Source organism: Solea senegalensis, linkage group LG16 (genome assembly GCF_019176455.1).
Source record: "Solea senegalensis isolate Sse05_10M linkage group LG16, IFAPA_SoseM_1, whole genome shotgun sequence".
NCBI lineage: Eukaryota > Metazoa > Chordata > Actinopteri > Pleuronectiformes > Soleidae > Solea > Solea senegalensis.
Window position 1 is genome coordinate 552,341 of NC_058036.1, and position 143,535 is coordinate 695,875.

A 143,535-nucleotide genomic window follows, 5' to 3' on the forward strand; every position below is an offset into this window, starting at 1 on the left:
CAATCAGTAGCAGCTGAACTGACAGTCCATGTTTTAAGTTATTATTTCCTGGAAGGATAGTTGTGTGAACGTTGCTGCCACTTTCCTGGAAAACCATTTATTCAGATTTGATAGGAGCTGTCCCATCCTCGAGTGACTGGGTCTTCAAGAGCATCTACTGTATTTATAACTGTTTTTGAAACTATATTTTTAATTGCACTTGAAAACTTGAAATGTGTTATTTAACTATTTTTCTATGGTCTGCTGAGGAAAACTTTATAATAATCATTATTTTCATTCTGTTTTCTATATTTATCTTGCAAAATAACATTGTCACAAAGGTGATGATATACAAAAATGCTATACTGTGTACATACAATATAAAATACATCAAATGTGAACATGAAATACAGTATATCACTGTAAACTATGAATATTAGATGGACATAAAGTTACAGTATGTGACATTTAATTGCTAAACGTGTGAAATTGGTAATCCAACCAGGTTTTCTAAGAGCGGAATTACTGTAATCCTAAATCTGAATCTCTTAAACCACAGATGAAATGATTGAAACATGGCGTTTCTTGACGTTTTAAGTTACTGCAGTGCTGGAGGTAAAACAGAAGTGGCAGCGAACAGCGGAGCAGACGTGGTTGTGATTAAAGCGAGACACATTCCCAGCTGCTGCCTCTGTCCTGAACACACTGTCAGCAGCACATCTGAACCCCCTACCCACCCACAATCACCCTCCTGAGACCGCGTGTCCAACAGACCCCACGTACTGTAGCAGCTATGGCAGCTTGTTAGCAGGGACAGCAGAGTTCCCCTCTCTGCCGGAGTGCCCTTGAGCAACAGTGAGTCGTAGCAACGAGCCGACGGTCGGAGCGTTAGCCGAGGATTCTGAGGCCTTTTTTTGGCACAAACTCAAATGTTTGCTCGGGTAAATCAGGACGTAAAGCTGTCACCGCATGTAATCTCCGAGATCTCCAGGTATTTACGGACGCCACTCGTAAGGTGAAGCATCGTAATCCCAATGACGACACGATGACAGCTGTAGCCTCTGTTGCCACGGCGACACAGCTGTCCTCAAACCCCCGCGGTGTACGTTCAAGTGCTCATGGTTCGGATCAGTTTGTCGTATGAAGACGACGGCAAACGTGATAATGAGGCTGTAAAAATGTAAATAAAGATCGGCAGCAACATTTTAGCTGAGTCATGTTGTGGGGAAAGAATATGTGTTACACAGAATTATGACTTTGAAATAGCGTGATTTAAAAGGTCAAAAATCATTAAAACTGAATCGTTTTTGGACAAAAATGAGACATTTGAGAACATTGTCCTTTCTATGTCTGAGAAACTGATCCACATTTTATGGACCAAATGATTAATCGAGAAAATAATCGTTAGTTGCAGCTCTATAGCGACGTTGACCATCTGTCTCACCAATATTTATTTTTCATCCATTCATTTCACATCTTCATTCATTTGGACATTAGTCTGAACTGGAACAAAGGTTTTATGTCTTGTCTTTTTATTTCCCCCGATCCATCACCCATCTCGTCTTTCCACGACATTCACTCGTCCATTCTGCAAATCTGACAACTTTATTGTCCATTAATGCCGACAACACATGGGGCCTCCTCCGTCTGTGTGGCACAACAACATGGCGGAGCAGAAATAGATTTAAATGCAGGGACTGACAGATTTACAGTACGCGACATAAATAACATTAAATTCTTACAACCCTCCAGACACCACAGGAACCAAACAGGTGTTCTCGCTATTGTTGAGATTCAGCCGCTCACTGTGCTCTGCTTATTCAAACCAAAGATTTGTGTGAAGTTAAGTAAGATTTGTATGAATTACATTACATGTTATACAGTATATGACCTTTTAGTTGTGTAAAATCCAGGTTTCAAACACGTTCTTGACATTTAGTTTCATCATCTAATGTTCCTGATGTTGATCGGGGAACATTAGAACATGCTGGACCATTTATTCAAAGTCATTTGTATCAGATATGATATCATGTTCATGTTTTCCTTGTGCCCGTCAATCGTCAAATGAGTTACCATGGAGACAGACAAATGAAAACCCCCTCCTCTGATCGTCTACGTTTACAGCCGAGGTTTTGGTTTACTGTTTTCTGGTCGCTGTGTTTGTTGAGTTTGAGTAGAAGTACGATGTCAGAAATGTAAAGATATTGTTGATATTTTTAAGGCGAGACATTGGGTTTGCTTTATTGTCGGGTAGAAAATCTAATTTGGGTTATGACATGTGGTCTGGAACAAGCTGAGGTGGGGGTTAGAAATCAGCAACAAATACAGGTGGGTTGTATTTATCCTAAGAACACTTTTAATATCAGAATTGTTAAATTCAGGTAGTAGGACTGAACCATTTAAGCTCTAAATGCTCTGTATTTAGTCTTGATGACCACTCAAACCTGCTACAAACTACAGTTTTGCCATTCACTGAGAGAGAGCTGGGTAACTAGTTTACAAGAGGCGAGCATCAGCATTAGCACGTACAGGACATGGTAAATCAAGCGGGCCTAGAGTAGATCCCTGGGAACTCCAGAAAAGTTCCTCAGTGTTTGTTTGTGCTGTGATTTGATTGAAGGACACGGGGTTAGGTTTTATGGTTTTTACGTTTCTTCTACTTTGCTTAGAAAGTGATGTGATAAACGTTCTTATCGGCACAATATTGGCTTCAGTTGCAGGGAAAAAAACACATATGTCGGCCTGATGTATCGGAATATCTGTTATCTGCAAAAAGTCCACTATCCTTATAAAAGTTTGTACTTAGTCAAAACGTCCTGATTGCTAAAGGCAAAAGATGACATGTCCAATCTGGTCTGAACCTTCCATCAAGAGAAAAAACCAACGATCAACACGTGGGCATTAAAAATACAGATAATCTCGGTGCTAGCTTCCATAGCATGTACACGTAAACCCATCCATTATAAGGTCAATACCTGTAATTGCTTCAGATTATGTTGTCAGTGCTCGTGGACCACACTGCAGTTTGCTCGGGGGGGGGGCGAAACATTAAGACGATTAAGACGATCTTCAGATGTTGTGAAGATTCTGTCCCAGCTGTGATTCCCTTTGTCCTCACCTGTCCACGTGAATTAAAGAAGTCGACACTTAAAAATCCAAACACCTTTATAAACACGAACAGGCGATCACGCCCACACACACCTGGCAGCCGCGCTGTGGTCGGCGTGATGCGCGGATATCAACGCCGCAGACTCACGACAAAAGGATTGCATTGTTCATTGATACGAGTCAACGCTGCTCTTTGACAGAACGTGTTGTCAAACATTTGACCTTTGTTAAACTATATATTTAAATACATTCATATGTGTGTGTATATGTGTATATGTGTATATATATATATATATATATATACATGTATATATTACAGATATAAATATAGTTAAATATAATAAAATGAATGCTCTGCTTTTGTAGATAATGGCGTTTGTGGTCTGGCAACTTACGAGTGAGATAAGATAATATTTTAATGTCTATTTGCACAGGAAACTGTCTCACATTCACTGTTCTGACAATCATAGACAGTAGAGACCATAAAAGGGCCTGAAAATGTCCATTTTTTCCAGAACAACTTTCAATATCTGGCAGTTAACAATGTACTGCATGTTAAAATAGTGTATTAACAATTCAAAATGAAGAAAAATAAAAAGGTTTATTTGTACACAAACACCAGATTTAGCATGTTTGAAATTTGAAAAGTATAAAACGGATTTAAAATAACATACTATAAATAAGATCCTCCACTTGTCCACAGTGTTAGAAGTTTGAAGGTGATGGCACGAAAGCTCTGGGACAAGTTTGTTCAGATACCATCGCCAAAATCGCCAAAAAATGACAGTTCAACCCAAGATGGCGGCCTTCCTGTAGGACTTGCGGCAAAGTCCTCATTGACTTTTTGGACCGTCCTGACATGATTAACGCGTCTACCAACTGTCGTACATGTACGTGAAACTTTTTTTAAAAATCACCTAGTAAAAGTGTTTTTTTTTTGTTTATTATTATTTTTGTTAGCCCCTCCCACGGGTTTTGGGACATGGAAAAGCCCTCAGAAACGCGATTTAATTTGAGAAAAAAAAATAATAACCACACGTTGCAACTCCTCCGCTTTCACATACACGCTGGAATTTTTCGGATTGCACAAACCGTCGCGTAACTACGCCGATGCAAAATGTGCAGATGTGTCGATGTTTGACAGGTGTTTGGATGAAGCCGAGCACAGTTTATAACCGCGGCTGATACGTGGAGCAGCAGCAGCAGCAGCAGCAGCAGCAGCAGCAGCAGCAGCAGCAGCAGTTGCTGTTGTGCTTCTTATCAGACGACAAAGGCAAAGTCAGGAGCCTGTAATCTAAACTCTCTTATGAGGACCAGCGTGTGTTTGTTTCCGTCGGCTGGTTGAGTCCGTTTCCGACGCTTGTTTGCCCGCAGAGGTAAACATGGAGTAATGGCAAACACGTGTGCGTGCATTTTTCTCCCCCGTCCCCCCCGAAACACAAGCTCTTCAAACACGACACCAACACAGGTGGAGACGAGCGCTCGGGCGTCACGGCAGCGCCATAGCAACCGCGTGTTTCTCCGAGGCCGCAGGTCAGAGGTCTTTGGGATGAGTCGCTGGTTTGCTGCTCGAGCGAGCGTGTCGGCACTCGCTCACCTGACTCCACGCGGCATTCATTCATTCATCCCACACTCACTCTTCTTTTTTTTCCCCTCTTTCTCTTCCTGCCTGAAAAGATTTTCCCTCCTCGCTTGTTTGGTTTCGCAGTCATAAAAGTTTCGAGACATAAATTACTTTTCGACCACAACAGCCACAGCCACCGCGTTATCAACCGACAGCAAAGACTCAACAATGGACTCAGGAACAAGTCCGTACTGGAGTTTCTATTTATTTAAGCCTGGTTTTTTTTTCATTTCTGTCCTGAAGCTAAGTTATTTAAAACTACAGCAAATCACTGTCAAAGAGGCTTGATTATGGGGGTAAGAAAAGGCTATTTTTCTGTGAAATAGTGCATTTTCTCTTTTATCCCCAGCGCCTCGAGGGGAAGGGGGAAAAAAACACACACATGTCTGTACCAGAAAACTGCAGAAAGCACAAATTGGTGGCATCACAAGTGTGAGTGAATCATGCAACTGAATTTACACACACGCAGAGAAAATGACTGTTTTTCTGTGAGAACACAGATGGTGTCATTTTCTTTTTCCTCTATTGTTATTACCACAGCGGTGGAACGACAACTTAAAAATGTGTATTTTATTCTATAAGAATTACGACTGGACGCTGTTTTCTTTATTGCTACAAGTGTCGTGGCAAAAAGCCAGCGGCTCTTATTTTGAAAGCCAGATTGAAAGGAAGTGGCGACAGTGTCAAGTATTGGCCACTACGCGTCCTACTTTTGTTTTTAGCTGCACAGTGTAGACCAGTGGTTCTCAAACTGTGGTGTGTGTACCACCAGTGGTACAGTATGCAAACTACTGTTACCATGGTTACCGCCATCAGAAACTCTCACACTGCGAAAACATCCCGACTACAAATAAGTCAAAAAGGTTTTTTTCTTTTTTAATTTATTTTAAATAATCTGCAAATGGATTAAGCAAAGTTTGCTTGGCTAGAACAACTTAAAACTACCTTAAAACCATGGTTCTCAAACTGTGGTGCATGTACCACCAGTGGTACGCAAGTGACTGTGCAACTGTTACCGCGGTAATTCTCACACACAAAAAAAACCCATAACAGCCAGACTAGAAAAAAAACAAATATTCTTAAATTGATTAAAATGTTCCAATTAAAAATAATCTGCTAATGGATTAAGCAAAGTTTGGCTAGAAAAAATACCCTAAAACTATGGCTCTTTTATTATTATTATTATTATTAGTATTATTATTATTATTATCAATAATTTATTTATTTATTTATTATTTTTCAGAATAAAAGCTCTGAACTCATCTGCCGGGCCCAGATACTGATGCTGATGGGCCAGTTTTGGCCCACGGGCCACCAATTACTGACCACTGCTTTATAATAACACTGATGCGCACACACACGTGCACACACACACACACACACACATTTTCCACTGAGATGTAAATAGCCGCGTGTCGTCGCTGTGTGAAGTGCCTGGACTCTCACAGCTGATTGTGCGGCTGCAGACACACACACACACACACACAGTGTGTGAGCATGTGACATGAGCGCCCCCACGGGTGGAAACTTCATCATCTTAGACGCCGTCAGGTGTCGAAGTGACGCTAAGATGCCGTTGACTTTTAGCTGCTCAAGACATTTTCAGACTTATTAGGGCCCGAGCCACGAACGGCAGGGGCCAAAACGGCTCCTGGCACGAATTTGTGTGAGGAATTTATCGTAATCCTTCAGATTATTATTATTATATCCGTGGCTTTCCGGTCATTTTTGAGGAGATTAATGTGCATAAAAAGTCTTAAACTGAGGCAAAATTGAGTTCCACAGAATTTCCCCAAACTTGGTGGGAAGATGTTTTAGACCAAGACGAACAAAAAAGTCGATCATAACCATGGCCTCAACGCAACAGGAAGTCGGCCATTTTGAATTTTGGCAGATATGCACCCTACGTAAATGAGCTAACTCGTCGGAGCACGTTTGTCGTACCAACATAAAGAAACGTGCCATTTTGTACGAGACACATCAAAGGTGAAAAGTCGTTTTTGGCATCATGAAACAGGAAGTGCCCTATGACCTCAGCATACTCTGAGCTCCACTGAACTTCCCGAAACGTTAGCTCATGGCTACACAGGAGCTGCTGGTCAACTGCTGCCTCGTGTGGAGTAAATCTGAAAGAAGAAAACATCACATTCTAACTTACTGACGGCGACAAACCGTGGATCAACATTCAACAACAACTCCCGTGTGCTGTGATGTTAAATCACTGATTTTCTCTGTGGACTTTGGTGTGGGAGAGTTTGGTCTTGGAGAGGAACAGGTTTACTAACTCCACAGTTAGCTGCAGTATGATTAGCATTGTTGCTAAAGCGTGAGAATGTTCCCCCCCCCCACCTCAGCCTTTTATCTTCCTGTTCTCAGGCCTGTCAGGACTTCCTGCTCACACCCAGCTGGCCCCGCCCTTAGCTCACCGCCCGCCCACTCTCTCGCTCACTTCCTTCCCTTTAATCGCAGCGGCCCCTTTAATCGTCCGGGGCTCGTGCGGCCCGACGTGTGTTTGGTGTCGTCTGTGCGACGGCTTTTATTGTGAAAGGCGGTGACTGTGTTTGTACACAGTGTGGTGAGTGTGACATCTGTGGGTAACCATGACACTGTGTGTGTGTGTGTGTGTGTGTGAGCGCTCTATGATGAAAGTGTTTTTATTCAATCACTAAAATACACTGAAGTATTTAAAACTTTTTATTCATGTTGTTGTTTGATGAACTGACACATAACAATGAAAAATGTGATTTGAGTGCTTAGCATTTACAACCTATGTCCGTTGAAGTCTACAATATTGTCCAGATTTCTGCTGGCTGGTCTTTCCAGCTCAATGCTCCCTTCTGGAAAGGGTGACCAGAACAAGTGCGGCGGGAACAACTCGACTGTCTTTCTGAGGGTTTATTCCACATACATAGTTAAGCAGACGTCAGTTTGCAGTTAGGCAGTTATCAGCTTGAAGTTAGTTAGTTAGACAGCATCAGGTTAGGTTGTAAAACCGACAAGTCGTACAGGTTCTGATGATAGATCGATCTACAAAGGCGCATACGAAGGCGATATATAACAAAACATGGCTTTGACGATGCACCTTAAAGGCACTTTAAAGGCAACGGTGCTTTGATACCAATTGCAGCAATAAACAGATAAATAGAATGAAAGACAAATAGCTTTGCCTGCTAGAAAGTTCTACAAATATCTTAAGAACATGTTTACGTCTTTATTTCACTGACTTTTCCAACAGGAAACAGAGGTTTGTAAACCACTCACTCTCCCACACCAAAGCCCATAGAGAGAATCAGTGATTTTAACATCACACACACAGGAGGGTGTTGATCCACTGCTGCCTCCATCACTACGTTCAAATGTCTAATTTTGTCACTTTGGCATTTAAAATTATTTGTCGGGATTGACCTCAGTGACGCAAAGTGGCCACACGAGGCAGCAGTGGACCAGCAGCTCCTGTGTCCCTGTGAGTTAAAATCACTGATGTTCTCTATGGGCTTTGGTGTGTGAGAGTGAGTGGTTTACAAACTTCAGTTTCCTGTGAGTCTTTTATTAAGTGGCTAAAATCATTTTTTTCTTCTGAGTTAGTTGTATAAGTGTTAGTGTCCTAAGGCCGTTTGGATTCAATAAATCCTTTGTTTTGCAAAGAGCAGCTCACTCTTGTATATCTCTGTTACTTTGGTCTTTTGATGTTATTGTTAATGAACTAAAACACATCCCATGATGTCATTGGCTGTGGTTATCAGGCCACAGTTATTTTTCAGAAGAATACGATACACACACACACACACACAGCGTTACGACACACTTTTCATAACCGTGTGTTTATTTGTACTTGTTTAGTGAGAACCTCCCATAATCCTTCACTTCACGCAGCTTTGGCTGCTGCTGCTGCTGCCGTCATAATTTTTCCTGTGAGAAACTCCTGTGAGTTGGTGACTCATTATTGTTGTGCAGGTGAGTGTGTGTGTGTGTGTGTGTGTGTGAGACCCCCGCTGTAGTGTGCAGACTATCATTAGCAGGACCTTTGGCCCCTCCCCTTCACTCTGTATCCAGGCAGCCAGCTGCTCCCTCGTTAGCTCAGGTCCATCACGGCTCCACTCTACCTGACGCTTCTCTTATCACAAACTAAGTGACTCTCTTCACCTCGCTCCTCCCCCCTCTCTTAATCTTAATCTGTCTAATGTGTGTGTAAATAACGCTTGCGTGGTCCAGATAGTTTCTGTTCTAGCATCAAACAAGCCCGGACCATGGGAACCTGGTCATTAATGACTGTGTGATTCATGGTTATGGCTCCGTGTCTCGTCTCACCACGAGTCTGTCATTAAGACTTTCCCAGACTTCCCATCCCGGCCTCTCCCAGTCAACAGCCGCTAAATCATCATCACCGCCACCACTCACACACACACACACACACTCACACACACACACACATCAGCACCTTTATCCTCCACTTTGTGCACATGCATTTTACACTCAAACACAATTATTCTACGATAAAATGGGACAAGATTTACCTAAAAATCGACACCAGATTAAGTTCATTAAGTCTGGCTGTGACAGAAATATAATAATAATAAAACAAAATAAACTTCTTTTAATGATAAGAGTAGATGCAAGAAAAGGAGACACTGATATGACAGAGAAAAGAGTCAAAAACATCATTTTCTGAATTTAAAACACGACTTTTTGCTGTTTTCACAGAACAAACTCTTAGTTTTACAAAGTTAAAGCTAAATTAAAGTGAAGTTAACTTTAATATAAAAAGGCTAACGAGTGCTGACTGTATTTAGACCTTATAATTCTGCAGTTAATCACACAGGCTTTAACAGAGCAATCACACTGAGGCCTGTGTGTGTGTGTGTGGGGGTTGAAAATGGGTATTTCTCCTCCGATAATTAGCCTATCAGACCATTTACACGGCTAAGAATCATTAGCACCTGTTTAATGAGGAGGCTAAAAATAAAGGAAGCACTTAAAGGCTGGGGAGGAACCTGCTGGAACCAGAACTTCACACTCTGACTGTGTGTGTGTGTGTGTGTGAGCATAAATTCACGACACCGCTGCTCATGTGTAACCAAGACTTTTACATCAGTGTTGGTTTTTCCCCGTCTGATTTCAAAGGAAGCAATTAGTTTTTCTATTCTAAGTATTTTTTGGATCATACATTAATTAAATAATCAATCATTTAAAAGAACTTTGAGAAAAGTGTATTTTTATTGCTCAAAATGCGACAATAATACTGAAATGTATAATTTGTTTAATCACTTTCAACATAATTGATCAGATGAAAGTACAAAGAAATGATTGAAAGTGTTTTGACAGTAGAATGTGACACTTGCACACTTTTTTTTGAACTCCCAGTTCCGCCTTCAATGTAAAGGTAACGCAGCATTAGCATTCAGTCAGAAGTCTGTCATCCAAAACCACCTTCTGTTGAATGAAGAACTTTTCTCAGAGGTAACATTTCATATGAATGTGACGGTGTCCCACAGGGCTCCATTCTTGGTCCTCTACTAATCAAGCTTTCAGCGTGTAGTCAAAGTGAACAATGTCCAACGGTAGATTAAAGTTAAATCCCTGAAAACGTGCGTTAATCTCCAACATTTAGCAAAGACAATGTCTGAAATGTCAATATTCGATCGTGAGTCACGACCACGTTCAGTGGTATTTCAGTTCAGTGACCGTGTCGCCGCTCATGCAGGAAGTACCGAACGATTCTGTGAACAAATCTTTTTTTAAATCGACTGATTCTAATGATTCAGTTCCACCCAAAACAACAAAACAACAACCCAAGTCACTAGTTTGTGTCACGTAGAAAACCACGCCCACCGCAGTTTCACTCAGCTGTTGCTATGACGACTCCGCCCTCGTTGAGGAGGAGCTCTGACGTCATGGAAAACAATGCGAATAGAGTCGAGTCGAGCTCTAACTGTATAATGGAAAAGAGCCGTATTTCACCGGGACAGCAAAATCAACAACAGCGCGGCGTCGTCGACGTAGAGTGAACGCGCTTCAGTGTCTGTGAGTCTCGCGCGCGCGATAATGTCGTGAGAAAGAGTCGATTACAGATGAAACGCTGAAACACGCTCACGCTCAGGAACGTCTGCGAGTCGAGGCGAGAGATTTATCTGCTGATATGAGTCGATCAGAGAATGAAGCGTTTGCTGTGGAGAGTCTGTCTGCCCTCGCCTTCACTCAAGTGACACCAGCAACTGTTTGGGGTCATGTAGGGTGTGTGTGTGTGTGTCTGTGTGTGTCTGTGTGTGTGTGTGTGAGTGTGTGTGTGTGTGTGTGTGTGTGTGTGGGGGTCAGTTACAGTCTGCAGCAGCTGGAGAAACATACACACCAAAAACATCAAGATACACATGCACTTCACCTACAGAGGGACGTGTGTGTGTGTGTGTGTGTGTGTGTGTGTGAGGAGGCAACAAGAAGAACTCAGTCAAAATATCAAAACTCTAAAGCGTCATTTCCACTTTTTATGAACCAAATTCATCACGTTAGATAAACACATATGATATCACAAATGATAAATCATATTGGTTTTAAGCAGAAATCTGAAGTAAAAGGCTGGAGAAATGTTTTCTTATGTCACCCTGACCATAATCCAGTGTTTCTGCTCTGATGTTACGTCATTACATTTATTTTTAGGATCTCATTTAGATGGAAAATCTTTTTTCAGCATCTATTTTTTAAATCACCGTCCAAATACAACATGAACGTTACAGTTCACACACTTTCATTTTAAATCAGAGCGAGAGAGGCAGTAAAATCCCAAACGTCCTCTCTGCAGTCGTACGTCACCGTGACAGCAGCCGCGACCTTTGACACAACAGAGGCGTCAACAAAGACCCCGGTGATTGACACGTGTCACATATAAAAATCCAATTTTGCTCGTTCATTTGGGGAATAATGCTGTTTAGAAACATGACGTAAAAACACTGAATAATTATGTAAAAACAATAATTACACTCATGCAAAGTTTGTCAATGTCTATGTCAACTCTGGAGTTACTGGAGGACATAACAACACTTTTGTTCTTTTGTTACATCCCTTCCTCTCTTCTGTCCCCCATTCCTTTCACCACAACCTGTCTTGGCAGATGACTGCACATGTTTGAGTCTGGTTCTCAGTGTCTCAGTAGCAATAACGGTGTCTCACGGTGTCTCAGTAGCAGTAACGTTGTCTCGCGGTGTCTCAGTAGCAGTAAAGTTGTCTCTTGGTGTCTCAGTAGCAGTAAGGGTGTCTCAGTCGCAGTAACGTTGCCTCACTGTCTCAGTCGTAACGCGTTGTCTCCGCGGTGTCTCAGTAGCAGTAATGGTGTGTCCCAGTAACGTTGTCTCCGCGGTGTCTCCGTGTTGTTGTCTCACGGTGTCTCAGTAGCAGTAATGTTGTCTCACGGTGTCTCAGTGCAGTAACGTTGTCTCACGGTGTCTCAGTAGCAGTAAGGGTGTCTCAGTGTCTCAGTAACGGTGTCTCAGTAGCGGTGTCTCCGTCTCAGTAACTCAGTAGCAGTAAAGCAACAGTAGTCTCCGGTGTCTCAGTAGCAGCAGTGTCTCAGTAGCAGTAAGTTGTCTCTTGGTGTCTCAGTAGCAGTAAGGGTGTCTCAGTAACGTTGTCTCACTTTGTCTCAGCAGTAACGTTGTCTCACGGTGTCTCAGTAGCGCTCAGCGTAGCGCGGTAGTTGTCTCCGCGGTGTCTCAGTAGCGGTAACAGTAGCAGTAAGGGTGTCTCAAGGTGTCTCAGTAACAGTGTCTCACGGTGTCTCAGTAGCAGTAACGTTGTCTCACAGTGTCTCAGTGATCTCGTCGCAGTAACAGTGTCTCTGTCTCAGTAGCAGTAAGGTAGTTGTCTCCACGGTGTCTCAGTAGTAAGGGTGTCTCACGCTCAGTAGCAGTAAAGGTGTCTCTGTAGCAGTAAGGGTGTCTCACAGTGTCTCAGTAGCAGTAACGTTGTCTCACAATGTCTCAGTCGCAGTGCGGTGTCTCAGTAGCAGTCTCTCAGTAGCAGTAAGGGTGTCTCACAGTGTCTCAGTAGCAGTAAAGGTGTCTGGTGTCTCAGCGTGTCTCAGTAGCAGTAATGTTGTCTCCGTGTCTCAGTAGTCTCAGTCGCAGTAACGTTGTCTCACGGTGTCTCAGTAGCAGTAAAGGTGTCTCACGGTGTCTCAGTAGCAGTAAGGGTGTCTCACAGTGTCTCAGTAGCAGTAAAGGTGTCTCACAGTGTCTCATCTTCTCACCAAGTTTGGGGAAATTCAGTAAATTTTGCCTCTGTTTTCACGTTAGGGGGCGCTATAGAGCCGTTTGTGGGAACTAGGCCAATATCACATTTTCAGCAGATGTGACCTCCATGCCAGTTTCAAGGGTTTTTATGCACGTTAACCTCCTCAAAAACGACTGCAAAACCATGGATGTAATAATAATCTGAAGGATTGCGATGGGTTCCTCGCACACATTGGTGCCAGGAGCCGTTTCGGCCCCTAATTCGTGGTTCGGGCCCTAAATTGAACATTAACTCTCCAATTTACATTTTATGTCTGTAACGCGGTGAATTTCTCATGAAAAATAAACTTTTAGTGACTTTTATCAAGTTTCTGGGAACAGAAACACATCATTTGTAATAAATTGCAGATTAATAAATAATAATTGCCCCCACACACACACACACACAGTACAGCAGACTCGGCGTGTTTCTTGTGCTGTGTTTTGGCTTGAAAGCCTCAGATATCTCCGCCGCTGCCAGTCTGAATGGATTTAGAGCGTTTGGCCGGTGTGGACACCTGGAATAGAACCACTGCACTGTTCTCAGGACATTTCTGGCTCTTTATTCCCAGGTTTGATTTACGGCCCTGCTGAGCTCAGGCATGTACTTTCTCATTTTATTTATTATCTCTTAGGATTCTAAAAATAAAGAAATAAAAGCGTGTCCAGGTTATTGAGATGTTTTGTAAATCCAGGCTTTAGACTCCAGAGGTGGTTCTTGTTCTTGGTTCTCGTCCCCGGTCTGAATGTGAGGATGCTTCACTCGCGTCTGGTGTCCTTCCTCGTCCTTTTCTTGTCTCAGCTGGAACTGTTGAGATAAGCGTTGACCGAGTGACCTGTCGATCATTTCACTCGCTCATGTTACCAGAGTGGCAAACAACACCCTCCATTAATAAAGGATTACTTCATTTTGGCAAATTCTCATAAGAGGAAATGTCACACGTCACGTTTGCTGCCAGACGCATCCGAGGGGGGCGTGGCCATCGCCTCACGCCACAAACAGTGATTTAAAGCTGCAGCCGTCAATTTCAGGTTTGGTGGAAGCGCTTTCTGTCCCTTCAGCAAAACAATTTGTCTGAACGTGGCAGTGAAATCGACGTCACTGTTTATCAGCAGCCGCAGAACCGGACCCCTCTGACGGAGACGGACCCCTCTGACGGAGCCGGACCCCTCTGACGGAGCCGGACTCCTCTGACGGAGCCGAACTCCTCTGACGGAGCCGGACCCCTCTGACGGAGCCAGACCCCTCGGACGGAGCTGGACGTTTGGATGTTTGGCCCCGCGCTCTGTCTGCACCTGCTCGCTGTGTGTCCCCGCGTGACGCCACTGTGACCGGTAATCACAACCTCGGTGAACAGACGTAAACAGACATTAGTCCCGCTGCTCCTCCAGCCTGCACTTATGAGATCCAGCCTGGGCGCAGATTTGCCCCGTGTTGTCCCCTGAGTGTACAGTAATTAGAGAGATCAAGTCACCCACAGCTGAAGATCACCACCAGGCTGCAGCTCCACCAAGTCTGCAGCGCCCCCAGGTGGGGAAGGCGGTGAAGAGCATAATCAAAGCATTTATTGTCTGATTGATTTCTTCATACAGTCGGTGCAGGAGTGATGATCGTGTCTCTAAACCTGCCGCTGAGTTTGAGCAGCTGTGCGTGTGGTCCTCACGTGGAGGTCAGAGGTCGGGAGGTGAGCCGACCTCTGACAGAGATGTCGAGTGGCAGACAGCCAGTCTCACCTCTGAGCTCACGTCTCATTGTCCACAGTTGATTTACGGAGCGTGAAACGGGGAGAACAAACCCGAGTGTGCAGATCAGAGGCTGATTTGTTACAGACAGTTGACGCCTCTGTCCATGCTGAGCTGATAGATTCTGACTGGAAAACTCAAGTTTGTAAACCACTCACTCTCCCACACCAAAGCCCATAGAGAACATCAGTGATTATAACATCACACACACACACACAGGTGTTGTCGATCCTCTGCTGCCTCCATCACTAAGTTCAAATGTGTCACAGTGTGACTTATGTTATTGAAATCTCTTGTTTGAATGTATGTAAGTGACACAAAGTGACCACACGAGGCAGCAGAGGACCAGCAGCTCCTGTGTCCACATGAGCTGAAATCACTGATTTTCTCTATGGACTTTGGTGTGGGGGAGTGAGTGATTTACAAAGTGAGGAAAACGTGTCTTAATGGTTTTTGTAGACTTTTTGCAGAGACCCTCCCCCCCCCCACACACACACACACACACTCACTGTGTCAGCTTTGAGTGAAGGTGTGTGTGTGTGCGTGTGCAGGTCTTTTGACCCTCACTCTAACACGAGGTGAGACCGAGGACATGAGTTTGTTTAGCTGCCGTTCACTTCAAGTGCTCTTAAATGGAGATCTCTACTTGTGTGTGTGTGTGTGTGTGTATGTGTGTGTGTGATGATTAATGACCTGTCTCTCTCCCTCCTCCATTCACTCACTGCACCCATTTGCAGCAGATCACCTGTTCTTTGGTCACAGGGAGGGGGGTCTTTCTGTGTGTGTGTGTTTTTTAGTCGCATTTTATTTCAGTTTTCATGTAACAAAAAGAGGGATGAGAAAGAAAAAGAACAGAATGAAATATAACATAGTGTAAATAGCCCTTTGAGAAGAATAATGTGCATTTAAAGACTGTTTAACCTATGTATAACTATATACCTATATAGGTATATAGTTTACTTAGACTGATGCTGAAAATAACCCTAGAAATGTAATAAAATAGAATGAACACAAAAAAATGCTACATTCCTTTCAAACAACAACAAGCTAAAACACTGTTAAAATATGTATATTTACATTTAAAATACAGACATACATTATTATTATTATTTTCTTTTAATAGTAAAACTGTCTAATATCCCTATCATTGACGACCTTATGTCGTATTTACTGTATTACATGACGCTAAAATCTCAGTTGACCAAAGCCCATAGAGAAAATCAGTGATTTTAGCTCACAGGGACACAGGAGCTGCTGGTCTACTGCTGCCTCGTGTGGTCACTTTGTGTCACTGCGGTCAATCTGAGCAAAGGAATTTTAATGCCGAATTGACAAAATAAGACATTTGAAGTTAGTGATGGAGGCAGCAGTGGATCAACAACTCCTGTGTGCTGTGATGTTAAAATCACTGATTTTCTCTATGGGCTTTGGTGTGGGAGAGTGAAACCTGTTTTACATGAGGAAAAACAAACGTGTATTATTTTTTTCAGTTTCCTGTGGGTAGATTATCATTATTTCACTCTGTGTCACAGTCCAAACCATGACTCAGCGTGTTTGTGTTGTCTGTGGGTGACATCAGTGCAGACGCCTCAGGATTCACACATCATTTTAAATCCTGCGTGAGGAAGAGACCGAGGAACAGAACCGTCGTCAGATAACGCTGACACTCAACACTGTTTCAGCTCAGCCCATCATTGTCCTGCCCGTCATCTCTGGCAACAACAGTACAACAACAACAACACACACACACCTGTCAACCAGCGCCAGAGACCAAACCACGCCCTCCTGTGGCGAGCGAAGGAGCTGCAGTGGACGTTAGCATTAAAGTGGTTGATCTCCAAAAGCATCACATTCAACGTAAAATAAGATGGAGCCCGTCTTAGTCAGACTAACATACCTGGATAATGTGATTCATAGTCCGATTACTCCTGCATATACACACTTAGTCAGACTGGAGTCGGGCTTGACCAAAATGTCTCTGACCCTGAAGTGGAAGGACCGTCCGTCTCCCTTCAAACGTGCTGTAGCACTTCTAGGCCGTTGAAAAAGTGGCTCTACATCATCTACATAAAGTGTTACAGCTTTAGAAGATGATGACAAATTAAGAATAATTCCTTCTGTGTTTGAGGGCGGGGCTAAGTATAGATATTCTTAATAACACTTCTTTAATTTGTAAATATGTAAATATCCTTCATTTTAACATTAAAAAGCCAAAGAAATAAAGCAGGTATTATCTGATTATTATTTTAAGATCATGTAATACAGATGATCTATTATAGATATATTTTATTTTAGAGTGTTTTTACAGTGTATTGTCACTCACTCTTATATCATCACTATTTAGACATGTCCAGACCTTATTTCTAAACCTTCTCTTACAATGATAAACACAACTGCTCCTCGTCTTTCTCCTCCTCCTCCTTTTCTCTTTCCTCAGAAAAGTGATGCAGATAAAGAATTGTGATTATTTTGTTATTACTGGCGTGAGTTTGACCAAATCGCTTCAGTTTCCTCCCGACAATGGCACAAATCTCCGTCTATTCACGTCCACTAATGTGTTTACGTTGAGCCTCTGAGAGAGACGGAGGTCAGAGATATGAGGAGAAAGGGGGAAAATGGAGAGTGTGAGAGATAAAGAGATAAAGTGATGGATGAGACGCGGAGGCGAGCACCTGTCTGTGACGGCAGGATTTCCGGCCGCCGTCTGTGTTGTCTTTCACCGTCTTTATGTGGTTTGCAGCCCCCAGGTTAGAGGGAAGTGTTCGGGATACCTTTACACGCTCACTTCCTGTTCACCACAAAGACACCCGCCGCCACCGCCGCCGCCGCCGCTGCTGCTGCTCTGAAGATCACAGAGATAATCTGCAAACACGAGACCAGAGCGACGCCGGGGATCTCACCTGACCACACTTACACAGAGCTGCTGCTTGGCTCCGCCTCCCCACCTGAGAACACCTGAAGTCTTATGTTTTCATTTCTAGGAAGGAGGCAGCGGATCGTTTTCCCTCGGAAGGATTTTAAAACCCAGTGTCATGGCTGTTAAAGCTGTAGTACGCCACTTCTAAACGTAAACAAATGCTTTTGAAAATGGACGAAAATTGGCATGCAAATCAAAACTGGCGAAAAATTTTATAAAATAAGTGTAAAACGTAAAAGTGTTGCAAAATGGCTAAGTAGCACCCCCCCCACCCCCAAGTGAAACCTGGTAGCAAAAGCCAAAACAAAGTTGCACTGAATTTCACGAAACTTGGTGGAAAGATGTCACAGCCCAAGACGAAGAAAAAAGCCTATGTAGACCATGGTCTTAACTCAACAGGAAGTTGGCCATTTTGAACTTGGCGTCCATCGTGGCAACTTGCAGCAAACAAACAAACTCGGGTGAGCGCGTTCATCTTACCGGCATAAAAGTAATGTGTCAGTTTGTACTGAACACATCAAACATGAAAAGTTATCAAAAGGTGTCGCACATTCAAAAGGGCGTGGCCACGGCAACCATCGGGATTTTGGAGAATTTTGACCGTTTTCCCACAAAACAGGAAGTGGCACTGTAACTTTGCCGTACATTGACTAAACTGCTCGAAACGTCATACGCGACGCGAGAGGCCGACCCTGAACGCGTCTACGAACCCAACAGGAAGTCAGCCGCCGCTTTGCCACAAGACAGGAAGTGGCCCGTAACATTGACTGATCTGCTCGACCCGGCCAGAAAACAGCAGCACATGAAAGTTAAGATCATAGTGCCACCTGCTGGCAGCACGGTGGCTGTGAGGGCACAAGTATCTTTTAGTTCTACAACATAGGTGGTCATTAGTAATAATGATGATGATTATTATTATTATTATTATTATAATAATGATAAGTAATGCATTAATATGGACAATAGTGACAGTAATCTGGATCCTGCCGCTCTGGAGTCGAGTTACTTTCCTTCTTTCTCTCCCCTCTTTTATCCACCTGCCCTCATTTTCTCCTCCCTGTGTCTTTCTCTGCCTCTTATCTCCCTCCGATCTTCCTCTCTTTCTCCTCTTCGCCTCCTTACTCACATGTCGCCTCCTCCTTTCTAATCTGCTTATCTCCCCCTGCGATCTGCGTCTCGTCCCGTCTTCCTCTCGGCCTCCGCCTCGTCACTGTTGTTGTCGCGACTTGTTTCTTTTGTTTTTTTTCTTCCCTTGCGCAATCGCCGTCACGTCCGCAGCGGCGCCACCAGCGTGGGGTTGATTGACGGTGGGAAGAATGGAGCGAGTTTATTTTGATTCCTCTCCTGCCTCCTGCTGACGACTCGTGTCATTATCTCCTCCTTGTTGTCGGAGATGGCTTCTGAAGACGTGTGTTTCTGACACATAATGTGTGTAAACAGATTTCTCACACTGACAGTCTTCATGTCCTGCTGCCACAACAAGGAAACAGATATAGAAAGGAGTGTTCGGTGACATAAACACCCTGTGGCTCTGTGGTTAACAATCGCTCCAACATCTCACGGCTTAATGCGGCCTTTTGTGGTCGCTGATCATTTTCACATCTGATACACGCGGTGTAATTAGTTTTCACGATGACATGACAACCGCTTATTAGATCTGACGTATAGTGGTGGATCCTGTAGCCGCAGGTAGACCAAGATCGTCTTCTCTTCATTAAAAAAAGTTGTCGCTTTACGTTTCCTTTAAACGCACATTGTTAAGAATCAATTAGAGACAACTAGAGAGTGTGGTTGTGTCTATAGATGAAAGTTGTTTGCTTTTATTGCTATGTCATTATATCACTCCCCCACACCAAAGTCCATAGAGAAAATCAGTGATTTTAGCTCCTGAGGACACAGGAGCTGTTGGTCTACTGCTGCCTCGTGTGGTCACTCTGTGTCAATAAGCTCAGTCTAAATGAAATAATTCAAATGCCGAATTCACTAAAATAAGACGTTTGAACTTTCTGGTGGAGGCAGCAGTGGATCGACAACTCCTGTGTGCTGTGATGTTAAAATCACTGATTTTCTCTATGGGGTTTGGTGCGGGAGAGTGAGCGGTTTACCAACAAACAAAAGTCTAACAGTGAGATAAAGACGTAAACACGTTCTTAAGATTTCATCGAATACCCCTTATTCTTAAAAATCATAATATTAGATTCATTTTTTGCTATATTTTTTATGTTTCTGGATCAACAACTCACTCTCCCACACCAAACCCCATAGAGAAAATTGTCAATTTTACATCACAGCACACAGGAGTTGTTGATCCACTGCTGACTTCAACACAAAGTTCAAATGTCTTATTTTGTGAATTCGGCTTTTAAAATCCTTTGTTCAGATTGACCTCAGCGACACAGAGTGACCACACGAGGCAGCAGTAGACCAGCAGCTCCTGTGTCCCTGTGAGCTAAAATCACTGGTTTTCTCTATGGGCTTTGGTGCGGGAGAGTGAGTGGTTTCCTGTGTGTGAGATAAAGACGTGAACAGTGAGACAGAATGGTTGTCTCACCCACACGTGTTCACAGTGAGCTTGTGTGTGTGTGTGTGTGTGTGAGGGATTTCAACAGGTGACGCTGAAATGAAACAAACACACTTTTTGTTGTTTTTTGGAGAAACATCACAGTCTATCATGTACGTTAGTGTTAGTGTTTGTCCATGAGTCGTTTTCCTTTGCACGTGTGTGTGCGTGTGTGTGTGTGTGTGTGTGTGTGCGTGTGTGTGTGTGTGTGTGTGTGTGTGTGCGTGTGTGTGTGTGTGTGTGGTAATTTGTTCCATGGCTGATTTTGGTGCCAGTGACTGATGACTTGGCGTCCGTCTCTCTGACAGCACAGACTCCACAGATGCTGCTGAAAGTCGATCTCATTGTCTCATCTTCACTTGTATAGAGGGAGGGGGCTCAGTGCGGGGGGGGGCGTTACAGTTTAATAAGACTGTTTTCACAGTTGTTCTTCTTCTCCTGGCGACCGCCTGCTAACAATGACCTCGCCGTCACACTGCAGCTGAAGGTCACGACAGCGCAGACGTTCATCAAACTGTGCTTTAGAAATTCCATTACAGCAAATTTGAAAAGTTTGACATAGTTTTGCCCGTTTTTCTGGCTGGAAACTGCCGTTGGTAAACCACTCACTCTCCCACACCAAAGCCCATAGAGAAAATCATTGATTTTAGCTCACAGGGACACAGGGGCTGCTGGTCTACTGCTGCCTCGTGTGGTCACTCTGTGTCACTGAGGTCAATCTGAACAAAGGGTTTGAAAGGCCGAAGTCACAAAATAAGACGTTTGAACTTAGTGATGGAGGCAGCAGTGGATCAACAGCTACTGTGTGCTGTGATGTTAAAATCACTGATTTAACATCAGAGAGAAACTTAACTTAAGATGTCGTAGACTCAAACTGACGTAGATTGTTATTAGTCAAGTGTCTAAAATCAGTTTTTCCCCGTGTCACAGTTGTTTATTTACACATATCTGAAGACAATATGGAGGAGCGTTGCCTGAAAACAACACAGGAGCTTCAAAATTGGCATTTTCATATATCGTGAAGATTTGAGTCCATTCCACTTTAAAGGCACATTATTATCATAATAACTCAGAAAAATGTCTGGTTGTTGGAATCATAAAAACCTTAAACATTTGCACTATTTCTCTGTAGTGAGTGTTTTTAGGGGCATCGCAGTGGCTGACGTCGCGGTGCCTCCTTTTCTTCACAAATAAATTCACCACATCTCGTGTCTTCAAACGCCGTCGCTCGCCGCAGCGTGATTTATTGACAGAGGCAGTCTTTTTAAGGCACCGACATAATGTGTTTTTCTAATGCCGTAATTACCCTCATGTGGTTTCTCGCTCCGTGTCCAAAAAACCCTCCGGCGTCCTCGTTTTTTTTTTTAATCTGCGTGCCAAGATATGACGTCGTCACGTCTTTGGGAGTCGGGGCCGGGGACGGCAGGCGCGAGACGGGGGACACAAGACAATGTGGAGACGCCGAGGCTGCGACGGCGGCACCAGCCTGTCACAGCGGCTCTTTTTTCCATCCATCACGTCGCTTAATAAAAGTCAAATGTTTGGGGGATTTGTGTGTGTGTGTTTTTGTTGTTGACGTCGGTGTAAATCACTCGTGTCCCCGCGTCGCTCAGAACGTGCTGCTCTTTCATTTCCACTCTTTTTTAAATCCGTGAGCTTATTGACAGTCACGGCTTCCAGGAAAAGACAAAAGGCCAGGGCGAGATTTTTTTTTTCCTGCTAATTACAGAAATCTCTCTGTGGCAGGTCCTCGTAAAGACTCAATGACAACTGTTTGAACTCAGTGGCTTCAGTGTTTGTTTTTTCATGTTTTTGTGTTTGAATGTTGGCGCCCAACGCTGGCAAACGTAGAAGAATTTCAGAAACAGGGAATGACATACTTTTGTTTTTCCCTTTTTTCTTCAAAACTGAGCTGGTTTTTGGAAAACGCTCAAACGTGTGGACAAATTTGATGAAAAACAAAGAGACATGTCATTTCAAACTCCACAAAAAAAAGCTCAACCATATGAAAAAAGAAGTGTTTTTTTTTTACCTGGATTTAAAAAAAAAAGTTTCAGTTTTACTGGTTTTAGTTTCACACATTATTATTATTATTTCATTAAAAAACCACATACTGCATATATATGTATATATAAAATACAAAATAATGCATTTTACTATTTAAATTTTATTTCATATCATTTACATGATATCCCCTGGTGGTGAGTTAAGAAGTGGCCACTGATAGAAAAGTATCAAAAAAAGATTCTAACTATCCGTATCAGGGCCACATGTCTGAATTCAAAGATTAAAGGCACATAGTCCGAATTCTGAGGGAAAAAAAATCTGAATTCTGAGGAAAAAGTCCAAAATCTGAAATTGAAGACAAAAAGTCGGAATTGTGAGATTAGCATCAGAAAGTCAGAATTTTGAGAAAAAAGTGAGAATTCTGAGATTAAAGTCAGAATTCCTGCCAGTTTATTTATTTTTCTTTCTTTCAAAAAGCTTTCATACATGTGTCCCTAATCCTAGTATCGGTATCTATAAAATCCTAACGATAATTATCCCCAGATATGAGGCTGAGCTTTTGAAGAAGCTTCTTTAGTCCAGGTTAGTTCCTCCTAGTGGAAAGTCCTGGTATTGCATCTTCACTTGTCTACTTGTAGTTTTACCTTAAACGCACAGTCACTCAAAACAATAACTGGGTTAGGGTTAGGGTTAACCGCGGAAACCGTGTGGCATCATGGGAACTGTTGTCATGTTAGGTTCTTTACGTTGGAGAACTTTGGTGAAGTCGTCGTGATCATTAGTGACAAACAAACAAACAAACAAACAAACATGTTTCCTCCCTGACAGTGACTTAACAGAAAATCAAACGCTCCATTTCCTTGAATAGAAACATCGATTTCTAGGGATTTCCGGAGTTTTGGAAACATTTTTTAACTGCAGTAAATAAACTGTATGTCGTAACATTACTGTTGGATATTCTATCTTCTGCTCCACTCAGAGGAGCTGTAAGTGGCTCCTCCTATAAATCAGTCATGTTGAAGACGTGTTTCACGCTTGTTTTGGCAACACGCGGGATGTTCGTCTTTGTTGCCGCTCGTGTGCAAAGCGACATAAATCACTGACGTGTTTCTGCTGGATTCACTAAACCAGATGTTTGTCCTTTAACACATAACGACCGTGATCTGCATCACTTTTATAGTAAATATAAAGGTTTCAGCGTCCAGAAAAACAGTTGTTTGTATTTTTTCTTATGTAAAAATGTCGTCGAGTAAAGTTTGAGTCCAGTTAAAACAAAGAGACACGAAGAGAGAGTTTGTTTTAGGAAGCTGACGACATGGGCCAAGTGTCACACACACACACACGCACGCACGCACGCACACACACACACACACACAAACACACACAGTGTGGTTTCCATGACTTCAGAGGACATTCATTTCCTGGACACTTACTCTAAACTTAACCATAACTACTACTGACCGAATCTTGACCTTAACCTTGACCTTAACCCAACATTATTTATGGAAAAAAAACAAAAATGTTATGATTCAAAACCAAGTTATTTCATTTTTGGATGTAATTTCATACACAAGGGAAACTCTTTGTGTTTTACATACAAAAAAAAACAAAATAACATTTCAAAACACCAAATTGTAATAGAAATAAAAACAAAGAACAGAATAATATAAAGAGAGAAATAAAAAATAAAATGTGACTCTTATTATAAAGAACGTAAAGTGCAGATGATTCAAAATAGAAGAGATCAACCATATGAGGAATGTTTTTTACCTGGATTTAAAAAATATTCACATTGTACTATTTTCTTTCATTTCATTCAACAAAACATGACATTCATTTTATTTTCATTTAATTAAAAAAACGATATAAAATACAACAAAATACATTTTACTGTTCAGATTATAATATTTAGTTTTGTTTATTCTTTGTAAAATACAAAATGCATTTTTACCATTTTTTTTATTTTGTTCCATTTCCATAAATCCATTTTTTTTTTTATGAAATACAACAAAACACATTCTACTATAATGCTTTATTTTTAATATATGTCATTATTTTATAATATTATTTAATTTCTGTAAATCCATATGAAAATACAAAAACAAAGCAGTGACCACAAACTGCACATAGAGCAGGTCTCAGGTCGGGGAGGGGCCATGTCATGAGGGGGAAGGGCCACGGTTCCATACAACATGTCTTTGCCTTAAATTGTAATAACGTACGTTAGGCCGGACCTGATTTTTAGGCCGGACCTGATTTTTGTCCCCGTAAGGAAAACGGGTCCCCGTAATGTGAGTGTGGAAACACTTTTATGTCCCTACGACATGAGTAAAACCTGGAACTCACACACACACACAGGTTTGTGCAGCTACTCTTCTCAGGACTCTGCATCGACTTCAACTCATTTTGATAGCCTGAACAAAATTTTATCACTAACCCTAACCATAACCTCAGCCCCGCCCCCTCGTGGCTGACTCTTGACTGCGACCATAACGACTCTCGCAGCTCAGGCACTCACTCATTCGCTCCCTCACTCAGCTCTGCGAGGGTTTGGCAAAGAGGTCAGGGCCACATAATTGGTTAAATCACCGTAAAACAAACACGCCAACATTACCCACAATCCCCTGCCTCCACCAGCATGATGAGTTAGGAGATTATGGTGTCAAACATTGACTTTAAACAGGATATGACATTTAAATGAATGCACACAGGACATTTTACTGCACCAACAGAGAATTTCACCCCATATTTTTATTATCACGGATTAAACAAGGAGTTAAAGTATGAAAAACTTAGATAAAAAAACAGAAAATCTAGATCGTTCTCTGGAGTAGAATGAAGGATTTCACAAGGTTTCCATACTGGTGATAACCACCAGGGGGCAGTATCAGGACCAGATATATTGCGTGTTCTCAGTGGATTTAAAGTTTGAAACCAGCACTAAAGGTTTTCCTGCCAACATGGCGGCGTAGGAAGCCCAAACTATCCCTTTAAATCCACCAGTGTCACGCTGTAATGAAGCTTAAACAGCGTCACTCACACGAGCAGATGCATAAAGATGCAACGTCATCACGCTGAGCGCTTTCCGAACTCTCCGACCGCGTGTGCGGCATTTGTTTTTAGAAGGTTTTCCCGCCAACATGGCGGCGTGAGACGTGTGGACCTCTGCACCCTGACCTCACGCTTTAAAAATCCTAAACTATCCCTTTAAACGACGTCATGTGGCGTCACATGAGTGAGCAGACGAATAAAAACACGCTCTGACCACGCGTGCAGCGGCGGCCAAGTCTCTCCAAACTGTTGTGTGACTGCGGCGGCGGCGGTTTGTGTTCTTTAGCGTTGACCACTGGCACGCCCCTCCCTCACTCACTCACAGAGAAGAAGAAGGAGGGAGTGAGTGTTTCTCCTCCTCCTCCTCCTCCTGTTGTTGTGTCACTGTGTCGTTCACAGACGTGGAGGGAAGTGAAAGGAAGGGCAGAGAGAATAAGAAGTGTGCTTGCATGCGAGTGCAAACTGCTCCTATATTAAAAGTGCACGTGTTTCCATGGCAACAAAACACGGAAACGTGAAAACAATGCAGGCGTGAGCGGCTTCACCCAACGCCACAGTGAGATCCGCAATTAACCGCCTCAAAACCAAGGAGGGGCCACTTAGTGGATTTAAGAGGCCTGAGCTGTGGGGGGGGTGGAGAAAAGGTCCAGATCTGGACCAGGATCTGGTGTTCATAAGTGCCTCTGTGTCCCAGTTCCACGGATAATTATCCTAATGGATGTGGTTGCACTTGACTGGTTTGGACGAGGACGTGATGATGGTGTCACTTCTCCACATAATGAAGCTGCTGCTCTTACGCTCCATTATGAAACATCTGCACAGTCCATTAACCCCGACTCACCGGCGAGACTAGATTAAACCCAAGTTTCATCATTTAGAATTCAAAAAAACGTGTATTTCCAGCACGGATGATGTTATTTTAGGCACTGACACAATATTTCATGAATGAATGGAATAAAAATCAACTATTAAATGAGTTTGAGTGTCAGGTTCAGCTTCTTTTCTCTGCTCCTCTAAACTGAAGATAATCTGGTTTGTGTTTGTTCAGCACTACACATTTAGTGACGAGGCTTTAAAAGTAGAATCTCTCACTTTACTTTATTCTGAGAGGATTTGATGGAATTATTGAACAATGAGACCATAGAAATCCAACTAAATCTGCCTCTATCATAGAAAAATGATATAACTAATGTACAATACTACACAAAAGATTGACAAAAAGGGGAATGAACTCGTTGTGGCACTGATAGACGAGATAGTGATATAAAATAAGAATAGAATAAGCCATAAAATAAGATAGTAGTTCAAAAATACAATATAATAATGTAAAATATGTATGGAAAAATGTAGCAGCTCAGGATGAATGCACAGAAAATGACTTGAACTGTTGAATTTATTCTTATTTTGGAATTAAAAGTATCTAGAGTTAGAATTAAAAGTATCTAGAGTTAGAATTAAAAGTATCTAGAGTTAGTATTAAAAGTATCTAGAGTTAGTTAGTATCTAGAGTTAGAATTAAAAGTATCTAGAGTTAGAATTAAAAGTATCTAGAGTTAGAATTAAAAGTATCTAAAGTTAGAATTAAAAGTATCTAAAGTTAGAATTAAAAGTATCTAGAGTTAGAATTAAAAGTATCTAAAGTTAGAATTAAAAGTATCTAGAGTTAGAATTAAAAGTATCTAGAGTTAGAATTAAAAGTATCTAAAGTTAGAATTAGTATTAAAAAGTTAGAATTAAAAGTATCTAGAGTTAGAATTAAAAGTATCTAAAGTTAGAATTAAAAGTATCTAGAGTTAGAATTAAAAGTATCTAGAGTTAGAATTAAAAGTATCTAGAGTTAGTATTAAAAGTATCTAGAGTTAGTATTAAAAGTATCTAGAGTTAGAATTAAAAGTATCTAAAGTTAGAATTAAAAGTATCTAGAGTTAGAATTAAAAGTATCTAGAGTTAGAATTAAAAGTATCTAAAGTTAGAATTAAAAGTATCTAAAGTTATAATTAAAAGTATCTAGAGTTAGAATTAAAAGTATCTAGAGTTAGAATTAAAAGTATCTAGAGTTAGAATTAAAAGTATCTAGAGTTAGAATTTATTCATATAACCAAAGTAAACTAAGCCACAGTTTGGAACAAAGATAAAAACACAGGACATTTGATTAAATAAAGGACATCAAAATAGAATGTTTCACAGCCTGTGTCACTGACATATATGAGGACACACTGCCCTCTAGTGGTGACTCTAGGTTAGTACAGATGTCAAGGAAAGTAAGTAAGTGAAGGAGACGAGGACTCAGGAGACGAGGTCACTGCTGTTGATGTTAAACTTCAAATAACACCGATTATTACACGTCCATGTAAAGAAAACAGAATATGATACATGAAATAAGATGTTTAAGAAGATATAAACAGCTGTGACTAATATAAAATGAAATATTATATTATATTATATTATATTATAAACACCACAGCTGGTGTTCATCTCATTCAACTTAAATTCATGGAAAATAGAAACAACAAAAATGTCAAATAAGGTGAAAATCCATCGTTTTTTTTTCGTCCATCTAAAGTTTCACTCAACAAAAGTCTGATTTAATAAATCTACACTCACTCACGATATGTTAAGAATCTGTTTGTTGCTTTAGTTCACTCTTAGACTTTAGACTGAACTTTTCTCACTTAATGTCACGTCAATTGTAAATTCTGCCATAATAATCCTTTGTTCAGATTGACGTCAGTGACACAAAGTGACCACACGAGGCAGCAGAGGAGCAGCAGCTCCCGTGTCCCCGCGAGCTACAATCACTCATTTTCTCTATGGACTTTGGTGTGGGAGAGTGAGTGGTTTACAAAGTCTGTCGATCAGTGAGATGAGATGCTTCACACACACACTTAGTGGCACATATTTAACACACACACACACACACACACACAAACACTGATTAGTTTTCTATCTTTTTTTTAACTTCATCTCACATTAATGGAAACAGCAGCTTGACGTGAGAAAAGTCTAATGAGTTTCTCTCCTGAAAGTCTCGCAGCAGCTTAAATAAAGTTTTCATTCACCAGCAACGTTATTAAAAAAGTTTCTAAAAAGCCAGAGTTCAGAGTTCTGTTTGACTCGTAATTAAACGAGAGGAGCGTTGATATATTTGGATTTTGGAGTTGGATTTTAACGGCACCGGTTGATTTAGGTTAGTTAGTGACATTTTGTTCCAAAGACACTAACTTTATCTAGATCTTGTGTTGATTCACTACCTCATAATATTCACTCACACATAAGTACTTTTTTGTGCTCTTTAAAGGTTCAGTTCAGGTCACGTGAGGTTTTTAATGTCAGCTTAAGTCTATGATTTAAAAATAAATGTGTTCACTGCTTCATCATAAACAACATAAAACAGCGAAACTGAAGATTGTGTCACTTTGTAAACCACTCACTCTCGCACACCAAAGTCCACAGAGAAAACCATCGTTTTAACAAGTTAAATGTCTTATTTTGTGACTTTGGTGTTTAAAAGCCTTTGCACAGATTTACTGCAGTGACACAAAGTGACCACACGAGGCAGCAGTGGACCAGCAGCTCCTGTGTCCCTGTGAACTGAAATCACTGATTTTCTCTATGGGCTTTGGTGTGGGAGAGTGAGCGGTTAAAAAAAAGTCTGTCTGACACTGAGCTCACACCTCGGCTTCACACACCCTCACGTCACCCACCCAAAACATCTCAAACCGCCCTTTTAATCAGCTTTTATAAAGTTTTACTGATAAATAGAACTGCTACTATTATCTATCAAATTATCTATCTTTTCATGTCAGTTCATGTGTTCATCACTGAGCTGTAAATAATTCAGGGGGAAGCCGCGTGGATCGAGCGGGTGAATATTTATAGAAACCGAGGGTCTGGTCAAATTCTGGGAAGCCTTGAAAAACACGTTTCCTAGAAAGCAGGCTGTTGTGTCCCGGTGAGTGGAGGACACGCCGTCCTCGCCGCTCACTCACGCTGCACTGAAGAGGGAAGTGCGTTCTGTTTGGAGACGATGCTGCACGCCTGTTTCTTTCCCTTCAAAAAAAAGGTAAAAAACAAAATTGTGCGTGTCATTTTGGAGGAGGAGGAAATGATTCTGCTCCACGTTCGTCATTTACTGTCTCTGACAAACGGACGTGTCATCATTGTGTCAACCGTTCACACGTTCACCACCATTTGTTTCAATTTCACGCCGTCAGTCATTTTTAAGTGCCGCTGTCACGTTAGGCAAACGTCTCCACAGACGCCACACCAGCAAAATACCACAAAAAATACCACAAAAAATACCACAAAAATCAGGGTGGAATGATCGCAGTGGCCAGCGTGTGGCGCTAGAGAGAGAGGCCACCAATAATGTGTCATGTCAGAGTAAATTAAACTTAGACCACGCCCTGAAATATTTATGTAAATGAAGTGATGTTTGTTCCTGTTGCCAGCAGGTGGCACAGTAACCGGCTATGCAGGTTCATGGACCAGCGAAGCACAGCGAATTCATGCCGCACAACGAAGTCACGGCACGCCATGCCACACACAACGTAGTCGCGTCATGTGCAACCAAGCCACGCCACGCCAGCATTAGATGGCGCCATCGGAGACAACAAAGTCACATCGTGCAACAAAGTCACATCACGCAACACACAACAAAGTCACGTCGCGCAACAAAGTCACATCACGCAACACAACAAAGTCACCGCGCAAACAAAAGTCACATCACGCAACACACAACAAAGTCACGCCGCTAAACAAAGTCACATCACGCAACAACAATGTACATCACAAGACACAACAAAGTCACCGCAACAAAGTCACATCAATGCAACACACATGTCAGCGCAACAAAGTCACCCAACACACAACAAAAAGCCCGCCCAAAGTCACTGCTTTATCAAAAAGTCGCTCAATGCCAACACACAACAAAGTCACGGGCGCAACAAAGCCACAAGTCATGCAACACACAACAAAGCCGGCGTCACGCAACAACAAAAGTCACGCCCATCAAACAAAGTCAGCGCCCGCAACACACAACAAGTCACGCCACGCCAACAAAGTCACGCCACACAACAAAGTCACGCCGCAACAACACACAACAAAGTCACGCCGCGACAACAAAGTCGCGTCACGCAACACACAATCAGAAAGTCACGCAAACAAAGCCACGCAACACACAATAAAAGTCACGCCGCTAACAAAGTCATGCGCCGCTAGTAAACTCATAAAGCAACACACAACAAAGTTACACAACAAAAAGCCGCTGCAAACACACAACAAAAGTCACGCCGCACAACACAAACAAAAGCACAACAAAGTCACGCCGCACAACAAAATCACGTCACGCAACACACAACAAAGTCACAGCGCGCAACCCACAACTGAGTCACGGCACGCAACAAAGTCACGCCGTGCAACAAAGTCACAGCGCACCATATGCCACACACAACGTAGTCGTGTCATGTGCAACAAAGCCACGCCAGCATTAGATGGCGCCATAGGAGACAACAAAGTCTCGTCGCGCAACAAAGTCACGTCGCGCAACAAAGTCACGTCGCGCAAAGGGAAGAACAGGAAATTCTCACTGTTCGTCTTTGCACATATTTATATGACGTGACATTTTTACGAGTTCACGCTGGATGTGCGTCCGCGTCACGTGACCCCGTTGACCCCGGTGACCCCCGCAGATCACTCCATCTCATCCTGGTGTCGCCTCATTCCCGCCTTCAGCTGGATGGGGAAAGAAGCAGCTGATTGAAACCTGGCCTCATCCTTTCATCAGCCACACTTTTCCCTGATTTTACTCTGGATTTCAATTTTCCGTCACATCTGGACGCTGAAAAGCGCCTTTTGTGCGGCGAGAGAACAATGAGGGCGCACACTCACACTCACACACACACACACACACGGACAGCGAGTAGTAGAAGGAGAAGAGAGTTGGAAAGATTCTACTTTTCCTGCCGCCAAACTCGCATTAACCTCCTCCCGCTCTTTTGTGAGCGATGCTGCGGCGCCAGCAGAGAAGAAAGGTCACGGCTGAATAGTGTCATCGCAGTCGTGAGGCGGCGAGAAGCCGGCTGCATTAAAGAGTCTGTCACTTCACACCCAAGGAACAAGAGCTAAAGAAGAGATGTGTCTCATAAAAGCCTGATGGGTTTTTAGGAGGGAGGGGAAGAAGAAGATAAAGCCTGAGTCAAACTCATTTGCTCACATGAATATTCAGCCCTTCACCTCGCTCTGTCTCTGCTGTAAAGCCCTGGGGATTTTAAAGAGGAGCGTTTATTAAAAGTCGGCAAACATTCCTCTCGGGTTACGGCTCCGCGCCGTAATAAAAGTGTGTTTACTGTATCAGCCCCGGAATTAATGAGACTAAATGCTTTGGCTGAGTTTGATCTGTGGAGATGGAGCAGATTAAAAATCCCTCAAAGTTACAACTCCACTCGACTGCTGTGGATCAGCGGCAGAGGAGAAGTTAGAAATCTATAAACAGATTAAAGCAGAATAAACCCTTAAATATAACTTAAATAACTACCTTTAATCCAGGTGTCAATCTTAACTATTGGAATTATACGTGTTTCTGCTGCGATCTTTGTTACTCGTTACTACCATATATCAGAAGAAGAGTTGGTATTATGGTCTGTATTTAGACCATGTAGTGGAAAAGTGACAGTAGATTCTGGAATAATACATGAAAATTATATCTACTGCCCCCTCTGGTCAAACACCGGCTACTGCACTGAAATTCTAACATTAGCTTTCTTAGTCCACACTTGCATCACTGGTACCGACTCCTCCCCCGCTTTTATAAGCACCGCCCCATCAGACCAGACCACGCCCTGTTTACCAGTCACCACCCTCCCTCATACAGCACTCATTTTTTCAGACATTGGGCGGAGCCAGATTTTACCTGGTACCTGGTGTGTTGTAAATGTAACAAAGTACAAATACTATGTTACTTTACTTTGTTATTTATATTCCTAGCAGCTTTTTCCTCTAACGATCTTTGTTACTCGTTACTACCATATATCAGAAGAAGAGTTGGTATTATGGTCTGTATTTAGACCATGTAGTGGAAAAGCGACATTAATGGAGCCGCTTTAACGTTTTCACATCAGTTCAGCACGGCTCCACTCACTTTGGTATGGTTTTCCATGACTTCATAGCTCCTCCTCAAAGTGGGTGGAGTCATCATACATTTTGGAACTATACGTAGATTTTTGAATTGTAAGTTAATTTTGAAATTTTGAGTAGATTTTGGCATTTTAAGAAGAATTTGGAACATTGGGAGTTCTAAGTAGAATTGGGAACTATAAGTATTAATTTTAAGTCTTTTTAACTGATCTACAGTCGGACGTTGTTGGCTTTGATTTTTGAGTTGGACGTCCGGCCTCTGTTGACGTGACATTTTATTATGTGCTCACTTTAACCTCGTCAGAACACGCTGAGGTGAGTCCTGTGGTGCCGCCAGAAGTCTCTCTCCTCTCTGGGACACTGGGACGTCACGTCCCCTCAGCGATGTCTCCTTTAGAACAAGCTTGAAACCGTTCTTCTTCTTCATGGTCCTGCACAGAAACCTGGACCAGCTTCCTCCACGTCCCTCATTATCATCGTCAGTTTTAATCGTTGTTGCTGCAGCTGAGACTTTGTCGGACCTCTTGCTCTTTCTGCTCCGGTGACACTCGGAGCTCCGAGTGTGAGAATCGAGTTCCTCGTCTGATCAAAGCTCACGTCCGTGCATCAGGCTGTGATGAAGCGCAGCTGTTTGGACACCGCTGATCACCGTCAGAGCGCCGTGTCTCTGTTAATGACATGTTTTCATCTTAACAACATGTTTGCTGCTTTGTCTCTGCATCACAACAAAGTCCATAGAAATAAATGATGATTTTAACATCACACACACAGGAGCCGTTGATCCTCTGCTGCCTCCATCGGTAAGTTCACGTCTAATTTTGTCACTTTGGCTTTTGAAATCCATTGTTCAGATTGACCTCAGTGACACAGAGTGACCACACGGGGCGGCAGCGGACTGAAATCGTGTCTCGGGTCAAGATAAGGTTTGAGCAGACAGAGTTATAATGTGGTTCACTGATGTCTTTTTAATGCTTCTCGAGCAGCGCGGCAGCTTCTTTGGCTCCGAGGAATAAGAAATACCAGTTGTTTGTTTTCTCCACACTTGTTGGTTTTGGTCGTCCCGTGACATGAGTTGGCAGCAGAAACACGGAGCGTTGCCAGGCGTGCGTTTGAATCCAGGTCTGCGTGGCCTTGAATCGCAGCTCTCATGTACGGTAACGTCTGCTGGAATTTAATCATATTCTGGTGTTTATTTTACCCCCCCAGAAAGAGTGTGTGTCGTGGAGCCTCGCAGCGTCTCCTGCTCCAGCCGGGAGTTTCTGGTGAAAAACTGCCGTCAGGGGTCTGGTGTCTGGTGGTGGAGCGCCGAGAGGAGCCTGTGTCCTGCCAGAGAATTCAGAAAAAGCCTTAAATTTCCCAGACAAGGGAAGGATTTCCACAGGACTGAAGGTACAAGAGTTCAAGGTAACCTCTCCTGCTCCTCCTCCTCCTCACTCCCACGCTGCTCCTCTCGGTGCATCCACAATTAAAACCTGGCGGACGCTCAGAGACGGAGGTGATGATGTAACTCTGGATTATTTTACGCCGTGACATTGTAGCTTCACTTCCACAGTGAGTGACGAACGACGTGAAACAGAGGGGATTTCAGGAGACAACGAGGCCAAATTAAAAAAGAAAGCTGCCCCCTACTGGTGGAAATGTAACTAGTGACCCAAGATGGCTCAGGGGGGCGCCACAGAGCCACATTTCCAGGGTTTTTTATACACGTTAACCACAGCCACAGATATTACATAATAATCTGAAGGTAACCGCTTTGGCCCCTGGCGTTTATGCTGGGGCTCCTAATAATCTGAAGAGAAACAGTAGGTTCCTCGTCGGGCTGTAAAGTCCCCGTCGACTGGTCGATTAATCAGTCGATACGTTCTGGTTCGACTCACAATCTGATAATTTTATACAGTCTATGGTTAATTTATCAAATTGGGGGTGATCATATCAGAATTGGCATATTTCAAGGTTTTAGTCTATTTTATGAGACAAATCATCCAAATATTCCTCAACAGCTGATATCAACGTAGTATAGTATATATTATATTTTCGGAAATCGTGCAAAACGCTTTCAGAGCCCACATCCCCCCCGATTTTGAGTCGAAATGTCAGGGCTTCAGTGGACCATGGATTTCTTTGGTTGACATGACAGCCCTAGTTCCTTGCACAAATATTTGCCATTTTGGCCCCTGGCGTTCATGCTGGGGCCCCAGGAGCCGTCACCGCCCCAGGTTTTTGTGCTCGGGCCCTAACAATCTGTGGGAAAACAATAGGTTCCTCGCACAACTGTGTGCCAGGAGCCGTTTTGGCCCTTGGCTTTCATGCTCAGGCCCTAATAATCCGAAGGAAAACATTGGGTTCCTCTCATGAAATTGCGTCAGGAGCCATCTCGGCCCCTGGTGTCCGTGGGGGCCCTCATGATTGAGCTAAATTGAAACAAACATCCATTGAGCCTCAGTTGTAAATGTGAGAGAAGAGAACGAGGCAGCGGCAGAGAGATGATGACATTTCTCCATCATCTGACAGACGCACGCTAATAATCCATAATAATCCATCATCCATCATCACCTCGCTGACCTGAGCTCAGCTTCACGCCGCTGAACATGCGGCTGAATATTCAGCCAATTACGGCCGTAACAGGCAGCAGGTGGAATCCAGGGCTCCTTCTCCTCCTCGTCATTATTATGGGATATAGACATTTCAAATGAAGCAAACGGATGAATCAGCTCGCACGCATAGAGAAGCAGAGAGAGAAGGAGGTCACGTCAGCCGAGGAGGAGGAGGAGGAGGAGGAGGAGGAGGAGGCCTCTTTTATCTCCCCCTCTCTTTGCTACTGGAGCAAAGGCTAAAGGAGAAGCGAGGACACGAGAGGGAACACACAGTTCCTCCCTTTCACTCAGGATAGTTGTTTTTTTATTTTTGGAAAAAGGAAACAGCCTCGGCCTTGCTTACATCGAGTCACGTCATCATCAGCAGCAGCAGCAGCAGCAGCAGCAGCAGCGAATATCTGGAGATAATAATTGAAGGAGGAGGAGGAGGAGGAAGAGGAGGAAGAGGCAAACTCCATGTGTCAAAGCAAGTGTCTTTCAAAAGGAGCCCAAAAAAAAAAAAACACATTAAAAGTCTATGTCTGTGCTTCTTTGTTGCCTCCTGCTGTGGATTACGTTCATTTAATCTCGTTGGATTTATTCACATTTAACATCAAAAGCATACGTTAGAGGAGGATTATTCAGAGACACACGACGTCCAGCTTTCACTCGTCCTTCCCCACTGAGGCTGAATAAATGTCCCTTATGATTGTGTCTGCGTTGGTTTTATTGTGTCCACTCACTCTCCCACACCAAAGCCCACAGAGACACACACACACACACACAGGAGTCCACTGCTGCCTCCATCACTAAGTTCAAATCTCTTATTTTAGTGAATTCGGCTTTGTGCTGATTGACCACAGTGACACAAAGTGACCACACGAGGCAGCAGTAGACTGACAATCACTTTGGTGTTTACAAACACTCTGAAGATATCGCAGAATTTATTAAGTGGCTTCAGACTGTGACCCGTTGCAAGACGTCCCCGTCTAACCACTGATCCACAGCACCAGATGTTGGCTGAGTGTCTTTTTGCCTGATCAAACACAAAAGGAGGTCAGGACTGAATTCATATTCCCATTTGTGATGTGTTTTAGCTGAAATAAGGCAGCGTGACCTTTTACAGGCACCGGAGAACAAAGTGGGAAATGAAATCTGTCTGTGAGCCCGTGACAGTTTCAATGTGAAACTCACTGGAAAGAGTTGATTTAAAATCCCGTCCCTGCTGCTCATTTAACGCCACTCGCAGCGACAGGGAGACGAACGCTGTGCCGGGATTATGCTCTGAGTGAAAACACGGTCGCCTGTGGACTTTGGTGTGGGAGAGTGAGTGGTTTATGAACGTCTGTGTGACAGTGAGATAAAGACGTGAACATGTTCTTAAGTCATCGCAGACTTAATCTGGTGCAGATTAGGTGAAGTACAGCGTTAATTCTGCTTTGATGAGAGAGGAAACTTGGATTTAGCTGTAGATTAGAGACCCACAGGCGACTCGGCAGTTCTTCATCAGGTGAAAGCCGAGACCAGGAGCTGTTTTTATTGATGTGTCATGTCATCTGTGTTTGAAATGAAAGGTTTATAATCGTTAACTGAACACGTGATCACGTCACTGACACTAACAAACTGCTGGATTAAGAGGAAATGTGAGATTCAATCTAAAGTTTACTAGACTGCACAGAAGTAGAATGGATTAACAGATTAGATATATAGTGGATTAGAGTGTAGTACATTACATGTCGTTTAGCAGACGCTTTTATCCAAAGCAATTCACAAGGGAATTGAGTACAACCCTGCCAGGGGTGGAATTGAACTTGCGACCATGAAGTCTTTTGCACACGGGGTACTGGTCTTAACCACTGAGCTACCCCACCCGAGAACAGTAGAACAGATTAACAGATTAGATGTATAGTAGATTTGAGCGGAGTAGAACAGATTAATTAACAGATTAGATGGAAGTAGAGTACATTAGAGTAGATTAGATGAGTTTAAGTAAATTTAAGATAGAGATGTGTATAATAGATTAGATTAGAGTGTATTACATGAGATTAGATTAGATGTTATGACTATTTTATATTTATTGTTCTATATATATGAAGACACACACACACGTTTACAAACATCATTTTATATTTAAATCCACATTCCTCTCCTCCTCTTCCTCCTCTTCCTCCTCCAGCTGTGCGTGCTTACGCAGCCGGGCAGCTGTCCAAAAAAGGGGCGTGGCCACTGTGGCGTCACCAAACCGTAAACCTGGCACTGACGGAGAGAAAAAACGAGGACAAACGGCATCGAGGACGCGCGTGGACAGAAGACACTCAGAGGAATAACACGCGCCGCTGCTTCTTCTTCTTCTTCTTCTTCTTCTTCACATTTTCACTTTTTTTCCGCGTCGCTTGTTTTGTTTTGTTTTTTTCTTCATCAGCTGATCATCGATTATAATCCTTCACTTTTTCATCCGCGAGAAACGAGAGGAGGAAGAAGAGGAAGAGGAGTCGGTGTTGACAGGTGCAGCTTTTATTCCACAGGTAAAATCACTTTACTTTCACTCACTCACTCACTTTTTCACTCGTTCACCTGCAGCGGTTTAACGTCAGCTGTTTCCTTCGCGATAATCTCAGTTTAAACATGTCATTGTAACGTTTGTTATTCCTCATTTCTTCTGTTGGTGTTGCACAGCTGCGGATTATCTTTGATTAATTCAACTTAAATGATCGTTAAATGTCTTTAATTCCTTGTAAAGTTAAGTATTTTCAAATTAAAGTAGAATATAAGTGATTATTTTGGTAACATTTCAGTAAACGTGGTTCATTTGAGTCGGTTTGACTTCAAGTTCGAATCCCCGCGGATGCAGCAGGTGTTTTCAATCGCTCGTCACGTCAAAGCCGTTTCACTGGGTTTTGGGGGCTCGAGGGCAGAAGGGGGAACCATGGGGGGGCGGGGCTTACACTAAGCTCTCCTGTTATTATCGTTGAGTTTACAATAAATATACAAATAGAAATGTATTTGTTTGCGATGTTTTGACGTGAAATTAAAAATATTGTCACATTTTAACAAAATGATTTACAGAACACAACATTAAATATTGATAAAGTTTGGGAAATATGTCATTAAGATAAAAATAAGTTCAACTCAGTCGATAACGATAATTATCGCTTATTTAATTATTGCTCCTGATGAAATCAGTTAATTCTGATTTAAAAACATTCATTGTGAACTTTTGTACTGATATTTAAGAAAATATAATCTGTTAATTTGAAGATTTTCATGTCAAAATGTCTTAAACAAATATTTTGTAGATAATGTTGTAAATATTTATTGAGTTAACGGGATTAAATGACGTTTTTATATGTTTAAGGTAAATTATACATGAATTCTTTTTTTTTTTTTACATAGACACAGATTATTATTGCTCACTAATCGGTGGAGAAAAAAAAGGTCTCATGTTTTAAACAAATTAATCCAGATTATGGAGCGACCTGTGTTTTTCAATTGTTGTCATATAATTCATGTAATCTCACTTTTCTCTGAGTTTTGATTTCACAGTTTCATAAGCGTGCCGTATAACTGAAGCTTATTATCATTATCATTGCGATGGTTATTATGGTGTATAAACCTGGAGTGACCACTTTTATGTTTAAATTTTATGTTTAAAGTCATTAAATTGACAATTAACTGCAAAATAGAATAAAAATAAACATTTCTATAAATGACAGAAATTTGAGACAAAAACATCTGAATCATTTTTCATTTGTTGTGGAAAATGTCGGTTAAATTAAATGTTAAATGTCAAAAAACAACAACATTAAAATCATATCTGTTAAAAGATATTCCCGTCCAAGCGTCCTATGTCTTTAGTCTCCACTGCTCCGTCTTCTCTCGCTGCGAGGGACGAGAAAAGACAAGACGTGGCGACCTGTGAGTGAGATTAACATGGAGATTATTTCAGTTTTTGAAGCAAAAATGAACCCTAAAAAGCTCACGTTAATAAAGCGTGTTTATTAACAATAGTTAGAACAATATCATCAATATTTATTTAAAATCATCTACACTGGCTAATAAATACGTATTAATCTCCCAGTTATTAGAAATGAAATGTTTTACTGTCGGTCACTAAATCTTCATTTTTATCATTTAAATGTTAATTTTCTGTTTTGTCATTCATTCGTTCACATGAGGTCACAGTGTGTGTGTGTGTGTGTGTGTGTGTGTGTGTGTGTGTGTGTGTGTGTGTGTGTGTGTGTGAAAAGTCCTCAAGGTCACCAGACAAAATGTCCTCACTCCTTATTGTTTAACTCACAAGAACACACACACACACACACTTGAGGACACATCAGTGTATTACCCAGCCCCTTACCTTAACCTTACCGCTCAAGTGTCCAACCCTTAACCCAATTCTAACTCTAAAACCAGGTTTTAACCCTGAAAAAGCAGACAAAATGTCCCCACGACCAGGTTTTTGTCTCCATGTGGACAACTGGTCCTGAGCAGGTCCGTGTTTCTGACAAAGAGGGCGACTTAAACGCTGCAGCTGAAGACAACAGAGGAGGACAGTAAAGTTGTTGTAGCCAGATTATCTTTATCGTCTTGGCTCAGCTGCTCATGTCTTTTATTGGACATGAAGTTTAAGTGGTTTTGTGACCAAACGGCGAGGCTTCAGTGAGAGGAGCGGCTTCATGCCTCAGTGCTCCAGCAGGCACTTTGTGTGTGATCACAGTAAACACGTGTCCTGCAGTGTCCTGCAGCGTCCTGCAGCGTCCTGTAGCGTCCTGTAGTGTCCTGCAGCGTCCTGCAGTGTCCTGCAGTGTCCTGTAGTGTCCTGCAGTGTCCTGTAGCGTCCTGCAGTGTCCTGCAGTGTCCTGCACCTGTAGCGTCCTGTAGTGTCCTGCAGTGTCCTGCAGCGTGTCCTGTATCCTGTAGCGTCCTGCAGTGTCCTGCAGCGTCTGTAGTCCTGTGTCCTGTAGTGTCCTGCAGCTTCCTGTAGCGTGTCCTGTAGTGTCCTGCAGCGTCCTGTAGTGTCCTGTCCTGTAGTGTCCTGCAGGTCCTGCATGTAGTGTCCTGCAGTGCAGTGTCCTGTAGTGTCCTGTAGTGTCCTGCAGTGTCCTGTTCCTGCCTGCAGTGTCCTGTAGTGTCCTGCAGTGTCCTGCAGCAGTGTCCTGCAGTAAGCAGCCTGTAAGTGTCCTGCAGTAGCCCTGCAGTGTCCTGCAGTGTCCTGTAGCGTCCTGCAGTGTCGTGTCCTGCAGTGTCCTGCAGTGTCCTGCAGCGTCCTGCAGTGTCCTGCAGTGTCCTGTAGCGTCCTGCAGTGTCCTGCAGTGTCCTGCAGTGTCCTGCAGTGTCCTGGTCAGTGTGGTCAGCTCTGACCACACTGATTTCTGAAACCCCTGAAACATCTCAAGGATTTTGATATTTTTTCTGTGGGTTTGATGAATTTTAATTTGCTCTGACATTTACAACCACGTCCTGCTGTTGTGAGGACTTTTATGGAGATTATTTTTAAATCGTGTCCCACTCGGAGACACTGCCAGGACATTCAGAAGGAGAGCGCCCCCTGTGACAGGAACATGGCTGGGACACAGATTAAACATTCTACGACATCTTAAGAACACGTTCACGTCTTTATGTCACAGTTAAACAGACTGAAGTTTGTAAATCACTCACTCTCCCACACCAAAGTCCATAGAGAACATCAGTGATTTTAACGTCACACACACATGAGTTGTTGATCCACTGCTGCCGTCACGAAGTTCAAATGTTGTTATTTTGTCAATTCAGTGTTTGAAAGCCTTTGTTCAGATTGACCTCAGTGACACAAAGTGACCACACGAGGCAGCAGAGGACCAGCAGCTCCTGTGTCCCTGTGAGCTAAAATCACTGATGTTCTCTATGGGCTTTGGTGTGGGAGAGTGAGTGGTTTACAAACGTCTGTCTCACAGTGAGAGGAAGTGGAAAACAAGCGTGAGACATTGTAGATGTGTGTCCACATAGATTTTTAAAACATTTCTTTTGTGTCATGTTCTGGTGAAGGGTGGAGGAACACGTCTGTTTTACATGTAATCCATTTATTTTTTTCATTGCTTACTCGTGTGCGTGTGTGCGTGTGTGCGTGTGTGTGTGTGCGTGTGTGTGTGTGTGTGTGTGTGTGTCCGTGTGTGTGTGCGTGTGTGTGTGTGTGTGTGGCAAAGTGAAACAGAAACCACGGCCTCGGCTGAAACCTAACACTCGCCTGTGCTGAGAACAGCGAACGGTGACGGAGGTGAAAACATGAAACGAGGCTCAGGAGGGAAAAGTGAATTTTACACATGAACATGAACGTGTTGTTTTTGTTTAAAAAGAGGAAAATCTACACTTTACATTCATAGATGTAATGTTATTTATAGGGTCAGAAAATATCAGAACTCATTTTAACGTCACACACACAGGAGTTGTTGATCCACTGCTGCCTCCATCATTAACTTCAAATGTCTTATTTTAGTGAATTCTAAATATTTCATTTAGACTTGGCTTAGTTACACAAAGTGACCACACGAGGCAGCAGTAGACCAGCAGCTTCTGTGTCGCCCCTGAAGAGAATCAAAGCCAACAATGTCCAGCTGTAGATCAGTTAAAAAGACTTAAGTTGTCTTAAATTATAATTCAAAATTCTCCTGATTGGTCTCGATTCTGTGAAGAAATCTTTTTAATCCAGTGATTCTAATGATTCACTTTCACCCAAAACAACTGCTTTACATGAAAAAACCACGTCACGACAGTTTCATGCAGCCGTTGCTATGATGACTCCGCCCACGTTGAGGAGGAGCTATGAACGCGGTGTTAGTCGGACTATGAAGAAGACATTAGTCGGAATATGAAGACGGCTTTAGTCAGACTATGAAGACGGCGTTAATCGGACCATGAAGACGACATTAGTCGGACCATGAAGACGACATTAGTCGGACCATGAAGACGACATTAGTTGGATTATGAAGACAGCGTTAGTCGGACTATGAACACGGCGTTAGTCGGACTATGAAAGCGTCGGACTATGAAGAGCGGCGTTATTATGGAAGACGCATTAGTTGGATTATGAAGGCGTTAGTGCGGACTATGATATACTACCGTTAATTCGGACTATGAACACTGCGGCGTTATCGGACTATGAAAGCGTTAGTGGGACTATGAAGAGCGACATTAGTGGGACCATGAAGGCGACATTAGTTGGATTATGAAGACAGCGTTAGTGGATATGAGCCGGCGTTAGTCGGACGATTGCGTTAGTCGAACTATGAAGACGACATTAGTCGGACTATGAAGGCGGTGTTGAATGGACTGAAAGAAGGCATTAGTCGGGACAATGAAGGCGTTGGATCTAACTATGAGCGCGCGTTAGTCGGACTATGAATGCACCGTTAGTCGGACTACGAAGAATATTAGTCGGGGACTATGAAGGCGGTTAGTCGGACTATGAATGCACCGTTAATTAGGACTCTGAAAGACATTAGTCGGACAACGGCGGTAGTTGGACTATAGACTTGCACCGTTAGTCGGACTATGAACGCACCGTTAGTCGGACTACGAAGACATTAGTCGGACTGAAGGCGGCGTTAGTGGGACTATGAACGCACTATGAATGCGTTAGTGGGACTACGAAGACTATGAAGCGGTTAGTGGAAGTTCTGAATGCGTTGTCGGACCTGAAGAAGACGTGGTCGGACAATGAAGGCGGCGTTAGTTGGACTATGAACGCACCGTTAGTCGGACTATGAACGCACCGTTAGTCGGACTACGAAGAAGACATTAGTCGGACTATGAAGACGGCGTTAGTCGGACTATGAACGCGCCGTTAGTCGGACTATGAACGCGGCGTTACTCGGACTATGTATGCGACGTTAGTCGGACTATGAACACTGTTTTCAAACGCACGTTTGGTTTGATGACATGGTTTTAAGTCTGAAGACAAGTCTGTGAATGAGAGGCTGAATGTGAAGGTTTTCTCTGGATCAGAATCTCATGACGGGTAAAAGAGCGTTAAATCACGACTCTGTAATCAGGCTGTCGATGAGAAACAGGAAGCAGCTCCCGCTGCTCTTCATCTTAGCTCCGTCCTCCTCCTCCTCCTCCTCCTCGCTCGTCTTTTGGTGACAAAAGGCGACAAAATGGAGGAGCAGAGGCCGACTCATGGTTCTGCTGGAGCTCTTTGTGTTTTGGTATGTGCTGCTGGCCCTGAGCCGCGCTGTGATTGGACCAGAGGCCCAAATCCTTTTTTTTTTATAAAGCAGAACATGTTTGTCTGGTATTTTCCTTCATGTTCTCTGCTGCTGACATGAGCTTTGTCTCTGAAGCTCTCCTGCAGACGTAAGGAAGCTTTTTATTTCAAACAAAGCTTTTTCTCTTTGTGAAAACATTCAGACTTTGCTCTTTCTTTTCCTGTCATGGAAATACATCCGTTCATTCATCCATTCATCCAGGCATGGGAGTTGATTATCTTTACCAAAATAAATTAGATTCCTGATATCATTTCCCTTCCTGTTTTAAACTCTTTAAATGGCTCTAATCACATTACAATCACTTTACATGATGATTTAGTCAGATTAACTACAAAAAAAAAAAGCTTTCTAAGTGGAAATGGGCGGAGCCTTCTGTCGGTACCTTAATTTGCATCATCAGTGATGTTTTTCAGTAACATTACTAAACGTTTTTTTTACCTTAGGGGGCGCTATGTAGTGAGCAGAGTTTTTATGAACGTTAACCTCCTCAAAAGTAACACGGGTTTGACTGGAAAGATGCCGACGCCCCCTAGTGGCAAATACTGCCATACGTGACTAAACTTTATATCATATATTGTTCATCCATGCATTGAATAATATGAAAATACATGACTATTAAAGTTTTAGAGCCATAATTTACCTTGTGATCATGTGACCTGCTTGGTAAAGTGTGTGTGTGTGTGTGTGTGTGTGTGTGTCACACAGACCTTTGACCTGTCATGCTGCTGCTGTAAACACATTAATGACTTTGTTGTTTGAGTTGACCTTGATTGGTTTTGATAAGACGGAAAAAAATGAACGAGTTTGACTTTAATCACACGAAGAAAACAGATCAGGATGAAGTCGTTAACGTTTTTATTGTAATTAAAAAGTCACAGAATTACTGAGTGACACTTTAACAGGAAACATGAACATTAGTGCTTACAGTCACACTGATGTCCCACTTTTTATAACTCCACCCTCAGTCACCAGTGGGTGGTTATAGCGCCACCATCAGGTGGTTGTAGCTCTGCCAATAAATTAGTCTACAACGTGTAGCTATAGCACCACCAGCACAGACGCCTATGGACTAAAGAGTGTTGCAAGCTGGGCTGCTAATGTAGCTCAACCATTGGAGCGGCAATCGTGTGGTTATAGCGCCACCATTTTGTTTGCCATCATGTGGTTATAGTGCCACCATTGTTGTAGTTATAGCGCCACCATTGTTGTAATTATAGTGCCATCGCCTGGTTGTAGCGCCACCATTGTTGTAGTTATAGTGCCACCATTTTGTCTGCCATCATGTGGTTGTAGTGCAACCGGCGTGGTTATAATGCCACCATTTTGTCTGCCATCGTGTGGTTATAGCCACCATTGTAGTAGTTATAGTGCCACCATTGTTGTAGTTATAAGCGCCACCATTGTATAGCGCCATGTCGTATTATAGCCACCATTGTTAGTTATAAGCGCCACCATTGCAGTTATAGCGCCGTCGCGTGGTTATAAGCCACCATTGTTGTAGTATAGTGCATACGTGGTTATAGCACCACCTTAGTTATAAGCGCCCCATTGTTGTAGTTAGTTATAGCGCCACCATTGTAGTTATAAGCCGTTCGTGGTTATAGCGCCACCATTGTTGTAGTTATAGCGCCACCATCTGAGTCAGTGTGATTTAACCTAAATTAGACGTGAAAAATGCATTCTTTTATGCAACAAAATTACAATTTTGTCTAGATTTTACATAAAGTTTACACTGTAAAAAGAAAATGGTTGTCAAACTTACATTAATAAAAAGTTTCATGTTACTTTCTAACTTATGTTGAATTTAATGAATAATTGGTCTCTTTTTTTTTAACCATTTAGTTTTTATGAGTGTACGTTTCCTGTGTGAGTGAACCTCAGGTCGTTCACCAGCCTCGTGTCCTTCCACTGCAAAGTATGATTTCATAATAAAAAAACGTATTAAAGGTGTTTTCTTGAAGTCAAATAGAGTAAAAATAAATGTCACCATTTCTGGACAAATGTTTGACTTTATTTCTTTTTTTTTTCTTGCATTGAAAGTGTAATAAAATAGCCGTTGACAGTGGTTTCGGTGGCGGCGGCTGCTGCAGGTTACTGTCGTGCGCGAGTGAAGAAGTGAATTAACAAACCAAGTGGCATGAAGACAGTGCCCTTTGACCCTTTGTTGCCTGCCTGGTTTACCATGGAACGCAGCCACGAGCACCAGTCTGTCCAAAGCTCAAACGTCGGCACACACGTTCTGACAAAACAGCGTTTGGAAAAAGTCAAAGCGCTGCAGAGCCTGAAAGAGGGAGGAGAAGAAGTAAGTGTTAAATGTTAAGAGTTGAATGTTTTGTCGGCGTCTTCTCGGTGCTTCGCGCCGCGGCTCCGAGGATGTTTAATGTCAGAGCGACAGACTGTGATTCATTAAGTACATTTAAGCAGCGAGTGTTTAATTGTTTGAGACGTGAGGAGAAGTTCAGGTGTAAAATGTCAGCCAGCAACACTCACCACAGTCTCTGTGTGTTTGTTTGTTTGTTTGTTTGTTTCTTTTTTAAGTGACGCACTTTTCCAGCAGAAACAAGAAAACACCAACGATTTGTCTTTTTATAGAAATAAATCTTATGTATTTGAATTTACATGTTCTCTCCAAATCAGTCAGCCAAATTACCATCCCAATATTTAGGGCCCGAGCCACAAATGTCAAGGGGCCAAAACGGCTCCTGGCACGAACTTGTGCGAGGAGCCTGTTGTAATCCTTCAGATTATTGTTGTATCTGTGGATTTGCGGTCATTTTTCAGGAAGTTAACGTGCATAAAAAGTCTTGAAACTTGGCGTGGAGGTCGGGTGTGGCAAAAATGTGATATTGGCCTAGTTCCCGGACCCGTGTGTAGCTCAATGGCTCTATAGCGCCCCCCAAGGTGAAAATGAATTTCCCCAAACTTGGTGGGAAGATCGACATGAAGCGCGGCCTCAACGCAACAGGAAGTCTGCCATTTTGGCGATTTTCACCCTACGTAAATGAGCTAACTCGTCCGAGCACGTTTGTCGTACTGACATAAAAAAAACTCCAATTTGTACTAGTTGAGGTTAAAAGTTGTTATATTGGGTTTCTTTGGGGGGGAGGGGCATTTGCTGAATATGAGCTTGTAGTTCATATTTGGCCAAGAAACTCGTACGCAAACGTATCTCGGGCTAGCTGTTGTTAGCCATTGTTAGCGAAAACAAATAAAACATGAGTTACTAATGGTAAAAATAAATCCACGCTTGAGTGGGGCGTTCCTGTGAAAATTCAGACGTTCATCTCCCACGAGAATGAACCAGTGTGTTATTGGTGGTTAAATTGGCAAATAAAGGTTTGCAGCCCCTAGTGTTAGAAACGTGTTACTGCAGCTCATTCATGAGTCTCTGTTTGTGCGTGTTGTTCAGGTTTTATTGTATTAAGTCACTTTATCGTGACGAGTGACCTGAGTTTACAGTAAACGCTGCGATGTTTTTACAGTCAACACGACGGACAAGCGTCACAAACGCGTGTGATTCTCCACTCAAACACCATCAAATCATTCCGTGCTTTGTTTTGAAGTGCATGAGTCGGCGCTACGTCGCGGGTACGCGCGGGTTCACGTGGAACGTCGCAGGGTGAGGGTGAATTGTTTTTGAGAAAGGCCACATTGACCCGACCTTTGCGACACACACACACATATTGATCGCTGGTGTCACTGACCTTCGTGGCTGTTTGCCGTGCGTCCCTCTTGTCCAACTTGTCCTCACGTCACTGGACTTTTGAGGTTTTAGAACTCTACAATATTGTCGTAATATTTAAAGAGGAAAGTGAACAATGTTGTTAAAGTTTATGTGACGTTAAAGATAATTAGTGAGTTTGTTCTTGCATGACCTCAACCAGACCAGAGTGGTGGTGGTGGTGGTGGTGTTGGTGGTGGTTCTCTGGTCCTTTTACTGTGGTTCCCCTCAAAGAAGCACACGTGAATGAATAAGTTCCTAGAAATGTGTGGCGGCGTGTTGTGGTTTTATCTCGTGTCCTTGAACGATGGCGGCAGCTTTGGTGGACGGTGAACTCCCACTGAGTCACAACAGCTGAGTTCTGACGAACACTCTGAAACTGTGTAGACACAATTACCAAACGGCAAGAAACTGACTGACGTGAATAGTGATGTCAATTTCCGCAGTTTTGATTGTTCATTTTCTTTGTCTTTCCCAGAAAAAACGATCCTGATTTTATCTTGATTTGACATCAAGGCGCTAGCCACAAAGTTAGCCATCAGAGGACATCTCACAATCAAGATTTAGCTGTATTTAGAATTCTTACACGATGTGAAGTTTATTGCTAGAAAAAACTGCTCTTTATTCACTCACTTCACAGGAAGTTAGCCTAAAGTTAGCCTAAAGAGGACATGGCTGACAGCTGCTGTAAGGTGTCCTGATTGAGATTTAGCAGCAAAAAAAACCTGAACCTGAACCAGACTTTAAACTGTTTTTACTTTGTTTTATTTTACTTTTACCAGAACTGAACTATCACCATTTTATCCTGATTTAGCATCAACGCCAAAAAGTTAGCCAAAAGATCACTGACCAGAGCTTTAAGGTATCATGATCAAATGTTTTGATGTTTGGACTTTGAAGATTGTTTTTGTTTGTTTGTTTGTCAGAAAAAAACTGTCCAAATGTTAATATCATTTTGGCATCGAGAAGTTAGCATAAATTTAGCCATCAGCATTTAGGAGAAGACGTGAAACATGGCTTTATTTTTGCTCATCCTGCTCACATTTGATCTTTTTTTTTTTTTTCAGGAAGTTTGTTGAAATGTGACGTTGCTAAAAGCAGCTTTAACTAGCTAGTTAGCTCCAGGCGGTGCTAACTGGTCGTTTGTTGTGACTGAGCTCTGGGTTTCTCCTGCTCTGCCACAGGAACAGGAACGTGTCTCCTGGAGGAGATGCAGTAGAGGAAACGTCCTCGCTGCCAACAAACACAAGCTCCCCCTGACATGGCCTCCTCCCCTGGACTGGATTCTGACCCGTTACCGCTGCTCCAGCTCCAGGAGGTGGACTCCAGTAAAGCGTCGGAGAGGCCGAGCTCCCCGCTGCTCCTGCCCTCGGTGTACAGTCCTCCGCTGGGCATGGACAACCACACCGTCTGCATCCCGTCCCCGTACACGGACGGAGGCCACGAGTACAACCACGGACCTCTGACCTTCTACGGCCCGCCCGTGCTGAGCTACGGCCGAGCGCCCGTCGCCGAGGGTCAGTCGTCCCTGTGCGCTCCCATCAGCCCCTCGGCCTTCTGGCCCTCGCACGGTCACCACGCCAACGTGCCTTCGCTGACGCTGCGATGTCCTCAGCCTCTCATCTACAACGAGCCCGGAGGACACCCGGCGTGGCTGGAGACCAAAGCCCACGGCGTCAACCCGAGCAGGTACGACACCGAGCGGTTCCTCTGATGTCGTCAGGGTGTTTGATTTCATGATTTCAGACTTGTAGTCAATCATTAAAAAAGTACATCATTTTGTATTAAATTCATGGAGTTGTTGGCAGATGTTGTGATTTGTGGTTAAAAAAAAATCACTCTTTTGTCCAAAGAATTGAGAGAAATGTTGATTTAAATCCATCATTTCATCCTTTAACATGCGACGGATTCTTTAATTTAACCAAGGAAGAATAAAAGAAAGTAAATGTGTCACTGAAACAGAGACATATGTTAGTGAGTTTTACATATTTTACAACCTAATTTATATATGTGTGTGTGTGTGTGTCCTCGCAGCTCCATCATCAGCTGTAACAAGCTGGTGGGGAGGACACTGGAGGACGACGTGGACGCAGTGAACTCGTGCTCGTCTGCGGGTTCTAAAGCCGACATGCACTTCTGCGCCGTGTGCCACGACTACGCCTCAGGGTATCACTACGGGGTGTGGTCGTGTGAGGGCTGCAAGGCCTTTTTCAAGAGGAGCATCCAAGGTACCTGTCCTGTCTGTCTCTCTGTCTCTCTCTCTCTCTGTGTGTCTCGCTATCCCTCTGTCTGTCTCTCTCCTCGTCTGTTTCCGTCACATGAGTTGTCAGCGAGCTGCAGCTAATGATTATTTTCCCAGTGAATGAAAAACTAGTTTGGTCCATAAATGTCAGACAATGTTGTGAAATGGTGACGAAATGTCTTGTTTTTTGTCTACAAACAAAAATGAATCTGTTTAAATGATTTCTTTGTTTTAAGCAAAGAAAACAGAAAATATTCACATTTAAGAAGCTGAAAAATCAGAAAAACTAATTAAATTCTTCTTAAAATTGTTGACCATTGTTTTATTTATCGCTTAATTATCGGTTAGTTGCATAAAAGTTGCTTTTAGTTTTAGTTCAAATAGCGTTTAGTTGTAGTCATCGAAGATCCGTAAAAATTCCTTAGATCTGTCTTTTAATGTGTGTCATTTCCTGTTTCGAAATCACGTGAGATTTGACAGTTTTAGTCTCGCGTGACTGCGAGTGAAGCTAGCGGCTGTTTTCCTTTTACATGAGGACTCGGTGAATATCAGTGGATATCGAAGGGTAAAAAAAATAATGACCTGCGTCGTTGTTTGTTAGGACACAACGACTACATCTGCCCGGCAACAAACCAATGCACTATCGACAAGAACCGTCGTAAAAGCTGTCAGGCCTGTCGTCTACGCAAGTGCTACGAAGTGGGCATGATGAAGTGCGGTAAGACTGTTTTTATTTTTAATCAAAAATGTGCTCGGAAATGTTTGATGATGTTTGTTTGACTCTGCTGGTCCGCTGCTGCCTCGTGTGGTCACTTTGTGTCACTGTGTGTGTGTGTGTGCAAACATTTGTTGTTACTCCAGGATCAGCTGGTGAGAGTTGGGTCACTGCAGGTCAAAGGGAAGTGACCTCACAGATGTATTTCCTGTCATGGCGAGAAAAATCTGCGTTTCACTTAAACTGCTTTACAACTCTAACGTTTAATGAAGAAAAAGGTCAAAGTTCAACTTCACTGCGACGCCAAACTGTGAGACGTGACTCGGTCTCTCTCTGCGTGTCCTCGTCCACCAGGTCTGAGACGCGAGCGCTGCAGCTATCGAGGACCGCGACACCGCCGCGGCGGCGGACTCCAGTCCCGGGAGCTGGTCAGGGCGGGGCCGGGCTCTCGAGCTCAGCGGCATCTCCACGTGGAAGCGCCGCTCGCCGCGTTCACCTCGCTGCCCCGGCACCACCGCGCCGCCATGGGTCCGGAGGAGTTCATCTCCCGCATAATGGAGGCGGAGCCTCCCGACATCTACCTCATGGAGGATCTGAAGAAGCCGTTCACCGAGACCAGCATGATGATGTCGCTCACCAACCTGGCCGACAAGGAGCTGGTCCTCATGATCAGCTGGGCCAAGAAGATTCCCGGTAAGATCACGACTTGGACGCCGAATATGACGTCACGTGACAAAAAAAAACGTCAGGTGAATTGTGTTTTTTCCATCCTCAGGTTTTCTAGAGCTCAGTCTCTCTGATCAGATCCACCTGCTCAAGTGCTGCTGGCTGGAGATCCTGATGCTGGGTCTGATCTGGAGGTCCGTGGACCATCCGGGAAAACTCATCTTCTCTCCTGACTTCAAACTCAACAGGTGAGCGGGCGGAGCCTGCAGAAGGAATCTGCTGCAGCTCATCAAACCCTGAACCACGCGCGAGAATACGACAACAGAGTGGGATTAGTGGTTTGTGATGATGATGAGGAGAGAGGAAGGTCACGCGTTTGAGTATCTGCTGGATATTAAAGTGAGAGTCCGAGTTCTTTTGGTGAAAACATGGCTGCCAAACAGATTTGAGCCTCTGAACAAAGTCCACGCCGTCTCCAGAACACGTTCACGTCTGAAGAAGTCACTCTCCCACACCAAAGTCCACAGAGAACATCAGTGACTTTATCACACACAGGAGTTGTTGATCCACCGCTGCCTCCATCACTCACTTCAAAGGTCAGTGACACAAAGTGACCACACGAGGCAGCAGAGGACCAGCACTCTGGACTTTGGTGCGGGAGAGCGAGTGGTTGTCAGACGCGAGTCTTTTAAGAAGGTGTTTTTCGGTGAATTGAATAGAATTTCCTCACAGATATTTGATCCAACAGAAATTCCCCCGCACATAAAACAACAGAGGCGTCAAAGTTTCTTATTTCGGATTAGGATTTAAAGGAAGAGTAAATGTTGATTAGTATGGAATGTGCTGAAAACCACAAAAACAGCAGTGATACTGTAATCAAATAGACACGAGGACGACGCAGACGCTGCAGTGTGTGACCTCTGTTTCCCTCACTGCCACGGGAACTATCACCACAGACTCCAGCCGACCTTGCTCGGTAACTGGATCCAGATCCTGTGAGACGACGTGTTCAAGCAGAAGAGAAAGTCACTTTATTCTGATGAAGGATCTTCAGAAGTCTCGTTGTTGTTGTTGTTGTTTTCACAATGGTTTGGTCTTCAGAATATCTGCAAACCAAATGTGGATGGTGTTCTCAAATGTCTTTAGTCCACAAACCAAAATGATTCACTTTGTTATTCTGAGCAAAAAAAAGAAAAGAATCTTTCACATTTAACAAAGTGATCAGGAAAAAAGCTTTGAACCCACTAATCGATTATCAAGAGTCGTCCGTTCATCGTGTAGTTGTTTTGGTCCAGAAAATGTTCTTTATTTCTCTAAAACCTGGATGTGATGATGAAACTAACTAAACAAACCAAAGTCTCTGAAAAAAGAAAAGAAAGTGGTTTTAATGATTTCAAAAAGACTTGATTGTTGTCGACGTTCTGACATGAACATGAAATTATTACAAAGGGGAACAGATGACGACGACTTTAGAGAAAAGAGCCAAAGAACGTTCAAGCTGCACTTTATCATTTCATATTTGTGTGTCTGTGTGTGTGTGTGTGTGTGTGTGTGTGCGCGCACGCACGCAGGGAGGAGGGCCAGTGTGTGGAGGGGATCATGGAGATCTTCGACATGCTGCTGGCGGCCACGTCGCGCTTCCGTGAGCTGAAGCTTCGGAGGGAAGAGTACGTGTGTCTGAAGGCCATGATCCTCCTCAACTCCAGTGAGTTTACATCTCGCACGCAGTCACATGATCATGTCACGTGATCGAGAGCGCCCACACACCCTGGAAACACAAGTGCACAGCTTTGAAGAATGACTTTATCTCATTGTCTGTCTCCAAACTAACATCAAACTCAGACAAACACATGTCGACACGTGTGGAGCAAAGTTCAAGTCGTTTTAGTGTTTTCCTTTCACCACAACCTGTCTGGGCACATGACGTCTGAGTCTTTCTTCCTCTGCACTCGCGCTAGCGTTTGCTCGTTGTGTCACATGTTGGCTTTCTGTGCTTACAAGGTTCCAATGTGAAATGCACCAATATCGCTGGTCCCTGCGTCTCTGCGTCATGTGACCGTCCTCTGCAGCTGTGGTGGGAAAGGAAAAATTGTGCAACAAGTGGAACAGAGTGTGAAAAAGTGAGACGAGCAGAAAAGGAATGTCAAGATTTACGACTGTTGGCAAAAGCAAAGCTGTTGTTCTGTCGTCACGGAAGGAGCACGAGGTGATTTACTGCTCCCGCTGCGCTGCACCGCCCTCTAGTGTTTCCTCCTTAGATTAGATTAGACTTTATTGATCCCAGGTTTGTACAGCCACAGAACAAGAACAGGGAGTGATGAAGCAATAAAAAGACAAATGAAAACAGAGCGAATGTAGCGGCACGTGCTAACTGTGCTAACAACACACAGGAATGTCACTGTCCTGCACCAAAGTCCATGCGACGGCACACGCTGCCGCCTCGGTCACAGAGATACTGTAGTGACGCTTTGTTCAGATTGACGTCGGTGACACACAGTGACCACGCGAGGCAGCGGCGGCTCAAGTCACTGATCTTCTCTGTGGACAAAGACTTCAAAGTGTGTTGAACATGTGACGTCTCTGCTCCTGTGTTTGTTTAGATCTGTGTTCGAGTTCCCCGCAGACGTCGGAGGAGCTGGAGAGCAGGAGCAAGCTGCTGCGTCTGCTCGACTCTGTGATCGACTCGCTGGTCTGGGCCATTTCGAAACTGGGTCTGACGACGCAGCAGCAGACGCTGAGGCTGGGTCACCTGACCATGCTGCTGTCACACATCCGCCATGTCAGGTGTGTGTGCGCGTTTCCTCACTGTCGAGTCGGAACCAGGTGGAGTTCTGCATTTGAAACCAAGTGTACATGAAGTGTCAGAGTCGGTGTGTTGTCTGTCGTCGCTATAGCAACAAAGGCATGGACCATCTCTGCACCATGAAGAGGAAGAACGTGGTGCTGGTGTACGACCTCCTGCTGGAGATGCTGGACGCCAACACGTCCAGCGGCAGCAGCCAGACGTCCTCGTCTCCGGTCTCTGACATTTACTCGGACCTGCACCACTTCCCTCCTCCGTCTCAGCCCGACTCGGACCAGAGCACCGCCCCCGAAGACCACACCGCTGCGCCTCCACGCAAACCGGCGGACGATCTCCTGCAGGCTCTGCCCTTCCTGTCCACGCCTCTGTCAGACAGCGCGTCTCATGTCAACGAGTAAGTGAAATGTCCGCGAGTGTGGCGAGACGTCCAGAGAGACGACGACTGACTATCTGTGTGTCTGTCTGTCTGTGTCCGTCTTTGCTCGCAGCTACATGGATCCGGAGCAGTGGTCTCTGGACTCGCGGGACAACAGTCCATCAGACCGAGTCGCCGCGGAAACCATGTCTGAGGACTGACGGGGACGGACTGAAACTTTCCAAGACTTTCGTCCTCCAAAGATCAAAGAATAAGAGTTAAAGAGCGCAAGTGTTTGGAGGTAACGTTGTTGACCTGTTGTGTATTTAGTGTGTGTGTGTTGATATGTGTCGTGAACGTGCACTACAGTCCGTGTCCTCGAGGACGTCGCTGAACCTCTGTCGGGCAAGTGTGTCATCTTTTTTGATATTGTCGTATTTGTATCTTTTTTCACGCCGGCGACGCGTACGACAGGCGCGCGCGGTCCAACGTCACGGTGCCTTCAAGTGGGACGGAGATTTTCGCTAACGACTCCAAACCAAATATCAACTTTAAATCTTTGGCAAACTAGTTGCACTTTTTGGAAAATGTCCGTTCTCGACGCGGTCGAAACGGACTCGCGTCGCCACCGCGCGGACATTTGAAGGCGCCACGATTGGGGGCGGTGTTTTCTGTCACACTGTGGCGTCTGTTGTGTTCACCCACGACTTTTCTACTGTGTTTGTACAAAGACTTTGAAAGTGTCGGTGAAGTGGAGAAGCAGCCGTCGAGGCCTTTTTTACCAAACGACTGTTAAAAAACTCATCTTCTCTCTTGTCGGATCTTCTGGTGAAACTAAAGCGGAGTTTACACCATCGCAGCGGCCATTTTAAACTCGTGTCTCAGGTTCGGACTTTACTGTCAAATGACATAAAAACTGGACGTAAAGTCGTGAGGGCTGGTACTAATCTCACATTCGTAGCACTGGGGACAAAAAAGTCCTTTTTCCAAATCAAGCTTTAAACTAATTGAGGTGATTTTGCACCTACGTCTGACCCGATTATTCGTATGAAATGCAAAGTTTTGGTCACGATGGCATCAAAAACCGTGAACTATTTTTATTATACTACATGCAAAGTAGACTTAAGTTGTTTAGTTATTCCAGCCCGACTTGCGTCAATGATTGTGTAGCATAACTTTTTGTGTCGTGTCAAATATTGACACTCGTACCGGTAAGGACAAAAATGTCCTTCTAAAAAATATTGTAGTTTGAGGTGATTAGTTACTTTGGCGTTAAGTGGCCTCGAGTGTCTGCACTTGAACAGAGGCTTGTTGCGTGAAGTGTGCCGTCTGTGATTGCCTTGTTTTTAGTAGCGTCAGATTTGAACCCTTTTAAATGCAAGGATTATTTGACATGATGCCACCAAAAAAATGTAGTATGTTAATGAGGGAGGGGGAACTGTGCCATCTAGTGGAAATGGCAAGTACAGAAGTCAAAAGGCCAGATGGAAACCCACATGTTCTAAAAAATTCTGTTTTAATGGCACATTATTTGCGCTTAATGGTCTGAGTGTAAGTGTACTGTATTTGTAGACAGTACGATGAAATGGAAAGATGTGACAAAGCTAAAAGAAAAGGCTAAAACGCGGCGTTACTGTGAAATGTGTGGCTGTAAATTCCGCTTTAGTGTGAGATTATTCACTGTGTGTCCTGATGTCTGTGGATTATACATGCATCCAAATAATCTGTTTGTTCTTTTTCCAGTGAAAACACAGCAGCCAAAAATGGTGGTAAACAGCAGTTTATTGTCAATCAGTGTTGACAATGTATACATCCCATAAATAAGTGTTGACAAAATAAATCCAAACTCTACACACAGATTCCTGTTGTCTGGTTGTTTTTGTTGCGTCAAAGTCGTGTACATTTGTAATAACAAAAATCCAAGCTTTTCCACCTGCAGGGCTTCACCTGAAGAGGACAGGGAATTCTGGGTAAGTGTTACATTTGTTGTTTTTAAATTGACATCAACAGTGAGTCCAGAATAACGTGGACTGTGGTTTGTAAAGCTATGTCCACACTGACCTGGGGTTTTTGAAAGCACAGTCTCTGTAAATGAAAATGCAGTCGTTTTTAGCATTTTCTGCAACTTTGTTCAACTTCCCAAACCAAAGAACACACCAAGTGTTTCACCTCTACATATTCATTCATCTTCTAGATGAGTCACAACCATCCACAGTATAAACCAAGTTTTCAATTGTCTGTTTTACGCTTTCAAGAACTCCATTTTAGTGTGAATGCGCATAAGTTTTCTGTGAAAGAAATGTAAATTTCTTTCAAGACTAAAAAAATCCACATTTTCTTGAGTCTAAATGTGGATGCAGAGGTGAAACAAACAGTAGTAGATTTTGGTTGTAATGTAATGTAATGATTGATTGACTTGTGTTTTATTGCTGTTATCCCTTAGAGGTTCAACATGGAATAGTGTGTGTGTTACTTGGACAGTTTAGTAAAAATGTCAAAGACACATTATCAATAATTGACTGTGTTGTTAAATAGCTGATTGATTGTCTAAATGTGTAGTTCCTTTACAGCAGGGGTCACTAACCTTTTTGAGACCGAGAGCTACCTGAAGGGTAGAGAATAATATGGAGGGCTACCACATTCATTTTTATTATTTAAATGATGAATGTTATGCATTCAATTGCATACACATTAATTCCAGTGCTTACTCCTAATGATTATCACAGTTTGTATAAACCAGGGGTGTCAAACATACGGCCCGGGGGCCAGAACTGGCCCGCCAGAGGGTGCAATCTGGCCCACAGGATGAATTTGTTAAAATGTCGCATTAATCTAAACGTAATGTCAAATGCTCCAGATACCCGTGACTAATTGTTTGTGCCTTTATAGATCCAGTGTGCTGTGAAAATAGTAAATTTAGGGATGATATTGTTGAAATTGCACCTATTTCTCAAGAAATGTCATGTTTTGTAAAATTATCCTTCAGTAATTGTAAAACAAAGGAGAAAAAACAAAGGAGTTCTTGTTGTTCATAGGTTATTATGCTATTATTTGACTATTTTTACTGGTCCGGCCCCCTTGAGATCAAATTGTGCTGTATGTGGCCCCTGAACAAAAATGAGTTTGACTCCCCTGGTATAAACAATATCAAGGACATTTTACTCAGTGATCATATGGATACATGCAAGTGAGGTGAAGTGAAATGCGCCCACGGGCACCTCGTTGGTGACCACTGCTTTACAGAGTTCAGAGAAAGAAATAGCTGCATTGATAGAAAATGGCGAGTTTATTTGTCACTTAGTGTTTCCTCTAAACCTTTTGATTGTAAAAACTGAGCTCACAAAATAAATCTAAGTGTTGAACTATGTATAAAAGTGATATGGCTTTTTCTTTTTAAATTAAGGGTCGCGGAAATCCAAAAAATAATAAATAGAAATTGAAACAGGGCTCATGTGGGCGGGGGCCCGTTGGTGTAGCGCAGCATGGGGTAGAAGGAGCGCGCGAAGTTGTTGGACGTCGTGCAGCTGAAGTCGTCCTCGGTCACCGGCACGAGACACGCGAGGATGAGGAGGAGGAGGAAGAGCACGTGCAGAGGGAAGGCGGCGCGGAGCACGCGCCGGAGGAACGGACGCTGCGAGGACGAGTCCCGTCGCTGCTCCTGCCTGCACGGGGACACAGAGGACACGGTCAGGTGAGGGTCAAAGAAGACTTCCTGTTGTCGGGAGCTTTACTTGTAGCTAGGGTCGGGCTAACGCTAATCGCCATGCTAACAGCTAGCATGGGTTTAGCTTGGCTAAATGTGGAGTGAGTTAGCGCGTTGTGATTGACAGCCTGTTGTTGTGGTGTAGACAGGTGGAACGTGATGAAGTGAATGACGGCCTTGTTGTGGACGCTTTCAGACAAGTCTAAAGACAAAGTGTCTGCATGTGAGTGAAAGCAAACAGGCGACAGTGGCAGTTTTACCTTTGTGCTGTTTGTGAAGTGTCTTTGTTCTGAAGAAGCAAGAGAAAGAAACGTTTAATAAAGTACAGTGTAGACGTTTTGTCACAAAAACAGGGATCACAAAATGCTCATGTCTTCATGTCATGGCACTCAGTCTCCCACACCAAGGGCCGTAGAGAAAAATCAGTCATGAGAACATCACAGCACACGGGAGTTGTTTGAACCACTGCTGCCTCCATATGTGTTGTTTGAAGTCCTTCTACTGGATTTGACTCAGTGACACAAAGTGACCACACGAGGCAGCAGAACAGCAGCTCCTGTGTCGCCGTGAGTTAAGATCACTGATTTTCTTTCAGGCTTTTGGTGTGGGAGGGGTTAACACACTTCAGTCAAAGACTAAACAGGGTTTGGACTCAGAGTATGCGACGGCACTAGTGGAATGAAGTTAAGTGTGGGTGTGGTCGTCGTCATCATCATGATTGCTGGCAGGTGTGGAGTGGAATTGGCCGCAGGGGATTGGCCGAGAGCAGGGCAGTGGAGAGGCAGGCGGCACATAAGCGGCAGGGCCGTCAAAGCGGCAGCTTTAGCGGCAGCCTCCTCTCCTAGCCTCCTCGGACGAAGACTCCGAGGACAAAGACGGAGACATGGGAGTCAAGCGGGAGTCGCGCGGGGAGGAGACAGGGGAGACTACACTCTCACACACCGCTCTCTGCTGCAGCGCGTCCACCTGTCTCAGCAGGAGACACAGCTTGTTGCCAACCACGTGGACTCTCTCCTTGGCCTCCACACTGTCGCCGCACGTCGCCTCCAACAGGAGCTGTGACGAGATCTCCTGCAGCGACGACACCTGGCGCTGACGACTTTGCAGGTCGCCCTGCAGTTCCTGCGGCGGCGGCAGGGGGCGACAGAGACAACATGTTCAGTATGACATTAAAACAACTCATTTGCTGTCACTTTTCAGCATTAAAAACATTCATTCTGCCATAAAACACACATTTTAAAAGATACACATCGAAACATCAAAGATTAAACCGCTCCACTTTCTCTGGGTCACGTGATCTACTGAATCGCATTGTTACAATGGATTCAAAAAGCTCATTAACGATCCCACATGGAACTTAGATTAAGGGTTTCTTTAAACTCCAATTAGAGCTTAATCACAAACATCTGCCCTAATTGAACACTCATCATTCTAAATGTCATTCAAAGGAAAACAACACGCGTCAAATCACTTTACAATCATTTACTGCTGTGACTGATCAGTTTTTTGCTGACTCACCGTCAGCGCGTCTCTGTGACTCAGCAGAACTGAGCGCGGCGCCGTCGACGCGGCGCTGACGTCGACAGTGCTGAGCTTCTTCTCGGCCCCAGCGAGCCACAGCAGCAGAGAGTGAAGAGTCTCGTGAAACTCCTGCACAGACAACAGCGGGGTCAGAGGTCACGCGCTAAAGTTTCTGCCGCACAAAACGTTTGTGCAGAAAGAGAGAAAATAATGACATGGACTGGAATATCTGGGTTTATTCTGAATAAACAAATGAAGTTTTTCTTTAACACAATGACTTCCGAGCCTTTCCAACATTCACTGTCGAGCTGAGACCATTACACGATTCATCAGTGATCGACATGACGACACATTAAAGCTACTTTTCTGTGATTTCTCAGCTTCGACTAGGTTTTCTGCTTTCTTTTGCTCCACAGAATAAAAACATCAGACATTTGAGGTTTGTCAAACACTGATCGACATTTTATGGACCAAACAATCTATGGTTAACATTAACATAACAAGTCATAAATATGATCCACTGCTGCTTTCAACTTGAAACACATTGAGTGTGTGTGTCATATAAACCACAGCAACTCAAACCTAACCCATGAACTATTTTCCTAACCACCATTTTAACTGAGTCACATTAATGGAGTCCAAAAACTAGTCACCATGGCAACAGGGGGGAAAAAAGAATTACAATTACTGTCTGTACTTTCTAAAAAAAAAAACCATTTCTCTGTTAGTTTTCATTACAAGATTTTTTTCTTCCATATAACAACTTCTCAATATTTGTGCATGTAAATGATTGTTTCTTTAACTGTTTGCAAAGGATTATGGGTACTCTGTTCACTTGTGTAAACGCTGTGTGTCTGTGTCTGACCTGACACTGCATCAGCGCCGCGCGCAGCCCGCGCTCCCAGCTCTCCAGCCCGGCGCACGCCTGCGTCCAGCCGGCGTTGGCGGCGCTCAGCGCCTCCTGCAGGTCGCCGCTGTCGCCGCGCGGGAGGTGACGGCCGTTGAGGTTGACGGAGATCATGAGACTTTTGTAGCGGCTGAAGGTTTTCTGCATCATCTGATCACAGCAGCAGAGACACACAGGGGGCGGAGCTTATGTCAATACAGTCACTTTAACTCTCAGGACTTCATTTAAACATGAATGTGATTCTTCTGAGTAGAAAAAGTGACTTCTTCATTCACTACTCTTTACATTTACAAAGTAAACAACAGCTCCACTCACTTTGAAACTACTATCTGAATTTAAAGTTTCTACATCAATAAAGACTATGATTACTTCTTCATGCTACTTTCTGCAGTGATACATGTTTATTATACAGAGTGTAATATTTTATGTTTATAAAAACTGAAGATTTTCCTGGTGAAATAACAAATAAAATCTAATCACATTATTTCAGTCACTGCAGATTTTTGAGGTCTTTTTCTTTTAACGCCACGAGTTAAATAAAAGTTGCAAACTAAACTCAAAAATCAAAGCAAACCATGGAAACTTACCTTCAGTTTCCTGACGTTGTCCTCCACGTCTCTGATGTCGGTGGACGCTGGGATTCGCTGAAGCTCGTCCAGCTCCGGCAGCAGCTGCTCCAGCCAGGAAGTGACGTCACAGAGGTCAGAGTTCAGCTTCTGCCACTGCTCCACGTCCTGCCTGACGTCAGACGCAGCATGGACTTTCTGAGCCTGAAGCAGCTCCCAGCGCTGGATCACACCTGACGACACACACACACACACACACAGTGATACAACTCACTCACACACAGAGTGACGCATCTCGCTGCAGAGAAGATCTCTGTCGTACCTGTGCTGCCGTGTCGGTCAGCCGTGCTGCTGGTTAGCCCCACCTCCTCAGGCTCCTCCTCCTCGTCGTTGAGGATCACTTTGACTCTCTTCACGCTGTCGATGCTGCCGCTGCACTCTGACATCAGCTTCACCTGCACACACACACACACACTCCATGTTACTACACCTGTGATGATGTCATCACGACGTACACATGTGTGTGTGTTCTTACGTAGCCCTGCTGGTGGAACGGAGTACTGCAGCTCTGTCTGGAACGTCGTTTCCTGTGTGGAGAATCGGGCTGGTGCCAGCTGGGCGGGTCTGTCAGCGACTTCACTGAAGACAAACACGTTTAAAAAGAGCTCAGAATACATATATATATACACATATGTATAAATATATATTATTTTAAATAACTGTAAAACATGGTGAAAATATACACACAACTGAAAAATAAATGGAATTTTAACACAAATAAATACATCTCAACGCAAACAAACAAAAGGCAGAATCTTTACGGAAATGGAAGTGACCCCGACGAGATCAGGTAACAGTGACACATACGATATTTAACATAATACTTTAACTGCAAACACTTGGCTTCTGTAAAGACATTAAATCATTTATCTTATTTGACAGATTTTACACAAACACAGTGAACGTTATGACCACATTTGACACAAGAAGTCGTAAAAAGCCTTATTTTGAAAGGCAGGGTTTCAAAGGAAGTGCTGCTGTATAAGATCAGCTGATTGACTGTTGATTTGCACTTCCAGGCCACCGTAGAAACGTCACTTCCACTACACCAACACTAACGTTTCTCTTCTTACCGGACAGAGCGCTGAAGAAGGTGACGTCCTCGTCGTCGCCCTCCTCGTGTGACGATCCTCCCACGTCCACCGTGTGGTCCCACTCCAGCGGGATGGAGTCCACGCTGACGGGGGTCTCCCTCCCCGACCGCTCCAGAGGAGGGGCCAGTAGGTGGCACATGACCTGACGTCCGGCCGAGACTCCGCCCGCCGCTGAAACGTCTTCCTCCTCCTCCTTCTTCTTTCTCCTGGTTTCTCTCCACGCAGACCCGTCGGTCAGATCTGGAGGCTCGTCCAGGTCTGTGTCCCGGTCCGACAGATCCTGCTCCTCCTCCTCCGGGACCTGAACACAAGCAGAGAGGAGACGTTAACAAGGAGAACAACATTTGTTTGGACTCATTCTGCCACCGTTCATCCAAGAGTCCAAGTGAATGTTTGCACCAATGTCGCAAAGGTTCCTTGGAGGCTTTCCTCCAGACGGAATGTAGTTTTAGACGCCTCCTACACAAGAAATCCAGGAATCCAAGTGAACGTTTGGACCCATTTAGCAGACATTTGCCCGACTTGTTCTTAAGACGACGTGCTATGACACAAATAAAGGTCTTCTGTTGACCTTTCTAACCTTCAAACCACCACAGTATACAAGACAAATACAAGACATTTCTTATACGGTGGCACTGACCGGGCGTCTGTTGACGAGTCGGTGGTGGAAGCGCGCCACTCGACCAAACACCTCCTGACAGTACGAGTGAAGCTCCTCCAGCTCGTCCTCGATCAGCGCGGCGTCCAGAGGAGCGCTCTTCTGGATCAGGTTCTCCCCGAACACGATGAGGGCGTCGATCTTGTTGGTGTTGAGCGTGATCTCCTGCTGGAAGCCCTGCAGAGCGACAACCACACGTCACACACACACACACGTCCACAGAAGACAATCATAACGATGAGGTCAGAGAGCGGGGGAGACGTACGTCCAGCTGTCTCATCTTGTCCTCGACGTCGCTCTGGGAGAAATGCTCCACGTTGGTGAGCTGCAGGTCCATCTCCGTCAGCCACACCAGGATCCCCTCACGAGTCCCCTCAAAGTCTTCTCTCTGAGACGTGAAGTGCTGCGGACAGACAACAGCGTCACGACTAAAACACTGAGCAGTACACGCAGAATCAAACACTCATGGGGATAATTGGACTTCAAAATCTTTGGATTAGAAAACATATCTACATACTCAAATACTGCAATACTGTACTGAATCTTAGTGTTGCCAAATACACTACAAAGATTCTACTTACTTTGAGTACTTTTTGATTTCATCTGCCAAACCATTCAAAGAAATGACACTTTAAAGCATTTACATTCAAATAAAAGTCAGAAATGTGCTTCATGTCACTGTGAGACAGACTTCTCCAACAGGAATCTGAAGTTTGTAAAGAGTAAAGAGTGTGACACTTGACGACCATCTCTCCCTCACTGCCAACATTGCTGCAACAGCTAGATCTTGCAGATACATGTTGCACAACATCCAAAGGATTCGGCCTCTTCTAACCCAGAAGGCGGCACAGGTTCTGGTCCAGGCTCTTGTCATCTCACGCTTGGATTACTGCAACTCCCTCCTGGCTGGTCTTCCTGCATGCGCCATACGACCTCTGCAACTCATCCAGAATGCAGCAGCTCGACTGGTCTTCAACTTACCAAAGTTCTCCCACACTACACCCCTCCTCCGCTCCCTTCACTGGCTTCCTGTAGCTGCTCGCATCCGCTTCAAGACTCTAGTGCTTGCGTTCCATGCTACAAACGGATCCGGTCCAGCCTACATCCAGGACATGATCAAAACCTACACCCCAGCCCGCCCACTCCGCTCTGCATCGACAAACCGGCTCGCTGCTCCCTCACTGAGAGGATCGCAGAGGCACTCGCAGAACTCGAGACTGTTCACTGTCCTCGCTCCCAAATGGTGGAACGAGCTCCCCATCGACATCCGGACAGCTGAAAGCCTCCACATCTTCCGACGCCGACTAAAAACACATTTGTTCCGACTCTACCTCGACTAAGACGACAAAAAAAACCAAAAAACTTGTACATCGCACTTATGACTAGCACTTCATAGTTTGATCTACTTGAAGCTCTTACTTACTTCTAGCTCTTATTTGTACCCAAATGTTTAAATGCACTTTTGTAAGTCGCTTTGGATAAAAGCGTCTGCTAAATGACATGTGATGTAATGTAATGAGTGAGAGTGAGAGGTTTACAAACGTCTGAAAAGTCTGTCAAACAGTGGCATAAAGTTGAAGAGATGAGATCTTTCACAAGGGTCACTGTTGTGTTTCCTTGTAAAAATGTCACGTGACAGCAAACACTTTAATATTGTTAAAGGTTAGTTTAAATGTACACATAAGATGAATTAAGACGATGACAAATGGGATTTTGATCCATTTGGAGTGTTTTTCTTTTCTGGTTTTGTTTTTCCTGATGTTACTGATGACACGTCCGTCTCTTTAGAAGGAAACGGAAACGTCCTCCGTCCGCTGTGATGACAAAACTCTTTCCTGTCGCCGTCTCAGACATTGACCCAAATCCCGGCGGATTAGGGGCGGAGCCACGAGCAGGAGGAGACTGATCAGCTGATCTGATGTGATCTGCAGTGAAGTTTCATTTCTGATTCTGATCTCCATCACAATCTGTCTGTGACGATTTTAAATGCCGTTTTTGCATCGATTACAATCATATTATTATAAAAATGAGTGAAATACACTAAATATTATACAAAGATTGATTTCAAAATATGACATTGTATTTTATATTAAATGTGTACATTTTTAAATCTCCCTTGATAACCCTTCTTTTAGTTTAGTTTCAGTGTCATAGTAGATTTTGACCATATTTAACACTGATAAACTTGTACGGTTTTACATTGATAATCATCGTATTTATTATATTAACTTTGTGAAATACACTAAAGATTAGACATATATCGAGTTAAAATTACATTAAATTGACAAAATATAAATATAATCAGCAACATTTGTTCCTCAGTGTCTTAAATCAGGCTCAGCTTTAAATTAGTGTCTGGTTTTAATCTCAATAAACAACCTTTTCAAATGATGTCTATATATTGACATGAGACAAGATCTGGTCTTAGATTCTGGAGATCCTCAGATCTGTGATGAACGACAACATTCTATTTCAAAGAGTCACTTCTTAACACTTTGTAGCCTCGTTATTAGTTTTATAGCAGAATTTGACCATATTCAAAGTCTATGTCGTGTTCATTTGTATTCGTTTGACGTTAAAAAGCCAAAGAAATAAAGCAGCTGTTTTAACTGTGTCTCTTTATATCCACATCTATGTCGTGTAGCTCCTCCCTCTGCGTCCTCACCTTCAGTCTCCGCAGAACGGCCGTCACCCTCCTCTGCAGCTCCTCCCACCTCTGGTTGCCCTCGTGCACCATCGCCTTCAGTCTGCAGGCGGCGTCGGTGCGGTTCTCCCGGGCCAGACGTCGGTACTGTTTGTTGACCAGCTCCAGCTGCGTGAGACGCTCGTGGACCTGCCGCTGGAACGCCTGTAGAGGCGGAGACATGAGACAGAGGCGGAGACGCAAACGCGATCAGGGTTATTTATTTACTTATTTCCGGCTGTTATTAATCAAATGGACTGAACTCGATTGTCATGGCAACCGACCTCAAACTTCTTCAGCTCCTCCTTGGCGCTGGTGTAGAGGACGTCGGCGGAGTCCGGGGTCGCCGCGGTGACCTCGGCGTTTTTTAGCCAGTCCTCGAAGCGAGAGAAGTCGTCAAGGAATTTAGACCAGAGACGCCGCGTCTCCTCGATCCTGACGACAACAACAACAACAAGATTTACATTAATTCAGTTTAGTCTCAGTTGAGTCTCTTCTTCACAATAATCAACAATCAATCACATGAGATATCTTACCAAACATCAGATATCTGGGATTACCAATCAATAATATATCAAAACAATGTCATTTTGATACGTCATGAGGGAGTGTTTTGGATTACGTGTGTCTCCAGTTGCGTCTCCTCTCACCTCATGCGTCTCTCCGTGGACATGGCACAGATGTTCCTCCAGCGTCGGTCCAGACTCCGCGTCGTCTGCTGCACGGTGTCGTTCTCAGAGTCGCCGCAGGCGTCGGCGTCGTGGAGCAGGACGTCGCAGAGCGTCAGCACGGACGCGACGCTCTCCGAGTGCTGCTCGATGTCACGCTGCAGGTCCTGAACACAACAGGGACGTCATGGGACATGGAAACATACACATATATGTATATATACAAACACAGTATGTGGAACAAATATAAACAAAAGTGAAATGACTGAAATGAAATCATTATTTGATCCTGAAACTGATACATTTGCAGTTTGTAGAGATAAAAATGGATACATTTATATGAATATAGTGATTATTATTATTATTTTTTCTTTGTCTGTAGTTTCCTCTGAGTCCATAGTTACTGTTCTCTGTGTTGCCATGGCGACGGGTAAGTCCCCTGCTGATTCAGTCGTTCGTCCACTAATGGACTGATTTTTCTTTTTCGTTGTTGTTGATGTTTTTTCCCGTTTATTTTGTTCTTTAAAACGTCTCGATTCACACTATTCACATTATTTGATTATTCAGAATAATGACTTTACTTTAATGTCCGGACTTGTTCAATTGGTCATATGCACAGAAAAGTGTTGAAATAACATTTAAAACAATCAAATAATTGTCACTCCGTTCTTCTGTGTCTTATCCGTACACATTTATTACATTTCTTCACATTTTTTCTATTCATTTTATCAGCTATTGTGGAACTATTCCCTTTTTCTTTTTTTACATCTCATCCCTGATTTAAGGCAGATTCTTCTGAAGCTTTAAATTGTATATTTATATTGGACTTGTGTTATTTTTACACGTTTCTGTCTGAAAAGTGTTTTTAAATAAATAAAATTTACTCAGTACATTTTTAATTGTGCATGATTTGCTGACTTGAAATTACACCATTAGGGGGCACTAAACTAATGTGACAGAGTGAATGAGTCATTTTGTGTAAATCAGTTATTCTTTCTTTCCTTGGACAACATTATTTGCTTTAAATTGATTTTCTTTCTCTTCACAAACCAGGTTGTAAAATTCTAATCTTTTCTTTTTCTCGGCTGATTATTTTTTTCTTCGCTTCCACGTCAACTTTTTCTCCAGACGTCCATTTGTCAAAGTGTCTGAAGTCCATTTGTCTCCTGTCTGTCTGCGGTGCATTTATCTTCTCTCAGCTCAGTGACAGTTTTACTCCTTCACTCAGACTCAGTCACTCACTCACTCACTCACTCACGACAGAAACAGGTTTGAGTGAATCAAACACTTTGTTTCCTCAAGTTTCTAAGATCCTGTGTTTTTTCTGAACTTTAACAACTTTAAAAACTGTTACATGTTGGTGTCTTGTAAGAAATCAATAGAGGGAGACACCTAGTGTAGATGAATGGATTGATATTGTGCACAACATCTTTGTGATGGAAAGAATTACTTTCAACCTGAGAGCACAAAAAGAGGTATTTATTGACAATCGGCAAAAGTGGATTACACATTTTTCTACATATGATTAGTCCACCATTAATACTTTTATTTATCTACTCTCATTGTTGCTTGCGCTCATGTCTGCTGGTGTTTATGAGTCTCTTTGTGTACATCTCTACTTTCCCTGATGTTATTGCACTCGTCTAAAGCTCTTCATGTTCTTTGTTTTGTTTGTATATAAAATCAAAAATCAATAAAAAGTCAATGACAAAAATAAAACTGTTACATTTTATCGTCTTTGACTTTTTCCTCCATGTTCCTCTGAAGACACACGAGTCTATGTACTTATATTTATATCTTTTTCTTTCTTTCTTTCTTTTAAATTTGTGGTTTTCATTGTTCATTTCATTGTTTTCTTTCTCTTTTGATTTTCTTCCAAACGTTTTGTCATTTTGATTCTTTCTTTCCATCTTGTTTTTCTTCTAACTTTGCGATCGTCATGTTCGCTCTCCTTTCTCTCTGTCATTTAATTTGTTATTTTCTTTTTACTTTCCTTCCTTCTGTCATCTCAATTCTTTCTTTCTTTCTTTCTTTCTTTCTTATTTCCCTCAATTCATATCAATTCAATGTTGATAAAATAAAACACTTTTTCTAAATAACTGTTTCCGGTGTGCAAATCACGTGAGACTTGACCGCGACAGTCTCACGTGATTACGAGCTGTCGGCAGATGTTGTTCATGACTTAAGCATCGATGACATTTTCACTTTAAAACACCAGAACACCACCGTCCTCTGCTGGACAACCTGCAGATTGCATTAAAAGGTCTGATGGTGATTGTGGGCTGGATATCATATGAGATTGAACAGGTTTAGAGGTCAAAGAACTGCAGACCTTTCACTGTTAGAAATCTACATTTAATACAAATGACAGCATTGCATGGCTCCTCCCTCCACTGCCTTCCTATTGTTTTCAGGAGTGATTTGAACATTTTATTATTGCTTTTTAAAGCTCTTCAGACCGACCTCTTCTCTTTGACCTTCACTTCAGGACAATTCTATCTAGTTTGTACCAGTTTATTCTTGTAATGTGTCACTATTTTACTGTTTTACTTCATGTTTTAAACCTTGTACAACACTCTGTAAAGCACTTGTTTGTTAAATGTGCTCCATAACACAACACACATCTAAATAAAGTTGACTTGACTCAACATAAATCGGAATATGGAATATGAAAAGTGAAATATATAATAATCTGTGGATTAGTTTAACCTCTGACCTGCTGCTCCACCAGCTTCCTGTGGATCTCGTCGCCGTGGCAGACGTCGTACACCAGCGGCGTGGCGAGCTCGGCCTCGACGCGAGACAACCACGTCCTCAGGCGACTCATGTTCTTGTCCAGCTGCTGCACCGTCACCAGCGTCTGCTTCAGCTTCCTCACCCTGCAGCAGCAGCAAACACACGAGACGTCGCGTCACGCTCTCAGAACGATTCATTCAGAAAAGCTCGGCAGACATACGCTGCGCACACAACTGTCTATTTTATGCTTATTTTCCAACTCAAAGTTCAGTTGAAAACAGCGTTAACAATAGTGTTTCAAACTCGGGGGTTAAAGAATGGAACAATACACAAAATACACATTTGAAATCAATATAAGGACAAAGAAGAGCAGTATAATCCGGCAGTGTAATCCAGGACGGTCGCGTTTAAATCCACAGATATTCTTGTTGTGTGTAATAGGAACGTGTAAATTTATACTTCTGCCGACTCTGAGATGGAAATGTGTCGTCACAGAGTTTAAGCGTCGAGTGATCCGGCTCAAATGTGATCACGTATAAAAAAGAGGGAATTCAGTTTGTTATTTCTGTCAAATAAATAACGATAACATCTTAACTTTTAAACCATTTTTGAAAGGTTTTTTTTTACGACAAGAGTCTGACTTTAAACCCAGTGGATTCTAGTGAATATTAACATTTTTAGAGCCTCATAAATCCCACGTAAAGGACCTTATCGTGTCTTCTTACTTGATTTCTGAGAAAAATGCACGTTAAATGTCAGCTGCTCATCGTCCTGTACGACTCTGTATCTCTGTGACTTGTATGAAAGATCAAAGGCTAAAATATCACTAATAACTGATAAAAAAAAAAACCGACATCATGGAAAAGATGACACGTCGCTGATGACGACAGGAAACTGAGCTTTGTTTCTATTTTATCTTTTTAGATGTCGGTTTTCCTAACCGATTAACCGATTAAACCTCCATTTAATGATGTTCTCAGATGTGTTGTTTTGATATAATATTCACATTCATGTGCTCACGGCAGAGGATTTGTCCACAGTTCAGGGATCAGGCCCAGGATTGTAGTGTCAGAGAGTTTGTGTTATCAGATGCAGAAACCACGAGTGGGCGTGTCCATGTCCACGGTGACAATCACAGACACAGAGTGTGGGCGTGTCCACGGTGGCAATCACAGACACAGTGTGGGCGTGTCCACGGTGACAATCACAGACACAGTGTGGGAAAACACGACTGAAGCTTAGTTTGACCCACATGTGACCACATTCCAGCACTGTGACCTACATCACACACACACACACACACACACACACACACACACACAGTCATGTGACTGAGAGGATTCCACCACAATCCACCTACAAGTGTGTGTGTGTGTGTGTGTGTACTGTACATGAACGTAGGCCACTTGATCAGTGGGCGGAGCCTGTCTCTCATCAACGACAGTCACAGAAAAAATGTATTCTTAATTTAAACAATTAAAAAGTCACTTGAGACTCAAACTATATTTATCTGATATATGTATCTTTATTATAACTTTATAGTTGTATTATAAAATTAGTTGAATCCTCTTTTTATGAATTTCATGCTCTAAACCTATTCCTATCTATACATGTATATTATCATTTTACATTTCTATCATAAATACTGTAACTATATATTTATATTATTGTGCCATGATTACGAGGCTGTTGTATAGGCTGGCGATAAATAAAATGCAGGGAATATACACCAGCAAGTAAACACACACACACACACACACACAGCATATGTAGGTAACATTTAACATGACAATACAGTAACAATATAATCACAGTATTGTTATAATTGTGAAATTTAACAGAATATTATGGTAAAAAACATCTTATATCACGTAATCCTCTTCCTATAGTGGTATGTAGCTGTGTGTGTGTGTGTGTGTGTGTCTCTACAACATGTGCAGACGTGGCAGTAGATGGAGGCGGAAGAACAACATCAGTGACGTCATACACATGCTGCTACTGCTGCTGCTATCACACACACGCACACACACACACACGCGCGCCTGCACTGACTAAGCCTGGCCCCTCCCCCTTTATCTCTCCATCTCTCCTCCTGCTTCTTCTCTTCACATCAAAACAAAATTATCTGCTCCTCGTTTCACTCGTCTTCCTCCTCATCCTCACGCCTGCTGCTGCCATGACGACGACCAGGATCAAGAGGAAGATGAGGATGATGAGGAGGATGAAGGTTGTGGATCAGGAGCAGAGGTACTTACAGGCTGGTGAGGAGGCTCGTCCTTGATGACAGCTCGTCCGCTAATAAGCCCCTCCCTCCCTCCAGCTGCAGTCCATCAACACCTCCTCCTCCTCTTCATCCTCTCTCCTCCTCCTCCAACTTTATATAAATAATCTTTAAATAATCATTTAAAATCCAAAAAAATATGAAGAATTTAAAAGTAAAAAATGTACAATATTAACCTGAAAAAGTCTGAATTGAAACACTTGAAGAAGCTCACGTGTCACGTAAACGTCCAGTGTGTCAGATTTAGCCGCTCCTAGTGGTGAAGATGCGTACTGCAACTGAACAAACGTCCCACTAAACGTGAACTGTTGACTTTGTGTGTTTCCATGACAACCAGGAGCCCAGAGCAACACAGACATGAACAACAATAATCATAAAAAAACAAAGTGATCCTCCTTAATCCCACATGCAGAGGTTTTAGATTAAGATTAGAGCTGGAATATTTTTTTATTTTATGTTTTAGTTTCAAACTGCTTAGAATAGCAGCTCTGACTCAGCAGGAAATGATTCAGTAACACAAACTTCATCATTGGTAAGAAAGGACGAGGAAACTTAGAACTAATAACTGAATGAACCACAAGTTATTCTGATAATCCATTAAACGTGGGTTTTTTTCTCCCAATAATTAAAACCAGTATCTGTGATTTTTCAGCTTCTTAAATGTGAATATTTTCTCTTTTCTTTGCCATAAAACAAGGAAATCATTAAAAACCAAATCATTTCTACTTCCTGTCACCGCTAATGTTTTTACCAAAGTTGTGAAATGACTAAAACTAACTAAAAAATGTGCTAACTAACAGAATGAAAGTAATAATCATAAAAACAGGTGTCTTATTCTTTAACAATAATGACTGTGAGTGATATTTTTTATTTTGAAAGGAAGTTTGGCTGAGTGACAGCTGTGCATGAAGAAAATAAAATCTGGTCAGCTTTACACTATCAAATATAAATTAACTAAAGATGACATTAAAAAACATATATTACTCACTACTAAGTATTTATTTATTTATTTATTTAACAAAAAACTTAATATAACATTATTTTAGGTTAAATTTAAACCAAAAAAAGTTATTCCAGATGATGAGTGGATTAAAGGTGCAGATTACAGGTGCAGATTACAGGCCCAGCTGTCTGTTAACTAACATTACTGTAAATGACAAAAACCCCAGCAGGAAATCTGTGTCTGGAAAAAGTCCATCTGCTACCTTCTTCCATTACACACACACACACACACACACACGTTATTTATTAATGTAATTAGTGTGTGTGTGTGTGTGTGTGTGGACTGAGAGCTGCAGCAGGTGGAGGACGAGGAGTAAACAGAGAGGAGGACAGAAGAGCGGGAGAAAATAAAGACGTAAATCTGCAGCTCTGCAGGAGAAAAGACATTAAAGTGTCAGTGTCTTCCAGCTCGTACAGCGACGACGTGCGAGCGCTTGTTCCGTAAACGTTTGCCGAGGCTTTTTATTTCCGAAAAGAGGAAAAACCACAAATCTGATGTGACGTTTGACACCTGCAGGAAAAAAAAACGTCTGCTCTGTTTCAAAATGTTTTTAAATGTCGTCTGTGGTGAAAGGGGTAAATCATGTTAAGATCTTTATATTTTTTTAAAGGTTTTGCTTTTAATTGTCTTATTTTTACCATCATTTATTGCCTCTGATTGTCTGAAAGTCTTGTCTGGTCTTAAAAGGGTATTTCAAGTGGTTCTGACACACACTCCACACACCGGCAGCTCCTGTGTCCCTGTGAGCTGAAATCACTCATGGAGACCGAGTGTTTTACAAACTTTAGATTTCCGCTCGCGGGGACACAGGAGCTGCTGGTCTACTGCTGCCTCGTGTGGTCACTTTGTGTCACTGACGTTCATGTGAACGAATGATTTCAAACACTAAATTCACAAAATAACTCACAGTAGTGGATCAACAGCTCCTGTGTCTCTGGTTATATCTGAAAATCACCTGAATCATCACTTTCACAGATTGCACCACTGGCTGCTGATTTCATGACATTTTAAAAAGAGTCACGTATCATATGATGCACCACACACACAGGACATGAGCTCAGGTGTCTCGCCGCTCCATCTCTCAGAGAAAACCCCGTGTCATCATCACCATGACGACCACATTTACTGCCTCTCAGGGAGAGAGCCGAGTCTGACCGCTATGCTCACTTCATCTCTTTTAACTGTCCACAAACAACTGCAGAGACATGGACCAGGTGTGAGGAGGACGAGGACAGGGGGAGATTACGTCTTACACAGACAATGACGAGGGAGGACAGCGGCCCCCGGCGGCCCCCGAGGCCCGAGGGCCCAGCGGCACAAAGGCTCGTGTCAGCAGACGGCAGCTGCTGGACCGAGCGAGGCAGCGGGCTGGTTTGTTTTGAGGGACAAAGACGAGCGGCGACACAGTGTCAACGCGTCTAATCCCCCTTGACGGTTCGGACCTCAGCGGTGATCTGCCGTAACTTAGACAAAGAGCTGAGGGACGCGGTGGACACGGACATGGACAAGTGACATCAGTGCTTATTCAAACATGTGACACACTCCTGCAGGACTGCGACAGCGCTGAGCTCGTGCTGGGTGCTTCACCGATTCATTCCCCAAAACAACCAGCACCGACCGTTCCGGTCTGCACCAGAGAGACATGGTGTGGTACGGTCGTGCCGGACGTCCTCCCATGTTTTCCGTCCTGTCGCACTCAATGTCATGCTACGTGTCCAAGCGCAAGCCCGACCCAGGACTTTACCACTCCATACTGGACCGCACCGGGATGGAAGCGCAACTTAAATGTTTGCTTTACCGCTGTACAACACTTACGTTGTTTTAAATGTGCTTAATAAATGCATTTAATTAGATGTATCCCATGAATAAAAGTACATTTTTAAACCTTGACATGGTACAACCAGAGTTTACCCCAGACCAGGACTGTATAGTGGAAAAGTATCTCATAATTAGATGATTGAAGTTAATTTTACGTTACGGGGAATATCGTCCTGGATATTTACAAAAGATTCTTGTTTATCCCTTAAAACAAAGAATCCTACATGCAGTGAGTGGATGGGTGTGAATGGCTGAAGAAGCTTTGAGTGGTCATCAAGACTAGAAGAGCACTCCATACTTTGTATTCAACGTCCGCATCAACTGCCCTTTGAAAAAGTGCTGGATTCATTTTGACCGTTGGGATGAAGCTGAGCGTTGACGGTGACAGTTTGACGGTTTCACAGTGACAGCTGCACATTCCACCACAGCAGTGAGGCTCGTGCCTCAGCAGCGACTCATGAACAGGCTTAACCTCATTATACTGGTCAGTCCCTGAGGAGGAGGAGGGCAGAGCTCCCTCTCCACTCGTGTCCCCCTTCTATTGTTAAAGACAGAAGTCTGAGCCATGACACTGACCCTCATCCTTCAACCAGTTTTGCCCATACTGTAAATTTTGGCCTCTTTACCCATTCACAGGCTGTGTTCACTGTAACATTCTAAAGGGACGTGTGGACAGTTTGTCCACACAATTCTTCTGTCAGTGGAACCGCGTCGCTCACAAAACAGTCACCAAACACCTCAAACATGTTGAGATGTGATGAGACTCATCTAATAACATCTAGTTTAAGTCTACAGTATCTTAAGAACATGTTCACGTCTTTATCTCACTGTTAAACACAAGTTTGTAAACCACTCACTCTCCCACACCAAAGCCCATAGAGAAAATCAGTGATTTAAGCTTGCGGGGACACGGGAGCTGCTGGTCTACTGCTGCCTCGTGTGGTCACTGTGTGTCACTGAGTTAAATCCAGGGGAAGGATTTTAAATGGCGAATTGACAAATCAAGACATTTGAAGTTAGTGATGGAGGCAGCAGTGGATCAACAACTCCTGTGTGTTGCGATGTTAAAAACACTGATTTTCTCTATGGGCTTTGGTGTGGGAGAGTGAGTGGTTTACAAACTTCAGTTTCCTGTTGGAAAAGTCTGTCTAACAGTGAAATAAAGACGTGAACGTGTTCTTAAGATATCGTATATGTAAGAAAACATAGATTTTATGAGGTGAGCGGCTAAAAGTCAGCTTTTCCTTGTGTCCCTGTGAGATAAAATCGCTAGTTTTTCCAATGGACTTTGGTGCAGGAGAGCGACTGGATTACAAAGTGACTCGATTCCAGCTGCAAAAGTCAGTCAAAGAGCAAAATTGCAGTTTTCACTGACTAAAGTTAATCTACAGTATAATAACCAATACTTTAGTCTTGTGAACTGGACAAAAACGATGATGAAGATGACCAATCCACTCTTAATAACGACAAATTCCACGCTGAACTGTCGAGACAGAACAGCCAGAGTCACCACACAGTGACCATATGGTCGATCTAAGTCGCTCTCATGCAGGATAAGTCACCACCATCCCCCTCACCCATCTGCTCCCACTCACTTCACTTTGCTCCGGAGTTTCTGTGAGTTTCTGCAACGTCGTCATCAGCGAAACATCAAATCTGTCCACATTTGCCGAATGATCAGTTCCCACAATCACTGAGCTGTTTGACGACGGGAAAGTTCTCAAGTTATCAAAGAAAGAAATAATAATGACTTGTCACACATCACTGTCTAGCAAGACAACTCTACTCAGACGACAACCAATTCAGGCCAATTTTCAAGCGATTTGGTCGCGACTGACACATTTCCAGTGTGCAGCGGTGATGGAGGTAGGCAGCGATGAACGGAGAGAGCGTCTCAATAAGACAAAAATACCACGTGCAGTCTGATCACGGCATATGGAGGACCTCAAAAAAGTGAAGGCGAAACTTTCAGGCCTGAGCTTTACTACTTCTTTGGAACGGTCCGAAATCCGAAATGTTTACATCCTCTTGTCTGTCACGAAGCATAGCGCTGCTTTGTCTCATGCAGATGAGGAGTAAAGTGGCTCTAAGCTGCTGGACAAACATTTTTCAGGAGCTTCCCTTTCACTCTGCATTTATGGATTAATAAAAACATCATCTGTGAGCTCTGAGCTCCTCCGCTTTAATCTGCAGTAGAATAGCAGCTATAATAACGGAGCCACACGTGTTTCAGTCTCAACTGAACACTTTCAAGACGTCAAACATGTTGAAGACGCAAAAGAAAAGATGTTTCGTGTGAGGCCACTTCAAACCCACTTTAGTAAATAAAAAAGTGAAAGCTTGTGCGTGAGTGTCTGCTGCTGCAGCAGAACAAACGACACAAAGACCAGTCTGTGCTCTCAGTTCTTACCTGGCCTCGATGTGGTCGAACAGATGCTGCCAGCGGTCGTTGATGTCCTTCAGCTTGTCGTTGATCTCCGTCGCCTTTGTCTTGTTGCTGGCGATGATGAGTTGTTCTCCGAGCTGCTTCAGGTGCGTTTTATTCTCACTGAAGAGGTTGATTTCCTCCATACAGTCCTGATTAACGAGCAGCAGAGAAAGAAGAAGAAAGTTAACATTTACTGCAAACACTTTACTTCTGTAAAGCTGCTCTCAGACCTGCACAAAAGTGTCCACAAGCATCATAGATGGGAAAAATCTGGCAGTCAGTCTGCTGCTGGATACAGGGAACGGCTCATTATTTGGCAGTCAATCTCCACTATTTAGCTATCAGCTAACGGCTCACTTTTTGGCAGTCAGTCTGCCAGATAATGAGCAGTTCTAAACATCCATCAACAGTCAGTCTCTGCTGCCTCCAGTCACTACAGATTACAATCTCATCTGCATATATGAGAAGACTAATGTCCGTAAATATCCCTCGAGACATTTTTTTTTTGGTAATTTACAGTGAACCAGGGAACAAATGTCCTGCCCTCATGTTGACCCAAAACGTGATTGTCTGCCACTTTGATGATGTGTATCTTTTCCTGTTGCAGCGAGTGAGTCGCACCAAAGGTCTCCATGAGTGAGTTTGTCAATGAAGTCGGACCTTTGTGTCAGACTTTTATAGCAACTGAAAGAGATTACAAAAAATAAATAAATAAATAATACAAATTAAGCCTAAACTACCATCTAAACATAATATCTTAAATAAAAATGTATTATTTTTAGTTTTGTCCTAAAAACAAAACAACTTTTTCTTCCCTTAATAGCAAAACTTGGAAGTTTTCCAGAAAGTAACAAAGCCCCAGTTACAGGGAAAACCACTAAATTTAAAGCTCTAAGGCTTGACATGATTTAAAACCTCTGCCTGGGAGTCAGGAGGACTGCCCCCACCCACCCCCCCCACACACACACACACAGGAACAAATGAAAAGGCCCAGCGTTGGACACAAAACAAACCAGCGTGGTCCTGCTGCGGCTCAAACAGCTGTCGTCTCCCAAACAATCGGGCGGGAATTCACAGTTTTGTTTTGAAAACCTCGGACGGTCAGGACCGACCACATGACTCAGCAACGTGGTGGCAAATTTGAAATAGTGGCACAAAAACAAACTTTCACGCAGAAACTTTGCTCTGATTTAAACTCAAAACTCATAATCAGTATTTAAACATGGGTAATTTAGCCCCCTGGTGACTGTGGGCGTGTCTCCTGACCTTCTTGAGCTTCTCCACCATCTCCTCGATGTTGAGGTCGGAGTCGTGCACCACCTTGTTCTCCATGTGCGTCAGCCACTCGCACAGCTCCTTGTTCTTCTCGTTGAAGATGATCCAGGCGTTCAGGCGGTCGGCGATCTCCTGTTTACGCAGAGAAACCTGAAACCAAACCAACGGAGACGATGTTAACGTGTCCATATTTTTATATAAGCCAAAGCTCTTGCAGAGAAACTGTAAAAAACACTGTATCCATGGTAACAATACTGGTAACTCTGCCACAGAAAATAAAGCCAAACTAGCATTTCTGTCGGAATGTCTCAGTTCCTAGATGGACATTTCAACAAGAAATCAAAAAGTCGTAGAAACAGGGTTCCAAGATGGCTGCCAATGATATCAATCAATCTGCTACTTTTATGATGAATAGCACTTCTGTCTTATTTATTTCACACTAAATCAGTCATACACGTGGTACTGTTCCATATTTATCCGTGGACAATATCCGCAAAAGTTAAGGATGTTGTTATCAACTGGTATTGCTAACAACGGCTAGTCCAAGTGATGTTTGCGTCCATTCACAATAGCATTTTAGCGACTTCTGCTGTGAGAAATTCTATTTATCCATGTGCACAGACAACATAAAATTAAGTGGAACGTATAGTAGTCAACTCGGAGACGTCCGGTGTGAATGCAACACGACAATAGACATTTCCCAATGTCATGACACAGTCCACGTGCTAGAAATCTTTCTCTGTTTTGTAGTTTGGTTTCTATAAAATTCCCGTTCCCGTTCCAAGTGAAATACTGACTCATCACTGTTGATCTTGTAGCGTCGTAAACAAACTAAACACTTTCACAGACAGCTGTGCTGTGTTGTTGTTGTAGCAGGAGAAGCGACAGCTCTCTAAAGGTCTTATACACACGGAAAACCTTTTAAGAACGATAAAAGAAAAAGATTTGACCTCCAGAGCAAAAAAATAAAGGTTTCTACAGTAAAACTGCTGATGACGACACAAACAGTGAGAGTGAGTGAGGTCAGTGATCCCCGCCCCCAAAACTCATCTTTATACAAACGTCTCTCTGCTCATTTCAACTTTTCTCCTCTGTGTGTGTGTGTGTGTGTGTGTTACCATCTGTTGCTTCTTTAACACAATGACCCTCACACTCTCACACACAGTCTCGTTTCCATGACTTCAGAGGACATTACACTTGCATTCATTTCCCGCAGACTTACTCTAACCTTAACCATAACTAGCACTAACCTAACCCTTAAAACAGAAAATCCAGATTTTACTGACGTAAGGTTGTGCTGCCTGTGAGACTCCTTTATCTAACCTCATCCTGACCAAATCTTTGTCCCCATAAGGACGAAAAGTCCCTGTCATGTGACTGTATGTAAACAGATTTAGGTCCTCACAACACGAGTAATACCTGAAACACACACACACTGAGACACACTGACCTATCGGTGTGTTTACAGACTTGTGAAGATTTACTAACTTAACTCCTCATTAACGGCTTAAACCAGAAACACTGAGGAGCCAGAAACAACAAAACACACACACTGTGGGATGTTTGTTTTTATCAAACAAACACAACACAACTTCTGTATTTTAAGTCTTTTCCTGTCAGAATAAACTCTGTCTATACATGTTTTCTTTTGAGAATCTGAACCATGTTAAAAATAACAAAAATACACACAAACACACGTTAACAGAGCACACAGTTGTCGGTGACGTTTGTGGCCTCAGTTTGGGTGAACCTCTTATTTAAAGTTTAAACCTCTTCAAATCATGTTTGTGTGATGACATAATTTCATTTCATACAAAAGAGAGAGGAAAAAAAAATCAACACTTAAATACAAGCGTTTCAGTATTATTCGCTTTAAATGACGACCAAAATCTTAAAGATCCTGAATGTGCCACTAATAGCCAAATTTTAAATACTTAAGGAAGATAAGTGAGTCAATGAGCGTTAAATATGTACATTTGTACAAAATAATAAAACCTGGTGAAATTGTTTTCCTCTGTCATTTATACTATTCCCGTGTGTTTTGACTTTGTTTATCATTTAGTTCCAGTAAACATCACCTTAAAATCAATGAAGGAGCAAAGTTCAGGAAAATGAAGACACATCACATAAGTCTGTAATGTTCCTTAAAACACAGACATTTGTCTTTCCTTTCTTGATTAAACCACTTTTGACACTTTTTTACAATTTCTTACATTTGCACTCACACCATCTGTGATAGTGAATTTTACTTCTGTATTTAACACAGTGTTTCATATAAACACTTGTTATAGCTTTTTATTGGTAATTAAATCATAAAGTAAGCTGTATTGTCTTATTGTCTTGTCTAAATTGGGAATTTACTTTTATCATTATATAAAATAATCATTTTACAGAACTGAGGCTCATTTTACTTTTTTAAAAGTCAATGTCTGTAGGAGATAATGTGTGTCATCACCGTGTTAGTGAATCCAACAGGAAACTGACCTTCAGACAAAGCTCCTCCCACTGACAGCGCAGGTGCTCCACCTGCTCCTGCAGCAGCAGGACGTCGTCTGCGATGATGTACTGGGACAGATCCGTCTTCATGGTGCTCAGCTCCGTCAGGCTCTCGGCCCAGTCCACCAGGGAGTCCTCGATCTCCTGCATACCATAGCACACAGACCACGACAGTCAGTGTGAGCCACTCTCACTGCTACACCCCAGTGCCTCTCTCTCTGTCTCACTGTCTATGCCCCGCCCACTTTTCCTCTGTCTGTCTGTCATCCTCTCCGCCCACAGGGAGGATTAAGGGCCTCAGGCCGTGCTGGGCCAGGCCAGGCCGGGGGAGGGGTGAGATAGAGGAAGGGGAGGGAGGGAGGGAGGATAATGACTGTGACGGACGGGTCAGGGAGGATGAGCCGCGAGTCAAACCTGTTGCAAACTTGACTTTGTTGACAGTTTAATCCCAGGTTTGAACTGGTTTTTCAGTCATTTCCAAAAATAAAAATTACTTTCATAATCTCAGTAAATCTGCCGATTATTTTCTCTGTTAATCGAGAAAATGTTGAATGATAAATGTCAGTGTTTGTCAAACCTGGAAATGCTGATATAAATAAAATAAATAATTCAGTTTGAATGATTTCTTTGTTTATGGAGCAAATCACCCAGAAAATATAAAAGTGTTAAAATAAGAGTAGCATCCTTGTTTTGGACTGTGTTTTTGTTTGTTTTTGCAGCTTCTTGTGGAAGTGGAGATTTATGCAAATTATGAATGACAAGATCTGTATTTTATGGTGTTAGAAAGTGAAGAAAAACACAAGTCAAACGAACAAACTGATTAATCGATTATCTAAATAGCAGACAATGTATTTAGTAATTGAAAACCCGAGTGAACGAGTTCGCGATTTTCAGTTACAACACTCTCCCTCACTCTTCCTCTCCCACATCAAACGCCATAGAGAAAATCACTGATTAACATCACTGATCCACTGTTGCCTCCATTAACTAACTTCAAATGTCTTATTTTGTGTGAGTGAGTTAACTACAGTGAGTTCCTGTGGTTAAAACGTACCTTGTTGAATTTCTCGGCGCTCTGCAGCTCGTCATCGCTCTCTGGGAGCGACTGGTTCAGTCTGATCTTGATGTCCTTCAGCTGCAGCATGTTGTCTGATAGTCCGGCCTCGCACCGCTCCCAGTTCTGACGCATAACAAACAACAACAACGATTGATCACACAGATCAAACCAAACACTTAGAGACGTTCATTGGAGCTGATAGGATTACTGACAAACAGATGATGATGCGTTCATATGTTAATATTCGTCCTTTTCATTTTAATATCTAACAAATCACATGAATGCAGCAGATTCAGGACAGTGACAGTGTGGAGGAGACGTGAGAAAAGCATTCAGAGGCTTTTTAGACTTAAGAAGCTGTAAAATCAAAGAAACTAGAAAATATTTAAACTTAAGAAGCTGAAAAATCAAAGAAACTAGAAAATATTCAAACTTAAGAAGCTGAAAAATCAAAGAAACTAGAAAATATTCAAATTAAGAAGCTGAAAAATCAAAGAAAAGAAAATATTCAAACTTGAGAAGCTGAAAAATCAAAGAAACTAGAAAATATTCAAACTTAAGGCTGAAAAATCAAAGAAACTAGAAAATATTCAAACTTGAGAAGCTGAAAAATCAAAGAAACTAGAAAATATTCAAACTTGAGAAGCTGAAAAATCAAAAGAAACTAGAAAATATTTAACATTGCTGAAAAATCAAAAGAAACTAGAAAATCTTAAGAAGCTGAAAATCAAAGAAACTAGAAAATATTCACATTTAAAAAGCTGCAAATGACAAAAACTAGAAAATATTCAAACTTAAGAAGCTGAGTTTGAAAACATTCAAACTTAAGAAGCTGAAAAATCAAAGAAACTAGAAAATATTCACATTTAAGAAGCTGCAAATGACAAAAACTAGAAAATATTCACATTTAACAACTTTAATCTGATTAACCGATAAGCACAATAGGCGTGACTTGATGTAAAGTGTTTAAAGAGATAAATAAAGTCCACTATTTCTTAGTAAATACATAAAAGACAGCGAGTACCTGGGCGACGGCTTGCGTGAGTCGCAGCCTGCGGCTCAGCAGAGCGCGCAGGTCGTCCCACTCCTCCTGCAGCGTCCCCAGATCCTCCTGCAGCCGCGCCTGCGTCTCGTCGTCGCCCATGGAGAAGAGCTGCCGGCCGACCTCCAGCGTGTGGACGAAGCTGCTCTGGTGTCTCTGGAAGAGCAGCTCAGTGTGCTGGAGAGGTGAAGACACCGACATCAGAGGAGGACAACAACTTCTGAACCAGTGAGACGAGACGAGGTCAGGCCACAGGAGAGGGAACTCTCCTCACTCCTCTGTCGTGCTAATCAAAGACTCTTTCCCTCGTCTCATTTGTTCTCATTGTGATGTAAATACAATCAGTTTCCTCAGTGTCTTCATCTTAATCTGGTCTTAATCTGAATAAACAACCATTTCACTCGGGGCTGGGCCAAATATATGGATTATATTATAAAGTAAATCTGTGATAACCTTTCCCGCTGCATTCATAATCATCACATTTATTATTATTATTTATACAACTAAATGTTATTAAAAAAACACATGGAATCCACAAAACAATAATTAGGCTTAGATTTAAAAAAGTGACTTTTTTTATTTCTTCTTTTTTCTTCTTTACTTCTTTTAATTATTTATGTTACAGCAGAATTTGACCATATTTAAAGCCAATGTCAGTGTTTCTAACACATATATAAAAAGCCAAATAATCTGCAATATCCATTTACTCCATGTATTCCAATTTTTCAGCCATTTTCACTTTTAATTATAAATATTATCCTGGAAACTTGGTTTTATTCTTGGTTTGTCTTTGCAGTTTATTTATTTACTCATTTTTAAATTATTCCTTTGTATAAATGATATTTTATAACGCTACAGTATTACTGTATAACAATGTATACTTCACTTTATTCACATTTTTTATGGTATTCACTGCTTTAATCATTGTTGCTCAACTCGTGTGTCGTTCTCCTGCGAGAAACTTGAGTCAGTTTACATCTATGATATGTTTAAGAACAAGTTTCACATCTTTATCTCACTGTTTGACAAACTTTACCAGCAGTTAGTGGAAGTTTATAAACCACTCACTCTCCCACACCAAAGCCTATAGAGAAAATTAGTGATCATAACGTCACACACACACAGGAGTTGTTGATCCACTGCTGCCTCCATCACTAAGTTTAAACGTCTTATTCTGTCAATTTGGCCTTTAAAATATTTCCTGAGATTGAGCTCAGTGACACAAAGTGACCACACGAGGCAGCAGCAGCTCCTGTGTCCCAGTGAGCTAAAGTCACTGATTTTCTCTATGGGCTTTGGTGTGAGTGAGTGAGTGAGTGGTAAAGTCTGTCTAACAGTGAGATAAAGACGTCAACATGCTCTGTAGATATCGTAGAAGTTGAATGTTTTTGTTAAGTGGCTGAAATCGTTCATTTATTTCCCATAATTCCTCTCTCTGTGACGTCGTCTCCGTCTCACCTGCAGGTCTCTCAGGGAGCGTCTGAGCTGCCGCAGGCTGCAGCACGGCGGCCCGCTCGGCGGGAGGAGGCTCCGCGTGTCGGACAGGAACCTCCGCAGCTTCTTCAGGCTGCGGCCGTACAGATGCCAGTGCTTCACCAGACCGTCCACCAGGGAGCGCCGCTGGTCAGCGCGCTGCACCGCCCCCTGCCAGTGCTCTCTGAGCTGCGCCAGCTTCAGCAGGAAGTCGCTCCTGTAAAACACCCGACACAGTACCACATGCTTTTCTTGTGGTTCCTTTGCAGTGAAGGCACTTTCTACTATAGCAGTTACTAAATAGTAGAACTGTCAATCACACAGTAAATGAGAATAATTATGCAAAAATGACCACACCCAGCAAATACAGAATAATCGCAATTAGATATTTATTCAAAATCCTAACTGTGTAAAAAAGAGTGACCGTAACTCCACGATGAAAACAGACTCGAGCACTGACTCTTTGAGTAAATCATTAACATTCAGCCTCTGGTGGTCATAAAAATCCACAGTGTAGATGTAAATCAAACATTTTCAACAAACAACTCCACATTTACATAAATGAAGGTCATGTTCTCACCTGTCGTCCACTTCTCCTCTCTGCAGCAGGTGGAGAGCTTCAGTGATGACCGAGTGAAGGATCTGGTGACCGGTGGAAAGCTCTGCCTCAAACCTCTGACAAAACCAGGACACACGGGGGCTCAGCGGTGACATCTCACATGTGTGTGTGCAGTGTGTGACTCTGTGTCGTTCCCGTACCTTGTGCGTGCGCAGCTGCTGCCTGAGGCCGAGGTAAGAACCGGCCACGTCCACGGCCACGCTGTCCTCCATCTGCTGCAGGAAACACGTCCAGCTCTCACACTTGTGCTGGAAACTCTGCTGCTTCAGGGACTCTGTGTGCAGCTCACTGCACACACAACAACAACAACATACACTTTATCGCTGGTTTCATCTTCAGCAGAGGTCTCGCAGGAACTCACAGCCCCACAATCCATTTCACTTAACGTAGGACTAGTGCTCTGTTATGTTATGGATTACCTCACTCGCTCACTCACCTGCAGGTCTCCTCAGCTCTGGCGGACACGGTGGCCCAGCGGCGGTTGAGGCGTCGCAGGTGTCGGGCCGCGGCGTCGCCCAGCGTGAGGCTGCAGCTCAGCTCGTTCGCGACGTCCAGGTCAGCAGAGCGAGCGCTCGGCTCCAGGAGGCCGGACTGTGAACGTAATGATGACATCACAGACTCAGAGGGATCATAGCGGACTGGACCGGACCGGGTCCAGTTTACCAGCCTCACTCTTCTTCTCCAGGATTTCTCTGTTACATATTTATATTCACAGGCCTAGAAGCGCCATCTTTCATTTCACGTGTCAGAGTCATAAAACCCATCATTCACTCTGTAAACACAAAATCTTTATCTTCATATTCACTGCGAAATGAAATTAGATTGTAAAGCAAAGTTCAGCACATATTAATAATAAATAAAAGACATGAATATATATGGCATGTATACACAATACAATCACTACAATAAAATACATAATAAACGAGATTTAAATGAATTAAATAATAAATAAAATACATCTTTACGAGGGCTGCAATGATGCATTCAGATTTTTCTGCTTTCTCTGCTCCATAAAACATAAAAATCATTAAAACTGAATCATTTTGGTTTGTGGACAAAAACAAGACAACTAATTGATTAATCAAAAAAATAATCTAATCTTTATTAAAATGCATATTATAAACAAATTTGTTAACAACAACATATTTAGCACCTGTTGATTGATGTTGATTTCAGAGTAAAAGCCTCTTTACAGGTTACATTCTAATATAATATCATATTCATTTGCACTATTTATTAATTGCCGTTTGTTTATCTGTAAACCATTTATTATAATATTACCTTCTTGTACAGCTGCCTAAGACACCTTCTATTCTTTGTTGTATTTTCTTAAGCTTTCATCTCATGTTTTCCTGAAACGGTGCTGCTGTAACACAATAATCTCCACGTCTGGGGATCAATAAAGTTCCTGCATGTGTCTGTTTATTAGTCATTCATGAACCTCTGTCTCACCTGATCTCCTGTGTGAACCACGGTGTCCAGACGCCGCTGCCAAACGTCCACGTCTGTGTCCAGTGACTGGAGGACGTGAGTGAACTCCTGCAGCTGCTGCAGCTCCTCCTGCACAGACACCACACACACACACACACGTACAGTATATTCTCTGCTATGGATCGACTGTGTGTCAACCTCAGGTGTCAGGATTAAACTCAGGGTTCCACTCACCTGCAGTTCGCGCAGCTTCCCTGTCAGCATGTGACTGAGCTGCAGGACACCACGTGACAACAACCTGCTCTCTGATTGGACCAGAGCGGCAGCTGAGGGTTCCAGGCTGCGACACAGGGCCTTGGAAGCCTCCAGCACCCCCTGCAGGTCAGACTGCAGAGTGTGGGTGACCTGGAGGAGACTCTGGACACAGAGAGAGAGAGAGAGAGAAGATGTGCGTTGTGTTCCCTGCACGGCCTGATTTTCCCAAACTTCTCTCATTCACTCTTCTCACCTGAAGGTGTTGAATCTTGGCGGCGACCTGCTCCTCACCGCCGTCGTCTCCGGACGTCTCGCAGCTCACAGCGTACGCGGCGTCGCTCTGCAGCGTCCGCAGCCGCTCAGAGAACGTCGCAGCGAGGCGAGCGTGGGCCTCCCACGCCTGCAGGATCTCCAGGCTCCTGTGGAGGCGCCGGTGCAGAGCTGCGGACACTTCAGTCCAACTGAAAGAGCAGCAGAGCAGAGACACTGTGAGTCTGTCTGTGTGTATATAACAGTGTTTATTAAACATGGTAAAACTATCCTGATCCTAAAGAAACTCACTTACAGCCACGTCTGTGATGTTCTGATTTGGCAAACACTAAAAAGGTCCAGAAAATCTTGTTTGGGGACCCAGAAGACAGTGTCTCACCTGTGTCTCTGTCTGTCCAGCTGATCGGAGAGGAGGACGGCAGCCGCAGAGCTGACCGCGCCTCTGAGGGAGGAGACGCTCCGGCTCAGCTCGTCCCACTCTGCGTCCACAGCTTCTGTGTCCTCATGAAGACGCTGCAAACACCACAGGGACGACGCTCACTTTAGACGTGAAGGTCATGTTTTCAGCAGCTTTACATGTTTTTAAAACCCTGCATTTGCTTCTAATGCTAATGTTGTTAAAACGCCAGTAAACCAGTTGTACCTGCAGCTTTCCATGTAGATGTCTGTGGGCGTGCAGGGAGAGCCGCGGGTCGCTGTGATAAACCAGAGTCTGAGACGTCCTCGCCGTCTTCAGCCTCGTCTCACTCAGACTCTCGTCCACAGTTTCCCACAGCTGCCGAGTCTGAGTCAGCCTCCGTTTCAGCGAGTCGTTCTGTCAAAGACGAGCAGGAGATCCGGTCAGAAACAAAGGTGTGAGGTGCAGATACGGACGGCTGAGCTTTATTCACCGACCTGTTGAGTGAGAGCCGCACACGCCTGGATGGATTTGTGCGCGTGAGACGCAAAATCACAGCTGCCGTTTCCACAAACTCTGTCTCTGAGCTCCTGCAGAGCTGAAGCCTTCAGCCCGATCTTCTCCTCGAGGCCCTGAAGCACAGATGCAAGAGGACTTTTAAAGAATGGAACATTTAAAACCTGCCGCGGTTATATCAGAGTCCGGACGTGACCCAGACGTGACGTGTGACCTCGCAGGTGTCGACGCTCCTCTGCAGCTCTGTCCAGCTGCTGGGCGTCTGTGCCGAGTCCATCCACAGGCTCTGATCTGCGATCCAGCTGTCGATCTGCTGCAGTCGAGACTCCCGCTCTGCTCGGGTCTGTAAATCCTGCTCCAGCATCTGGATCTGAAATCCACAAACACAGAGCAGGATATATTCTACAAGGTGAATAATTTCACGTCAACACATCCATCTCCATGACAACTGAACCAACGCAGCTGCTCGTAGTTTGTTTGCTGACCTGAGAGTTGAGCGTTTCCTGGAAACTGAGCCACCGACGGTTGAGACGACCCTGGTCCTCTGCAAACTCAATGTGTTGGTAGCGCCCCGTCTGGTCGTCATCGGTACTACAGGTCTGCAGTGGCAGGTTGACGTGGTCCAGTACGGCCTGATGGGCCGACAACTCACTGCGACGCTCCTGCAGAGTCAGTGAAGCAGGTACACGTGTGAACAGACCCAAATTCTCTTCTTTTTATTTAAATGAATCTGAATTTTGAGCGAAACAAACACGTGTGAAAGTCGATGTTTACCTTGCAGCACTTCAGCAGCTCTCGGAGCTCAGCGTTAGTGGAGGACGTCCGGTCAATTCTGCTGCGATTCTCCTGCAGCTGAGACTCAGCAGCACCGAGCCAGAGCTGCAGCTCCAGCAGCGCCCCCTGCTGGCTCAACATTCTCAACCACCACTGAAGAAGAAGAGGAGGAAGAAATGCTGTCAATCTTCAAAATAAAACACGACAATTTTTCCTTTCAGAAGGGGGCGTTGCAAGAAGGCAAGTAAAGCAAACACATTCCTGGGGCCCCGTAAACTAAAAGAGGCCCCCTGGTGGCTGTCACTGTTAGCCCACAACAACAGCTACAATCTGTGTACAATTACCTCATGGTTTTAAACTCAAAGTGATTCAATTTACAACAACACTGAGATACTAAAGTCAGGCGACTACAAACAGGTCAGAGTTTGACTGAAAACACAAAGAAGCGTCCACAGAACGCTTCAGAAGTAAAAAAAAACCCTGCTCTTTCAGCAGTTCTTGACTCCACCCGCCCCCGCTCTGCTGCTGTATGCACACAAACACTCCCTCAGTCATCAACAACAAAAGTTACGCACTGCAACTTTAAATGAGGTCGAATCACAATGTGTGTGAAATGATTATTTAATTGGGCTCAAAAGTTTCTTATAAAAAAAAAGGAGACAAGACGTGAGGAGACAAAAAAAGACGAGGGTCATAAGAGACAAAGACTGAATGAGACGAGTGATGGACAGGAAGACAAAATGAGAACAGCAGGAGGAGACGAGAGAGATAAGAGGGAATGAAGAGGAGGAGAGAAGAAAGACACTGAAGGAGGAGGAGGAGAGAGATTGTAGGTGGTGAAGGTGATAAGAGTCTTCAGAGCGTCTTTGTGCTGCTGCTGCTGCTGCTGCTGCTGCTGCTGCTGCTGCACAGAGGGTTTGTTTCAAACTAATTGGTGACAAAAAGTGAGTGGCAGAATCCAAACTGCACTGAAGTCAACGTGTGGAGTTCAGGTGAAGTCTGACATTAGAGACACGTCGTCCTCTCATGCTGTGGTCAGTGGACCGGAGGTCTGTGGTCTTGTTCTACAGTTAAATCCTGTCTCTTCCCTCTACTGTGTGATCCACTCATCTTCTACTGCTTTATCCTCCACATGAGGGCCACAGGGGGGCGCTGGTGTCAAATCCCAGCTGACATACAGTAGAAAGGTGAGGTCACACCCTGGACAGGTCGTCAGTCCATCACAGGGACACAGAGGTAAACAAGCGACCTTGATCTTTGATCTTTGGCGACCAACATTGGACCAGTTCTTCCCAAGGTCCAGGTGAACGTTAGTGAGAGGCTGCTCACCTTTTGCAGAGCTTGTTGGACGACAGGAAGTCCAGTGAGCAGACCGGACCAGTCGTCCTCCGTCTGTCTGAGCCGGGAGTGGATGGAACACAGATGCGGCGCCAAAGTCTCGCTATCTTTATCGTCTTCTGGATTTCCGTCAGAGCTTCTGCCGTCCTCCTCCAACTGGACGAGCTGAGAACCGGCACCGACCACGGCCACCTTCAGTCCAGACCGAGCCTCAAACTCCTGAGTCAAAGCCTACAAATAGAAATACGGATGTGAGTGAATTCACTTCTGACTGTTGGCCATTAACTGTCCTGCTGTCCTGTGTCATTCCCTGCTCACCACACACTGCAGGTACAGCTCACGTCTCTGTCCCACATCTGTCTCCTCGTCCTCTCCCACAGTGATTCTCTGACTCCAGTCGTTCATCAGCTCTCGGGTCTTTTTCATCCACTCACTCAGGACAGCAGAGTCATGAATGAACCTGTTTGTCAAAAAAAACAACAACAAAAAAGAAGAATTATATCTGAAGAGAAAGGAAACGTTTCAGTTTAAATTTAAATAAAAACAAAAAAAGCAACTTTTAAACTTTGAGTATCAGGTTCAAACTTCACCTGTGTCTCAGCTTCTTGGTTCTGTTGAGTCTGGTGCGTTCACTGTCCACCCTCATGTGCAGGGTTCTCCAGCGCACCTGCAGCTCACTGGTGGCCACGCCCACTCCTCTACAGCCTAACGCCTGCAGCCGTAGCCCCGCCTCCAGCATCCGACTGAACCGCGCCTTGTTCTGCAGCAGAACATCGGCAAGCTCCTGCCACACACACACACACACACAAACACAAACTTTATTCAACACTATTTAAAACACCGTGCAAACGTTCGCTGGACTTTTTGGTTTTTACCCTCAAAACATTCTAGGTTTACAGCTCCAGAGACCGAAATGCATTCTGAACCCACTCTTGAGTGCCCCCTATACAGATTTTGTGGTAGTTCAGGAGAAATCAGCCTGAGGTATGACTCTCAGTGAAAACAGGAAAAACTTATTTTTTTCCAACTTTTCCAACAGGAAACAGAAGTTTGTAAACCACTCACTCTCCCACACCAAAGCCCATAGAGAAAATCCGCATTTTAACATCACAGCACACAGGAGGTGTTGATCCACTGTTGCCTCCATCACTAAGTTTAAATGTCTTATTTTATGACTTTGGTGTCTGATATCCTTCATTCTGATTGACCGCAGTCACACAAAGTGACCACACGAGGCAGCAGTGGACCAGCAGCTCCTGTGTCCCCGCCAGCTAAAATCACTGGTTTTCTCTATGGTGTTTGGTGTTTGAGAGTGAGTGGTTTACAAACTTCAGTTTCCTGTTGGAAAAGTTAGATAAGTGATATAAAGACGTGAACGTGTTCTTAAAATGACATAGATTTTATGCGGCGAGTCTTTTTGGAATCCCATGCTGAAGTTAGAAACCCGTATTCAGGGAAACTATTCCTGGACACTGGAAGTTCTCCCTTTATTAGAACTTCAGCTGATGATGTTAAAAAGAGCCAGAGATTCTCCGTCTTCCTGCTTCATCTTCATCGCCGTTGACCGGGGTTCAAGCGCCCACACCTGGTCTGCTTCACATGAACACCAGCATCATCATCATCATCATCATCATCATGTCTGATCCCACGGGAAGAGCGAGACGAAGCGAAATCAACCTCTGCTCGACTAATAACTGGCATCAAAGTCAAGGAACATCATGTTCCTCTACAGACAACAGCCAACACGCTCACATGTAATTGAACCAATTCGGGTTTGGAGTGCAAAGAAAATGAGCAGGAGGGAAAAAGGTAAAATGCAACTGTGTCTTCTGGTTCTGCTCACAATTATCTCCACTCACGTAGAGTAGTAATATAAGATTACCTGGAGGCTGCAGAGATCCTCACATAACTGCTGATCACAGTCAGGACCCTCCTTGTGCATCTTGGGAAATGAAGTCTGTAATTGTCTCAGCAGGGAGTCTGTCCAGGAACGGTCGTCCTCCCACTGTGTCCACACCTGACGATGAGAGGACACGTTTCTGTTACAGGATATGACTGCACCTCAGGATCACTTTTAAGATTCTTTGATTAGTCTTTAAACCTCTTCATGAAGAAGCCTCAGGTCTTCATCCTGAAGTAAGAACTTCTATTATCGTGGTCATTTTATCTGTTAAGATTTATGTTTTTCATTTTCTTTTACCTCATGTTTTTACTATATTAGTATTTTACTCTCCAGTGTTTTTACCTCACGACTCTTTGAGTTCCACTTTACTTCCTTTCCTTCATTTTCTTCCTCATTCCACTTCCTTTCCTCACCTTTCTTCCTCATTCCACTTCCTTTCCTCACTTTTCTTCCTCATTCCACTTCCTTTCTTCACTTTTCTTCCTCATTCCACTTCCTTTCTTCACTTTTCTTCCTCATTCCACTTCCTTTCCTCACTTTTCTTCCTCACTCCACTTCCTTTCCTCACTGTTCTTCCTCACTCCACTTCCCTCACTTTTCTTCCTCATTCCACTTCCTTTCCTCACTCCACTTCATTTCCTCACTTTTCTTCCTCATTCCACTTCCTTTCCTCACTTTTCTTCATTCCACTTCCTTTCCTCATTCCACTTCCTTTCCTCACCTTTCTTCCTCATTCCACTTCCTTTCCTCACTTTTCTTCCTCATTCCACTTCCTTTCCTCACTTTTCTTCTTCATTCCACTTCCTTTCCTCACTTTTCTTCATCACTTCACTTCCTTTCCTCGGTAATGTTTTAATTCTGTACACACACGCACACAAAACTGCATTGAAACTAAGATAAAAGTATCAATATTGTCTAACAGATCAAATTACCTGTAATGTTTCCTGCATCCTGGTTCCTTCCTGCAGTCCTCGCTGCTGCAGACGCGTCACCTCGTCCTGCAGGCCCGTCACTGCACCGCCCCACCTGTGGATGGCGCTCTCTGGGAGTCTGCAGGTCAGGTACTGCAGGGTCTGACAGTGATGACCCAGGAACTGGAAGAACTTCTGATAAAAAAATATAACAACATGGAATATTTATATTTTGAAATTATGAAGTGATGAACTGATCATGTGACTCACAGACAGAATCACAGACAGACTGACCGTGTGACTGCTGAGCTGCTGCTGCAGGTGACTCCTGCTCTGCAGCTCTGCTTCCTCCTCCTGCTGCTGCTGCTGCTCCTGGTGTGTGAGGCGTTCATGGCCCAGAGTGAGCAGCTCCTGCAGGCTGTGGAGCAGCTGCTCAAACATGTGCTGCAGCTCCTCGCTGCTCGTCAGCTGCTCACAGTGACAGTGAACGCCACGCAGAGACGAGTCCAGCTCACCCTGCACACAGGAAACTCAACTGAACCATTTCTCTGACAAACAAGATGTCCACATGGTTAGAAATGTTCAAAAATAAACGTATTACTTTTGATTCTTTTTTTTCCTCATAATTCCAATTTAAAGTGCAGAACTGACTTTTTTTCTCAGAATCTGACCTTCATCTCAGAACTATGAATTTTTTCCTTCAGAATTCCAATTAAATCTCAGAACTCTGACTTTGTTTTTCATCTATTTGTTTATTGTATTCTGTTTCAAAAACAAGAAAAATCCCCTGACGTATAAAAGTAATCGGTCATTGCTCGTCTAAAAACGAGGAGACGCACCTGCAGCTGTTGGACCTGGTGGACGAGGGACGAGGACGGGTTGCGTTGCTCGACGTCCTCCAGCAGAGACTTCACCTGCGTCACCTGCAGCTGCAGAGACGCCTGTGTCTCATTCACAACCTGCACATTTAAATCATAAAAATCTGCATCACAACATCCTGATGTTTTTTACTCCATTAACTATACATGTACAGCTTCTGTCAGTACACTTTATTTTATTTTTATTACCTACAAAACTCTTCTCAAAAGGCAGTGTTACTGACAGTGCAGCAAAATAACAAAAACTCCATGGTAACGGTACCTGTAGTTGTTGGTTAGGGCTCAGAGTTTCACTGAGTTTATTGGTTATTTGAGGAGGAGGAGGAGGCGTCGTCTTGTTAGAGGTGAAGGCTGCATGCAACTCGCTCAGACGTCTCTGTTGGGTTTGACACACGACACTGACTCTGTCATGCAAACAACAAATGCTCACATGTTTTAAACAAAACAAGAACACGTTATTGTTTCCACTTCTGGTGTTTAAACGTACATGAGTCACAGGTAAGTGAGGAGGACGCACCACGTACATCATTCAGGAAGGATGAGTGAGTGTGTGTTGTTGTTTGTGTCATCAGAGGGAGGTTATTTTAATTTTTTATTGTGCGGTCTCAGTGTCATTCTGGAAAACAGAATTTAGCCACATAACTCACCTTCAGGCAGCAATGTTCCAACAGGAAACTGAATTTTGTAACCACTCACTCACTCTCCCACACCAAACCCCATAGAGAAAATCAGTGATTTAAACATCACAGCACACAGGAGTTGTTGATCCACTGCTGCTTTCATCAGTGAGTTCAAATGTCTTATTTTGCATTATTCGGCATTTGAAATCCTTTCTTCACATTTACCTCAGTGACACAAAATGACCACACGAGGCAGCAGTAGACCAGCAGCTCCTGTGTCCCCGTGAGCTTAAAACGTCAATTTTCTCTATGGGGTTTGGTGTGGGAGAGTGAGTGGTTTACAAACCTCAGTTTCCTGTTGGAAAAGTCTGTCTCACAGTGAGATAAAGACGTGGACATGTTTTCAGGATGTCATAGACTTATGTTTTTAGTGACAGTGTGTCTGCCTGTTTCATGCTGTCTTATCAGTATCTCAAACAACCACACTTTTTAAAAATAAATAAATCCTGACCTATCCCTTTAAACAGGAGTCAGTGATGACGGAGTGTGTGACCTTCTGACCTTCTGCTTCACAGTCTCCTCCTGCAGGTTCTTGAGCTGCTTCTCTCGGCTGGTCAGAGCAGCCTGGACCACAGGAAGGACTCTGCTCAGGTCATCGACACACCGCTGAACACACTCTGAGCCCAGGACAGCGGTGACCTTTGACCCCTGAGAGGACAGCTCATCGCCAAGGGTCAACAGCTCTGCTGACAGACTCTGAAGTAAAAAAGGAAAAATTCTGTTTAGTCTGAAGGACTGTGAAGGAAAATCTAATTAACCCAAGTGTCACTGAAAATATGTCTCATGTTATTTCTGTACCCTTAATTTATACATTTTAGCCGTATACATATATTTAATGTAATTGTTCATAATTCTTGTGCTGTAATGTCTTTCCTTTTCCAATTGTAATCTTCTTTAATCCAGATTTTCTTTTTCTTATTTTCTTAATCTAATTTTTTCTTCATTCATGCTTCTTTTTGTGTTTGCTTATGAACAAAAACCCCAAGACAAAGTCCTTATGTGCATACCTATCTGGCAATAAAACATTCTTATTATTGATGTCATTCCATCTCTAAGTGTTCTACTTTGTTATAAAATGAGACGAAAAGTGAAAATAAGTGTGTCTTTATATGAAGTGTGTGTTGCAGAGACTCTGACCTGCAGCTGAAGCAACTTCGGCAGAGTTTCCTCAACCTCATCCTCGTCCTCCTCACATCTGCTGGACTCAGGTGAGTCCAACAGATGTTTGATGGAGGACAAAGACAAGGAGACGTCGTGCAGAACAAGAAACAAATCCTCGTCCAGTGTCTGACGGGAAACCTGAAGTCACAAGCATGTAGAAAAAATGTAAATTGTTGAAGGAAAACTGGAGAAAAAGGACACATAACAACTATTCAGTGAGAAAAACTTTATTTTTATTTTCTGACCCACTTGGCTCCAAACTACATGAATCAGGAGGAGGATAGTTTGTTTTCAAGAGTCCGACTGATCATATTTTATCTTTTATGTTTGTTGTTGTGTTCTTTTTGTCATGTGTGATCAAAAACTATGACCCGTGGGGTGAGACATTAAAAACATCATGTTAAGAATTTTCATCAGAGCATCAGAGTGGCTTTAATTTCCAGCTCGCTTTTATCACGTCAGATTTCAAACAAAAATAAATTAGATTAGACATTTGATCTACAAAGACTGGACTAATTATGCTTTTAATAAAAATATTACTATTTATCTTTTTATTATTTATTTTACTTCCCAAAATTGTGTCATTGTCTTTCCCTTTGATTTGATTCTAGTTTTTTATTTGACATCCATCACTTACTGTGAATGTTACACAGAGATACAGTACATTTAAAATACATATATATATATACATACATACATAAAACATAAAGGTCAGTATATGTATGCTATATTTAAATGTATTGTGTCTGTTTTGGCAGCCATCTTGAGAAGCAGCTGTTCTGAGCCTTCAAGTCAAGTTTAAAGATAACAGAGAATGAGCTTTTAGCCTGATTATATTATCAAAAAGCTAATAATAAGTTAAACTTTGGTCCTTATCGCCAGCTCTGAATAGGTTACCATAGCTTGTAAAGCTAATAATGTGTTAAACTCAGTTAAATAACCTGCTTGTCTTAGCTGCCTTAGCTTGGTACGCCACAAACACACGATTAAAATGAAAGATAAACGAAAAGCTCCGTAAAAGTTAAAGCTAAAATGGTAAAAACAAAAACCCAAAGCTAGAAAGCCTGAAGCTCAAATGCTAACACTGTAAAACGACAGCAACAGAGAAGCTATTGCTGCCAACGCTATGTGACGTTATGCCAAGATGCTAACACTGTAAAAGCTAACGTGACAGAAATGCTAATTCTACAAGAGCTACAGTAACAAACAGAGTTCTCACACACGACATTTCTCACGCTGATAAGTGACACAAAAAAACCTCACCGCACATAATAAATTATTAATCTATGAATCGATGACCGAAGGCAAACTGCTCTGCGTAGTTCATTTACACAGGTGTGTTGAATTAGCAAGCTATCAGCCAATCAGAAAATAGTATTTCCTGTTGCCAGGTAAATTAATAAACTAGGTTTTATCGCACGGAAATACGCTGCAAATGTTGTAAACGCAACAAAAACGGAGCTGTGTTTCTACCGATCAAATAAACAGGAGAGGGATTATTTCTGTGATGTAGTTCAGTGAAATACGACGTAGCGTCCACACGGGATTTTTTATTCTGAAAAGAAAACCGGATGTTTTATTTCTCCTACTTCCTTTTCCGGTCGTGCTGAATTCCGTTGATTTTATGCGGCTCTGCTACGGCATCCGCCGGAAATAGAAGTGCTATAAGAACTTAGAATAATATACAATTTATATAATAAATTAATAATACATTATATTAAATACAACTAAAGCTACAACATTTAAACAGAGCTAATGCTATAATGTTTAAACTAAAACTAAAATGCTTAACACTGTAAAAACTACACCCACAAAGTTTTAAAACTGAAGTTACAAAAACTTATATTAAATAAAAAATTCTTAAGCTATGAAGAGCTAAAATAATGTCATTATACATGAATATTCAAAATATTCAGTGCAGTTTTGTCACATTCAAGCTTGTTTTCTGTTCAAGTGTTTACATTTATCACTTTTTGTTCATTCATAAGCATAACTATATGAAATATATAAACATAATTCTTTGCCTTTAACGTGCAGAGGTCAAATGTCGCGACCTCCATTACTGTGTGACAATGTAACAGAAGCATCACCTCGTCCAGAGACTGAGCCGACGCTCTCAGTCCCAGTTCCCCCAGACGCCTGATGAGACTCTGAGGGACAATCACGCGTCCCGCTGTTCCATCAGAGCGTCTGCGTCTCCTCCACGAGTCTGTCACCTTCACGGAGACAAGACAGAGAAAAGACGGAGTCACACATCAGCCTCATCACGCCCTGCAGGAGTCCTCATAACACCGAGCACACAACAGAGGGAGAGTCTGCTGCTGCTGCTGCTGCTGCTGCTCAGAGGTGATAATCAAGCACGCAGACAGACAGGCAGAGAGAGAGAGAGAGACAGATAGAGAGCCACAGAGAGAGAAGAGCAATTTCTTCTTCATCTTCTTTTTTCTGTGTTTGAAAAGTGATAATCAGGCTTTACCTCAGAGGGAGGAAGAAGCCAGAGCTGCTCCACAGCCAGGAACCCACTGTGAAGGGCGGCCCACTTCTTCTCCTGATCCACGGCGCGCACATCAGGCCCAGCAGGAGGCCCCCTGCAGGCGGCGAGAGAGAAGACGGCCACAAAGAAGAAGAAGAGGCTGGAAATTAACCCTTCAGTTCACCTACACTCTTTCTTTCTTTCTTTCAGTCTGAGATCGCGACACCTTCAGATGATTATTGCAGAAAACACGTTGAAAAGAACGATAAAGACGAGGTTAAACACGGATTTTAAAGTCTACAGAGTGAATGAATGATGTGGAAACATTTAGAGATGTGTGGGTTTATTTATTTATTCATTTTATTCCTAATGTATTTGCTTTGTGTATTTTTTGGTAAAGAGATATTTTTGGTAAACGTGGTGTTTGTGCAAATGTGAGAAACTTTCTCAGGTTCTTAAACTCAGCGACAACTCCTCTGTCCCCCCTCCTCTCCCCCCTCCTCTCCCCCCTCCTCTCCTCTTTCACCACAGCCTGTCTTGGCAGATGCTGCACATGTTTGTCTCTCTGCTCTCTATAATAATAATTGTTTACGTGCAGAGCCTTGAGATAATGTATGTTGTGATTCGCCGCTATACAAATAAAGTTGTAATGAATTGAATAAATATAATAAAATATAAATATATTTGTGTGAGTCAAATATAAGCACTTGTATGTGATTATATGTAATAATAATAGTAGTAATAATGATGGTGTTACCATGGTGATGGCTGACTGAGCTCCTCTGACTCTTGGCTGCAGAGTCGAGCGATGGCCTGAGTCAGTCCTCTCTGTTCACTCAGATCCTGCTCCAGCTCCTAAACAACAAACAATAACAACGTAAACAGAACGCACGTTTAGAGACTTTAAAGACATCAAAACTGTATTTTAATATGATTTCAAATGTGTCTTTACTGATTTTATCTTCTCCTACGTTATTATTATTTATTATGAAGCACTTCTTGTTCTTGTGTCTCGGGAGATTAAGATGAGTTAATAACGTGGTCTAAAATGAAACGTTTCAAATGACAAATGTCACAGGTTGGACACACCCACCTTCTGCTGCTGCAGACTGTTCTGTCTGAGGAACTTGTTTCTCGGCGAGGAGAAGATTTCCTGAACGCTGCTGCGCCTCAGCTCAGACTGAGGGGGGCGCTGTGAGTGACGGACACGAGGAAGACAAACAGGGATTAGATTACATGATTATAAATATAATAAATAACTGTTACACTGACAACAAATATTCTTCAATCAATTAAAAAATTCTTCTTTTAAGAAACATAATCTGTGAGTGGGGAAGAAAATTTTCTGTTTGGAATATTTGAAACTATCAAACTAAATCTAACTTAATCTAACAAAATCTAACTTAATCCCACTGAATGAGCCTGAAAATGAAGAAAAACTGGTCCAAATTTAAAAAGGTTAAACTTATCATTAAGAAATTCTGTCATGAGAAACAACTTAAGAATTTAAACATGATCATTTCTTATATTTGCAAAAAGAAAACCTCTAATCTGTGACAGTGAATTTATCACCAGGGAATTAAACGTTATTTTTATTATTAACGTTCGCTGTATTATCAAAGTTAAAGATTTTATTTTTCTCGTGTAAAAACTTTCAGGTCAAAAATAAGAACAATCCCACAGAAATTAAATTGAAAATCATTTTTTTACAGTGTTAAACTACGTTTTTATTGATTGATTGATTATGGACCTGTTGTTGTTGTTGTTGTTGTTGTGTCTCTGTGTTGTCCACCTTCTTCTCCTCCTGCAGAAGTTTCTGGAAGGAAACCAGCTTCTGTTTGAGGAGCTTCACTTTAGAAAAGAGCAGCTCTGCTGCCTCCTGCTGGGAGACAACCTGTCCCAGTCCCAGGTCTGGTCCTGGTTCAGGTCCCAGGTCTAGTTCCAGATCAGAGACTGGACCGAGCGCTGACAGACTGTCCATCTTCTGCTGGATCTCCAGAAACATCTCCTGAACATCAGACGTCACATGTTACTCAAACACTTTTGTTGTCATGTTGATATTTAAATTCATTAACAAAACAATTAAAGAAAACTTTATTCATTTCATTTTTTATGTTATTTTGAAAACATAAACACACACTTCTGCTAAAGGGTTTAGTGTGTGTGTGTGTGTGTGTGTGTGTGAGAAAGTGACTCAGAGATGTTAAACTTGTTTTTCAGTCTGTGTGTGTGTGTGTGTGTGTGTGTGTGTGTGTGCGTGTGTGTGTGTGTTTAAAGAGCAGGAAGTGCTCATCCTTAATCGTTTATATCAAGATCAAGTCAAATTTACGAGTATAACAGTTTAAAATATGAGAAAGAAATTAAATAATTGGAAAAGTGAAAATTATGAGAAAAAAATAATGACATTAAAATCCAAACTTTACAGAAGAATAGAGTCAAAATTATCCAATAATTAAAAATCTATGAAGACAAAAAATTATAATCAGTTAATTTAATCTCATAATTTTAACTTTGCTGTTTTTTGTTCTTAGATTTGATTCAAACTTTAAAGCAAAACTTCACCTTTAACTCAGTCTCACGTCTCATTTGAATGAATCATGTAAACAAACAAAACTATTCAAATTCACTGTTGCTATAGAAACGTGGCAGATGGCACAAAATGGCTGCCTGCCATGAACTTTTACAGTGTTTTTTATAAATGATTTTTTTAAATAAATGAAACACTTAAACATTATTCTTTATTTTTAAATATTATTTATTACCTTTACTCTGACTGACTTTGCTGCTGTAAATGACCTTATCTTAACTTATATTACCTTATCTTAACTTATATTACCTTATCTTACAGGTGTAAGATAAGGCGTTCACTGTCCAGTAAAGCCTCGTAAATGTTCCAAACTAAAGCAAAGGTGTCAAACTTGTGGCCCGTGGGCCAAACGTGACCCTCTAATACATTTATGTGGTTGTATTTATTACTTTATAAAATGTGTTATATACTCCACATCAAAACAAACACTTTTATTTTGAAATTGTAAATTTCAATAACATTATTGTGAGATTCATGATGTCATTATTGAGAGGCTCCGCCCCCTCCTGTGTTACCTGTGACAGAAAATCATTATCTCTCTTTGTGGGCGTGGCTTACCTGGCAGGTGACCAGCTGCTGTTCAACGCTCTCCTGCATGACGACGCCACACGAACCTGCAGCTTTTCCCAGGATCCTCTGGGCTTCCTGTAGCCACGCCTCCAACTGATCTGCCTTCTGCAGGCACACATGGAGACCAACACCAGGGCCAGGACCAAGGCCAGGGCCGGGTTCAGGCCCAGGATCAAGGCCAGGGCCAGGTTCAGGGCCAGGCTCCTGCGCTGCCTGAGACACAAAGACAACACACCTGTCTGAGGCTCCCTGCTGCTCCAGAGTCACAGTGTGAGAGGGTGAGGGAGGGTGAGAGGGTGAGGAACTGGAGCTGAATCCACCTGAGTGACCTCGTCTTCCCTCTCCCTCTCTTTCTCTTTCATTCTCTCTCTCTCTCTCTCTCTCTCTCTCGCCCTGCCTGCTCCTCCCACTTCCTGGTGTCGACCTCGGCTCCAGTGACAGCAGCGACGACTCAGCAGAAACAACAGGCCTCAGGCTCCAGGAGGGGGCGGAGCCAGCACTCACAGACGGACAGTAAACAAACAAACAAACTGTTTCCTCATTCATTCACTCACTCACTCATTAATCACACCTCATTCACTTCACCCTCTTTAATCTCCTGATCCTAATCTCAATATTCCCGAGCGTCGCTGATGCAGGTGAACGAATGCCAAGAGTCAACAAATGACAGCATGATTCAGCCGTTCATCAGGTTTAAGGCCTCAAGTATACGTGTTAAGGGTTTTGGTCTTTTAATTAAACATTATTTTATTTTATTATATATTTCAAAGACAATCTTGGTTTTTCACCTGAAGATAATCTCATCTAATTTTGTCTTAATCCGATATTTCTCTTATCTTATCTTATTTTAAAATTGAATTGAGGAACAAACTAAAACGACGTATGTTTGTATAAGAAATTCTCTGGTTTTAATTTTAAGTAGACATTTGATCACAGAAGAGAATTTCTTTGCTTTTTTACCGTATTTTAAAGGAACATTTCAGTCGAAAAGCTACTTTTTAAGTTTTCGAGTCAAGCAAAAATGTGCAAGAACTGCTAAAATGAAATGTGATATTTTATTTAAATAAACCCAAAAGCTGCCGTAAATTCTTTTATCAGTAAAAATAGCCACACTTCACACGTGCGGAGAACAAATGAACGGAGAGCTCCGCCTCTTTGTGGTGTTCTGCTTTCTGACTGGTCAAAGTGTTTGATTTTCTTTTGTAATAAATACAGAATAAAAACACGCGATGCAGCATTCACAGAAGAACGGTCAATAAAAAAATAAACAACTCACTGGTTATTTATTTCAACTGTATTCAGTGACGCTACATTCCATTTAATCTGAAATCGTAGGTCAGAGCTGGGAGTCATGTGACCTAAGTTAATCCAAGAAACATTTCTGTGTGCGACTGATTCACAGTGAACAACAGAAGGTGCCCTAACAGAAAATGAATGGCAGCCATCTTAGAATCTCACGTTGATGACCCAACTCGGGAAATTCCGACTTCCGACTACATCTGGAACGCACCATGTGTTAGCGGGTTAGGGGGGAGGACGGTCATGTCCGCACTTCATGCTTAAACCACATTTATGTTTTCTTTTAAATATTCCTGCTGCTAAAGATCGACCTCTAATCATGGGTCCAAGTTTGATGGATGACTTTATTTCACTGCTTTTTGTAAACCACTCACTCTCCCACACCAAAGCCCATAGAGAAGATCAATGGGACACAGGAGCTGCTGGTCCAATGCTGCCTCGTGTGGTCACTTTGTGTCACTGAGGTCAATCTGAATGAAGACAAAGTGACCACACGAGGCAGCAGTGGAGCAGCAGTGGACCAGCAGCTCCTGTGTCACTGATTTACTCTATGGGGTTTGGTTTGGTGTGGGAGAGTGAGTGGTTTACAAACTTCAGTTTCTTGTTGGAAAAGTCTGACACTGAGATAAAGACTCGTAGACTCAAACCGGAGTAGGTGAGTCTTGTATTCAGAGCACTGCCTGCCCGTTCCCTGTGGATTCTCTGCTGTACAAGAGGCAAACACAGCACAGTTAGGTGTCGGTCCGTCGTAGAACCACATGTTAAACCTGAGGGTGTCTCTCTGGGATCAGGTCTGATCCAGCACGAGCTCCTGACACAGAAAAAGAGCGACGCAGGAGTGGTGGTTTATTGTTTGTATTTGTGTATCATGTGTGGATATGTGGACAGAGTGGAAAGACAATTTACAGGTTCAGCACATGCTATATAATAGAACGTGAGACATCTCAGTATGACCGCACATGGAAACCTCACACGTCCAAAGCCTTTTAGGCTTTTAGTTTTTATTTTTACGTCAATCTTTTATCGTTGCTGTTGATTTAGTGCAACTTGCAGTTTTCCAAACCGATGAAATCTAAAGTGAATGACATATGGAGGTTTTCACCTGCAGCGGCAGAGTGTTAATCACTTTCAAACCAGTGCATTTTCATGGCCACAATCATCTGAAAATAATCACTAAAATCTGTCCCGTGGAGAGTAAATCTGATTATGCTGAACAACTGTGTTAACAACAGTTTATTTTATGTCATATTTAGCTTATGGAAATAAAAATGGCAGATGCATAGAAGCAAGCAGACAACGTTTATTTACTTGCAAAAATGAGCTCAGACAGTAAAACAATAAGCTTTCTTTAAATCACCGATCCCTAAGAGACACATTAAAAAAATATGGTTCACAAAAATAAGGACACTTTGTTTGTTTCTGCCTTTTTATAAAAACACGAACCCATGACTGTTAAACACCATCCACCTCAGAAAGTCTGCTCTCTAACAACCGTTACCCTGACGACCGCAGACTCTGTTCAGACTCTGAATCCTTCACGTAAAACACACGCATTAACCTCCCAAAAAAACTGCTTCCCCCCATCCTTTATTTTTCATTTATACTTTTAATACCAATGCAAAAGTCCTGTGTAAACATAGGCCACACAAATCTGGAATTCTCTGCCATGTAAATGCACTGTAGCGTTTGAGATATCTAGAAGAAGTTGGGGCATCTAGGGGTCTGTGTTAGAACACGTCAGGTGTTCTAGACTTTAGGTCTAGAGAAGAATAATCATTTCTAGAAGTTACAAGGTCAGCAGTTTTTGGAAAAAAGTGAGCTCCAGGTCTCGTTCCAGAAGATTCCCCAAGACCTGGGAGTCTTGGCTAGGAAGAGTTCTACGTTTGGAGAAACTGGAAGATCTAGATTAGAAGTAGCTGACTAATATCTATATCTATCTATCTAGACTAATTTCTAAACGTTTCAATTTTTTGGCAGTTTTGGACAAAGCCTCAAGTGAGTCCTAGAAGATTCCCGAAACCTTGGAATCGTAGCATTATTCTAGAAGAAGTTCTATGGTTGGTAGATTAGAAGTGGCCGAGGTTCTAGATTTGGTTCTACCAAAGATCAGGAGTTTGAAGGGTTTTATTGCAGAGAAAGGATAAAAGTTCTAGAAGACGTCGACGGATCAAGAAGAAGGGAGTTCGTACGAGAGGGAGGTTCAGATTTTCATCTGGAATCTTGGGTTTGAGTTTCAATTTTCTCCAAGACGTAATTCCAGAAGATACTGGTCCTTTTAAGTGGGATCTGGAAAGGTTTGGTAGTTCTAAAGCAGGCTGTAGAAGAAACTAAAAAAAAATGTTCTAGTTTTGAGATGAAACGATGAGTCATAAGGACATTGTCGAGAAAAAGAGCCACGCAGGACCATCATCTGAGCTCTGGACTGAGGCGCCAGTGTTGGTAAGTTTAGATTTTGTGGCAGATATATTTTTCAGTTGTAGTTGTATTTGTTGGAGATTTAGTTCTAGAAAACATATTTTGTAGGGTAGAGGTACAGTTTGGAATTATAGACTTTGCTAAGGATAACTTGATCACAAAGACTAAGTGTTAAATTCTAGAAAATGTAAGACAAGCCTTTAAATCTATATTTGATTGTTGAATTGATTTAAAAGTCATAAATCAAAGAGGTGAGAAGATTGACAGACTCAAAAGTTGTAGAAAACACTGGTGTGGCAGGATTGCTCCTAGAAGAAGGGAGAAGGTTCTAAGCTCTAGATTTAGGAGACGACACATTTCTGCTGGGGGTCAGAGTCGGGTTTGGAGGCTTTTACGGTGGTTACGGTGGTGTTTACCATGCTCTCAGGCAGGGACTGAGCTGTGACTGTGCCCACAGGGTTTGATAAAGCCTCTGATGAACTTGCTCCTGTGATGTCAGTGTCGCCCTCAACATCCTGAAGAAACATGAGCAGGGTTAGAAGATCAGTCAGGTCAGTCCGTTAAAACAAGACACGCAGTCACACAGTTACTCAGACACTCGGTTAAAGGAAGGGACACAAACGTTACTGACGTAAAACTTAGTTACGTTAAATCCTGTGTTCCCCGCTCTACTGAACAATCCAGTGGCTCTTTTTAAGAAAATACTTAATACCAAATACTAAAAGTCACAAGTGAGCTCTCGAAGATCCCTGAAGACTTGGAATCTTGGCTTTATTTCAGAAGAGGTCTACGGTTAGATAGAAATTGGAAGATCTAGATCAGGTCTGAGTAGTAGCTGGTGTTCTTGGTTTGGACTTCTGAGGGTTTTGTTGCAGAGAAAAGAAAAAAGTTCGAGAAGAAGTCAAAGGTTCCTACGAGAGGGAGGTTCAGATTTTGACCTGCAATTTTGGGTTTGAGCATCAATTTTCTCAAAGGCTGAAATCAACAACAATCAACCATTAAATATTCAATTTGAGTCCATTTGAAATCATTTCTCATCAGGTTAGAAATACTGAATATGTCCACACTTATCCTGAAAAGCAGGCTGAGAAACAATAATGAGGTTTTACAGTTACCTGTGTCTCTTCTGGACTGTGTTCAGAGCCTTGTCCTGCAGCAGCTTCTGGAGCTTCAGACTCCTCTGGACCTGAAACCTCAGGAGCAGCTTCTGGAGCTTCAGACTCCTCTGGACCTGAAACCTCAGGAGCAGCTTCTGGAGCTTCAGACTCCTCTGGACCTGAAACCTCAGGAGCAGCTTCTGGAGCTTCAGACACCTCTGGACCTGAAACCTCCGTCACCTCCTGACACCAACAAGGACACGTTAGAAATAATCTGTTTATTCACACGCAGCTGAAAATGTTCACACTTGTGAAGGAGTGAGTGAGAGAGAGAGAGAGAGAACACTCGTTCAGTCACGTTACAAAAGCCTAACCCACACTGCCCTCTAGAGGAAGAACAAAATCCAGAGGAGGGAACGGGGTGAAAAGAGATTAATGAGATGAATGAAGGATGAAGGTAGTAGATGTGAGGAGCAGAGTGACCCAGGTCAGGGATTATCCACACAGCTGTGTAGTCGTAACATAATGATGAGAAATCTTTCATTTAACTGAAACTTTCATAGATTTCTAGTATCCAGTGTGGAAACTGTGTAAAGTATCTGACTGAGGGTCTGTGAGGGTTAGAAGAGAAGGTTTAGTTTTTGAGTTTGGTCTCCACTGTTGCTCTTGACAGCCTTTCTTTCTTTACCTGTGGAGGAGCAGAAGAGCCCAGGAAAGTTTCCCAGAGCCACCACCAAACACCTCCCTGCTCCTCACTGCTGTCTTTTTTCTCTGCGGCTTCTTCAGCTTCAAGCACTTTGCCTTGGTGCTCGTGCTGTTGACATGGAAACACGGGGCAAGGAGGGAGGGGGGGTGGGGGCGGGAGCAGGGGCGGGGGGCGGAGTCAAAAGTACACCTGGGACACTGAGCTGTTTTTTTTATTATGCACTAAAAGCAGCACACGATGTTTCTTTATATAATAATGTTTACTTGCACTCACTCACATGTAGATATCAGTTACATAGTGTAATGTAAACTAAATCTGTCAATTTCAATTAAAATGTGGTTATGGATTATTTGATGTGATCGTTGAGTGTCTCACACACAGGTACGACACCATGTGCTCTTCCCAAAACATGAGCTCTGCCAGTGGGGACATAAAAAAAACGTATTTTAACCACTTTACGAGAGACTCGCCTTATGAAGTCTCTCATGTCTCATGTCTCATGTCAAGTCTTCAGAATGAATTTATTCAACTTTATTTGAACTTTTCGAGCAGGAACCTATATTTTGTAAACCGCTTATTCTCCCTCCACAAAACCTCATAGAGAAAATCAGTGATTTTAACGTCACAGCACACATGAGTTCACAGGAGCTGTTGATCCACTGCTGCCTCCATCACTAACTTCAAATGTCTTATTTTGTGATTTCGGCATTTAAAATCCTTTGTTTAGATTGACCTCAGTGACACAAAGTGACCACACGAGGCAGCAGTAGACCAGCAGCTCCTGTGTCCCTGTGAGCTAAAATGACTGATTTTCTCTATGGGGTTTGGTGTGGGAGAGTGAGTGGTTTACAAACTTCAGTTTCCTCTTGATGATCCTGCTGGCAGCCATGTTTTAAACTTCAGGAGAAAAATATTTCTTTTTAAATAAATGGCAACATAATGTTTAAGGACGTGAAAATATTACTTGTGATGAATTCACAGCAAAGCCGCAAACATTGGTCGATTGTCCCAGAGCCGCCTGTGAGTTAAAGGATTGAATGAAGCCAAATTAAGAAAAGAAGAAGTGAGAAATGAGTTTAAGGCAAGCGGGGAAAACACACAGGAGGAGTATTTCACACCGTTTGTTAATAACATGTTAGTAACACACTCTCTGGACTTTGTTCCAGTTTACTAACACAGTGTCATGTAGACGAGTGAGGACACAGTGTTCATCAGTGACGGGACGACGTCTCCCTGCTCGTCTTACCTGAGCGGGGTCAGGCGACCGTCTCTGCTCAGGTGTTGACCGCTCCACGGTCAACAGCGCGGCTCCACTTCTCCTCAGGACGTCGTCTTCCACGTGGACAATTTTGATGTGGCCGTCCTCTGCGTCTTCCTTCTGAGGAAACAGCAAATTAAGACTAATTGAAGACCACTTTCATTCAATTTAAGATGTTTACATTCATGAAATACGCCCCCAGTTGGCAGATTCTTATTAAAACAAGATGATTGTCTAGTCAGGCCTTAATCAAACCGGTTCATATATACACATTAAGGGTGAGATTTCCAAAGAGAGCAGATGAAAACACAAGGAAACAGTCAAAGTGACTTCTAATCTGTGCTCAATCCCAGTTTATATGCCTGTAAAAACTGCATTTAACCTTTTTTTCACCCCTTGATTCCTGTTTCTGTGCCGCTTTCATACTCTGTGTGTGCTCTCACGATAAAGACAGTTACATGACGTCGCCATTCAGGGAAAAATCCAATGTATTGTTTCTGAGGCATTAAACCCAAAGTGTGAACGCAGGATTCAAGGACTAATGTCATTTTCTTTTGGATGAAAGCACAGTACTGGACTCGCACTCACCTCGTCCTCCACCTCGCTGGTCTTCTGCTCGGCTGACTGTGCTTTGGTTTGGACCGGTGTCGCCGGCTGCTGGATGAACAGAGCAGGGACTTTCTGTGAGGGGAAAACAGAGGAGACGAGTTTAAAGCGTTGGCCTGAAAGCCCAATTACATTAAGAGGGAGACGAACTGAGCGTTTGTCCGTAAAATTTGTCTGTAAAACGGAAATCGCGTGGGCAGTGTAGGGTTCATCGTCCAATGAGTCCAAGTTCAGGGAAATGGCAATGAAGAATCTTTACAGGCGTTTATGACATACAGAAATACTGAAATTGTCATCAATCCCCCTCATCGGCCACACCAACGAGTCATAATCCAGATTAGGGACGACTTCAGTGGTTTTAGATTCCACCACCGCCAAATACACTTGTATTTCAGTCTATTTCGGATCAAGTACGATAAAACGACCTCTTCATTGGTCGCCGTGTTCGCGATACCTGAACCTTTGTACTCGTGTTGTGTCAACAATTAAACTTAAATGGTTAATTGATTGGTTGGTCGGTCGATGGTTGGTGGACTGACCTTTTCCAGTTCCAGCAGCTGAGTCTGGAGCTGATCCACAACAGAGAAGACAGTCAGAGTCTCCTCTGCCTTCTCTGGAAGACAAAGGCCTGGCTTACACCTCTGGATCTCGGCCACTGTTTTCCTCATGGACTGGATCCTTCGCTCGACCCCCTGCAAACCAGGAAGTCAGTCACGACTTCAGTTCCTCACACACACACACACACACACACACATAGAGTCCTGTTTCCTGGTCCTCATCTCACCTTCAGGTGCTCCTCTCGCGGACTGGGGAAAGCCTCTGGAGACGATAAGGAAGTCTTGATCTCCGTGACGTCGTTCTCCATCCTCCTGACCTCGCTCTCGATGGCCTCCACCTCCTAGAAATCCAGACGCCACCGATGAGACACAATACATCATCATCATCATCATCATCTCAGAGAAGAGTGAAGGAGAAACTCATGGACTCACGGCGGCGGCGTGCTGCAGGTGAGCCAGAGGAGCGGTGAAGCCGTCTTGAACTTCGGCCACCTGGTGGTCGGCGTCCAGCAGCTGCTGTTTGAGGGCGGTGACCTCGCACACCTGAGACATTTCCTGCAGCACCGAGCTGAAGCCCTGCAGTGTGGTGCGGATCTGAGCCGAGTCGCTCAACACCATCTGAAAAGAAAGGCGAGAGTGAGGAAAGCTGTGGACACCACATCGCTATCTCCTGCTCTGAGGTCGGTCACTTCTCTGGTGACTTCCAGATGGAACTTCTCGCTCCAGGCTTCAGACTGAAGCATGACAGTGTTCTTCTAACCTGCAGAGACTGAACGTGGCTGCTCAGACATTTAGACGTGGTGTAGGTGCAGGGAGCAGCGAGCCACGACTGAGCTTCTGCCATCCAGCTCTTGGAGCTGCTGATCATCTCGCGATGCTCCTGAAGCCACGTGTGAGTCTGAGCAGAAACACACACACACACACACACACACACACACACACAGTTTTAAAGCTTCGATCAAACATGTGAAACAAATGAGACAAAGTGACGTGTTTTTTTTTCTGACCTTGCTGAGGAGCGTGGTCCTCTGCTCGGCCCGTTTGGACAGTTGCGAGTGAAGCTGCTGGACCTCCACCAGCTTCTCCGTGAGGCTAAGCGCCTCTTCAGGTTTGTCCAGGTCCTGCATGTCCACCTCAACTGACGCGAGACACGAGTGCCACACGTCCAGCTCGTCCCACACTCGCTGTGCAGACACAACCGGGAAGGAAGACATGTTTTTAAGCATCATATTGTCCTAAATGAGTCTATTTCATCAGTTTTATGGTGTCCGCCCACCTTCTGAGTGACCTTTGCCTCGATCACGGTCGGGCTCCTCTGGTCCAGTCTGTCCTGAACTGACCTCAGTCCAGCCTGGAGCTCGGACAGCTTCGCCCCGAGCCTGTGGACAGGACCACTCCTCTCCACGGCCTTGCCAACCTGACCAACACAAACAAACATGACAACAGTCACACTGAGGAACAGCCGCACGGAAGATTCTGACTCGTGAAGATTCTGACCCGTGCAGATTCTGACCCGTGCAGATTCTGACTCGTGCAGATTCTGACTCGTGAAGATTCTGACCCGTGCAGATTCTGACTCGTGCAGATTCTGACCCGTGCAGATTCTGACTCGTGCAGACCCGTGAAGATTCTGACTTGTGCAGATTCTTACTCATGCAGATTCTTACTCGTGAAGATTCCTGTAAATATGTAAAAACTTCTACATACCTTGACTTCAACTCCCTGCAGAGACTGAGTGACCTCCTGCATTTGACCCTCGATCTCGACCGGGATGGGCGTGTCCATGTCAGAGTATTTCATTTTCAGACTCTCCATGATGCGCTGCAGCAAAGCCTTCTGGGTATAGAGCTGACTGTGGACCTCCTAACACCACAGACAGAAGAGAAGAGAAACGTCATCAGTTTTGACATGTGTGTGTGTGTGTGTGTGTCTTATCTAAGTTGTCCCTGCACACCGGTGACTGTGGAAAAAAATATTTGGCTCATTTTTTTCTGAAATTATGACATATTTTGGATTTTTTTATTAATTCTGAAATTGAAGGGAAATTTACCTCAAACATAGCAGACTTTTTTTCTCCAGAAAAAAAGATCTAGATTAAAAAAACTAAGCGAAAAATATATATTTTGATGGAAAAATCAGAAAATCAGAGCAGAAAATCACACTTTCACGGAAATGTATCTGAAAATATTTTTTTGGGATGAAAAATTATCCAAAATTTTTCAATGAAACTTGTCTGATTAATTCTGAAAAACAGAAGAAAATAATTTTTTGAGATAAGGATGGAAAAAAAACTCTGAAAATCACATTTTAAAGGAGATTTATTTCTTTTTTTAACAAAAATGTTTTTTCAGGATTAATTCCACTGCCACATGAAAAGTTATATCCATTTCCTACAGACAGTTAACAGAGAGGACTGAATGTTTCATGTTTTGTCCTCGATGTCCTCGCTCCTTCAGAGGAACTGTTTGTTTACAGGCTTGTGGAGTTTTCCCCGTGAATACATTATGTGAAGAGTCCTCACAAGAGCAGAACAACAGCTGAAACTGAGGAAACCTGGAAGATCGACTTACAACAGGGAACAAAAGCTGTCTGCTCCGAGAGAGGGAGGGAGTTCAGCGTGTGTGTGTGTGTGTGTGTGTGTGTGTGTGTGTGTGCAGCACTTGGCCTCTGCTCAGGTTGTGGGACAAAGGCCAGAGTGATGTGATTCTCTGTGTCAGACACTGAACACCAAACCAACGGTCCCATGTTTCATATTTAACGGTCACTTTGTCGTCGTTCATTCAAAACTTTAACCCTGAGAACTCAGAGCATTTACACTGTAAACACGTATATGATTGTACAGAGGCTATAAGAATACATGTACATGCAATATAGAGTGTCTTCTTTCAGTTTTTCTTTTTATAAAATAAAATAAAGACGATGTCTAGGTTGTGACTTCTGACATAAAATGAACCATGACTTTGACTCAACAACACAGAAGATGATAGAAGCCTGAATATGTGCCCTTTAAAGACACACACCCAGAAAGTCCATATAAGGAGTTGTGTATTATTTACCAACAGTGCACCTGTGCCGCGTGAGCACTCAGGGTTACTAACCTAAACACCCTGTTTATCATCTCTAACAAGCAGTTTGTGTTTTTGTCTGTTTTCTTAACAGATTTTGATTTCATTTCTTTTTACAGATTATGACTTAAAACCTGGTGAAAAAAACAAGAAAAGAATGTCACTATAACGAGAAACCTTCTTCCTATAATTAGAGAACTATCTTACGATGTGACAAGAATGTGAGAGTAAGAGAAAAGAACAAAGAGATGAAGGGAAAGATAAAGAAGTTTAGTCTGGTTACTGAGTTTATGCAGAGTTTTAAAAGCAGGAGAACATTAAAATTAAAACCAAAAATAGGTATAATACCATTCATTTGTCACCATAAATCATTGAGAGAGCATGTGTTTTAAAAGCATGAAAGCAGCCGTGTGTCTCACCTGCAGCTCTTGTGTGCTGTTGTTTCTCTCCATCTCTGACAGAAGAGCGTCTGCAGCCTGCAGCCAAACTCTGACGCCCTGCAGATCCTTCTGGACCTTCTCTCTGTGCTCCAGCTCTGACCTGGTCGCCTCCAAACCCTCCCTGCTCCTCTGCTTCACACTGTGGACACACACACACACACACACAGAGCAGCGGCTGTAGGTGTTTAAACCCTCCGCTGCTGTGATTTTGTGATTTGATTGAAGTTCTGAAATAAAAGTCCTACCTGCCGTATCGGGCCTGCATCGCCTGCAGCCGCTGACAGAGTGGAGTGGGCGGGGCCTCCTCAAGGTGGGCGGGGACACCAAGCATTCTTGCGGCGCGCAGTTCCAGTGCCGACAGCGATCGGTGCTCACAGTCCAGTCGGTCCTGGTACTGTTCCCAGGACTGCAGCAGGTCATGGAGCTCCTCAGCGGACGCCTTCACCTGCGAGGTATCAGGGAGCTCCGCCTCCACCTGGTCCAGCACAGTCGATGCATTCTCCACCTGCGAGGAGGAGAGAACACGCGTTTCATTCATTTCCCTGGTTTTGACCGTAGGTCTGAGTGGGTGTTTGTCTCTATATGTGTCCCTGTGAAGGACTGCTGTCCTGTCCAGGGTGTCCACCGGCTTTCGCCCTATGTCAGCTGGGATTGGCACCAGCGACCCTCATGTGGAGGATAAAGAAATAGAAGACGGATTATCCATGATTAATGACACGTCTGCTGTTAAATTCTTTGATGTATTGATGGAGAATGAGTTACCAAACTGCGGGACGCTGTTATTGTCACCGATGTGCGACGTAAAGCTCAAACTCACGCTGTTGTTGACCTCCGTCCACTCCACGATCCTCTGTTTACTGCGAGCTGCCAGCTCCCGGGTGCAGCGCCACAGTCTGGTCACTCGTTTCCAGACGGCGGTCACCGCGGCCTCTCTGCCGCCGCGACAGCTCGGCTCCGGACACCACTCCTTCATGTCGTACATGCGCCTGAGCAGAGACTCCTCCTCCTCACACAGAGCCTGCACGAGAAGAGGGAAACTTTAACGACGGACGAGAAAGAGACGGCGGTAAAGACTGCGGCCACTCGGTCAGTGACAGTACGTACCGCAAGCTTTGCCTCCTGGTCAGTGCAGTCAGAGAGACAGGTGGGTTTCTGAGAGATGAACTGTAGCAGGCTCTCCTCTGCACTCTTCACACGCTGGATTAGTTCATCTCCACACTTGATGTAAGTTCTGTGATGTTCTGCACACCTGAAAGACGGCCACAAAGCGTTTTATCAGTCACCACAATATTTACAGATACATGAACCACCAACTCCCGTTGAAGAGACAGGATTTTTTCTTTGTGATACCTGCTGAGAGACTCCAGCTGGTGGTGACCTTTGGCCTGCAGAGAGGACATCCTGACCAGGAGCTGACTCAGGATGTTCTCCTGGAGCTGCTCGGCCTTCTGCGGCGACAGGAGATTATGCAGAGAGAACTGACTCTGGAGCTGCTCCACGTGAGTCTGGAACTGCTGCTGCAGCGCAGACAAAGCCTTCTGGATCTCCTCCAGCCTCTCGCTGCAGAGTCCAGCAGAGCTGTGTGGTGGCAGCAGAGAGACCTCGACGTCTTTCAGGAAGAGCGCGGCTCGTTTCACGGCACTGGTGTAGCCTCTCAGAGACTCCCTGGCCTGGAGGACGCTTTCCTGCAGTTCAGTTAAAGGATAATTATAAATTTGAACCTGATCTTGAAACTGATTTTATATACATAAATACAACAAGAGAACAAATTCAAACATGAACAATAAAAAACAGAGGGGAACAAAGCGACTTGCCATTCTGGAGTCGCAGTCGCTGAGGACAGAGTTCCTCAACACTGTCAGATCTTGTTTTCCGTCTTTTCTCTTTCCCTTCTTTTGCTCTAAAATCTCCACCACTCTCATTTTTGACTCCATCGTCTTTTTCAAAGACAGAACCCTCTGATATTCTTCGCTCACCGCAGCTTCATGAGGCTCCAGCTCGGTGTGTTTCTGAAGCTGCTGCTGGACCAATACAAGGAACACTTGAGTGTCTTTTTTCACCGATTCAAGGTCCAGTTCCTTGAGCAGGTCCCACTCGATGATGCTGAGGTTGTTGTAGAGCATGATCTGCCACATGTCGAGGTTCTCCTCGGTCTGTTTGAGCCTCTGTTTTTCTGCTGACTGCTGAGAAGGGTAGAGGTCAGAGATGATCGTCTGAAGTTCAGAGTGAGCCTCCTCACAAAACCACTTTACCAGAGGCAACTGGATGAGGAGGGTCTGACAGATTTTGTACTTCTCCTTCAGCCCCTTGCTGTCCTCTTTGGTTTGTCGAACCTGGTCCTGAACTTGGTCCCTGAGCTCCTCCACACGTTTCCTCATGTTCAGGTACCTCTCATGGTCTCTGGATTTAGTTTCCAGGTTGATGATTTTGTTGTGGATTTCAGAAATGACAGTGTGTAGTTCTACTGCCTTTTCCTGTGCAATCCAGGGCTGCAGGAGGTCAATCTGGGATTTATGCTCCAGGATCTGGTTTTTGAAAGGCTTCAAAGGTTGCAGAGACTCAGTTGTGATGGGGAACCTGTGTCTGCTGAGGTCCAACATCATCTGCCTCAAGCTTTGTTCAATGGCGTCCAGGTTTTTCTTGTTTGAATCTACAGTCTGGAGGACTTCGTCCAGCTCCTTCTTGTTGGTCTTTTCGTAGCTGCTAATAGCTCTGATGTCCTCCTGTAGATTAGAAAGCTTTTCAAAAAGCTGACAGTTCTCTGAGACACTGAGTTCAGAGGAAATATCTCTGCTCTTCATCAACAGTGCCTCACAGACAGCAGCTAGTTTATCAGCCTCAGTCAGCGTCTCCTGTATCTGACGAGCTCTACGTTCCAGTTCGGCCTGGCTCCTCGATTCCCCGTCTTCAGCCCTGGAGGCCTCTCGGTGCAGATGAGCCATCACCCATGAATCCAGATCAGCAATCTGCTCTGACATCTTCTCTCTGGTCTGAAGCCCTGATTCTATCTCTCTCACAGCTGCAGCTAGCTTATCGGAAGTGGAGTTTGAGAGTTGATCGAGGGTTTGAAGAGAAGCACGAACCATGGGCACCTCCTCGCTTTGGTCCAGCTGTGGAAGGAGCTCCGTCACTTCCTCCACCAGTAACTCCAGTTGGCCCTGTTTGCCCATGACCTCAGACTGCAGCTTCTTCAGATCTCTGAGCTGGTGGTGAACCTCTTCAGGCAGGAGCGGCACCCTCCTCCTTCTGCCCTCAATGTCACTCTCGGTCTGTTTGGCCCACACGAGGCCATCGTTCATCACTGTGATGATCTTCTCCATGACGGGGTTGCTGCTGGTCTGGGTGTGGGTGGACACTAGCTCCTCGGTGTGGTTCAGTTTATCTTCAATCGTCTGGAAACGCTGTTGTACTTCTTTTGTTTCCGCCTCCCACCGTGAGCTGAGCAACAGTGTTTCTAAAATCTGCAGCAGATAGAGGTATCTCTGCTGTGCGGCTTTAACCTCAGCATTTGCCTCCATCAGTTGCTGAGCTTTCCTGCAATTCCACTGAGTAACTGAAGGAGATTTGCCCTCAAGATCTTTCTCAATTGCATCCAGGTGTTCCTGGAGGGTTAACGTCTGCGCCTGGATGCTGCTGATCTCATGGGAAGTGACGTTTGCGTGATGAAGGTTCCTCTCCGTGGCTCTCTCCAGGCCTCTCCACTTCTCGAGTAGGTTCTTCTGCTCAGCGTGTGCGGACGCTCGCTCAGACTGGCTGAGGTGAGGACACAACTTGGTGAAGATCAAGAGCAAGTCTCCAAACACTGTTCTGTTTGCCTCCATGTTCTTCTGTATGGAGCAGAGCTTCTCTGCCTCCTTGGAGCTGCTCTGTTCTGGAGACCTAGAAGAAAGACAGTGAAGTTAGCGTCAAACCGTAATATAATAGCAAAGTATCATCTGCATAATAAGTGTATATTGCGGGCCCTCTACAATATCAAATATACCTTACTTGGTTAGTCCAATTTGTTTTCTTAACAAGATTCTAGAGAAAGTTTGGATGTGACTTTATCACATGACCACATCTCAGAAGATAGGAGAAAGAACAAACAAGGCAAGTTGGTCTACGTTGATGCTGCTGTGTCAGATAGGAATGTTTATCCAACAAATACAATAAAAGCTCAGGTTTTTGCTTCCTTGACCCACTGAAGTCATATCGTACCACACAAAAGAGGACAATGATTGTACTTTAACTGTGACAAAAACAGAGTTTGAGGCTGAGATGGTGAGAAGAAAAACTTGTCCAGTGGCTGAAAAACTATAAATAGAACATTTGTCAGGGTAAATTATACATGTTGATAGGACCTAAACAGAGATAAGAACTCACGTTTTCACATCGTCCAGTTCTGCGGCCTGTCTCTCCACTGTGGTCCTGATTGTCTGGATCTGTCCACAGTAGTCGTTCACCAGCTGCAGCTCGGCCTCTTTGCTATGGATGACAGCAGCTGCATCCTGAGCAGTGGCGCTCCACTGATCGTCCAACACGTCCCCGTTCTCAGCATCAGCTCCTCTCAGGTGACAGAGCAAAGACACCTGGGCCTGTGCAGCGTCTCTGCACTGCTGTACTCAGCAGGTGAGAGTAAACACACAGAACAAATCGGTCAAAGCCTGTATTGTTCATGAACAGGTTGATTATTACCAAACAAAAGCAAATTACTAAGACTTCAAATTCAAATTCAAGACTTTGAACCTTTGCTACCTGAGCTTCCTCCACCTGCCGGGCCATTGCTGTTGGGCTGAGATCAGCCGGGCGATTCTTGCAACTCAGGATTTGAGCGACCAGTCTGTGTAGACAAGCCTCCATATCATTGGTGGGCGTCACCAGCGTCTCTGGTGCCTCCTCCTGTGATTAAACATTAAACAACATCAAGTCCAGCCACATCCTGCTTATTTTGAATTATTTGAAAGGTTAATTCTGAGTACTTTGTCCCATTGAGAGTCACAGTTATTCTAATTAGAATTACTGGTCTGTGTTTAATATATCCATATTCTGACTCACTGAATGGAAGTGGTTTCTTTGGTTTATAGAGATTATATACAGTACAAAGTCAATGAAAGCGAGTGGAGTTCAGTTTGGTACGTATTTTTTTTTGCGTATGCAAAAAAAAATCCATTCCATTTTTTGCACCCTTCCTTTTGGGGTACTGGAGTTAATGGTATGGTGCGGTCCGGGTGGGTGAGTGGATGACAGAAAAATGTCACTCACTTGAGGCTAACGCATCTTCAACACCTTTAATTTTTTAGCATGAGGCGTCTCAAATCCTCACAATAGGACAATAAAACCACAGAAAGTCAAAGAAAATTTGCCAAAAATTTTGTTTCCAACTTAGTGGCAGCCAAATTTGTCAGCTCTTTGTTCTGTGGTTGTAGGTTTAATGCTACATTTGCCTCAGGTAAGTAGTGGCTTTGTGTCCAGAGTGAATGTATGTCAACAGAGCCAAAAGACCATGACTTTTGAAGTTCCTGTTCATGTTTTCTTTGCGTCTAAAGCCTCTATGTGGAGGAATTAACGACATCTGGTAGACGCATAAACAGACTTCATACCTGAATGCTGCGTCCAGTCCCGACCAGTGGCTGTATCTCTGTGAAGACATTCCTCATGGCAGAGCATTCGGGTACTTCCACAACTAGTTTCTCCATCGTCATAACGTTTTCTTCTTTGTTTTCCTGAGCAGGTAATCCACCCACTTGGGTTATCTCATCCAGAACAGCCTCAGAAACTGGTCTTTGAGCAGGTGATAGCTTCACCTCAGCACTGAACTCCTGCTTGTGTTTTGGGCAAAAAACAGCAGCATTAATGCGGGAAAAATCCTGACACACATTATAATAGCAAACTGCTTCTGTGGAGCTTAGAGGAGAACTCTGTCCGTCTTTGTTTGAAATCACAATTTTCTTCCCTGACAGAATGAGGCTGCTCATATTCTCACCCTGAGGCACTGAAGGTTTTAGTATCACAGGTTTCTCTGACAGGTGAGGGTTTGTTTGCATGCAAGACCAATAAAACACAGTCGTGCTCAGCCACAAACAGAAAATTCAAAAAAAACATTTATCTTATCAAAGTATAGACTTTTTAAGAAGCCTTAAGATAAACTGATTGGTTATTGGTGGTCCTGTAAAAAATGTTAGGGAACAAGTGCAAACATGCACATGCAGCAGATGAAGCGTAACACTGGATATTAGCATTATATGACTTCCCTGGAGCAAGAGAGCTAAATATTTTCTCTCTCTCATTTTGTTTCATCTGTCTCCTGAATGAAATATTAACGTATGTGGCCATTTTGTTCTGGACTGCAAAGTGGCCCATTTCTTAAGGGAAAATAAGTGCAAAAAAAAACTTTCCCTGAGATATCTAGAGTTGGAAATTGACACTTTCGCTTTTCTTTCAAGAGGTGTCGATTGTATGATTTTTATTGTAAGAAAAGAGAGAGTTTCTGATCTCGTCTTACCTTTCGAAGACCTAAGCTCTGAAGCTTGCCTTCACTGGTGGTTGTTTCTAGGAGTAGAATATCTTGTTGCTCTACTTTGACTCTTGTTTCTCCTCGTTGTCCCTGGATCAGTCTCTTCTTCTCACCTTCAACTCTGGTCTCCTCAGAATGAATCTCAGCTGTTGTCTTGACTTTGCTTTCTTTTGGCAAGCTTTCACACATCACACTTGTTTCAATGATGTCTATCTTTACATCTTCGACTGTTGGGACAGAAATGTTTTCATCCTCCTTGTGGATTTCATCCACTGTTTCAGGTTTTTCATCTAATATCTTTTGTGAATCATCAGTATTCTCAACCTTGACTTCTACCACGGTCATCTCACCAGCAGTCGGTTCTGGCTTTTCTTTGTCTTCTGGTACTTTTTCACTCAAGACACTTGTCTGATCCTTATCAATCCTTGGCTCCTTTGTGACTGTATCACACGTGCTTTCATGTTCTCTGGCCTTCAAACTGTCAGGTGGTTCATCCAGACTTTGAGGTGCATCATGAACATCTTCTGTAGAAACCTCAGAGTGCCCCTCTTGCACTTCACGATCTGTGAGGCTGATCTTAATCACAGTTTCTCTTGGTTTTGTGATGTTTCTCTCACATAAGTTCATTTCTGTTGCTGTAAATGTCTCAGCTGCTGACAAATCAACGCCAAAAGGTTCTGTGGAGTCACTCTGAACTGCATCCTCTTGCTTTTCCACACTGCTTTTTCGCACATCCACTCTCAACTTCACTGTACTCTCCCCTGACAGAACATCAGCTCTGGTCCTAGCTTTGTTTTCTGGTCTTTTTTCCGCCTCGGAAATCTTTGGAATGATATCAGTTTTTGGTCCTACTGCTGTCGTGTCAACAGACTTCTGTGACTCATTCATGTCATTTGTCTCAACCTTCACTTCCAGAACAGTCATCTTAATAGCAGAGTGTGCTGGCTTTACTTTATCTTCTGGTACATTCAGGGCACATGTCTGTTTTGTATCAATTATTGACTCCCTTGTTACTGTAACATATGTCATTTCATGCTTCTTTATAATGGCCTTGATAATTATCTCCACACAAACAGACGTGTCATCCAGGCTTAAAGGCTGATTTGCTGATAAATCAACAGAGGATGGTTCAGTTGTGTCACTCTGAATTGCATCCCCCTGCGTCTCATGCATGTGAACTCTTGCCTCCTTGAGATGAAGAACGTCAGTTGTTGTCTTATGTTTGCTTTCTGGCAAGGTTTTACGTGTAATACTTGCCTGAACTTTTTCTATCTTTGGTCCTTTTGCGATCCTAACACAAGTGGTTCCATCAGCCATCTCTGGCTTGTGCATGTCATGTGTCATGTCATGTGTCTCAACCATGGTCACATCATCTTCTGCCATCTTTTCACTGAGAACACTTGTCTGCTCTGTACCAATCATTGCCTCCTCTGCTGTTGTGACGGATGTTTCATCCAGACTCTGAATTGCATCATGAAAATCATCTGTATAAACTTCACCCTTCTCTTCTTGTACTTCAAAATCCTTAAGGTCTTGTTCAGAGAATATTGCCTCCTTTGTCACTGGAACATATGTGATTTCATGCTCTGTTATGATGATCCGTGTCTCAGGTTGTACAACACATACTTCAGGCTTGATGTTGATTTGGTCCTCACTAACAGACAATTCATCCAGACTCTGGGGTGCATCTTGATAAACCTGTGGTTCTTTTAGTGTGATGACACAAATGGTATCACATATGGGTTCATCAGCCATCTTTGGCTCATCCATTTGAAGTTTCTCAGGCTTTTCTGTCTGTTCTGTGTCAGTGCTAGCCTCCAGTGTAAGATCAACATGGGAGAATTCCTTATCCTCTGTAGTGGCCTGTGCATCAGATTCATGGTCCATGTGGATTTTCTCTTCAATAACAGATGTTTCATCCAGATTCTGAGGTGCAACTATTTTTGGTCCTGTTGTCGTTGTGACAAAAATTGTTTGATCAGCCTCCTGTGGCTCATCCACGTAACCATCACGCTGATCTGGCTTTTCTATGTCTTCTGGAACTATTTCACTCTTTTCACTTTCAATCCTACGCACAGTGGTCAGGGTAACATATGTGATTTCTTGGTCCTTTTTAATGGAATCTATAATTTCCACCACATTATCAGACATTTCATCCAAACTCAGAGGTGCATCTTGGTCAATATTTGGTCCTTTTGTTTCATCAGCCTCCTGTGGCTGATCCTTATCAAGTTTCTCAACGCTCAATTCAATCATGGTCATCTCACCATCAGTCTGATCTGGCTTTTCTTTGTCGTCTGGAAGTTCTCGAGTAAGGATGATCTTTTCTGCATTAATCACTGTCCCCTCTGTCATGGGAATACAGGTGATTCCAGGTTGTATAACACACACTTCAGGCTCAGGGAGAACTTTCTCCTCAATAACAGCAGCCTCCAGTGGCTCATCCTTGTCAAGTTTCTCAACCCTCACATCAAGCGTGGTCACCTCCCCATCAATGTGATCTGGCTTCTCCTCATCGACAAGTTTCTCAACTCTCACTTCGAGTGTGGTCACCTCACCATCAGTGTGATCTGGCTTTTCTTTGTCATCTGGAAGTTCATCAGTAAGGATGATCTTATCCTCGTCAATCCTTGTCACCTCTGTTGTGAGAATACAGGTGATTCCAGGTTGTACAACACACACTTCAGGCTCAGGGAGAACTTTCTCTTCAATAACAGCAGCCTCCAGTGGCTCATCCTCGTCAAGTTTCTCAACCCTCACTTCGAATGTGGTAACCTCACCATCGGTGTGATCTGGCTTCTCCTCATCGACAAGTTTCTCAACCCTCACTACGAGTGTGGTCACCTCACCATCAGTGTGATCTGACTTTTCTTTGTCATCTGGAAGTTCATCAGTAAGGATGATCTTATCCTTATCAATCCTTGTCACCTCTGTTGTGAGAATACAGGTGATTCCAGGTTGCTCAACACACACTTCAGGCTCAGGGAGAACTTTCTCCTCAATAACAGCAGCCTCCAGTGGCTCATCCTTGTCAAGTTTCTCAACCCTCACATCAAGCGTGGTCACCTCCCCATCAATGTGATCTGGCTTCTCCTCATCGACAAGTTTCTCAACTCTCACTTCGAGCGTGGTCACCTCACCATCAGTGTGATCTGGCTTTTCTTTGTCATCTGGAAGTACTTCAGTAAGGATGATCTTATCCTCATCAATCCTTGTCACCTCTGTAGTGAGAATACAGGTGATTCCAGGTTGTACAACACACACTTCAGGCTCAGGGAGAACTTTCTCCTCAATAACAGCAGCCTCCAGTGGCTCATCCTTGTCAAGTTTCTCAACCCTCACTTCGAGCGTGGTAACCTCACCATCAATGTGATCTGGCTTCTCCTCATCGACAAGTTTCTCAACCCTCACTACGAGTGTGGTCACCTCACCATCAGTGTGATCTGACTTTTCTTTGTCATCTGGAAGTTCATCAGTAAGGATGATCTTATCCTCATCAATCCTTGTCACCTCTGTAGTGAGAATACATGTTCCCAGGTTGTACACACACTTCAGCTCAGGGAGAACTTCTCCTCAATAACAGCAGCCTCCAGTGGCTCATCCTTGTCAAGTTTCTCAACCCTCACATCAAGCATGGTCACCTCCCCATCAATGTGATCTGGCTTCTCCTCATCGACAAGTTTCTCAACCCTCACTTCGAGCGTGGTCACCTCACCATCAGTGTGATCTGGCTTTTCTTTGTCATCTGGAAGTACTTCAGTAAGGATGATCTTATCCTCATCAATCCTTGTCACCTCTGTAGTGAGAATACAGGTGATTCCAGGTTGTACAACACACACTTCAGGCTCAGGGAGAACTTTCTCCTCAATAACAGCAGCCTCCAGTGGCTCATCCTTGTCAAGTTTCTCAACCCTCACATCGAGCGTGGTCACCTCCCCATCAATGTGATCTGGCTTCTCCTCATTGACAAGTTTCTCAACTCTCACTTCGAGTGTGGTCACCTCACCATCAGTGTGATCTGGCTTTTCTTTGTCATCTGGAAGTTCATCAGTAAGGATGATCTTATCCTTATCAATCCTTGTCACCTCTGTTGTGAGAATACAGGTGATTCCAGGTTGCTCAACACACACTTCAGGCTCAGGGAGAACTTTCTCCTCAATAACAGCAGCCTCCAGTGGCTCATCCTTGTCAAGTTTCTCAACCCTCACATCAAGCGTGGTCACCTCCCATCAATGTGATCTGGCTTCTCCTCATCGACAAGTTTCTCAACCCTCACTTCGAGCGTGGTCACCTCACCATCAGTGTGATCTGGCTTTTCTTTGTCATCTGGAAGTACTTCAGTAAGGATGATCTTATCCTCATCAATCCTTGTCACCTCTGTAGTGAGAATACAGGTGATTCCAGGTTGTACTACACACACTTCAGGCTCAGGGAGAACTTTCTCCTCAATAACAGCAGCCTCCAGTGGCTCATCCTTGTCAAGTTTCTCAACCCTCACATCAAGCATGGTGCATCAATGTGATCTGGCTTCTCCTCATCGACAAGTTTCTCAACCCTCACTTCGAGCGTGGTCACCTCACCATCAGTGTGATCTGGCTTTTCTTTGTCATCTGGAAGTACTTCAGTAAGGATGATCTTATCCTCATCAATCCTTGTCACCTCTGTAGTGAGAATACAGGTGATTCCAGGTTGTACAACACACACTTCAGGCTCAGGGAGAACTTTCTCCTCAATAACAGCAGCCTCCAGTGGCTCATCCTTGTCAAGTTTCTCAACCCTCACTTCGAGCGTGGTCACCTCCCCATCAATGTGATCTGGCTTCTCCTCATTGACAAGTTTCTCAACTCTCACTTCGAGTGTGGTCACCTCACCATCAGTGTGATCTGGCTTTTCTTTGTCATCTGGAAGTTCATCAGTAAGGATGATCTTATCCTCATCAATCCTTGTCACCTCTGTTGTGAGAATACAGGTGATTCCAGGTTGCTCAACACACACTTCAGGCTCAGGGAGAACTTTCTCCTCAATAACAGCAGCCTCCAGTGGCTCATCCTTGTCAAGTTTCTCAACACTCAATTCGAGTGTGGTCACCTCCCCATCAATGTGCTCTGGCTTCTCCTCATCGACAAGTTTCTCAACCCTCACTTCGAGCGTGGTCACCTCACCATCAGCGTGATCTGGCTTTTCTTTGTCATCTGGAAGTTCTTCAGTAAGGATGATCTTATCCTCATCAATCCTTGTCACCTCTGTTGTGAGAATACAGGTGATTCCAGGTTGCTCAACACACACTTCAGGCTCAGGGAGAACTTTCTCCTCAATAACAGCAGCCTCCAGTGGCTCATCCTTGTCAAGTTTCTCAACCCTCACTTCGAGCGTGGTAACCTCACCATCGGTGTGATCTGGCTTCTCCTCATCGACAAGTTTCTCAACCCTCACTACGAGTGTGGTCACCTCACCATCAGTGTGATCTGACTTTTCTTTGTCATCTGGAAGTTCATCAGTCAGGATGATCTTATCCTTATCAATCCTTGTCACCTCTGTTGTGAGAATACAGGTGATTCCAGGTTGCTCAACACACACTTCAGGCTCAGGGAGAATTTTCTCCTCCATAACAGCAGCTTCCAGTGACTCATCCTTGTCAAGTTTCTCAACCCTCACATCAAGCGTGGTCACCTCCCCATCAATGTGATCTGGCTTCTCCTCATCGACAAGTTTCTCAACTCTCACTTCGAGCGTGGTCACCTCACCATCAGTGTGATCTGGCTTTTCTTTGTCATCTGGAAGTTCATCAGTAAGGATGATCTTATCCTCATCAATCCTTGTCACCTCTGTTGTGAGAATACAGGTGATTCCAGGTTGTACAACACACACTTCAGGCTCAGGGAGAACTTTCTCCTCAATAACAGCAGCCTCCAGTGGCTCATCCTCGTCAAGTTTCTCAACCCTCACTTCGAGCGTGGTAACCTCACCATCGGTGTGATCTGGCTTCTCCTCATCGACAAGTTTCTCAACCCTCACTACGAGTGTGGTCACCTCACCATCAGTGTGATCTGACTTTTCTTTGTCATCTGGAAGTTCATCAGTAAGGATGATCTTATCCTCATCAATCCTTGTCACCTCTGTAGTGAGAATACATGTGATTCCAGGTTGTACTACACACACTTCATGCTCAGGGAGAACTTTCTCCTCAATAACAGCAGCCTCCAGTGGCTCATCCTTGTCAAGTTTCTCAACCCTCACATCAAGCATGGTCACCTCCCCATCAATGTGATCTGGCTTCTCCTCATCGACAAGTTTCTCAACTCTCACTTCGAGCGTGGTCACCTCACCATCAGTGTGATCTGGCTTTTCTTTGTCATCTGGAAGTACTTCAGTAAGGATGATCTTATCCTCATCAATCCTTGTCACCTCTGTAGTGAGAATACAGGTGATTCCAGGTTGCTCAACACACACTTCAGGCTCAGGGAGAACTTTCTCCTCAATAACAGCAGCCTCCAGTGGCTCATCCTCGTCAAGTTTCTCAACCCTCACTTCGAGCGTGGTAACCTCACCATCGGTGTGATCTGGCTTCTCCTCATCGACAAGTTTCTCAACCCTCACTTCGAGCGTGGTCACCTCACCATCAGTGTGATCTGGCTTTTCTTTGTCATCTGGAAGTTCATCAGTAAGGATGATCTTATCCTCATCAATCCTTGTCACCTCTGTTGTGAGAATACAGGTGATTCCAGGTTGCTCAACACACACTTCAGGCTCAGGGAGAACTTTCTCCTCAATAACAGCAGCCTCCAGTGGCTCATCCTTGTCAAGTTTCTCAACCCTCACATCAAGCGTGGTCACCTCCCCATCAATGTGATCTGGCTCCTCCTCATCGACAAGTTTCTCAACCCTCACTTCGAGCGTGGTCACCTCACCATCAGTGTGATCTGGCTTTTCTTTGTCATCTGGAAGTTCTTCAGTAAGGATGATCTTATCCTCGTCAATCCTTGTCACCTCTGTTGTGAGAATACAGGTGATTCCAGGTTGCTCAACACACACTTCAGGCTCAGGGAGAACCTTCTCCTCAATAACAGCAGCCTCCAGTGGCTCATCCTTGTCAAGTTTCTCAACCCTAACATCAAGTGTGGTCACCTCCCCATCAATGTGATCTGGCTCCTCCTCATCGACAAGTTTCTCAACCCTCACTTCGAGCGTGGTCACCTCACCATCAGTGTGATCTGGCTTTTCTTTGTCATCTGGAAGTTCTTCAGTAAGGATGATCTTATCCTCGTCAATCCTTGTCACCTCTGTAGTGAGAATACAGGTGATTCCAGGTTGCTCAACACACACTTCAGGCTCAGGGAGAACTTTCTCCTCAATAACAGCAGCCTCCAGTGGCTCATCCTCGTCAAGTTTCTCAACCCTCACTTCGAGCGTGGTAACCTCACCATCGGTGTGATCTGGCTTCTCCTCATCGACAAGTTTCTCAACCCTCACTACGAGTGTGGTCACCTCACCATCAGTGTGATCTGACTTTTCTTTGTCATCTGGAAGTTCATCAGTAAGGATGATCTTATCCTCATCAATCCTTGTCACCTCTGTAGTGAGAATACAGGTGATTCCAGGTTGCTCAACACACACTTCAGGCTCAGGGAGAACTTTCTCCTCAATAACAGCAGCCTCCAGTGGCTCATCCTTGTCAAGTTTCTCAACACTCAATTCGAGTGTGGTCACCTCCCCATCAATGTGCTCTGGCTTCTCCTCATCGACAAGTTTCTCAACGCTCACTTCGAGCGTGGTCACCTCACCATCAGCGTGATCTGGCTTTTCTTTGTCATCTGGAAGTTCTTCAGTAAGGATGATCTTATCCTCATCAATCCTTGTCACCTCTGTTGTGAGAATACAGGTGATTCCAGGTTGCTCAACACACACTTCTGGCTCAGGGAGAACTTTCTCCTCAATAACAGCAGCCTCCAGTGGCTCATCCTTGTCAAGTTTCTCAACCCTCACATCAAGCTTGGTCACCTCCCCATCAATGTGATCTGGCTTCTCCTCATCGACAAGTTTCTCAACTCTCACTTCGAGCGTGGTCACCTCACCATCAGTGTGATCTGGCTTTTCTTTGTCAGCTGGAAGTACTTCAGTAAGGATGATCTTATCATCATCAATCCTTGTCACCTCTGTAGTGAGAATACAGGTGATTCCAGGTTGTACAACATACACTTCAGGCTCGAAGTCAATAACATGGCCTCAGTGGCTCATCCTTGTCAAGTTCTCCAACCCTCACCCGGTGGTAACCTCACCATGTGGGTAGCTTGATCTAGCTTCTCCTCATCGTGGTTCCCTAGACCCCTCCTCTGAGGTGTGGTCACCTCACCATCAGTGTGATCTGACTTTTCTTTGTCATCTGGAGTTCTCGGTCAGGATGATCTTATCCTTATCAATCCTTGTCACCTCTGTTGTGAGAATACAGGTGATTCAGGTGCTCAACACACACTTCGGAGCTCAGGAGGTTTTCTCCTCATAACAGCAGCTTCAGTGACTCATCCTTGTCAAGGTTCTCAACCCTCTCACATCAAGCGTGGTCCTCCCCATCCAATGTGATCTGGCTCACTGTCGACAAGTTTCTCCAGCTCTCTCACTTCAGGCGTGGTCACCTCACCATCAGTGTAATCCTGGCTTTTCTTTGTCATCTAGAGTTCTTCAGTAGGATGATCTTATCCTCATCAATCCTTGTCACCTCTGTAGTGAGAATACATGTGATTCCAGGTTGTACTACACACACTTCATGCTCAGGGAGAACATTCTCCTCAATAACAGCAGCCTCCAGTGGCTCATCCTTGTCAAGTTTCTCAACCCTCACATCAAGCATGGTCACCTCCCCATCAATGTGATCTGGCTTCTCCTCATCGACAAGTTTATCAACCCTCACTTCGAGCGTGGTCACCTCACCATCAGTGTGATCTGGCTTTTCTTTGTCATCTGGAAGTACTTCAGTAAGGATGATCTTATCCTCATCAATCCTTGTCACCTCTGTAGTGAGAATACAGGTGATTCCAGGTTGCTCAACACACACTTCAGGCTCAGGGAGAACTTTCTCCTCAATAACAGCAGCCTCTAGTGGCTCATCCTTGTCAAGTTTCTCAACCCTCACTTGGCGTGGTCACCTCCCCATCAATGTGATCCTGGCTTTTCCCTCATCGACAGAGTTTCTCAACCCTCAACCCAGTGGTCACCTCACCATCAATGATGATCTGGCTTTTCTTTGTCATCTGGAAGTTCATCAGTAGGATAGTCTTATCCTCATCAATCCTTGTCACCTCTGTAGTGAGAATACAGGTGATTCCAGGTTGCTCAACACACACTTCAGGCTCAGGGAGAACTTTCTCCTCCATAACAGCAGCTTCCAGTGGCTCATCCTTGTCAAGTTTCTCAACCCTCACATCAAGCATGGTCACCTCCCCATCAATGTGATCTGGCTTCTCCTCATCGACAAGTTTCTCAACCCTCACTTCGAGCGTGGTCACCTCACCATCAGTGTGATCTGGCTTTTCTTTGTCATCTGGAAGTTCTTCAGTAAGGATGATCTTATCCTCATCAATCCTTGTCACCTCTGTTGTGAGAATACAGGTGATTCCAGGTTGTACAACACACACTTCAGGCTCAGGGAGAACTTTCTCCTCAATAACAGCAGCCTCCAGTGGCTCATCCTTGTCAAGTTTCTCAACCCTCACTTCGAGCGTGGTAACCTCACCATCAATGTGATCTGGCTTCTCCTCATCGACAAGTTTCTCAACCCTCACTTCGAGTGTGGTCACCTCACCATCAGTGTGATCTGGCTTTTCTTTGTCATCTGGAAGTTCATCAGTAAGGATGATCTTATCCTTATCAATCCTTGTCACCTCTGTTGTGAGAATACAGGTGATTCCAGGTTGCTCAACACACACTTCAGGCTCAGGGAGAACTTTCTCCTCAATAACAGCAGCCTCCAGTGGCTCATCCTTGTCAAGTTTCTCAACCCTCACATCAAGCGTGGTCACCTCCCCATCAATGTGATCTGGCTTCTCCTCATCGACAAGTTTCTCAACTCTCACTTCGAGCGTGGTCACCTCACCATCAGTGTGATCTGGCTTTTCTTTGTCATCTGGAAGTTCTTCAGTAAGGATGATCTTATCCTCATCAATCCTTGTCACCTCTGTAGTGAGAATACAGGTGATTCCAGGTTGTACAACACACACTTCAGGCTCAGGGAGAACTTTCTCCTCAATAACAGCAGCCTCCAGTGGCTCATCCTTGTCAAGTTTCTCAACCCTCACATCAAGCGTGGTCACCTCCCCATCAATGTGATCTGGCTTCTCCTCATCGACAAGTTTCTCAACTCTCACTTCGAGCGTGGTCACCTCACCATCAGTGTGATCTGGCTTTTCTTTGTCATCTGGAAGTTCTTCAGTAAGGATGATCTTATCCTCGTCAATCCTTGTCACCTCTGTTGTGAGAATACAGGTGATTCCAGGTTGTACAACACACACTTCAGGCTCAGGGAGAACTTTCTCCTCAATAACAGCAGCCTCCAGTGGCTCATCCTTGTCAAGTTTCTCAACCCTCACATCAAGCGTGGTCACCTCCCCATCAATGTGATCTGGCTTCTCCTCATCGACAAGTTTCTCAACTCTCACTTCGAGCGTGGTCACCTCACCATCAGTGTGATCTGGCTTTTCTTTGTCATCTGGAAGTACTTCAGTAAGGATGATCTTATCATCATCAATCCTTGTCACCTCTGTAGTGAGAATACAGGTGATTCCAGGTTGTACAACACACACTTCAGGCTCAGGGAGAACTTTCTCCTCAATAACAGCAGCCTCCAGTGGCTCATCCTTGTCAAGTTTCTCAACCCTCACATCAAGCGTGGTCACCTCCCCATCAATGTGATCTGGCTTCTCCTCATCGACAAGTTTCTCAACTCTCACTTCGAGTGTGGTCACCTCACCATCAGTGTGATCTGGCTTTTCTTTGTCATCTGGAAGTACTTCAGTAAGGATGATCTTATCCTCATCAATCCTTGTCACCTCTGTAGTGAGAATACAGGTGATTCCAGGTTGTACAACACACACTTCAGGCTCAGGGAGAACTTTCTCCTCAATAACAGCAGCCTCCAGTGGCTCATCCTTGTTAAGTTTCTCAACCCTCACTTTGATCACAGTCACCTCACCGTCAGTCTTTTCTTGCCTTTCTTTATCTTCTGGAAGTGTTTCACTTAGTATTTTTTTCAAACCTTTGTAAAAACCTTGTGCAGACTTGTCTTCTTGCACTTCAAGATCTTGGGGGTCTGTCTTCATCACTGTTTCTCTTGGTTTTGAAGTATCCACATCCATCTTTGGCTCTTCTGTTATCTTGACAAATGTCAAATGCTGCTCAAGAGTGGTGGGCATATCAAGTTGTATAAAGCGTATTTGACGCTCCACTTGGATCAATTTCATCTCACCAGGCTTGAGGTCTTGTTCAGGTTTGCTAATATCTACAAGCGTTGTCTTTGTTTCACCCAGCACAGACACCTTTGGTAACACAGGTAACACATGTCTCAGAGATGATGTTTGCTTTACATTCATGAGAAATAAAACATAATTTTTTTTCTGCCATATATACTCAGTAAATATCTCATAAAATTGGAGGCTTTTTAAGAAGCCTTAAGTTCAACTGAATCCTGGACCTGCAAATAATGTTAGCGAGTGCAAACACATACACTACATGCAGCAAACAGGGCACAACAACATAACAACGGATATAAATACAATGTGACTCCTTGGAACAAGAGAACTATGATTTTCTCCTTACTCCCCCTTCCTCTGTCGATACCAGTGGTTCCCAAACCTTTTCTGCGAAGCCTTTGAGCCACAGAACACACTGTGGTCTCTCTTCATCACAGGTCTGTGTGTCTGTATTCTCCACACACAAGACAACAAATCAACAACTGACTTCTTTGAAAGAAAAAACAAGAGCTTTCAACAGGAAAGTTGAAGGTTTGATCCACTGGTCTAAACGCTGATGTGCTCTTGGGCAAGTCACTTTACCCTACGTTGCTCCTGATGACAGTGTCGTGAGCTTGTGAATGGGTATGATACCTGTGTGCTGAAGAAAGTGCTGCTCACTGTATGTCCGTGCACGGTATGAATGTTTGAATTTGTGGGTGTGAATTGGTGAATGGCCAAACTGTAGTGTAGAGCGCTTTGAGTGGTCATCAGGACTAGAAAAATATCGACTATTTACTGTCTGCCAGTTTACAAGTGCAGGATACGGCATTGATGTACGGAATGTCTGTTTGCAACAACCAAACAGTGTTGTTGAATCAGTTTTGTGTATGCACAGAGAGAGAGAGGGAGAGCGAGAGAGAGGAAGCAGTTGGATTGAATTTGTTTGAATGTTCAAGAAGGCAGAATCAAAAAACATACCTGCCAATCATTTCACAACCATATCCACACATGCTAGTGCAACATGCATCATTTCCATGCCTCACCTCCCTGCACAGTTTGGGAACCACTGGTCTACTTAACTTCATTATGAAAAATTAAAAACATTAGCTTCTGAAGAAATATTACTCTGTCAAACCGCAAACTACTAAAATATTTCTACTGAGAGGTTACATTTAAATATTGTGTTGAGCCAAGGGAAGACTCTTTATCCAAATTGGCTGTCATGACATAATGTTTTTTTCTGTTACCAAAGTGAACTACACAAATTCCTTGCTAAGGTTGTATTTGCATAATCGGATTCAGAAATTTGCGTTGCTCAGCCAAAGTGCTGCACAGAACGTGTCTTTTATTTTTATGTCATCTCATTGTGTAAAAGTACCATTTCATAAACTGAACTTCCTAAAAGAGGCAAAGAATAAACCACAGAATACTTTGTCTTGTAAGAAATCAGATCATGTCTTACCTTTGACGAATCAATCATCTGGATCTTGACTTCATCAGTGGTGGCTACAGGGAACGGAATATCTTGTAGATCTACTTCGGCCCCTGTTTTCGTCTGTTGATCCTGAATGGGTCTCGCTGGCTCCTCCTCTTTTTCTGTTGCATCTGTTTTGTCTTTGTCAGTTTGAGCTTCATCGGTGACACCAAGTTCAGGCAGAGATTCAGCTGCTTTGTCTTTCTCTTCTACCATGCTCATCTCCACTGTCGAGTTGTCAGGCTGAAAATCTGTGGGAATCATCTCCTTGCTTTCTGTAACCGTCTCCAACTGGATACTTGATTCCAGTGCTGGGTCCTTTTCAGTTGTGACAGTTTTGAGTTCATGTTCACTCTCAGATTTTACATCCTGGCTCTTGGATACATCATGCATTTTAGGTTCCAACAGTTGCGCATGTCCTTCTTTGATAAATTCCTGCTCAGGCAAGGTAATTTCTGGCAATGTCTTATTCAGTTGAGCTGCTGATAAATCAACAGATGATGGCTCGATGGCATCACTCTGAGTTCCATCCTCTTGCTTTTCAGCAACTATAACACAAATTGTTTCATCAGCCTCCGGTGGCTCATTCTTGTCAAGTTTCTCAACCCTCAATTCAATCATGGTCACCTCGCCATCAGCCTGATCTGGCTTTTCTTTGTCAATCCTTGTCCCCTCTGTGGTGACAATACAGGTAATCCCAGGTTGTACGACACACACTTCAGGCTCAATGAGGACTTTCTCCTCAATAACAGATGTTTCATCCAGACTCTGAGGTCCTTCTTCGTCTTCCTGTGGTTCTTTAGGTGTGGTAACACAAACTGTTTTGTCAGGCTTTAGTGGCTCATCGTTGTCAAGTTTCTCAACACTCACTTCTATTATGGTCACCTCGCCATCAGTCTGATCTGGCTTTTCTTTGTCGTCTGGAAGTTTTCCAGAAAGGGCGATCACTTCTGCATCAATCCTTGTCTCCTCTGTCATGATGATACAAGTGATTCCAGGTTGTACAACACACACTTCAGGCTCAATGTCCACTTTTTCCTCAATAACAGATGTTTCATCCAGACTCAGAGATGCATCTTCATCTGCCTGTGGTTCTTTAGGTGTGATGACACAAATGGTTTCTTGAGCCTCCTGTGGTTCTTCCTTGTCAAGTTTCTCTACCCTCACTTCTACCATGGGCACCTCCCCATCAGTCTGATCTTCATTTTCTTTGTCTTGTGGAACTGTTTCACTAAGGGCAGTAGTCTGTTCTCTTTCAGTGCCTGGCTCCTCTGTCATTGCAACACATGTGATTTTGTGGTCCTTTATGATGACCTCAGTGACTGACTTGATTTCTTTTGTCTTTTCGGCAGCACCTTCTGAGTGCTCGTCAGCCACAGTCTCATCTTTGTTTGGAGGCCCGTTGTCGCTCTGTGTCTGTACATCTGTCTTTAGCTCTTTGGTTATCTTGACATGTGTTTTTTCGTGCTCCTCAAAAGTGGTCGGCATATCGAGTTGTATGACGCGTATTTCACGCTCCACATGAGTCGTCACCATCTTTTCATCCAGGCTCTTGGTTACATGTATTGATGTTTCAGGATGCATTTCTTTTGGTTTTTCCTCTTTGGATTTCAAGGTCACCATTTCACTCCTGCTTTCCTCATGCATGCTTGTTTCTGTGACTTCTTGCTCTGTGTCACATGCTTGAAGCGATTCAGCAGGCGGAGCTGAGTCCATTTGAACCACATTGGTTTGACTTTCAACTTTTCTTTCTTGCACCTTAATCTCAACGACCCCACCTGCGGTGTCTTCTGGTTTAACATCAACAGTAATCAGAGCATTGACTCCTGGCTCTTTTTCTTCTTGGGCATTTGTTTGAATATTTATTATTGGCTGTTGCGCCTCTGTCGTGGTCTGTACATCTAGTTGTATAACGCATACTTCAGGCTCTGTGTGGATTTTCTCAATGGAAGTGTTTTCATCCAAGCTTTTGGGTGGTTTGTCTACGTCATGTAGCAACAGTGTAGAAGGCTGTTCTTGGACACTGTATTCAGTTTTGCTGACTTGAACATTTATCTCAGTTACACCAACCCCAGGCTTATCAGGACTAGTCCGTTCTTTCTTTTCTGGCCCTTCTTCCCTCTCTGTACTCGTTTCAGTGATGTCTAATTTTGGCTCCTTTGCCGTCTCTTCTTTATCGAGTTGTAGAATGACACCATGTTTCTTGTCCACTTTATCTTTTTTCTTTGTGGTTTCAATGAGCTTAAGATGACTCATGGATTCACTTAGTTGGATGATCTGTTGCTCAGTTGGGCTTATTAGTGTCACATCTGCCTCTGCCTCATGAGTGGTGTCTCCTTCAGCTTCAGGGTGGCCTGGCTTTATCTCCTGTGCCTGGGTGGTTCGAGTCACATCGAGTATCAAATATCTCCTCTGAATTTCTGTTGTCTCTTTCAGTAAGTTGTCAATGTCTTCTGATTCATGTGGTGCATCTATGGTTTGGTCTAAGGCCTTTTTAGAGTCACCTTTAGACTCCAGGGGTTCATCTTGAGGATGAGAAGTAGGACTCTCCAGTTGAGGTTGGTGAGTATCTGCAGTCGGTACCACAACCTCTTTTCTAACTTCCCGATTCGCATCTGAAACTCCAACTTGAGAAATGATCATGTCTACTAGAGAAGTTTGAATCTCCCCTGCAGTTTCTATTAACTGACGGGCAATCGACGTAACAAGATTAGTGACCCCCTGACTTGTGGGTTTAGCTTCTTCCACATCCGCAGTTTCCGACTTTTCCGTAGCAACCTCTGCAGATTCCACAATGTCAAGTTCTTTTGTAGACTCTTTATCTTCTACATCAGTAGGCCTTTCAAGGTCACAGACTACCTCTGGAACTGCACAAACCTCAAAAGTGTTTGATATTTCTCCTGTCAAAAGCGTGGTTTCTTCCACGACAGCAACATCGGTTTGCATTTTGGATGACATCTGATCTTCTATCTTCTCAGTCGGAATCTGATCCTTATTGGCAAGTTCGAAGGAAACTTCTGGTGAAAGAATTTCTTTTTCCACCTCAGTCATTTTGGTCAGTGTTGTGACCACTGAAGATGGCTTCTTACCATTAGCACTCTTCTTTGACCTCCTTTTGTTGGGTTTAACCTTAGGTTCATCCATGACCACAGCTTCCGTTATTTGACTCTCAGACTTTTCAATGACACATGTTTCCTTGTAAGATGGTTTTAATGGTTCATCAGAGACTTGTTCCTTATCCTGTTTTTTCAGTGTGGTTGCCACAAGTTTAAGATGACTCATAGATTCACTTAGTTTTATTATTTCTTGCTCAGTTGGGCTCATTTCTGTCACCTCTGACTCAAGAGTAGTGGTCTGAGTGGAGTCGCGTTCAGCTACTGGGTGAACTGGCTTTATCTCAAACGTCTGGGTAATATCACTCTTGATGTCTTTTTCCTGGCTTATGGGTTTAGTTTCTTCCACAATTGCAATTTCAGTCTTCTCTGCGATGATCTCTGAAGTTGTGACAGGCTTCTCGTCATCAGTGCATGTCTTCTTGCCGTCTTCAGCAGGTCTTTCGGGAGCAGAGACTGCCTCTGGGACTGTGCAAACCTCAGTCGGTATTAGCATTGTTTCTTCCACAACAGTGACATCTGGTGTTCCCTTTTCCATCATAGAAATATCAGTTGATTCTGTGACGTCCTCTGGACCTGAAGATGGCATTTGACTTTCAGACTCTTCATTAGTATTTGCTCGGACTGTGGCAAAAAGCTCTGGAGAAACTTTAAGGGCCTTTGTTTTTCTTTTGGTTGGTGACAGCTTTCCTTTTTCAACAACAGTTATTTCAGTTTTTCCTGCATCCACCTCTGTAGTTGAAGATGGCTTTGGACTGGCAGGGACTTTCTTTGACTTCCTCGTGTTGGGTACGACTTTAGGTTCTTCCACAACAGCAGCTTCAGTTATCTGACTGTCAGGCTTTTCCATGGTCTGTTTTTTCTCCTTTAGAGAAGGTTCTGGAGAAACTTTTGGACTCTTTGTCTTTCTTCTACTGGGCAAGACCTTACTTTCGTCAATAGCAGTAATCTCCGTTGCTTCAGTGACTGCCTCTCCAGTTGAAGTTGATTTATGGATTTCAAGCTCATTCCCACCTTCCTTGAACTCCACAACAGCAGCCACAGTAATGTCACAAACTGGTGCTCGAGTTGTTGTAACATCAGTCTCAGTTTGCTCCATCAATGTCTGTAGTTCAGGCTCTTTTACAATCTGTGCCTCATCCTTAGTGACAACTTCAGGAGAAAGTTCTGGGACCTTTGTTTTTCTTTTCGATGGCGACAGCTTTCCTTTTACCTCAACGGTCATTCCAGTTGGTTCAGTTGAAGATAGCTTTGGACTGTCGGGGCCTTTCTTTGACTTCCTCTTGGGTATAACCTTAGGTTCTTCTACAATAGCAGCTTCAGTTATCTGACTATCAGTTTGGTCAATAGCCTGTGTTTCCTCCTTGCGAGGAGCTTCTGGAGAGACCTTTGGACTCTTTGACTTCCTCCTGCTGGGTAAAGCCTTAGGTTCCTCCACAATAGCAGCTTCAGTTTTCTGACTGTCAAGTTTTTCCACAGCCTGTGTTTCCTCCATGGGTGAAAGTTCTGGAGAAACGTTTGGACTTTTTGACTTTCTTCTGGCTGGCAAGATCTGGCTTGTGGCCTCATCTGGAGTTGAGGACTTTTGATCAGCTTCGGTGATGTGTTCAGATGCCACATCAGCTGATTTATCTGAATCAGATGCTGGGAGAATGTCAAGAGCTTTTTCCTTTTGGACACTGGAAATCACAACAGGTTTCTGACCTTCTGGCTCCTCCAATGCCTGCGGTGTCTCATCGTCAGCAGGTTTTAGAGGTAGCTCAGTTCTCTTTGACTTTCTCCTTGGTGGTGATAATTTACTTTTTTCCACAACAACAAATTCAGCTTGACCTTCACCAAACTCTGTGACAATGGGAGTCTTTTCAGGTTCCTCTGCACCAACAGTTCTATCGTGGGGAGACATTTTCTCCATAACTGTGGAGACTTCAAGACTCTGTGATTCAATTCCTTCCACAACATTTTCAGTTTGCTCTCTGGATGGCTCCTGGCTGTCAGGCAGTTGCTTGGTATCTCCCACCCCCTTGGTACCATGTGCAGGGGAGAGCTTTGGTCCCTTTGGTCTTCTTTTAGTTGGAGAAAGCTTATATTCCTTCACAGTCATTTCAGTTCTCTCAGTGACCTCCTTTGTAATTGAAGACGTCTTCAAGTCGCCATATTCTTTCTTGTTATCTTTAGGTTCCTCATCTCGAGAAGCAACACCAGCACTTTCAGTTTGCTCCTTCAAACTCAAGTCAGATGGTTGACTTTCAGGTTCCCCCTCCATGTGTGTTGCCAGCTGATCTGTGTGTTTCTGAGAACGCGTTGGACCTTTTGACTTTCGCTTAGGTAGTAAAATCTCAATTGTCTCTGAAGCAGCCCTTTCTAGTAGCCCTGGCACAAACTCTGTGGTTAAAAACTTCTCTGATACTTTGACCACACATGTAGACTCCTCAGCTCCTGACACTGGCTCACCACTCTTATACTTCTTTCTGGGTGGTACACCCTTACTTTCCTCCACAATATCAGCCTCAGGTGTTTCGGTCTTGGTGTCTTCAACCTGTTTTTCACTTGGCAAGAGTCTACGTTCTTCCACAGAAGCAGTTTCAGTCGACTCTATTGTTACCTGCACAATTGAAGTTTCCCCGTCGTCAGGTTCTTTCTTAGTTTCCTGAAGCTCTTCAAAGTAATCAGCAATTAAAGTCTGTGCAGTAAACGGCTCTGAAACTGTGGAAAGTTCTGAACTCTCCAACTCTTGTGTTTGAAGACCAGACTTGGGTTGTTCTGCATCTGTTTCCGTGACAGGCTCTGAAGTCAGGAGAGTTGGACTTTCAAAATCATCCTTTAACTGTTTAGTTTCTGCATCCGTGATTGCCTGGGACACTTCTAGACTCATTGCCTCTTCACCAGATTGCCCGGGCTCTGCCGTTGTCTTTACTTGCTCTGTGAGTGATTCTGGGATCTCATGAACTTTCTTGGTGAGTTCATCCTCAACATCAGTTTTTACAGGGTCAGGAATCCTTGTCCCGTCCAGAATAAGTGGTCTGGATGAGACAGTGGTTTTGGTTTTGGTTTTTCTTCTGGATGGTACAGGTGTAGTTTCTTCTTGAACAACGGTTTCAGTGACGTCCTGGATCAGTGAGGGTTCACCGGCCGCAGCTTCACTGGGTTCACCCGTGACATCGGGCTTTGAACCTTTAAGTTGTGCCTCTTCAGTGGTGGTGATGGTTTCTGAAACAGATTTCCATGTTGACGTTTCCTCTGCGGCAGTCTCGGCGTCTTCCGTGGAGTCTGTCACGTCAGGCTTTGGCGCTGAAGTCTCAGTTTGCAAAGCCTCAACTGAAACTGACAAGACGTCCTCAGCAGATGTGGATTCTCCTGTTAATGGAATGGGTTTTTGCAGCTTAACTTGGGCTTTTTTCTCGGGAGAGCGCTTGCTTTTTCTTGGCGGTGCCACGAAAGAGGTCCCTGTCTTCTTCAGACTAATGGACTGGACATCAGAGGACTGAAGGTCATGTTGTCTTTGTTTCTCCTCTTCTTCAAGGTCCTTAAATACAGAGAGAACCATGCATTATTTACCACAAATGTACTTTAGAATAAGAACAAGACTTGTATGTCAAATTTTAACATCTTGTGTTTTAAAATGGAAGTCCAAATACCTTTAAGCTCCAGTTGAGGGAGCTTTTATGAGTCTCAGCTTCTCCGAGTGTTTCTGATCCGTCTCTCTCCAGTTTCACAAACAAAACTGGTGTCAGGCAGTCTGTCAGAAACTCGTGATGAGAAAGCGCCTCCCGCAGTCTGGCCTGCAACTTTTCACCCTCGTCTAACGTCCCCTAAAACCAGGAGGAAAAACATTTTAACGTCAGACAAATCTGTGCGTGTAAAGTATACAGATGACAATGTATATACGTCAAAGAACAAATTAAAGAAAGAAACCTGCACAGAGGAAACGGTCTGTGACGGTTTGCTTTGACTCCACTGCTGCAGGGCATCCAGACACTCTCTTAGACAGCGCACTGTGTTTGTGGTGCAGGTGCCTCGATGCTCATTCAGCCTGGACTTCAAACTGTGGACACAATCAAACACGTAAACATACCATATTTCTTATGGTATCTGCATGCATCGTACGAGATGAAATAAAATAAATAAAAACACGGCATAGCAACCGAAAACTAACAAGAAAATAACTGCGTCGACTGTGAATCCTTCAAATGAGTCATAGATAAATAAATATAAGAGAATTCTGTGTTTCACTGGAACCGATAAAACAGAGCAGCATGACCTTTTACTGGAAAATAATTGAAAACTAAATTGAAATAGAAGAATCCTAGCTGAGAACGTCGTGGCTTACCTAGATTTTAAAAATCTGTGTGGAAAAGTGTGGATTATTATACTGACAACAGTTTTTAACACGTCACTGGTCACCTGTCATGTTGTTGACATAAAGACTCCACCACTCGGACTATTTCTGCAGGAAGCTCGCTGGTGTCCGGCGCTGACCTCACTTCCTCGCGGAGGTCGTGAACTTTCACGCCCAAATCTTCCAGCGACTTCTCACAGTTCTGAGAGAGGAGGACAAAAAAAAAACGCATCAAACTAACAAGAAAACTCACATGTCTGCAGGTTATTCTCTGTGGACTGAGAAGCAATAAACCCCACAATCTGACACAGAGCCTGTAATAGCGTGAACGTTTATTCTGTAGATTATTTTCTCGATTAATTTGTTTGGTCCACAAAATCCCAGACTGTTTGTTTCTCAACAACCAAACAAACCAAAAATGATGAAGTTTTAACGTTTTCTTTGTTATATGGAGCAAAGAAACCAGAAAATATTCACATTTAAGACGCTAGAAAAAAATCAGAAAACACTCAAACCGATTATCAAAATAGTTGGATTCATTTCGATTAAGGCCCTAAATCAGTGCATCTACAGCCTCTTTCTGCTCAAACAGCAGCTACCGCATACACATTTGTGTCTCTAGTCTAATCAGCTAGAGGTTTGTTGTCCCCCAGACTCCGCCCCCTTTTATAAACGCCGGAGCTGTCACAACGTCGTCTTTCTCTCGCCACAGCTTGAAGTGCGGTGTGAACGTTTGAGAGGCTACAACTTGGTGTCAGATTTCACTACCAGACCACGCCCCCTGCACTGATGGCCACTCTGCCTCCCTCGTTCAGCTCTCGGTCCACTTCTCGGCATTTTTCAAAACCTGTTGTTATTCCTTCAGCTTTTTATTATACGGAAAAAATTTTTGGCCTGTTTTTAAATATTGAGAGACTCAAAAAAATGATGTGTTATACTGTTCAAATTTCAAATTTAACACGCACAATCTGGTGTTTGTGTACTTTTAAATAACACTTCATTTTAAACTGTTAATACACTATTTTAACATGCATTTCATTGTAAATAACTGCCAAATATTGAAAGTTATTTCTGGAAAAAATGGGCACAGGACATTTTCTGGCACTTTTATGGTTAAAATAAGTCTAAAAGTCCAGACAGACATTTTGAGGCTTGGCTGTCACTGTATCCATAATGATGTTGTGTGTTGTTATAATCACCTGCAGGCTGCTCCAGTGCTGCTGAAGCTGAGCAATGTTGTTCTGCGGTTCACTGTAGGTGAGCGCCTGGTCCAGAGAGCGCAGCTCCCACTGCAGCGCCGCCGCCCTCTCCTTCAGCTCCCGGCTCCTCTGGTCCAGCTGCAGCTCCAGTCCTTCCAGACGGGACTCGCAGAGCGCCAGCCGCCTCCTCACCTCCTGCTCCGAGGCGGCGCAGAGGTCGTGGAGGTGGCCGACGTTCAGGGCGAGAGCGGCGCGGCCGCCGGGCGTGCACAGGCTGAGCAGGTCGTCTCTGGCCGAGTCCAGCTCCTTCATCTCTCTGTGCTCCCGCTCCACCGTCTGCAGCAAAGCCTGACAACGGAAACACGCGGAGGATCCGGATCATGGACATACAGAACATCACAGGCAGAAGAAAAGGTGCAGCCCAAATCTTGATCGGCCAAGGAACATACTGCAGTATTTGGTGTTTGTGTATCTTCACAGATCAAGTGTGTGTGTTCTGACCTTCAGCGTGTTGACAGTGTTGTGCAGACCCTGTCTGTCGGCCGGAGGTTCTTCCAGGCCTTTGACGTGTTCCCTCAGCCAGTCCTGAGCTGCTTCATGCTGCTCCACCAGCTGAGTGCACTGTCTCTCCGTCATGACGCCCTGCACCATGAGCGCCACCGTTTCCTGGAGCAGAAGCAGACGAGTTTACATGTTACTCCTCGTGATTTTTCAGCTTCTTTAATGTGAACAGTTTCCCGTTTCTTTGCTCAATACAACAAAGACAATCATTAAACATTAAGACATTTGAGAACAGCAATGATTTGAGGTTTTTAATCAACATTTTCTTACATATGGACGAATTGATTAATCCAGATTAATACATGAATTTCTCAAAAAAACTGAGTATTTCATAGTTTCTCTGATTCTCTGTGACAGTACACTTAAATAAATAAAAAAACGGACATTTGAGGTCGTTGCCAGTTCATGAACATTTCACACAAATAAGAACATATATATATATATATGTTCTTATTTATGTCTTTATCTTTGTCATGACTGCATAATATATATAACATTTGTGAGTATTTATGTAAATAATTTCATCATAATCATGTGTCATTACCAGTTCGTATAACAGTCTGTATTGTGTTTACATCATAGTGAAGTGATTTGTCTACCGTGTGAATAAATACGTCTGCAAATCAATCACTAACATTTTTTATTGTGATTTGGGTCGTGATCATTTGCCATCTTTAAAAGACAGGTGACTGAAGATCAGGAGAGACGACGATGATGATGATAACTGGACTCACCGTCAGCTCTTTGAGCAGAGCGGGGATCGTCGTCTCCTCCCCGGTCGACCAGGACGCGTCGGCCCAGTCTGGATCCTGAGTGACCTCAAACAGTTCTGCTGCCTGATGAAACACATTCATGATTCTCCGTTAACCCAGATCAGGTCAGATCAGATTTTTCTTTTCTTTTTGTTCATAAAAAGGAGCCAAGCCAACTTTGACGTTATTTAAAATTTCATATATTCAATCCGATCGAAACATTTTTGAGTAGTTTTTGCTCAGGTGTTTAAATCGGTGAGAAAAAGAACTGTTTCATCAGATTGTCTATTAGTTGTGAAAAGAGGATATTAGAGACTCTATATCGCATTGAACTAATTTACAGTTTCTTTTAACCTAATTAAAGACATAGAAAAATGTAAAAACTCTGGTATTTAAATATTCTTTGTAATGTAATTTGTATTCTTTTGTGTGTTTGTCACATAAGTGCATCTCTCATCTTGTTCTTTAAAGATTCCACTTGTGTTTTTTGTATCTGTCCGTTGGCCTTCACGCTCCTTTCATTTGCTTAAACATATAAATGTGCGTTTGGCGTCACCTGAGCGCGAACGCGTGCGAGCACAGGAGCCAGCGCCGTGCTCTGCTCCAGCAGCCCCCGCGCCCTCTCCACCGCCTGCCTCCGCTCTCCCAGGCCCGGCCAGGGAAAGAGCCGCGGCAGCGCGGACGCCTGCGCCTGGATCTCAGAGAGACGCGACTCGGCCTGGACGCGCTTGTAGCGACAGGACGTCTGGCGCTCCACGACGTCCTTCAACTCTCTGAGGACAAGAAACAACAATGGGAAACATGGGTGTCATCAATTGAAGTTTTCTCAACAACATTGAATCTTGAATGAAAGGGTGAAAAGTCAAGTCCAGCTTCTACTGATTCAATGATTTTTGGATCATTTTTCAGCTTCTTAAATGTGAATATTTTTACGGCAAATTGATTTTGCAAGAACATCACTGACGGATCACAGTGCAGCAATATATTAGTGTTTCTGTATCTTTATGCACTTTCATACAAGATTCTAGTGTGAAAATGGAATCTTCCAAAGAAAATCTTCAGTTTTAAAACCAAAACACAAATGTCCTGAATCTGCACCTCTGCGTGTCCTCGGCAGCCTGAAGGAGTGTCCTCCACTGCTCCTCGATGTCTCCGACCGTCTGCTCCACCTCCAGCCTCTTCTCGTCCTCCAGGTCTTTGTGCTCACAGAGACTCTGCACTCGTCTCTTCAGCTCGGCCACGCGAGCCTCGGCGTTGCACCTGGAGCTTAAGATGATCTAAAGATACAGTCGTGACACATGTTATTCATTTGATGACATTACAGAGTCATGATCTGGTCTTTGATGTTGTACCTGTGCAGTGTTGAGTCGGTCCTCTATCTGAGCCTGACTTCCCCGAGGGCCTCTGCCCTTGGCGTCGGCCTCTTCCTGCAGGTCTTGGACCCAGGCCTTGGTGCTCTCGGCCTGGAAGCACAAGGCCTCCGCCTCCCTGGAGAGCGAGTATTGGACCTCGGCCTTGCCGAGGCTGCTCTCAGCGCTCTGCAGCACCGTCCTCCACTGCTCCTCGGAGTCCTCCGTCGTCCGCCGGGCCTCCCGCTTCACGTCGTCCTCCACGTCCTGCTGGTCAGACAGACTCTGGCTGCGTCTCCTCAGCTCCGTCAGCTTGGCGTCTCCCTCGGGTTTGGAGCTCAGGATCGTCTGTGGAAGTCGCAGCGTTACAAACACATATTCACAGATTCCTCTGTCACAGACGTCGTCTGTAAGTGATTCACGCCGACTGACCTGCGCAGTGACGATGATCTTCTCTGGATCCCTCTGACTCTCCAGGGCGACCAGGCTCTGCTGCTTGTCCTGCAGCCAGACTCTGGTGCTCTCTCTCTGGACCTCGTAGTCCCTCAGCTGACCCTCCAGCGAACACTGCTTCTCCGCCCTCTCCAGAGTCTCTTTGGCATCCCGCACGGCTCCGGCCCACCGCCCCTCGGCGGCTCTCACCTGCTCCTCCACTCGTCTTTTTTGGTCGTCGTCGACGTCCAGACTGCACAGACTCTGTCCTCGTCTCCTCAGCTCCTGGAGCCTGGAGTCTCCTTCAGGTTTGCAGCTCATGATGTCCTGCAGACATTTTTCTTTGTTTCTGGTTTCTTGGCTCCATTTAACAAAATTCATCATTTTCTAACATTTTATGAACCAAACAATTCATAATTAAATGAGAAAATGAATACATTTTACACATATCTGATTATTTATACCTGTTATCTGTTTGATTTGATTTAACCTTTATTCATACAAGGATTCACAAACATATACCTATAAACACGTATGCACAAGCATAAAGGATTTACAAACGTTGTGCTATAGACATCTAAAACTTCACTGACAAAAAAAACTACAAACCCCTTTGGCTGTGACTACAGTGCAATAGCACTGTTTTACCACAAGAGGGCAGAAGAAAACAAAAAACAAACATATTCCTTCACAACAAATCCACCTGCAGCAGTTTTAAAGCATATTTGAAAAAAACTGTCCTGATCAAATGTTAAACATCTGAGAAAACTATCTAATCTTTTCAAATATGTTGTATTTCTTTGTATATTTAATCTTTATTTTGTGGACTTTTCTAATGAAAACGACCCTCACCTGTGCCGAGTGCAGTCTGTCCTCAGCTGACGTCTGGCTGCTCACTGAGCACAGACGCTGTTGGATGTCTTCAAGCCAGCGTCCAGTGTCCAGATGACAGGTGTCAAATTCTATCAGCTGAACAGAAAAACACCACGACTTAAAACGCCTCATTGTTTCCGT

General features: G+C 43.6%; 4 protein-coding genes across 5 annotated transcripts in view; 1 reads left to right on the forward strand and 3 right to left on the reverse strand.

Moving 5' to 3' along the window:
• The first annotated feature begins 37,216 nt into the window (after positions 1–37,216).
• esr2b (estrogen receptor 2b) lies at positions 37,217–55,555 on the forward strand. Of its 2 annotated transcripts, none has more exons than XM_044048235.1 (10): positions 37,217–37,479; positions 48,100–48,604; positions 48,950–49,143; positions 49,759–49,875; positions 50,227–50,565; positions 50,648–50,786; positions 52,110–52,243; positions 53,139–53,322; positions 53,433–53,735; positions 53,830–55,555. In XM_044048235.1, exons 2-10 carry the CDS (start codon positions 48,177–48,179, stop codon positions 53,915–53,917), a joined length of 1,926 nt encoding a protein of 641 aa, XP_043904170.1. In that variant the 5' UTR covers positions 37,217–37,479; positions 48,100–48,176; the 3' UTR covers positions 53,918–55,555. The 2 variants fall into 2 exon arrangements, with proteins under 2 accessions (XP_043904170.1, XP_043904171.1); XM_044048236.1 differs by lacking the exon at positions 37,217–37,479 and adding an exon at positions 45,393–45,496.
• Positions 55,556–57,114: 1,559 nt separating this feature from the next.
• On the reverse strand, positions 57,115–91,895 carry LOC122783438 (nesprin-2-like). The gene is made up of 39 exons (XM_044048231.1): positions 91,874–91,895; positions 91,601–91,774; positions 90,648–90,782; positions 89,356–89,549; positions 89,084–89,225; positions 88,757–88,996; positions 87,428–87,580; positions 87,139–87,315; positions 86,868–87,023; positions 86,635–86,769; positions 86,384–86,554; positions 86,120–86,253; positions 85,724–85,931; positions 85,450–85,632; positions 85,237–85,344; positions 84,221–84,375; positions 83,925–84,072; positions 83,746–83,840; positions 83,151–83,382; positions 81,675–81,869; positions 80,648–80,773; positions 79,582–79,737; positions 77,089–77,247; positions 75,805–75,971; positions 68,273–68,435; positions 65,539–65,723; positions 65,173–65,323; positions 64,871–65,053; positions 62,471–62,608; positions 62,188–62,382; positions 61,527–61,848; positions 60,929–61,032; positions 60,716–60,848; positions 60,415–60,626; positions 59,786–59,977; positions 58,918–59,049; positions 58,342–58,521; positions 57,660–57,688; positions 57,115–57,358 (listed from the first exon to the last, which is right to left on the reverse strand). The coding sequence occupies exons 2-39, from the start codon at positions 91,616–91,618 to the stop codon at positions 57,145–57,147; spliced, it is 6,120 nt and encodes a 2,039-aa protein (XP_043904166.1). The 5' UTR covers positions 91,619–91,774; positions 91,874–91,895; the 3' UTR covers positions 57,115–57,144.
• LOC122783092 (nesprin-1-like) lies at positions 91,818–100,663 on the reverse strand. Its single transcript, XM_044047740.1, has 12 exons — positions 99,917–100,663; positions 98,522–98,779; positions 97,865–97,963; positions 97,529–97,626; positions 96,775–96,886; positions 96,389–96,514; positions 94,275–94,436; positions 93,639–93,833; positions 92,720–92,833; positions 92,419–92,538; positions 91,874–92,095; positions 91,818–91,832 (listed from the first exon to the last, which is right to left on the reverse strand). The coding sequence occupies exons 1-12, from the start codon at positions 100,472–100,474 to the stop codon at positions 91,818–91,820; spliced, it is 2,079 nt and encodes a 692-aa protein (XP_043903675.1). The 5' UTR covers positions 100,475–100,663.
• Positions 100,664–102,066: 1,403 nt separating this feature from the next.
• Positions 102,067–143,535, reverse strand: part of LOC122783437 — a 58,070-nt gene continuing 16,601 nt past the window's right edge. Inside the window, exons 24-62 of the mRNA XM_044048230.1 lie at positions 143,374–143,490; positions 142,522–142,848; positions 142,093–142,437; positions 141,839–142,017; positions 141,297–141,513; positions 140,723–140,824; positions 139,929–140,093; positions 139,428–139,775; positions 138,294–138,430; positions 137,805–137,934; positions 137,528–137,701; positions 130,768–137,415; positions 128,825–129,389; positions 126,210–126,214; positions 124,990–125,931; positions 122,383–124,767; positions 117,853–120,942; positions 116,951–117,172; positions 116,106–116,249; positions 115,734–115,966; positions 113,186–115,250; positions 112,722–113,056; positions 112,476–112,620; positions 112,189–112,389; positions 111,617–111,876; positions 111,351–111,510; positions 109,574–109,729; positions 109,143–109,283; positions 108,874–109,050; positions 108,627–108,764; positions 108,299–108,484; positions 108,094–108,207; positions 107,849–108,001; positions 107,292–107,384; positions 106,692–106,823; positions 106,410–106,463; positions 105,428–105,553; positions 104,758–104,982; positions 102,067–104,157 (exon numbers count right to left, since the gene is read on the reverse strand). Coding sequence (XP_043904165.1) covers positions 103,984–104,157; positions 104,758–104,982; positions 105,428–105,553; positions 106,410–106,463; positions 106,692–106,823; positions 107,292–107,384; positions 107,849–108,001; positions 108,094–108,207; positions 108,299–108,484; positions 108,627–108,764; positions 108,874–109,050; positions 109,143–109,283; positions 109,574–109,729; positions 111,351–111,510; positions 111,617–111,876; positions 112,189–112,389; positions 112,476–112,620; positions 112,722–113,056; positions 113,186–115,250; positions 115,734–115,966; positions 116,106–116,249; positions 116,951–117,172; positions 117,853–120,942; positions 122,383–124,767; positions 124,990–125,931; positions 126,210–126,214; positions 128,825–129,389; positions 130,768–137,415; positions 137,528–137,701; positions 137,805–137,934; positions 138,294–138,430; positions 139,428–139,775; positions 139,929–140,093; positions 140,723–140,824; positions 141,297–141,513; positions 141,839–142,017; positions 142,093–142,437; positions 142,522–142,848; positions 143,374–143,490 — 21,510 coding nt within the window. The 3' untranslated portion in view covers positions 102,067–103,983. The remainder of the gene's footprint in view (positions 104,158–104,757; positions 104,983–105,427; positions 105,554–106,409; positions 106,464–106,691; positions 106,824–107,291; positions 107,385–107,848; positions 108,002–108,093; positions 108,208–108,298; positions 108,485–108,626; positions 108,765–108,873; positions 109,051–109,142; positions 109,284–109,573; positions 109,730–111,350; positions 111,511–111,616; positions 111,877–112,188; positions 112,390–112,475; positions 112,621–112,721; positions 113,057–113,185; positions 115,251–115,733; positions 115,967–116,105; positions 116,250–116,950; positions 117,173–117,852; positions 120,943–122,382; positions 124,768–124,989; positions 125,932–126,209; positions 126,215–128,824; positions 129,390–130,767; positions 137,416–137,527; positions 137,702–137,804; positions 137,935–138,293; positions 138,431–139,427; positions 139,776–139,928; positions 140,094–140,722; positions 140,825–141,296; positions 141,514–141,838; positions 142,018–142,092; positions 142,438–142,521; positions 142,849–143,373; positions 143,491–143,535) is intronic.

Excerpts from the sequence above, each read along its gene's own strand:
- esr2b (XM_044048235.1), top strand. The coding sequence starts at position 48,177 with ATGGCCTCCTCCCCTGGACTGGATTCTGACCCGTTACCGCTGCTCCAG. Across the intron at positions 48,605-48,949 it reads CACGGCGTCAACCCGAGCAG|CTCCATCATCAGCTGTAACA; the intron begins GTACGACACCGA and ends GTGTCCTCGCAG. Across the intron at positions 52,244-53,138 it reads CATGATCCTCCTCAACTCCA|ATCTGTGTTCGAGTTCCCCG; the intron begins GTGAGTTTACAT and ends GTGTTTGTTTAG.
- LOC122783438 (XM_044048231.1), bottom strand. Across the intron at positions 61,033-61,526 it reads CTTCTTCAGCGCTCTGTCCG|TGAAGTCGCTGACAGACCCG; the intron begins GTAAGAAGAGAA and ends GTTTGTCTTCAG. Across the intron at positions 60,849-60,928 it reads CGTTCCACCAGCAGGGCTAC|GTGAAGCTGATGTCAGAGTG; the intron begins GTAAGAACACAC and ends GTGTGTGTGCAG.
- LOC122783092 (XM_044047740.1), bottom strand. The coding sequence starts at position 100,474 with ATGAATGAGGAAACAGTTTGTTTGTTTGTTTACTGTCCGTCTGTGAGT. Across the intron at positions 98,780-99,916 it reads AGCAGCTGGTCACCTGCCAG|GAGATGTTTCTGGAGATCCA; the intron begins GTAAGCCACGCC and ends TCTGATGTTCAG. Across the intron at positions 94,437-96,388 it reads CGGCTCAGTCTCTGGACGAG|GTTTCCCGTCAGACACTGGA; the intron begins GTGATGCTTCTG and ends TTGTGACTTCAG.